General features: G+C 49.3%; 4 protein-coding genes and 1 long non-coding RNA gene across 10 annotated transcripts; 2 read left to right on the forward strand and 3 right to left on the reverse strand.

Annotated features, from left to right (window-relative positions):
* Window positions 1–5670: 5670 nt before the first annotated feature.
* Klf15 (KLF transcription factor 15) lies at window positions 5671–18148 on the reverse strand. Of its 4 annotated transcripts, none has more exons than XM_075983523.1 (4): window positions 18016–18148; window positions 13272–14375; window positions 9393–9486; window positions 6530–6754 (listed from the first exon to the last, which is right to left on the reverse strand). In XM_075983523.1, the coding sequence occupies exons 2-4, from the start codon at window positions 14348–14350 to the stop codon at window positions 6737–6739; spliced, it is 1191 nt and encodes a 396-aa protein (XP_075839638.1). In that variant the 5' UTR covers window positions 14351–14375; window positions 18016–18148; the 3' UTR covers window positions 6530–6736. The 4 variants fall into 4 exon arrangements, with proteins under 4 accessions (XP_075839635.1, XP_075839636.1, XP_075839638.1 ...); XM_075983522.1 differs by lacking the exon at window positions 6530–6754 and adding an exon at window positions 6761–9080; XM_075983520.1 differs by lacking the exon at window positions 9393–9486 and having other exon boundaries at window positions 5671–6754.
* Window positions 18149–19198: 1050 nt separating this feature from the next.
* Window positions 19199–36627, forward strand: LOC142855528 (uncharacterized). Its single transcript, XR_012911522.1, has 3 exons — window positions 19199–19528; window positions 32929–33108; window positions 36430–36627. It is a non-coding gene; the product is annotated as an uncharacterized LOC142855528 (long non-coding RNA).
* A 6502-nt stretch (window positions 36628–43129) lies between these two features.
* Window positions 43130–66657, forward strand: Cfap100 (cilia and flagella associated protein 100). Its single transcript, XM_075982006.1, has 17 exons — window positions 43130–43184; window positions 44029–44134; window positions 53479–53556; window positions 54903–55003; window positions 56284–56476; window positions 57315–57382; window positions 57464–57627; window positions 57868–57948; window positions 58311–58492; window positions 58821–58856; window positions 58935–59061; window positions 60653–60701; window positions 60806–60957; window positions 63281–63416; window positions 64168–64373; window positions 64910–65003; window positions 66386–66657. The coding sequence occupies exons 2-17, from the start codon at window positions 44083–44085 to the stop codon at window positions 66497–66499; spliced, it is 1833 nt and encodes a 610-aa protein (XP_075838121.1). The 5' UTR covers window positions 43130–43184; window positions 44029–44082; the 3' UTR covers window positions 66500–66657.
* A 1238-nt stretch (window positions 66658–67895) lies between these two features.
* Window positions 67896–100257, reverse strand: Zxdc (ZXD family zinc finger C). Of its 3 annotated transcripts, XM_075983524.1 has the most exons (11): window positions 99189–100257; window positions 97140–97292; window positions 96969–97047; window positions 95965–96095; window positions 89608–89778; window positions 86649–87337; window positions 84968–85052; window positions 71751–71920; window positions 71557–71610; window positions 69442–69543; window positions 67896–68315 (listed from the first exon to the last, which is right to left on the reverse strand). In XM_075983524.1, the coding sequence occupies exons 1-11, from the start codon at window positions 100168–100170 to the stop codon at window positions 68229–68231; spliced, it is 2703 nt and encodes a 900-aa protein (XP_075839639.1). In that variant the 5' UTR covers window positions 100171–100257; the 3' UTR covers window positions 67896–68228. The 3 variants fall into 3 exon arrangements, with proteins under 3 accessions (XP_075839639.1, XP_075839640.1, XP_075839642.1); XM_075983525.1 differs by lacking the exon at window positions 71557–71610 and having other exon boundaries at window positions 99189–100256; XM_075983527.1 differs by lacking the exons at window positions 69442–69543; window positions 71557–71610 and having other exon boundaries at window positions 99189–100256.
* Window positions 100258–105612: 5355 nt separating this feature from the next.
* Window positions 105613–137194, reverse strand: Uroc1 (urocanate hydratase 1). Its single transcript, XM_075982007.1, has 20 exons — window positions 137069–137194; window positions 133140–133270; window positions 132068–132161; window positions 131513–131572; window positions 131107–131235; window positions 130921–130982; window positions 126752–126818; window positions 126520–126663; window positions 125437–125525; window positions 124441–124503; window positions 124008–124187; window positions 123446–123543; window positions 122137–122209; window positions 120914–121035; window positions 118910–118980; window positions 114291–114389; window positions 112141–112240; window positions 110644–110725; window positions 108152–108251; window positions 105613–106179 (listed from the first exon to the last, which is right to left on the reverse strand). The coding sequence occupies exons 1-20, from the start codon at window positions 137192–137194 to the stop codon at window positions 106039–106041; spliced, it is 2031 nt and encodes a 676-aa protein (XP_075838122.1). The 3' UTR covers window positions 105613–106038.
* Between the last annotated feature and the right edge of the window lie 4074 nt (window positions 137195–141268).

The following is a 141268-nucleotide window of genomic DNA, read 5'->3' on the forward strand; positions in this document are numbered from 1 at the left end:
TGAGCTAGGTTACACACGTCATGTACCACGCGATGTGTTGGCCAACGTTGGCCAATGACGATCCCAGCAGATTATAGCACCTACTGAGGTCGTCAAGGTAACTCCACTGTGAACACTGGGTGACATTTCGCAGGATATATCCTCATTGTTAAACCGCACACAATTGCTACTCTAGTGCTTAAATTATAATGGACAAGGCCAGAGAGTGAAGAGCACTGGCTGCTCTCTCAGGGAACCCGGGTTTGGCTCCCAGTACTGATGTGGCAGCTTGCATCTGTGACTCCAGATCCAGGGGATCCTGACCTCCGCAGGCCCTGCATGCACATGGTGTATATATATACACTCTGTCAAAACACCCGAACACAAAATAAGATCAACCAAATTTCTCAATTAGAAATGACATCATCTGTAGAGTATATGCACATATTACTAAATTATGTTTTATTGTAATTACATCACTATACGTGTTATGTATTTTATGATATATTAAAATATTTAAATTTTAGCATATGTGTTACCTTACATTACTTGCATATTATTGATTATATAAGCTATATTATATATACAAATAGAACAACAACATATATTTCATAATATTTACATGTATATACCAAGTGAAGCTACTGGAGACTGACAGTGAAAAGCTTCAGTGGTGCCCCCTCGGGAAGTGTAAAGGTGATGGATTCTGCAGGCAACCCTGAATAACACTGCAGCCACATTTAAAACCCACTTGAGGGCTGGAGAGATGGCTCGGCAGGTAAGGGTGCTTGCTGCTAAGCCTGGCCACCTGAGTTTAATCCCTGGAACTCACCTGATGGGAGAGAATTGGCTCCCACAAGATGTCCTTCACTCTCCACATGTGCATGGTGTCATGTGTGTTCCACCCTGCCCCACATACACACAATAAGGAACTGTAAAAATTCTAACATAGGGGCCGGAATAGGAACCCAACTCACATGACTTTGGTGACCATGTGGGACATCCTCGGCCCACAATGTAGTGTGGGGATCTCCAGCCGTGCACCCAGCCTTCCAGAAAGGCCCATCAGGTCAGGATGGCCAGGGGGGGGAAGAGAAGGGGCCTTCACACTGACCAGGTCATCACCCCACCATCCTCCCTTAGGGTGCTGCTAGGCCGGGAGGACCACCCACCATCCCGGTGAGTCAGAGCTGCTCTGACAAGCATTGGGAGTTCTCTCTCTAGTCATGGCCATCTCAACCACAACGTTGCTGTGGAACACAGGCAGCCTCTTTCTTCCCTTAAAGTGACATGGCTTTGGTAACCAGCACCCCCTGGGGCCCTGACAACTCTGCTTTGTGCCTGCATTTTGTGTCATTGGCATTGATCTGTTTGTCCTAGAGTCTGATTCAAGACCCCACCTCTCCACTCTGCCCTGGCCATCCATGTTTCCTTCTTCCACCTTTCCCTCTGTGCTAGAGAACGCCTAAGCAGCTTTATTCTTGTCCCTCCCAACTGTCCTCTTCCCTTTCCCCACCCTCCCACAGCGCTGTCTGCCTTCTTGGACTCCCCCACCCCATACACCTCTTTCTACCTTGTGCTGGCACTCTGAGTGTGCTCTGGGTCTCTTTGGAGTCTCCCAGGAACTAGAGCCATTCCTGCCTTATTTTAGATATTATATCGTGTGTGTGTGTGTGTGTGTGTGTTCGATCCTGCGGAACTGGAGTTACAGTTGGTTGTGATCCACAGAGTGTGCTAGGAAGTGAACTCTGACCTCAGAAAAAGCAGCAAGTGCTGTTAGCTGCTGACCCACCTCTTCCTCTCCAGCCCCTCGTCCCTTCCTTTTTGAAAGTGGTGAGGTCCAGACACGGGCTGGCTGTCGCTCACTCTGTGCATTGGAAGAGTTCCATCCTGCCATCTCCACTGTGTGTGCATAGCCTCAAGTCCAGTAGGGTCTGCTCACACCTGGTTCCTCAATTCAACTCTCCTTTTCACACCTGTGAAATCCACAGTCACATCCCCCCCAGAAGATCACCCTGCCTGTGCCTTTGATATCCTTAACCAATTTAATATACAGAAAACGAGTTTGTCTCCTCCTCCCCATGGCCCTAACATGGTCTTGGCTCTATTCAGGTACATCTCATAGTGGTACAGGAGGCTTTGCTTCTGTTCACAGTCAGGATTCCCTCATCTGTTCCTGCTCTCTGGTTCCAGTTTCCCCTCCTCACAACCCACTGCTCTGGAAGTTCTACCCTTAGCCCCAGATGCCTCAGGGATGCCCCTAAATCACATTGTAACATCCCGGCAGCCAGGCTCAACCATTGCCTCACAGAGCCTATTCTGCAGACTTCTGGGAAGGCGAAGGCTGCTAGCGCTTGTAGCCGAGGGGCAAGCAGGCCAGGCAGGGCAGGTTGCAACTGTCTATTCAAGCCAGTGAGGGACCCTCATTTCCTAACTGAGGGCACTGGAGCAGAGGCCATGCGGCTATGTTCTAGCCAATGGGGCATGCGTAGAAGTGTCAATGCCTGGAGGCTAGGCAGAAGCACCAGGCCCCTCACTTGCTTTCTTCAGCTGAGCCATCTATGATGACACACTCACAGCATGGAGGAGCTACTGTATTAGCCCGCACCACTTTCCTTCAGCCTGCTTATATAGAGGAATGTGACTGTCTACTTCGTTTAGATCAGAGAGCTAGAATTCTGCACTTCAGCAGGCTGCCTTGTGTGCTACCTGCTATTAGCAATGGTCTGATTGTGTGCCTACAGGCAGATACTATGTAGGTCTCCATGGCTACATTTTGTTTTGTGATTGCTACCAATGAGCTGAGCAATAACTGATCTTGGTGGTTGATTTGATACACTTGGGAAGAAGGAGCCTTAACTGAGGAATTGTCTCTATCGTATTGGCCGGTGAGCATGTCTGTCTGGGTCTATGTGTGTGTTTGGGGCAGGGCGGATTTCTTAATTGCTTAGTGATGGAGAAGGGCCCAGTCCACTGTGGACAGTACTATCCCTCTTGGGTTGTATAGAATGCTAGTTGCAGAAGCAGGCTGCAAGTCAATAAATAAAGCAGAATGCCTTCACAGTCTCTGCTTCAAACTCCTACCCTGAATTCTCTCAGTGACGGACTGTAGCCTGTGAGAAGAAATAAATCTCTTCTCCCTAAATTGTCTTTGGCCACGGTGTTTAGTATAGCAACAGGAACCAAACGAGGGCAAGCAGGTTGGGAACCTTTTGTTCTACGTGGGTAGAAATTATTGAAAAGGAAGCTGGGTTTGTTAGTACGCACTTTTTATTCTGGCACTTAGGCAGAGGCAGGAGGATGGCAAGTTTGAAGCCAGTCTGAGCTGCAAAGCAAGCTGGGCTTGGAGACTGTAGAAGCCAGAGATTCAGGGTTCCAGGTGCTCAGGCTGGAGTCTCATTGCCTGGTGCTTTAACTCCCAGCTGCCCAGCTCTGAGAAGCTGTTGTAACCGTGATGGGATCAGAGATTTCAGGCTGGGGCCCTGCTCCTTGAGGCTTCACAGCTTCTTACCTCTCCACTGCTCTGCTTTATCGTCTCTTACAGGTCTGGACTAGCCTTTCATGGGCCTCAGCAGTAAGCCCAGCACAGCTAACTCAAGAAAGGAACTGGAAAGCTAATATATAGCTCTAGAAAGGGGGTGTGGCAAGGCTGCCGGCACCAATCAGAAGCAGCGCTTCATGCAAATGAGTTGCGATTGCACCAACCACAGCATAGTCTTTCATTCGGTGCCCACCAGCCTATCTGGTGTGGGTGGACGTGGTTACAGGGTCATTAGGAGTTCAGAGAGGCTGGTGAAGAGCAGAAAGTCTCTTGCAAGCTGTTTGAAGCCACTGCGTGGTTGGGATGGTGCCTCAGGAGCCAGCATTATGTTTCTGAAGCCTGCAGCTGATCACAGTGCAGTTCCTAAGGTATCCAGGAGGGTTCAAATCAGCCGGGTGCCGGGAGGGCAATTGGTAACTGCAGGGCTGGCAGTCCAACACATAAGCAGCCTGGCATCAGGGAAAAGTGTGACTACTGTCAGCTGGGGAGTCAAACCACTCCAACTCCCAGAAACTCAGTTATTTAAAAGAAAAACATTTTTTTTTAAAAGAAAGGATTGCTTATCACTAACATTAAAAACAAATTACTAGTATTTCACGGTGCTCTGCTTTTAACCAAAGACCGTCGGGGAGATTTGGGTCATTTTACCTGTTTCATAATCTTTCAGATTCCTCCCCTAATGCAAATAATTGCAGGGTCACAGGACTATGTCTCCTTCTGCTTTCTTGGCACATAGAATGGGACAAAGACTTCTCTTCCGGCCACAGAAATCACTGAGGACAGAAAGGCATACTTTCATCCTCTCCTGGTCCAACTCAGAGGCTTGCACCCCACTTACCATTGACCTCATAATACCATGGACTTTCTCACCAACATGTTGTGCAAGGTCTGGCTGCAATCTGGAGCATCAGAAACCCACCCAAAATAGCATCAATGAGAGGTTGCATGAGGGAGTCCGCAATGGCCCTCCGTCTTGCTGTATGCATCACCTCAGCCTCTCCTGCAGTGCAGGGTGAGAATACAGGCTCAGGTGAGGACCCCAGGAGTCCATGCTGACTTATAACCACCACCCCACTCCTCGCCCCAAGACAGTTCACAGCTCAGCTGGCTAGAATAACCCGGCTGTTGGTGTACCAGTGAGGGGGAAGAGCATGCCATCCATCCTTGGCCACAGTGGTGCATGTGGACATGGTTTATCTCCTCAGTGTGACCAGCATGACCACAAAACAGACCTCCTTTGTCCCTCCAATTTCCCTTGTATCTGTGGCTGCACTGATTGTTTAGGATGAAGAGAGATTACCCTAACACAGCTGGAAATCAATGTCTCATTTCCCCAGGGCCTGTTTGTCCTCAGAAGGTATATGTGGTCACAGGCAAAGGGCAGAGGTCACAAGCTGGTCAGATGGGATGTCGCACACAAATGCTCAGTGACTGCCAGCTCCCACTGGACAGAACAGACTAGCCGGCTTACCCCCAGCCAGCCCCCACATTCTGAGACTGCGTCATTCATATGGTGTAGAAATCTCTCTGCTGGAAACCTACCTGCCAGCTGCCTCCAGATCTCCGAGGGGCTCCTGGGAAACCCTCGCCCAGTCAGCACCCAGCTATTTTAGTGGAATCAACAGGAAAAGGGCCACTTGGTTCTCACCTTACGCTGTGCACAGCTGAAGCAGGAAGGTCTTCCTACTGTTCACCTTACACCAGCTGAGTTGCTGAGGAGGCTAGCCCTCATCAGCCCAGGCCAAGACTCCCTGGGGTCAATCCCTACAGAGTCCACAGCTTCCCCTTGTCTGCTCCCAATGATCCTAGAGCCCAGCCTCTAGAGGATGTGCTCCTGGACCCAAACCTGAGAGTAGAATCCGATGACAGAAATACCAACCATCCCATGGCCTGCCTGGAGAAGATTCCCAAGATGTCAAAGTCACAGTGCAGGGAGCGAACAGGTCTGCCACCTCCCTGAGGAGGGCCCATAGAATAGATGATTGCCTGGGCACAAAGCAAATGGCAATAACCAGTGGGCATGAGACACTGCCCTCAGGTGGGACCAGACATGGCTGAAGAGAGGAAGGTCCACATAGGGACCTGGGAAGAGCAGAACCCCAGACTCACTCCCAAGTCCCAGGTCAGCAGAGGAAGACAGGGCCAAATGGTTGAGTTCTTTTTTCTCTTTTTATTGGCAAAGTAAATATACTTTTATGAAGGACCAAAGAAAATATACATAATTGTAACATATATACACTGACTTTATAGAATTTTTTAATTTCAAATTTACACAAATGTCAACGTGTTATTAAAAGATATTTTATGTAGATGCGTACCTATGTACAGTTTATTTACATACATTCATAGGATGTGAAATAGACCTGTCAAAACAAGCTAGTCCAATTGGTACTAATATCTAGACCTGATGAGGAATGCAAATCTAAGTCAGACTGGGAGGCGCTAGCTAGTTGCTTGGCATCCACCAGGCCAGTTCCTGTCTCCTCCTACCACAACCTGGAGGATGCTGATGTCTGGAGGAGGGTGAGCCAGGCTGGGTACTGACGGATATGGCTCCATTTGTCTTGCATTTAAGCACATGCACTACAGCCTAGAGCAAGGGTGGCCATTCTCCTGGACCCTCAAAGGCCTCTTGCATATGGCAGTCCTCATGCCACAGTTCAGCCCTACACTTTTGACCTACTTCCTTGTTCCCAGCATGGCTCCTTCTGGGAACTATTTCGACACAACCGAAACACTTCTTCCCCAGCAATAATGTTGGCTTTGGCCCAGGTAGGGAGCCCAATGGGAGAAGGGCAAGGACCCCCCGCCAACAATCCTTCCGGCTGGCAGGAAGGCACAAAGGCACAAGGGTGCAGGCCTGCCTGGGCCACCGGGGAACCAGCCCCGGGGACCTTGGGGACTCTAGGTCCTCCCCGGAAAGGCAGCCATGGCGGTTCTGGGTCACACCTCCTAAGATTCAGAAGGGGGCTGGTAACATTGTCACATCCTTCTGAAGGAGGCAATAAGTTATTGCATCTAAAAACAAAGCGTGGGGCTAGGGGAGGGTGGGGTGGTCACTGCACTCAGTTGATGGCGCGTACGGCCCGACTGCTCCGTGGGAAACGATGCACCTTGATGTGTTTGGAGAGGTGGTCACTCCGCGCAAACTTCTTCTCACACACGGGACACTGGTACGGCTTCACACCCGAGTGAGATCGCCGGTGCCGTGATAGTTCATCTGAGCGGGAAAACCTGTGGAACATGGCGGTCAGCCAGGCCAGCGTGGGCACCACCACTGCAAGTGACCTCAAAGCCAGTGCCACAGCCTCCCCAGCACCAGGTGGGGGTACAGTGGGCTAGGCTAAGCCAGGCTGGATCTTAAGTGATTAGACCACCTCTGTAGCCACCCAATGAGATCCTGGCAAGCCCAGTGTCCCAGAGACCTCCCAGAAGCCAAGGGTAAAGACAACGAGGCACGGGTTTTCTATCCTGGCCAGGGTCTGCTTCCCACTGTAGCTGGTTACTGTTCTGCATGGGAAAGGGACCTAAGGCTGCTAGCCACCTGCGACTCCCTCCCTCCCACAGTAACTCGGTGGAACTGGATCGCTCCTATATTGTCAACAGCAGGTCAGCAGTATTTGGTCCCTGGGAAGACTCGCCAGAGCTGACAGTCCCAACAAAAGAACCAGACTCCTCAGACCATGGGAGTGCCTGGCCACTCTTCTGCTGCTGCAACAGGGCAGAAGGACCTGGCATTCTGCAGACCTGGACATGCGATCTTCTGAGATGCCTCCAAACATGCCTTCACGGTACGTCTAAGCATTTAAATGGCTTCCTGGAACATGCCTCTCTCTCAGTCACTGCAGGCCTGGGAACAGAGATCCGTGGAACAGGCAGGAACCAGAGCTAGGCCACAATGCCCAGGCTGTTTGGAAAAACTTCAGAGACCTAAGACTCTCCATTTGGCTTTTGCTCTAGCAACAGGACCCCAGGGCCTCACTACCCCACCTATTCAGACTTTTCCTCTATCCTTGCGACAAGACACTTGCGCACTCTCTCCTCTCCTCTCTGTCCTTATCCGCTCATTCTTCAGTCTATCCCCAGTGTCACTTCCTGGGGGTCCTACACCGTGTGCTGAGCTGCACCACGTTATCTCCTGTGTGCGCTGGGGAAGCAAAGCTCGGACACACAAGCACTCCACCACCGAGCACCACCTCCAGCCCCATGGCATTTTCAGACTACTTTCAACATCTTAATTAGGCTCAGCTGTGCTTAGACAGCATAAGCTCCAGGAAGAAGAGCGCACTCCCTGTTCTCTGTGCCCAGGAGGTGCATTTAAATGCGGGGGGGGGGGGGGGGGATGCTCAGCAGGCACCCCGGGATGAGAAAAGATTGTCACACACTGATCACTGCATATATCCCCAGGAACACACACGAGTTCCAGGCCCGGCACCCCATTTCTAGATAGGTGCCACTCGGTGTGGCAGATGAGGTGGACAGCAAAGACGTTACACTCAGTTGCCAGAGCTACGGTCACCTTAGCTCAGATTCTGCAGTAAACCACCCTGACCTCAGCCTGGGGAACAAGAATAATAGTGACATCGACAACCGGCAGGGCTCATGACACCAAGGGCCTCAAAATCCTGTGCTTTGAGCAGTGCAGGGCCTGTCAAGGCAGGTAGAGCCAGTGTGGAAGCTGCTGCCTTGCAGCCATGTCCCAGGGGACCGGGCACGGGGATGTCTCTTAGAGGACCACTTAACTAGATAGAATTCACGGTGATGTGAACTGAGACAGAACACCTGAGGCTGGAATGAAGCCTCTCCCCTGGCCTGTCTGCTCCTGCCTCTCAGCTTTCTCTTCCTGGCCTGGTAGTGCTGTTACCTGGACCCTGTGCCATAGCCACGTGCCCTCAGCAGGTGTTGGGCACGGAGCCTCACAAGGAAGAACAGGTTTGACAGTCCCCATTTCACTGGTCCTGAGCATCCGGGACCTCAGTTTCCTCCCTCACTCCCTGCATGCCTTCGAAGGGACAGGTTATAAGACACCCTGAGAGGGACAGCAGCTGAGGGGCAGCCATGCCAGAGAACAAGGTGTCCCCATTCCAGAGCCTCCCTCTGCTGCCACAGCCTTTTGGTACCTGACAGGAATGTCCTGGTAACTGAGTTGAAGATGACCCCTGCCTGACTGGGCCACATCCTCTGATAACAGTCAAACGAGAAGCCTGAGGCAGCAATGAGCAAGAGATACAAGATCTTAGCTGGGCAGGACACAGCCTTGGGATTGGTCTGGGCAGGTTGCCAAGTCCTGGTATCCCTACCTTGGGACAGTAACAATGACAGACTTATCTCAGGGGACAATTACAGACAATGGGGCTTCAAATGTGGCAATTGTTTAAGAATTGTGAGCTCCTATTGAACATAAGGAATAGAACACAGGAGTCCTGGTAGATGGCAAAGGCCTGGTGCCTGGCGTCTGTGGGGCAGGTTCATAACTCTCGTCGTTGGGTCATAGGGCAGAAGACGCACAGGGGCCATCAGGAATGTCAGCATAAGAACTGTGTGAGACACAAGTTGCCATCTGCCAGAAAGTCAGTCAACAGTCAGATCTCAGAAGCTGCAGCCCCTAAGGCTACATGTGCAGTGTGCAACCTGCAGATCATATGTGGGCATCTGCCAGCCACAAGGCCAGAGGACATGCCCCTGCATATGGGCAGCGGCGATGAATGCTGAGAGAGTTGGCCTGAAACCAGACCACTAAGCCCGAATCCAGTACCCACTTCCGCCAACACTCAGTAGCTTTGGACTCTACTGTCCCCCTCGGGGCCTCCTGTGTCCACCATGGATGCCGGTAGTACATGACACATAGCGGCTGACAGCTATTAATACTCACTTCAGCTATGGCCCAGCGAGATTCTTTCTGGAAGGAGCGGCTTGGCCACTCTGGAACAGGATGTTCCACTGCAGGGAACAAAGGAGGCCTGTGTCTGCAAGTGGGGAGAGGAAACTTCTAGGAAGGCGGCAAACAGCCACTTCCCAGATGGTTACACCAGAATAGGCAGGCTGGCTTTAGTCCCTCCTGCATGCAAAACCACGTCCTAACAGGGAGAGAGGAGGGAATCCTGGCCACACTAAAGCAGAATGCAGTGGGGTTTGGGACTGGGACAGGTGCCACCTCAGCTGCGGGGCAGTCCCCTGGGCTGTGGAGAAATGGGAGCAGAGGCAGGGGCTTGGGCAGATTTAGGAACTCAGGGCCCAGTGCCAGCACCAGAGCCGGATGGGAAGTATAGAACATGTTGGACCAGCCAGGCCCAGCTGCAGGTGGAGGAGGGGCCTCTCCCCTGGGAGGTGAGCAAGAGTGTGGAAAGGAAGCAAAAGTGTGGAGAAGCACTCTGAGCCTAGGGTGGGTGAGGGAGAAAACAGCTGTTAAATTCCTGACTCTGCCACTTTTTTTTCTCTTTTTTCCCTGAGACAGGGTTTCTCTGTGTAACCCTGGCTGTCCTGGAACTTACTCTGTAGACCAGGTTGGCCTTGAACTCAGAGATCATCCTGTCTCTGCCTCCTAAGCGCTGGACAACTCTGCAACTTAGAAGTTGTATGACCACAGAGAAAGTGCTTACCAGCTCTGTGGCTCTATTTCCTCCGTTAGGCGCACCTCATAGGAACTGACATGAGCATGCTCAGACCAGTGCCTCGTCAGAGCAGTTACCACCATGCCTGCCGCTCTCTCCTTTCCCAGAGCCAGGAGCCAGGAGCACAGCACAGCCTAGGGGCTGAGGATGTGGCCCATTTGGTAAAGTGCTTGCTGAGCAAACATGAGGACCCAAGTTCAGATCCCTTCGCACTTACATAAAAACTGGACACAGTAGGGTGTGCCTGTACTATCAGTGCTGATAGGGTAGAGACGGGCCGGAGCTCACTGGCCAGCCAGCTTAGACAATCACAGCTCTAGGCTGTGAGAGACCCAGTCTCAAAAAATAAGGTGGAGAACTACTGAAAAAGACACATGGTAAGCACCTCCGGCCTTCATGTGCATGTGTATCTGATCACAGGAGTACACAGTACACACACATGCACAGGCACGCACATGCGTGCGCGCGCGCACACACACACACACACAAACACACACACACCCCACAGCATATACTATGGCCACTTCCAAACCTGGCTGTACTGCTGAAGAATCAGGCAGGTGCTGCACCCATGGGGATGTACCCCAACCCCAAAATCACACATACTAGCTACATCCTTTTGACAGATGATCATTCTGTACCTTGATTTTTCCTCTGTAGAATGTGGGTTACTGCATATGCTTGTAGAGTTCTTGTGAGGACTCAATAAGCTAATGTGTGTATTGGGGGTTCACAGCAAAAGCTGAGCCACCACAAGCATCCTGGGGCCCGTGACGATGGTGAGGGAAACAGAGGGGAGAGCGGCATGGCTGATCTTGCTAGAGAAGGCGTAAAGGCCAGAGAGAACACTGGGGAAGCTGTGGGCCACAGCAAGAAGGCTGGACTGGAATTTAAACATTCCAAAGTGTTCTCTGCATTTGAAGGCCACATCAATTTCAGGGAGTAATGAGCTCCCGCAGAAGGGCATACATAAGAGAAGGGGTTGGTGGGGATCCCAGCACACAGTGATCCCCAAAGCGACATGCTACCGCCACCATCATCATTGTCATCACAGCCCACCCTCCCACCTAACTGCAGCAAGGAATTGCTGCCCACTACACTGCTTCTGAGTGGAAGGCTGACTACATGCAGGGAGCTCGCAGACCTTCGAGGCACAACCCCTAGGCTTCTAATCTCCAAGAATATCCTGGGGAGCTCAGACACTCAAACTTCCAGCTCTTTCCTGAGGCAGATGCTACACAGGGACCTTGACATGGACACCATGTTTTTAGTCTTGCTGAGTGGGCTCTGCCTGGGCAGTGAGGCCAGTGCAAGGTTCAGGGTCAGAGCCAAGGCCCTTCCTTGGATCTCATGCTTCCTGGAGCAACACTGTGGTGGGCGATGACCTGTCTTCCAGCCCTCATCCTTGACCACATCTTACAGCCTGTAACCCCAGCCTGGCCTCTTTCTCTCTGGAGATGCCACTCAAACGTCAGCACCAGTCAAAGTGAGCAAGCAGTACTTCCTGGGGCAAGCAAGCCCATGGAGTGAGCACTGTTGGGCGAAAGCTATTCAGTAGCCTGCACATGAGCAGTCCCTGTGGGTGCAAACACCTGCCAGTGTCCCAGGCAGGACACCTCAGAGATTCCTCTCCATAGTTCGACTGTGGGAAAATGGCCATTATTCTCATGAAAAGAGGGCACAGTCAGACCCCCCACATTAGCTCTGAGCTCCAGAGAACAAAAAGAGACAGATAGGAGATTGCAAGTTGATAGCAACCCCAGGGCGGGCTCTGGGCCTGTCCCACTGCCTCCTCCAAACAGGGTCCATTGCTCCCTCCGTCCTCAGTCAACACCCCGCCAGGTCTCTGTCTAGGCTCCTCTTGCCCTCAACTTGTCCACTCACTTACCACCCCACAGTCCTGCTCTGGGTCCACTCCTGAAAACATGGCTCAGAGAAGAGACAGCAGACCTAGGGAGCCCAGCAATTGAACAGGTAAGAGAAAACAACACCACCTCTCAGGAACCTCGGCAACCCAAATACTGACTGAGAAAGTTCCTTTTCTGGTCAATTTGGTGCTGGAAGGGAAATACTGCCTGCCACTGTGACAGGCCATCCCCCAGGCTCAGTCTCATCAGGCCAGCACCTGCCCTGAGGCTAGCCCCACTAACTCAGAACTCCCCTTCTGGGACTATTCCTGGGTGCCACCCCACATCAGGTACAAGACGTGCCCATACACTGCAGACAACGTCTAGCTCTATCAGATCTGTGCATACAGATGAGCCTCACCTGACACACACACGTGACAGACAGACAAGATGGAACGGTGCTGCTGCCATACACGCTATCCACCAAGGCCAGAGCATCTGCCACCTGGCTGTAGCACCCTGAGCGTGTGAGTTTCTGCAGGCAACTAGCCTCCTGAAGACCATGACGGGCACCCAGGGCCTAGGACAGGGCGACCCCAGGATTCCATGGTCCCTGTCATCACATCTGGGCAGTCTGGATCCACCCTGTTTTGTGGGACAGAAGTCTATAGGATTCTGCCACCTTTGGCTCCATATGATAGCGGTCTGTCCTTCCTTTCGGCTGTTCTCTATGGCTTCCCAAACACACCTCCAGTCGCCAGGAAGAAACAAGGCAAAGCTCAGCCCCAACTTGTGAGCAAGGCTCACCTCCTGGCTGGAGGGAGGTATAATTTTCTAGTTCGAGTCTCAGGGCTCACATTCCACTCACACAGTACTGTGGCATGGGTGGTTCTTGACTAGTCAGAGTCTCCATGTACCTGACCAGAAATGTCATGGGTGTGATGGTAGTACTTACCCCAAGTATGCTGAGAGGCCTGCACGGGTCTCTGGCCCAGTTCCCTAGCTGAGCTTCCTTCTGTTTCAGCCCAGCCTGAGAGACCACATGTAGCATAAGCCCAAGCAAGACTTACCTGGTCTTTAAAGAAACCGGAGACCAGGTGGCTACCAGCTTCAGTCACCAAGAGGGACAAGTAAGTCTCCAGCAACTGCGCCAGCTCTGATCCTGACCCTTGCCCACCCCTTGCTCCTTTCCTAATCCACCTTATCTAATGGAGAAAGGGGGCTTGGCAACACACCCCGGTGAGCAGCGATGTGCCTCCTAGCTGGCTGCCCAGCCTGTCCATGCATACTGACCTCCAGCCGCAGCCCGGCCAGGTGCAGGCGAAGGGCTTCTCGCCTGTGTGCCGGCGCAGGTGGGCCTTGAGGTGGCTACTCTTGGTGTACATCTTGCTGCAGCCGGGGAAAGTGCATTTGTGCATCTTGAGAAGTTCTGCTGCTGGGTTCTTGGGGAACTTCTGACCCACAAGGAGGCCAGCAGGGCCAGGACCTAGGGATCCCGAACCAATAGGTTTGGCAGCGATGGGCACAGGCGCGATGCGCACAAACTTGGAGGGCAGGTTCAAGTTGGAGGATGGTACCACTTGAGGCAGGAGTGCAAAGGTCTGCCCCTGGATGTTAACCAGGAGCTGGGCAACCTTGACACTCTCTGGGGCCTGTCCTGGGGAGGCTGGCCCTGAACCTGCCTCCTGCTTCACAGCAACAGGCTGGATCTGCAGCAGCACGGGCATGGGGCCATCACGTGCCGGCCCCTCACCAGCACTTTGGGCACCACCCCCACCGGTGCCACCTGGTGGCGGGGTACAGCGCTCTCTCCCACCAGACTCTGGATGGAGGTGGTTCCGGTGTGACCCAGCGGAGAGCTGGCTGCAGGCCTCCAGGTCCCTGCTGCTGCTCTCTGGGGCCTCCTTGACCTCAGCCTCCATGTTCTCTTCCAAGAATTCTTCAATCTCCTCCAGGGTAGGCTGGAAGGGTCTGGAGACGTCATCAGGGTCTCCTGACAGGAATTCGGGGAAGCAGAAATGTTCCCCTTTCACAGGCACAGAGGCTCTCCTCCATGATCCCAAGGTCACAGGGCCACTGCTATCTCCGACACCTCCACTGCCACCACCACTGCCCAGTGTGGCCTGAGACAGGAGGAAATCCAAGATGCTGTCCTGGGCCTCAGGGCCTGGACCTGAGCCGTAGCAGGAACAGAAGGCTTGCGAGTCAGGGCTGGCACAAGAGCAGGGGCTGGAGACATCGCTGTCATCCTCAGAGATGGGAGAGGGCAACATGTGGTATGGTCGCCGGCTGGCCAGCCTATCACCCAGGTACCCCACTGAGCATTTTGGTGACGAGAAGGTCTCGTCCACTGGAAGCAAGTGGTCCACCATGCTGGCTTGGCCGAGCCTGTGGTGGCTGCAGAGAGAACAAGGGAGGTCTGGTTAGAAGGACAGCATGCTCACTGGTGCCTCGCAGCCCCCACCCTCGGTTGCCTGCCCAAGGCCTCCTGTGGCCAAATGTCCAGACCCTGCTTCCATCCCAAGGGACAATGGGGCCGGCGAGTGTGTTTTCAGAAATTGCATCACCCTGTTTGCAAAAGAGCCCTCTCCAGGCCCCGTTGCACAACCCAGGGCACTTCTGGTTTCAAACATTTTCCAGAATGATTCTGGAAAGGAATAAAACAAGGAATGCTCTTGTCTGTGAACAGCTGAGTCCAAGGGGGAAAGGAGGCCAGGGGGAGGAGGCCCTGCAAGTGGCAGGACCTAAACTCTGCCCTCTACCTGGAGCTAGAGAGGGGGTGACAAGGAAAGATGCCATTTGCACTCTGAGCCCAGGCTTCGGAGGCTTCTGAGCGAATAAAAGCACAAGCTACTTGTTAGATGTTCACTTCAGATTTCAAAAATGAACTTCTGTGAATGCAAGCACAGCGTTCCCAGAGTTGAATGGGGCACGCGTGTATCTGAGCTGCCTGTACTTTAGCCTGGTAGCTATAATGTGGAGGGGAAAAAAAGGTTAGAGGCCATTAAGTGCCTGCCTGCCTGCCTTCACAATGTTTCCCTACAAACTTCCAGCTGAGTTCCAGAACCACCTTTCTCCTCTATGACTAGGAGAGGAGACACGGAGTTGAGCCAAGCGCTCCCTCCATGGCGCCTAACACTTTCCCGCCATGATGGACAAGGTCCAGTCCCTGGTGGCTATGAGGCTCCAGAAGGTCTGAGAGCCCAGTTCGTGGGTAACTTCCTGGGACATCACAACCTTCAGGCAGGATGAGGGGGTGACATTTGCCCTTGGCCAATGTGTGGGAGCAGAGCCTCCTGTCCTCCCCCCACCCCCCTCTCCTGTCTGGGACACTCACCGACTTGGGGAAGCTCAGCAGATGCCCGTGTCCCCTCTTGGCAGCACACTCTGCTGTCGTATCCCCAGCACTCAGCACCACACCACGTACCCAAGAAGGGCTCAGAGAATGTGGACAGAAAGGAGAGGGAAAGCCGTGTCCTCCAAAGCCAAATCCCATGCTAGGTCTGGCGGCCAAGGAGAGTCAACAGTATCTGGCTGGGATGGGGCCACCTCTCTGGACCTTTGTCCCCGCCCAGTGACCTCGGCTGGCTGTGTGATTATCAAGACTGGAGAGGGGGAATGCGCAGAACTGTAGAGTCCATAGTCTCTGCACCCACATCCTGGCCATCATCTCCACAGGTCCACTCCACAGCCTGGCACTGCCCAGCAGCCAAGAGGCCAGAGTCATTTTGCTCCCCTGGGTCTCAATTTCCCCAACTGTTCTATGCCTCAGTGCTCTCTAAGTTTCTCTCTTGCTCCAGGGAATAGAGGCAAGATCTGAGCTCGCGGGTAATCCTGCCAGGAGGCCATCTGGGTTTAAACACTCAGCTGAGGATCTAAAAGCAGGAGTGTGCTTTAAAATACACGCTCTTCACTAAGGCAGGTGCTGAGCAGGAACCAAGTGCCAGACAACGCAAAAGGCAAAGGCGCGGGGTGCACGCCTCGCATGCAGCTATCAGCTGTGTGACCTCAGGCAAGGGGCACAACTTCTCTGTGCACACATCTGGGTGCTGCCAGTGTGACCCGGCTCCGAGGCCGCGTGCACACCCAAAGAGCTCATGTATACCGGAACACTTATTAAGATTTGGACAGTCAGGCAAACGCAGGGCGCATGGTATCCCAGGACTTGGAACAGAGCCGCCTAAGATCTGAGATGACATGATCACAGCTGGACACCCCACAGCACCGGGCGATCACACTGTTTTCAAATGTGATGGTGGTCTCCAGACTCCATTGTTAAAAGGATAGAAACCAGTCTGCTGTAAGTACAAACAGCAGTGCTGGTGGGCAGAGCGGCTCATACTGGGAATCTCAGCACTCAGGAGACAGCCAGGGGATCATGAGTTCAAGGGCAGCTGTGTGAGAGCCTACTGAGACATGGAAGCGGGGCAGGAACAAGGTAGCGAATGTAGATACAAAAGGATGGCAAAGTGGAACTGCACAGAAGAATCTCCCTCCCGCCATAAAAATGTTTCTAAAATGTTTCTGATTCCTCCAGGGCCCAGGGCACTAGCACCTTGCCCACCCACGCTGCCCCTCCAGCTGCTTCAGGCCTGGCTCATCTGCACTAAGAGAGTCTGGGCCATGGCACCAACAACTCCTCTGTGGAAGTCTCTCCAAGCGTTCCAGGTGGGAGCTCATTATTTAGATATTTCAACTCAGAAGACACTTTCCCTTAGACAAATCACCCGGGATTATATCCTTCACAGCAGGCACCACTGTGAGACCTGTCTATGCTCTGCTTCCCCACCAGAATACAAACAGTTATGACTCTTCCGTACAGACCAAGATCTAGAGTCAAGAAAAAGCCCTTGACTGAATCCAGGAGTGGAGAGGCCCCAGTCAGTCAACAGGATCTTAAAACAGAACTGAGCAACCCCGGGACACTGAGGCATTGAAGACCCAGGGCTGAAAGTCTGAGTGCCAGCGCTCAAACCCGTCCCTGAAAAACAGCAGCACGTGGCGCAGCCAGAGGCGCAGGCTGCGTGCAGGGGGAGGGGGCACCCGGTTCTGGGCACGATCCCTGGCCGGCCGCTGGACTCCGCCCCCTCTCCTAGCCGGCCAGGCCTGCTGTTTATCCTCCCGGGGACACAGCGGCTGTAGGAACAACATGTAATTGATAACAAGCCTAGAGCCGGCCAAGGGCTAGCCATTGGGTCAGCGTGCAAATCACGGGGGTGGCGAATGGGGGCCGCTCTTCAAAATAAGAGTCTCCTTCTTAAGCAGTCCTAAGGCCCCCAAAGTTACATTCTCGCACCTGTAGGGCAGTGGGGGCTCCCCATGGTCGGGGAAAAAAACATCTGAAGGACTCAATCAAACATCTGGGATTTCAGCTTCGCATACCATGAGAGAAAACAGCCCCTGTACCCTGCTCGCGAGAGGGCTTCCAAGAAGGGTGGCCTGCCCTGCTCCGCGGCTGCTACCCTCAGCCATCTCATCGGTAATGTTTGGTCAAAGAGGCCTGGGGACTCTGCCTGGGGAATCTGAGCAGAAGCGCAGGAACGCTGCGGGTGCGCGCAAATGGGTGTGAGTTTGTGTCGTGTGACTGCGTGTGCGGGGCGCAGTGCAGCCGTGCGGGTGTCCGCCAGGTGCCCGCGCGTGGGTGTCCACCCGTGGGTGTGAAGTACGCAGGGAAGGAGGTGGGCCAGACTCCTGCGCACGGCTTCGGAGAGCACCTTACCCTCAGCCCGGTGCCCCCCTCCGCGTCCCCTCTTAGGCCACCGCTATGACCGACAGTAACCTCTCCGCCCCTCTGTCGCCAGGCCCCGCCGGGCGCCGCCATATGGGAGCGCAGATCCAGGAGTGCCACGGACGCGCGTGGGCTCCGCGGGCAGGAGCTGCGTACACGGGGTTTGCCCTCCGCGGGCGCCGCGCTCTCACTCGGGGGGTTCCCGCATTCCCCGGGCCCCGGCGCGCAGCTCGAACAGCAAGCGCCAGGGGACGGCCCGCGATCCCCCGGGCGGACCCACGCGGCCGCGGTATCCCGCGCGTCTCCCACCTGGACTCGGCGTCGCCTGGCGAGGCCTCGCGCGTGCGGCCCGGCTCCGTATGCGGCCGCGCGTCCAGCGCTCCTGGCCGCAGCCCGCGCTCCCTGCGGCCGAGCTGGGCGCTCGCCGCTCGCCGCTCTCCGCGCTCTCCGGCCGCTCACGTGACGCCGAGGGCGCCGCGAAGGCTCGCAGGAGGCTCGGCCTCGGGCGCGCGCCCCATTGGCTAGGGCCGCGCGTCACGCGCCCCGCCCCGCCCCGGCCGCGCCCTCCCGCAGCCCACGCGCTCCCGGGCCTCTGCGTGGATTCTCATTTGGTCCTCCGGTGCGCAGGGAGACGGGCCTAACGACCCACGGAAAGCCCGCACAAACCTGAAGTGCAGGCCACGTGGGGCCTCCTGAGCGGAATCGTCCCCGCAGCCCCCTCCGCAGCCCGATCAAGGCCGGATCTAGTAGGGACCGTGTCTAAAGGAACCATTTGTAAAAATCCATCTGCTTTTTTCTCCAGCGGTCATGGTTACCCACGGGAATGCGCGCTCGCTGCGCTGCCCTAGGCCTCTGCGACTGACTGTCCGCGGAGGCTTGTGACAGTGCGGGCGCCTCCTCAAAGACTGCAGGGTGCTCCCGATCTGCAGAGGGAGTTCCAGACTTCAGTCCCAAGCCATCCTGGGCCGCTCTTACACGACTTAATGAGGAAAGTGAAGCCTTAGAAAACACGTGAGCAGAGGGAGCTGGGTACCCTGCTGTGCCCTTTAACCCACACTATACCTGGTTCCTCAGCCAGCATGAAGAAACCCGCTGAGAGAGAGCACGGGCCTTCCTAGCCACTCATAGATAGAGGACCAGGCAAAGCCAGGTGTGTCTGCCTAGGGAGCTTCTTACGAACACCTAGGACATTTGGATAGACCTTCTTCGTGGCATTTCTTACCTGGTACTGGCAGGTGGCCAACCGCCCCCCCCCCTTCTTCTCCCAGCTGTCTGTGCTGGAGACAGAATTTGTAGCGCCAGCGGGTCTGGGCCCCCTTAATCAAGGATCTGGGGGCCCTCCAGGTCACTGCGAACGACCCACCAGTTAAACTGAGTCTTAACCAGAGCACTTGAGACAGCCTGTGCTCATCATAAGCCGCTGGTCATCAACTTTCTGATCTTAGACAAGGTACCCCCTGAGACTGGGGCATTCTGCAGCCAGGGCTAGCAAGCAAAGCAGGTGGCATTGGCTAGTCTGTAAAGTTGATTGATCCCAGCTCGTCCGCTCAGGGCAGGGTCAGGCTGGGCCAGCACACTTCTCCACTGCACTGCCTACGCTGGGCTCTGCATTCTTCTCACTCTGTCCAATGTCTCGCACCCCCTAGGGAGAAGTGCAGCCAAAGGTCAAAGGCTCAACAGCAAGGGTGTAGCTGAGCAGCCTTGGCCCAGGGGGAAGATGCCCCAGCTGTCCAGAAACCCATGACCAGCTTAGGGCATTTTGCCTAACCCTGAGTCAGATTAGACCCCCTTGCTTCAGAACCTTCTGGAAGCTCACTCACAGGTAGTATATACAACCCAAGCTTTCTCAGTCTCTCTTGGGTCCCTTTCATTCCCCTGACCCCGTCTTCTTGCTCATGTTACTCCAGCCACATGGTCGCCAACTTACCAGGCACAAACTTCAGGGCCTTTGCATATGCTGTTCCCTCTGCCTGGGTATGCTCTGACCCCAACACTCAACGTGGCTCTCTCCTCCAGGGTTTGTAAGTGATAGGTACCTTCCAGGTGAGCCTGCATTTGCACTACCTCTTCCTTCCCCTCTTTTCCTATCCCGTTTAACAGTTCTGGATACTTACTACCTTCTAATTTTTTAAAAAGTTTCACTTTATTCTTTGTTCTCTTGTCTCCTGCAAAGAATGTAAGCTGCACAGAGATTTCTAGATATTCAGAAGCAGAGTTTGCATGGCCAACACCATGCAGAAGCCTGTAATTTTAGGACACGGGCGCAAAGGCAGGATGCCATGAGCAAGCTGGCTGCTGGACCAACTGGAATCGGTGAGCTCCAGGCTCGGCAAGAGACCCTGCCTCAATGAACAAAGTGGAGAGAAGCAGAGAAAGACACCAAATGTCAGCGTCAGGCCTCTGCCTGCACGCATACATATGTGATGTGTGCCCGCCCCCAACATGCATATTCAGCCCACACACACAGAAAAGAAATTAAACAGGGTCCCAGGGATTTACCCTAAACGGGACAGTTGGTCCTCTGGGAAATCAGAACAATTTTCTTGTAAGAGACAAAACAAGCTTCTGTCTGATTGACCTGTCCTTTGGTGAGAGAGGAGTGTTGAAGTCTCCTACTATTAATGTGTGGGGTTTGATGTCTACCTTGAGTTCTAGCAATGTTTCTTTTATATAAGTGGGTGCTTTTATATTAGGGGCATAGATATTAAGGATTGAGACTTCATCCTGGTGGATTGTTCCTGTTATGAGCATAAAGTGTCCATCTCCATCTCTTCTGATTGATTTTAGTTTGAAGTCGATTTTGTTAGAAATTAGTGTAGCCACACCCGCTTGTTTCTTAGGTCCATTTGATTGAAAAACCTTTTCCCAACCCTTTACTGAGAGCAGATATCTGTAATTGTGGTTGAGGTGTGTTTCTTGTAAACAGCAGAATGTTGGATCCTGATTTCTTATCCAATCTCTTAGCCTGTGCCTTTTTATAGGTGTACCCTCTTTTTCCACCATCTAGAAAGAAAAGCTCCCACATACAGAAGGAAGGACTTATTTGCTTATTTTCAGAGTTGGAGCTAGATGCTAGGGTCTCAGGCTTGCTAGGCGAGCTCTCCCTGATGCTCCATTTCCACACTCGCTAGAGAGAAGGAAAAGACAACCAGGCAATAGAAACTCTCCACGGGAGACCTGGATGGGGCAGAGATCTCTCAGCAGCAGAAACATCCCATGCACCACCCATTCAAAGAAATGCCTCATAGAAAAGGCCAGAGAGTGGGTGGTGGTGGCGCACACCTTTAATCCCAGCACTTGGGAGACAGAGACAAGCAGAACTCTGTGAGTTCAAGGCTAGCCTGATCTACAAAGCACGTTCCAGGGCAGCCAGGACTATTACACAGAGAAACCATGTCTCAAACAATAAAAATAAATGAATAAATAAATAAATGAAAAAAGAAAGAAGAGGCCAGAGAGGGTGTCGAGCTCCTAGTCTCTGGCAGTCTTTTAAACTTTAAGAACAATCTTTGGCAGTGGAATGACTTTTATTTCTTCAAATTTGCAGGGTTTTTGTTTTTTGTTTGTTTTTGTTTGAAACAAGGTATTGATATAGATCGCAGGCTCTCTAGCTCAGCCTCATTTTTGAAAGCTTAATTTAAAAAGACTTATTTATATTTTCCGTGTATGAATGTTCTCTATGTGCACATATATGCAGTGCCCATGGAGGCCAGAAGAGGATGTAAGATCCCTGGAACTGGAGTTACAGACAGTTGTGAACCACCATGTGGGTGCTGGGAATCAAATCCAGGTCCTCTGCGAGAATAGCCTGTCCTTTTAAATTCTGAGCCATCTCCCTAGCATCATGTATTTTAATTTTAAATAACCCTTTAATAGAAAAACTTACATTGCTTTTAAAAGGAAATAAATGGATATAAAATATGTTATTTGAGCCAGGCAGTGGTAAGGCATGCCTTTAATCCCAGCACTCGGGAAGCAGAGGCAGGCTGATCTCTTTGAGTTCAAAGCCACCCTGGTCTACAAGAGCTAGTTCCAGGACAGGCACCAAAGCTACAAAGAAGCCTTGTCTTGAAAAACAAACAAACAAAAAACAAACAAAACATGTTATTTGAGTATCATATGGCTTTGCCTGTAAAAACGCCTAGTACTGAGTCCTCTGGGGGTGTTGATATTTTCCTCATGTTTTCTCGCAAATTTCATACGTTTTATCAAGATATATTTGATTTTAGAGTCCTTCTTTCTCTACTTTTCCTTTTTTATTGTTGCTTTAGAATTGCTATACTTTCCTCCCCTTAATAGTTGCTATTTAATCTGGTGCATAGTGCATTTAAGGTAAGAGCTCTATCACTGAGCCCAGACTCAGGTATATCCTTTTAACAGGAAAATAGAAGTCGTTCTCCTTGTCAGGCACATATTCTTCTATTGTTTCCTTATTTCCTGAGATATCTTTATGGCCAGATTTCTCCTGTTCAGACCTCTGCTCAAATGTCACATGAGCCCATGGCTTTCTTGATCGCCAGGTCTGAAAGAGTCTGCCCTGCTCTCTGATCTCTGGCCTTGGTTCATCTCATTTCATGGTTCTGGTTTTCTAGTTTTTACTTATGTGTCATTGTCCATCTTTCCCACAAGTCAACAAGCTCTTTAAGGTCATGGATTTGGACTGGAGATAGAGTTCTTGCCTGACTTGTGGGGCCAGGGTTTGATCTCCCGACACAGCACACACGCGCAAGCACACCTACTCACGGATAATAAAATAAAGGACGTGTATCTTGGATTGACATTCTCCTGGTTAGCATAGCTTCATTTCCTCTCCCATGCACATGTTCACAGATCCAGTTGCACCCCCAAATCTGCAGCCCTCCCCCTGACAGCTACTGCCAACGGGGATCTCATCCTGCTGGCTTGTTCCTGCAGAGGCAGACCTCTGAAGCAATGCAGGTGGGCTCAGCAGGAGTCCCGTGGGGTACTGGCCAGGGCTTGTCTTGCGTGGGATGCCTGCTTCCCTGGCAGCTCACTTCGCTACAGCATGAGCAAGCATGAAGCTGCAAGTCCAGGACGAGGTGTCACAGGGAAGGTTTCCCAAGGCCTTCCTCCTTGACTTGGAGACATGGCCCTCTTCTCACCCAGTTCCTGTATGATCTTCCCTGTGTTTGTCTGTGTCCTGATCTCTTCTCCTAAGAATTCTATCCCAGTGGCTTTTTTTTTTAAAAAAAATTTAATTCCATCTTTGAAGGTCCTGTTTCCAGAACACAGGCTTTCTGAAGGACTGGAGTTAGTATCATGACATAAGCATTGGGAGAGACATCCAGTTCTTGACTCTTGAGTCCCTTGGGTAAACAGCTCTCCTAAAGCTGCCTCACCTGCAGCCATTTAAGTAATCCCAGTCCAGTTACCCAAGGGAGGTTGAGGCCACACTGCACACTGCCGGGCCCCACCCCCACAGGGGTTGGCAGCCCAAGAGTCCTGGTGGCTGGTAATTCTCAGCCGACAGCCACAAAACAAGCCCCTGTCCAAGTGACCCTGATGTTCAAAGCTCTAATCAGTTACATCCATGCCAACAGGCCTCTTGCCCCACCTAAGGGAGGAAGTTGATATGGGTAGCAAAACAAGGGTCTGGGTGTTCCGCCTCATTTCAAGCCCTGCTCCTGAGCCTTGGGTGTACGATTCCAGGCAAGTCGCAACCCTTCCATTCCTGTCTGAAAATGAGAATGACCCTGAGGTGTCTGGACCCTGGAGGAAAATCATTCAGAGCCCCTGTGCAGAGGGCTATGGGAATATTGTCAATCAGAGCCTGAGGAGATGCACCCTTGGAACCCACACGGTCTCTCCTAGCTTCCCAGCTGGGGACAGAACTTGGGTGCTGCCTTGCTGTTCCTGCTGGGTGCAGGGATCCCAGACGCCGGATGGAACTGTGATGCTGGGGTTCCCTGCCCAGTACTCTCCAGGCCACGCTACCGTCGGAGGCTTCCTGTCTATCAGCCCTGCATCCTGGCTGGTGCTGTTCTGCTACAGTTAACTCCTCTCTCTCCTGAGTCTCCCAGACATTGCCCCTGTACACTCCCACAGGTCCTTCCCCAGGGCGTCTGCTTCTCTGAGGACAGAATGAATGCAGGGAGCCATTCTGTGGCTTGCTCAGGAATTGAGTGAATTACATACCAAACCTTAGAAAAGCGCCTGGAACCAAGTAGAATTTTTTGAGTTGGGGCCACAGCTCCTTCCTGTAAGCCAGTCGCAGGGACTACAACTACCCAGTGTATAGAGGTCTGATAGACAGTAAGTGTCTGAGGTCATGTGTCATTCATCTGCATGTGCCTGCTGACATCCCCCTGTACTCAATAAATGCATAATTACTACATTGCAAATAATAATAAACTATGTACTTAAAGAGTCGGTCTACAACTAAGTTAACGAATCTACTCTATAGGCAACTAGACTAATTTATTGCAAAGATTTATTTTTATTTCACATGTATGGGTGTTTTGCCAACATGTATGTCTATGCACCATGTGCATGCAGTACCCATGGAGGCTGGAAGTGGGTGTCCAATCCCCTGGAACTGGAGTTTACAGATGGTTGTGAGCCTCCATGTGGGTGCTGGGAACTGAACCCAAGACCTCTGCAAAAGGCTTCTTAGGGCCCAGAGTGTGCTCCACTTCCACTGACCTCAGGCCCTTTGCACCACTGCTTCCTTTTCCCAGTCACCTCTATATTCCTAGGTCAGAGCTGACATTTACCCGACCTTCTTTATAGCTAGTACCTCTTTTCCTAAGCATTTTTCTACATTTGTAGTGATCCATTAATTAGTGTGTTCGTTAATTAATCCTTGTCTCCCATGGTGGCATTGCCAATATCGTTCAGTCTCCTATTCTTAGAACTTCTAGTTCTTAACAGAATGACCCCAAAGAAAGACCGTGTCTCTCGACACCCCTGTAGCTGGCAGAAGTGAGGGAGGAAGCTCTGGGTTATCCTACTCGTACTTCTCCGAAGGTAGGGACAAGAACTCTCAGGGGCTAAGCAGACAAGGCCATTGTCTGGGAGGGGATGCCAGGGGAGACGACTGTAGACAGCTCATGCAGGGCTTCTGCTTTACCAGGGGGGCTCTCAGGAGAGTGACAGAAACACGATGCGTTAAGCGTTGCTTTGAGTCTCTGTTGCAAATGGTTAATGGCTACCGGTAGTCTCCGAAGCGTAAGGATCTGACTTAGGGTTCTTGCCTTGGGATAGCTTGAGTGGCACCTTGTAGAGCTCTGGCTTTGGACCTTCCCAGGCTACTGGACTGCAGAATGATGCTCTCTTGGTGCTGGGCAGCAGCAGTGACCACAGTTCCCAGTCAGCTGCCTGACAGAGGCTGTGATGCAGGGGCAGGGGTTGTGTGCAGGGTGATTTATGTGAGGTGCTGAATGCAGGGTGTATAAGGTACTTGGGTACAGATGCTGCGGGGTATTATGTAGAGAGTGTTGTGTGCAGGGTTCTAGATACAGGCGCTGTGTACAGTGTGCCATGCTGCGTTGCTGAGTGAGACTGCTCCATATAGTAGGGGTATTCAGTGCATTTTCTACTTTGGGGAGTTTGTCGGGAGGGGATCCTGCTGTGTCTGAGGAGGGTCTGCCCATGAGGGACCAAGTCTGTTCCTAGTCACCTATCTCCCAGCTAGCCTGGTGGGATGGGCTGCACATTGCACAACAGCATTGTAGTCAAATGCAGTAGCAGCCTCTTTATCTTCCACTCTGGAGAAGCTAGAGGATGGGGCTGTGGGACTCAGGGAGCTGTGCTGGCAGTGGCAGACAGGAGGTAGTAGGCAGGAAATACAACCCCAGGTCATTGACAGAGCCTCCGAGTTCTTTCTGAGAAGCTTGTACGAATCCCCAGTTGATACAATAAGTCACTTTCCTGAGTGCCCATCAGATGCCAGGTACAGGGCCAAGGGCCAACAGAGGTGTGTCCTCTATGCCAGCTCGGTCCCAATGCTTGACAGATTCTGCCTCACTTCTCCAACCCAGTGTCCCTAGGACGTTGGTGCTGTCCTAAAGGCATGGGCATAAGAGTCCATAGGAGGAGCTGGCACCATCAGGACAGGAGTGAGCTCCTGTCTGCGTAAAGTGTGACGGTACCATGAAAACTCAGCCCAAAGCCTGACTGGCAGGGTCTGCTTGAGGACTCACATGGCAATGACATGTGGGTGACAGGAGAAGAATCCTGAGCCCAGACCTGCTTGACCTACTGGGGAGGAGCTGAAGTCTCGGTCAGAACTGAAGATGCCTCCAAATGCCACCCTAGGTCCCAGCATGCCCTCCCGAGCCATATAGCATGGGCCTCACCTGGCGACAGTGAATCTCCCCTCCCTGACTGAAGGGAGACTTAACATAGGTCTGCCATGCCAACCTCGGGCTGAAGTTCCCACCAACCTCGTCTGGCCACCTGTTCTGTAAGCCCAGCAGAGCCAAAGTGCTGCCATCTTCATCAAATCAGCCACACCAGCTGCCGAAAGATGACCACAGCTGGGCTTGTTGACTGTTGATGCTGCCTCATGGAGGGAGGGCGGGGAGGGTCCTGGGATCCTAGCCAGAGTAGCCAGTCCCACCTCCCAGCTAGCCATAGGCAATTCTGCCCTGACTGGCAAGTGACCTGGGGAAGGGCTGGAGAATAGAGGTGGGGAAGGGCCTCCATCCACACAGTCATTGGAGAATCATCATCCCTGATGGCTGCGGACCTTTAAAATTAGACACACCTAATAGATACCTTTGAAGTGTGGCTGCTCCTGCCCGTAACCCCTCACCCATACTCTATAGGTTCTCCAGAGTGAACTTTGGTGCCCTTACTCCTCCGTTTGCTGTAGGACCTTAAGAGGTGCAGTAGGTGTTTCTGTCTCTGAGGAAAGAATTTTCGTAACACCAGCTCTCAAGGGGCTGAAGGGTGTCCTGGAGTTGTTGAGGAGGGAACCCTGGAGATCTGGAGATGGCTACTCCCCCTTCCAGCCCTACACTAGCCATCTCTCAGATACTAAAGGGAGTTCCAGTACTGGCTCAGGCAGAGGAGGGGCAGGGTATGCAGGTCGCTTCTTGCTCAGGGTGACTTTAACCTCGCTTCTGGTTGAAGAAAGCCAGACTCTTACTCTAACTCTTTTAAAATGAGGACACTGAAACCGGGTTAAACCAGTGTTTCCACAGCCCACCTATGCTCTGCAAGTAGCTGCCACAGGTCTACAATCAGGAACCAACTTGAAGACATGACCAGGTGTTCTGTTAGTTTTCCAGCAAACATATTTTCCCTGCCATTTGAGAAGTATTAGAAGCTCATCAAAAAACAAAATAAATGACAACAGACCCTCTCATTGGATGTGGCCTGTGTGTGCAGTAGACTGTTGCTTGTCACCTCAGACAGATGTTTTGTTTGTTTTAAAGCACCAGGGATGGAACTCAGGGCCTCATCTCCAACCTTCATGGTCAACTTAATTCACAGTTTAAAAAGACCATTTTATAAAGCTTAAGGTGAAAAGAATATGTGAGCCTGTCCTGGGTGCTCAGGCCGGTAATCTCAGCAAGTGGGAGGCTAAGGCAGGAGGATTGCTATGAGCTCAAGGCCAGCCAGGGCTACTAATAAGATCTTGCCTCAAAAGAGAAAGAGAGATAGAGAGGGGGAAGAAAGAAAAGAAGGAAAAACTGTGACACAAACTCTATGCAGTTCTACCTAAAGAAAAAAAAAGCAGAAACGAACGAGAGGTTCAGCAACTTGTACCAGTGACGTTACCCAATATTTACACTGAGATCTCGGCGTGAGTCATCACTCCAGCGCCTCCTCTCGCATTTCTGCGTGTTCCTACAATGGGCATGCCTACTTAAAAATAGAACCAGTAAGAGAGTTTTACTGTTTTTTTTAAAAAAAAATCATATAAGAGTTATTTATATGTTATTTTTAAATAGCCCTTTTTTTTATGAGTGTAGAAGTAATATTGTCCTGCCTGGTGCCATACGCCAGAAATCATGTACTCTGGAGGCAGATCAAGAAATTTGTCTTAAACACGCACACACACTTTCTTATTGTTCAAAATGTCAGGAAATACAAGCACGTATTGAAAGAAAAGGAAATGTGGATGGTCACACCATTGTTAAGTTTTCTTACTGCATAACAAAAGAGGCACATTTTGAAGGTAGAGCTCCGCTTTGGAGACTTTTTAAAAATTCTAATCAAAGACATTGGGCAGGGCTAAAGAGATGGCTCAGCGGTAAAGTACTGGCTGCTGGCTGCTCCTGCACAGGTCCTGGGTTCATTTCTCAGCGCCCACATGGAGGTTCACAACCACCTATAGCTCTGGTTCCAAGGAATCCAATGCCTATTTCCGGCCTCTGAAGGCACGGCATGTACCTGGTGCATAGATATACGTGCAGGCAAAACACCCGTACATGTAAAATAAGAATAAATCTTGACAATAAATAATAGTCTAGTTGTCGATAGAAGTAGATTCATTCACTTAGCTGTAGACCTTTTGTTTCTTTGTTTGTTTTTTCTAAGACGGGGTTTCTCTGTAGCTTTGGAGCCTGTCCTAGAACTACTCTTTGTAGACCAGGCTTGCTTCCAACTCACAGAGATTCTCCTGCCTCTGCCTCTTGAGTGCTGGGATTAAAGGCGTGCGCCACTGCCACCCAGCTTGTAGACTTATTTTTAAGTAGATATTTCCTTTGTATTTGCTATGTGGTAATTATGTGTTTATCGAGTACAAGGTGATGTCAGCAGATGCATGCAGATGAGTGACATATGGCCTCAGACACATGTTGTCCCTCTAGGCTGGGCTGGGAGCATTCAAAATCCTCACAATGAGCTACTGGAGGTTAAAAGTGATTCCTCAAGTTCAATTTAGAAAATTCGATTTTACTATCACATATAAAATTATAATAAAAAGCCAGACCTGCAGGCATAGGCTTGTCATCCCAGTTATGTGGAGGCGGAGGCCTGGTCTACCGAGTGAGTTCAGGGTCACTTTAGGTGACTTAGTGAGACCCTGTCTCAAAATGAAAAATACAGAAGGGGCCGAGGCTGAGGATGAGAGTCAAGGCTGCTGCTGTGCATGCGTGAACCCAGTGTCCAGTGCCCAGAACAGCAAACGCAACATCAATGGCAATAAATATTTTTGGTGTGTATGTTTCTGCATATTTATCTTACTTTGGTATCGGGGGTGTACTGGGGACGGAAGCCAGGGCCACCTGACCTAAGCATATGTTCTGAGTTCCACCCTAATGCTTTTCTGACCCTCCGTCCCTCTTTCCTGCCTTCCTTTCAGGGTCTATCTCCCCACTCACCCACTCATTTCTCTTGAGATAGTGTCTTTTGTAGCTCAGACTGGTCTTTTCTTCTCATGGTGTGGTTGAGGCTGACCTTGTATGACCTCTACCACCTCACTGCTAGGATTACAGGCATGAGCCATCATGCCCAGTCTATACAATGCTGGGCTGGAACCCAAGGCTTTCCGTATAACAGGCAGGCAAACACTGAATCACGTTCCCAGCCTCTATCTTGCTTCTTAAAGCAGAATTTGAAGAACAGGACAGTGAACCAAGGGTTTTTCATTGTGACGTTTGTGTCTCGATTGCTCTCTAGGATCTCCAGTCCTGCAGGTCCCTGCCCCAGCGGGCTCCAGGCTTCCTTCTCTGGGACTGTGTCAGCTCTCAGGGCCATGGCTTAGTAAAAGCGTGACAGCTGATGGCCAATCTTACAAGTGAAAGCATGTCACCGTGTTGCTCTGCGCCCCCGTAATTGCTAGATGCACATCCCCAAGTGCTCATTTGCTCCTGACTAACATCGTGAGTCCCTAGGGAGGGCCTGTGTGCAGCCCCTTGCAGATCCGGTATCCAGACTTTTTAGGTATCTTACCCAGAGATACCTAAACCCAGTCTTATCTGTGCCCAACATGCTTTTGAAATAGCAGAATTTGTTTACATTTCTAAAGCCAAATACAGCCATGGATTCTGCCTTTGGCATCTGCTGAGAAAAAAAGAATCCCTCTGCATCAAAGTCCTGTGTGTGTTTTGTCCCATTGTCTTCCCACAAGGAATTAGCCTATGAGACCAGGTGATGAAACCTCTTCTGAGTAGTTGGAATTTTATCTTACCCCAGGCCAAAGTCAGAATCTCACCTGTACAGACTGGACACGCCTGGCTTGCCTGTCTCCCCTTTGATCTTGCCTTAGGATGTGTGAGGTCAGGAGATTCCCACCTGAATGAACAGAGGAGCCTCCTGCTGATCGACAACACGGCCTGAGCCAGAGGCACAGAGGACTCAGTAATCCAGGCCAGCATGAGACTGGGGTTGTATAATACTCTAAAGTCATGGCAGCGAGCACTGACCTCCCCAGAAAGAGGCTTTTTCCTCATGCGCTCAGGCTGTGCCAGGTGCTACAGGGCAGGTGTGTCACACCTCAGGTCTCAGACAAGGAACTGGGAGTCTAAAGAGCACACAGAGAAGCAGGGACCCAGTCCAGACTGCAGAGGGTGACACGCTCCTGCTTCCGGGACAGAACTGTCCCCTGGGGTCAGTGACACCTAGCTGCAGCTGTCAGGTTGAAGGAGTCCTATGGAACCTTTCAAGGCAATGGGGAAGACTGTTGAGGTTGGGGACAAGAATCAGCACTCCAGAGGTGAGGACAGCCCGAAGGGAGGGGTACTTGGGTTGGTGCCCCACTGCTCAGTCTTTGGGTCTGGGGATTGGGGTGATGGTACAGGAGACAGGTGTTTGATAGAGCCACATGTAAGGCCCTGCCCCAAAGTCTGGAGAGAGGACAGCCTAGCGAGCCAGCACAGCTCTCTGAAGCCCTCACATATGCTTAGCCCTGTCTGTCATGATGGGCATGGCTGTGCTATAGACAGGCAGACAGGACAGGACAGAACGTGACAGGTGTTTCCGAGAATGGACTTTGTATAGAGATCTAAAGGATTCAAGTGCCTAGCCAGGCGGAGGGTCCAGCAAGAAGAGTCCTGGCTAGGAGCCTAGGGCGCGCAAAGGTCCCTAGGCAAGGCTGGCTCAAAGGCCGAAGCCTGTGCCAGTGTGGGTGGAGCCTGAGGAGGGCACCAGAGGACCCTGCCAGTGTTCCAGCTGCCAGGATGGTGACACATGAGCTGGCTTCCAGAGCAGGAGTGGTTATATGAGGCTCAGAGTCACTCAGTCAATCATGAGAGGGTACACAAGAAAAGCCCATCTTCTCTGCTTCTACTGCCAAGGCTACCACAGGGGCCATTCCCTAGAGATGCTGGCCCAAATGGTGTGTCCATTAAAAAAATTTACGGTTGCCAAGTGGTGGTGGTGGGGGGGGCAGGCCTTTAATCGCAGCACTAGGACTGAGTTTAAGACCAGCCTGGTCTACAGAGCGAATTCCAGGTCAGCCAAAGCTTTGCAAAGAAAACCACAAACAAATGCACTGTTATTGTTAAGGGGGAGGGTGCACATGCATGCCATGGTGTACACGTGGTGCTAGCTCTGCTTCTACCTTCGCATGGATTCCAGGACTCAAACATGTATTTCCAGCCCTGCACAAGCTGACCAATCTCGCCAGACCCCAAGCGTGTCCATTTTAAGACCCAGTGATTGTGACATGTCTTGCTTGTCCCCATTAGCGAGATTATCCTGCATGGTTATTCAGGCAATTCCTGGGTGGCTGTGTTGTGGGAGGATCCACACTTGCCTCACCAGCGCCTCCTGCTGGTGTTGCCTTCGCTGCTGCAAACAGGCAGTGAGTGCCCCATCAGAGACCATGTACATCAAGCTTCTGACGCATCTGACAGGAGAGGAAGAGAGTGAAGACCAGGTCAGAGGGTTTATATCTGTAATTCTAGAACTCAGGAGGCTGCAGCAACAGAGTCTCTGTGAATTGGAGGCCAGCCTTGTCTACAATATGGAACCCTGTCTCAAAAAAAAATTAAAAATTAAAAAAAGCCCCATTGATTCACAAGTCTTGATGTGAGGGTCCCTGAGACAGAAGTGGGTTAAATGGCTCCTGCTTTTTTCGCTTGAGTAGTACCAGAATGCACCGGGGCCCTGGCCAACTCCCATTCTTCTTACAGCCCTGGCAATCACTAGCAGTCCTGGCACAATGCAGGGCTGCCTCCGCCGCAACTCTTGGAGGAGTATCTAACTGCAAGCCTCCTTGGCCACCCTCAGCCATTCTCTCTAGAACCCAGATGTCTGCACCCACCTGGAAATAGTCCCTCACCTGGTCTTCTGACTGGGGCTCTCTTCTATGCCTCTGGCTGATTCAAGGTGTTTTTTACACAGCCTTGGGCATCTGGTTGGAAACATCTGGAGTCTTGAGCACCAAGAGCTCTAAAGAAACTGAGGTCTGTGACCTTCAGTGTCTGTGCCCAAGCACGTGTCTGCAGGGAAGCATCTAGGGTGCAGATCCCAACTCACCCGCTGTCTGTCATAGGCGGTCCTGTTTCAGGTCCAGCCCCAAGGAGGACAGTTAAGTGGTACTCAGCCCTACCCCAGAGACTGTTAAAGGACAGGGGGTCTGCATCCCTAGGTGATAGCCATGACATTCCCAGTTCAGTCTCTGCCATGCCACAGGCTGTGGGGGGGGGGCATCAGCCCCACCAGAGAATGTAGCAGGCAAGCATATTTACCCTTGAGAGAGCTACACGAGAAGGTAAGAAGCAGGAAGCAGGTCTGCTTCTGTGCATCCCAGACAGCCAGGGATGTGATGTCAGACAGGATGGAAGCAACAAGACAAGAGACAGAATGGTGGTGCTGGGGAACCAGAAGATTGTTTAGCCAGAAGGTGGCAGAAGTCTTGAAGGGGAGTTTGGGAAGGAGGCTACAGTCAGAGCAACGGTCCTGGGGCAGCGAGTCTGGTGTGATAAAGAAGCAGAAGGGAGGCTAGTGTGACCTTGAGCAGCCAGAGGACAGTCAGAAAAGAGCAAACATTGGACTTTGTGGGCTCCAGGGAGGATGTGACTCGAGGTGAGCCGAGACTTCTGGGTAATGGCGTGGTCCACCCAGGTCTCCTGAAAATCTCTCAAGCTGACTCACCAGGAGGAGAATATGGAGGAGGTGGGTAGATCCAAGAGGCCGGAGGCGGGGGTGTCTATCATGTGCTAAGGACATTTCGGGGAGGGCGGCCTCAAGGTGGCTCCTCACCAGGGTCCTTAGCAGATCATTGCTCACCAGTGGCTCTGCTCTGAGTGCGTGAGGAACATCAAGTTGCATAGCCTGGTAAAGGACTGTTTTAATCTATTACAGAGATCACACAGAACGGTTAATGAACTCATCATGAGCCACACAGATAGAAGACCATGGAGTCAAGATTTGGACCCACATTGTTGGAAACCAGGACCCAGGCTCTTAAAAGGAAGATAATAATGCCTCCCCTATAAGAAACTATTTATAAAGGCAACAAAACCCTGGGCCTCTATCAGGAAGGTGAGCCGCTGGAAGACGGGTGGAGCTTAGTCTGACTGTAAGCTGCCCCATGGATCCACCAGGGAAGAATTAGTTCGAGTTGGCCTGGGGAGTCCTCCCCCCATCTCCATTTTATCTTCTGGGAATGTGGGGAAGGGAGGATTAGCCACCCAATGAAACACTGGCTTGGGGAACCTGGAAGAATGGGAAAGGCAGCTCTGGAAATGGACCAGTCACAGGCAGGAGAGGTCAGTGGAGGGGACCTTGGAGAAGGGACATGGAGCTGTGTTACAGGTTCCTAAGGCACTGGGCATTTGGGATGCAGGGCAATTTAGGAACGCGCCTCCATTCACACTGACTGGTTCTATAAGAAGGGACCCTGATTAAGGTCATGGCGTTGAGACCTGACAAGTTCAGCTAGGACGAAAACCTACCATGGTGGGTAACAAGTCCATCGTTTGCACTACTGAAACCATGCCTAGACCCACAAGGACCCTTCCACGGTAAAGTGGACTCCTGTGCTCCTGTCAGGAACCAGCACGCCTGGGGATACAAGGGCCCTACAGTGACTGACCAGAGAGAGCCTTTGCTTGCTCTGTGAAAACCCACCGGTCTCTCTATTCCTTTGTCTAGGTCAGAGATGTCTCTGCTGACAGGAGGCCCCTGCTCTTGCAGGATCCTGTCTCCCAGGCTCGCCTGACCATTCATTGAAAACAACCCCCAGCCCATCCCTCCCCCATAGGCGGCAGCTTCTCTGCAGGCCCCAGTCTGGCCTGGCCTGCTGCCACTAGCCCACACTGGCCCTGGGCCTCCCTCCGTGAGAAAGTCCCTCCGGGAGGATTTGCCATCTTTTGTTCTCAGCTGCACTTGCTGTCGTGAGCTGAGTGCTGAAGCAGTTTTTCCAGTGCAGACCAAGGCTAAGCCAGCCTGCTCAGTCTGGGACCCATGGGGTCAGGAGACGGGCGGGCTGCAGCGCTGCCCTTGGGGACTGAGGTGTCCCTAACCCCCTCGAGGACCCCCTCACACAGCTGGCAATAGTGGCTGCACAACTGCTTTGCTGAGGTCACCAGGCTGCCTGTGTTCTGGAGTCTGGAGTCCCCTATCTAATTCTGAGCCCTGGCCATGAGGTCCCAGGACTGTTGTTCCCCAGTGAGTTCCCCAAAACATTTGAGAAGCCCTTGCTTTGCTCCTGGCCCAGATGGAAGTGTTTCCTTGCTGGTAACATGGGCATGGCTCAGGTATGAGCAGGCCATAGCACAAAGGTGCTTCAGGCCGGTGCTATTATGTCCCTGTTACCCTCATGTCATTAGCCGTGTGCTCCTTGTCCAGCCAAGCTTCCAGAGGTGTAAACCCATCAGAGTGTCCACCTTTCAGACAACCAAATGGCCAGTGAAGATGAGCTCGGTGTCCAGCTAAGTGTCCAGATGTCAGGACACTTGGAGAAGTGAGGCTTACTCATTCTTTGCTATATTGCATTAACTGCTTATGGGGGTAGGCAAGTGCTCGACCACTGGGCTGCACTTCCAGCCTGAGATTATACAAGTATTGTAGTTCATAAGAACACACTGGCCTCTTCCGGTGCAGGGACGACCCAGCCACGGGTGTTTCCCCTGCGTCCACTGAGACAGTAGCTGGTGTGCAGATGGCCATCCTTGCCACGTTCACTGCTTAGCAAACATTCCAGAGCTCAGCCCCTGTAACAGTGGCAACATCGGCTGTGTTCCCAGATCTGCCAGCTAGGGTTTGTGTGAGGGGGAGCCACTCATGACACATAGCATCATTGGGGATGATGGGAATGATGGAGGCTGGAGTTAGCTGAGAGATTGCTTTCACCTCCCTCTCTGCGCATCAATGCTGATTCCCAGTGAGCTGAGCTCTTAGCTGCGACACCCACACATGGGTCCTCTATGCAGCTACACCCCCCACTTTCTGGAGGCTGTTTCCCAAGCAGCCCAGGAGAGCACTGGGAAGAGGCTGTGTCAGCTTTTATGATCCAGTCTTGACAATCAGGCCTCATCCTATTGATCCAGGCAGTGTGGAGACCCACCCATGACCAAGGGACCAGAAACAAGCAGTCCCTGTGTCCTGACACAGAGCAGCAAGATCCCAGAAAAGCATATGAGTGGATATACTGCTTTGGCTAATTTATTCTTTTACATTTGTATGTGTGTGTGTGTGTGTGTGTGTGTGTGTGTGTGTGTGCATGCATGCGTATAGGCCAGACACTGACACTAAGTGTCTTCCTCAATAATTCTCCAAATAAAAATAATAATTGCTATTATTGTTTTATCATTATTGGTTTTGTTTTGTTTTGAGACAGGGTTTCTCTGTGTAACAGCTCTGGATACTAGGAACTCACTTTGTAGATCAAGTTGACCTCGACCTCAAAGATCCGCCTGCCTCTGCCTCACCAGTGCTTCTCACTGAACCTGGTTCAGTGGTTCAGCTTTGCTGACCAGCCAGCAGACTGCAAGAACCCAGCTGTCTTCACCTCCCCAGTGCCTGGCTTATGTGGGCGCTGAAGAGTCAGACCCAGGGCTTTATACTGGCACAGCAAACACTTCAGCAACTGAGCCATCTCTGTCCCAGATGGCAGACTTTTAAATAAATGATTGTGTGTCAATTGATTATCTAGATAGAGAGGACAGAAAATTAAATTCCCACCCTGATGTGTGCAAAGCTGCTTTCTGGATCGGGTAGGACAAAAGCATGAAGGATGCATTTGCAAAGGTTCAGGGTAACCAAGGCACCTGACAAAGAACAGATATCCACAAGGCATGGAGGAAGGCATGCAGGAAGGATGCCCAGTGACATGTCGCAGAAGAAAGCTGAGAGCCATTCAGCACTTGAGGAGATATCAGTCCCTCACTGTCCATGGTGGTAAGCAAGTTAAAGCCACACTAAAGCTGTGGTGTCCGGGGTGACACACAGCAGCGTCAGAGGCACAAGGGAGGCAGAGGTAGGAGGAGCAGGGTCTCAAGGCCACCCTCATCTATGTAATAAATTCCAGGCTATCCTGGGCTAAATGAGACACTGTCTCAAAAAGCTCGTACCAAAGTATGGTTCTACTTAAGTCTAGCTCGGTGAACCAACGAGTTTATTTGGTTTGTTTACAAGAGCATGGGTGAGGGGTTTATACCAGGAGTATTGGTGAGCACCCCAAACAGTTGCATCATGGGAAAGTCCCACTTCAGCGTGGGTGAGGACTTCCCAACCACTGCCTACATGGAGTCCCCTCATCAATTAACCTTCCGCCTCCATGCACTCGGTCTGCCCGGTGCCCCAGATACCGTGAGCATCAGGTGACGTGTGACAACCTCCCCACTATCTCTTTTTTTATAGGGAAAGTCAGCAGGCCCAATACTGAGGGCCTCTTGCCAGCAGCCACAGCTGCTCCGAAGATGGTAACTACTATCGTGCTTGGAGGACTGTGTTCCAGAGCAGCAAGGAAAGGAAGGAACCTTAATTCACCCGCTGGGGAGTGGAGTCAGCACAATGGCTTGGGAAAGCAGCGTGACATGATCTAGTGACATAAACTCATATCCATGCCATGAGCAGCCACTGCCACAGTGAGCATGCGAGAGCAGCGGCTTTCCATGCATCGAGATGTGTGCTGCTTGTGAGAGGGAAAGTGACACAGAATAAACATTCTCAGTAAAATGGACAAATACCCCATGCTGGCTTCCTACAGGGGGAGGCTCCCAGCAGCAATGGAGCCACACAAGCCACGTGCTCCTACCGTGGCCGTGGTTCACAAAGTAGTTCACGTCAGCAAACAAAGTGGCCCCAGAATGCAAAGGATCCAGGGGTTAAGCTGAGCCTTGGGTGAAACTAAACAAGGTACTGGCAAAGAATAGTCAGTACTCCTGTGGCTGTCATGTGGGATACAGGGCTCTTATTTTTCTGTAGTGCTCAGAGGGAACCCAAGAGAGTGCTCCGCCACTGAGGCACACTCTAGCCGAAGCTAAGACATGAAAATCATTTTGAGTCTTAACCGAGATACTTGCTCTTTAAAATAATAATAGTAATAATTGCTGGTCCAGTGGATGGGAGTACTGGCCACGTGAGCGTTAGGACCTTAATTATGTCCAGTACACATGGTAAAAGCTGGTGTGTGGCTGCCTGCTTTCGTAAGCCCTGCATTCTCAGGGTTGGAGACAGGAGTGTCATTGGGGCTCATTAGCCATCAGCCCAGCTCCAGGTTCAGTAAAAGACCCCGTGTCAAGGTAAAGAGTGAGAGAAAAGCACACCAACTGAGCCTCTGTCCTCGAGTGCAGAGGCATACTCATGTGCACACACCACACACAAATAAGTTCCTATCCTTTGAAATGCATTCTATAGATTTGTATATTTCATAGTAAAAAACGGGGGAGAACCCTGAAAAAAAGTGGCAAGGGAATGTTTAATTTCAAGAAAAGCAAAAGGAACTTTTCCAAGGACATTCCAGAAAGCACCATGGCTGCTGAGGCGGTCAAGGCTGCACTCCACGCCCTGTGTGGACAGGGCTGACCAGAAGAGCTTTGCCCTTGCCTCCAGAGGCAGGAGCTAAACCAGCTAACCTCAGGAACCAAGTCTAAGCACCCTCCTTTGCAAAATGAGGAAATACTCCAACCAAAAGAAAGAGAGCCTTGTGGCTCACACCCGGTATCGCAGCTATCAGGAAGCTGAAACAGGAGGATGGCTGTGAGTTTGAGGCCAGCCTGAGCTCCAGGATGTGGAGAGGACAGTGTTCTAGAAGCCACAAGAGACTAAGCTCAGAGACAGAACAGTCACCTCACAGAACAATGGCAGTGAGAAAGCCACCTGTGGGATTGTGTCTACCCTCCTCTGCTCAGGTTCTCAGCGGCTCAGGGGAGCAGAAGTTGGCCACTGTACCACGATCACTTCTGCGTCACTGGTACTTTTTACACCGTTACGCAAAACCCAGCCCTCCCCTCATAGGAAGTAGTTTATTCTGGAGCCAAACATGAGTGACGTGGCCATGTCCCAGGAGTCCAGACTCAGGTTCCCCAAGCATCACACTCCAGTGCAGCAAGAGTCTCGTCGAGTTTATAGTAACAGAACAGAGAAAGGCGTAAGTCAAGGCACTTTTCAGATACTTTGGTGGTAGAAACACTAGAGGTGGGTTAAAGGCAAGGACAGCTCTGGGCCCCAGAGGCTGAGTGATGATGTTCTTAGCTTTTGGGTCATAGGAAGCTAGCACGGTTTGTTAATATATCCAAAAATATTTGACATGTTCGTCACGAGGATGTTAGGCTAGGAAGTGGGCGAGGAATGATTACTAAGGAGCATAAAGACAGCCATAGATAATTTGGCTCTGGACCTGCAATGTTCAAACCTTTCATATCTATGCAATTCTAGGCAGCCAATCAGCCTCGTAGGATCGTAACCTAGAGATGTCTGAGTGTAAGTGTGAGTCTGGATGGGATTAGAGTAAGCTGGGGTCTGCTGCTGCCAGGAGTGTTTGGGCTGGGGTGGTGCTGCCTTCTGAGTTTAGAATTCCCTGAAAGTTTCGAATCAGGCAGGGTCGAAGAGGGTAGTGTGTGTGTGTGTGCATGCGCGCGCGGGGGGTGGGAAAGGGAGGGAGTAGCTCTGAGGCTCCCAACCTTGCCACATCTCTGCAGATTTTCACAGCTGACCAAAGAAGGTTCAAGTCTGGACACTGGCCTGGGAACTTTGCTACTGGCCCCACCTGAACTTCCCCCGGGGACTTGAGTGTGAGCAGAGCAAGGTCAATGCACGCTGTTTGCATGGTCTCCCCTGACGTGGGTCTCCAGTTTCAGTCTCTGCAACTTGTTTACAAGTCTGCGTCACTGGGAAACCTTTCACCTGGTGGGTACAAAAGGTTCCTTTTTTTTTTTTTTTTGTAAATCCTTTTGGGGGCAGGGATTTACACACACCGGGGCCCAGGACTCTAGTTAGCACAGGGCGACACCTGGTGGTGGGTGTAGACATTGCTCCACCTGTAGTTCTATTCTGAACTATCATTCTGCACACCAACATGTATGCCACACCTCCCCACACAAGAGAGATCCACCCACAGAGCCACCTACCCACCTTTTCATATTTGGTTCATCCATCCACCTACCTACTAGTATGTAACTCTTCATGCCCACTCATCCACTCATCCCTCTGCCTCTCATGTAAATATTTATCTCCCTAGGGAAGGGGGAGGGGAGGAGGGCTGGCAAGAAAGGGCAGTAAGGAGGATGCTTCATCCAAAGCCGGCATGTACACAGCCAGACATGGTGGTCTGCGGCTTCAATTCTAGACTGAGGCAGGAGGATTACAAGATTACCAGCCTTATCTACCCAAAAAGTTCCATGACCAGCCTGGGCTACATAGTAAAACTCTACTTGAAAAGAATCAGATATGTAAATATTCAGTAACCCTCAGAAGCTCTGGCCATCTTGACCGAGTCATTCAGCCTGCAGCGTCTATGCCGTGGGTTCCACACCGAGGCACATAGGAGGCGCATTGTTACCTGGTGACTCCTGTCCTCATGAGAATCACCACAGAGGCACTGGTGGAGGGTGACTGCTGCTTTGGGCTTACACCAAGAAAGTGTCAGCCTGGACTAAGGGGTTAGGGATGGCCAGACTGAGCCACTGATGTCTTAGGTTGGGAAGGAGCAAGGACAGAGGGCTTGGTGGGCTGGACAAATCCTCACACAGGGTAGGCTCAGAGCCAGAGTGTGATGGGGCTGAGGGTAGACAACCCAGACCCTTGAGACTTCTTCAGTCACTACTTGGGACTTAGGCATCCCTGGGCAATAGGTCACTGAGGAATTTTTCTACTTCCTTATTTTATGACAGAATGTATTTCTACAGCTTCACTGTAAGAAAAAAAATTGGGGAACTAATGGCTATGATCCCACCATGCGAGAATACTGTTTTGGGGGTATGTACATGGGCAGGATGATTCCTCCACTCGCCCAAGGCAGAGACTGTGCTATGCTACTCTGGGCCACTGCTGGGGTGAGCCTCAATAGAACAAGAACTGGCTCTGGGCTCACAGATCTGTATCTTTATTCAACCAATAAAAGCAACACACCAACAGAAGAACCTCCTACACCAAGAGAAGTCACAAGATAAGGAGTGAAGGGATGGGGCTGGCTCTTCTTCCCCTACCCACTTGACCTAGCAGGTCACAAGCAGGCAGGGAGACTGAGGAAATGTCTGGTAGATGGAGGCAGATAAGAATGGGCCCGAGCAAGGTATGGGCCTCTATCACCTGCTAGGAGGGTCAGTTCAAGTGTGAGCCAAGGGAAACTCCCAAGTGGAACTTGCCACCAGAATAAAGGACATTCCCCAACCACACCCCATCATCCCATAGGAAGTTGCCAAGCCATGCAAAATCAGAAATGTCTGCTGTGACAAAACCAGAACCATAGAGATGATGTAAAATCTGCCCCCCTTGGAGGTGTCTGCCATCTTGGTAGATCGGTGACACCTTTCCCATGTGGAGATGTCCTGCGTCCCCTCCTTTCCCAAGACAAACCTCCTATCATGGAAGCCAGAGACTTTGGGGGAAGGGACAAGGTGCTGGCATGCATAAAACACAGAGCCACCTGTAGGTCAGTGGTGGCCCTGACAGAATACACTTGGGCTCTATCCTGATTCCCTCATTCAATGCCTAGTGCCCTGGCCCTCTTGGGGCGGGGTTTGGGAGTTCCCCATGCCTTGTGGCTGTTTCTCGGCCATTCCTCTTGCTTGTCAAGGAGGGAAATAGGTCAGTTCCTCTTTAGGAAGACTGCTAGCTTTTCTGAAAACATTTTACTGTGAACAATTTTCAAGCCTTAGACATACATAGTTTTGAAAAGAACTTTGTAGGGGCGTCCAGACCCACACACTGAGGGCTCTGTGAGGACAGCTGAAGAGGGATGGCCGCAGAGGCTGCCTCGCACACCTGCCCAGCCCTCCATCACCCCTGAGTCCACCAGCGGCCGCCTCGCACACCTGCCCAGCCCTCCATCACCCGAGTCCACCAGCGGCCGCCTCGCACACCTGCCCAGCCCTCCATCACCCCTGAGTCCACCAGCGGCCGCCTCGCACACCTGCCCAGCCCTCCATCACCCCTGAGTCCACCAGCGGCCGCCTTGCACACCTGCCCAGCCTTCCATCACCCCCTTGGTCCATCTAATTTTTGAAATAAGCCTTTCGTCAGCCAATGATATTAGGCTAAGATTAAACATTCCAAATCAGGTATGGAGAGCTATCTCAGTAGGCAGAGACACTTGTCACCAAGACTGCTGACCTGAGTTTGAGCCCAGAACCCACGGGGTAGAAGGACAAATCGGGTTCCCATAAGTTGTTCTCTGTCCTCTACATGTGTGCCTAACCAAAACCAAAAATTTGTTTTAAATTTTCATATCAGGCCACTAAATGATGCAGAAGATCACAAGAGGAGCTGGGAGGGGGAGTCAGGGTGTGTCTGGTTAACTGCTCTTACCTGTGTGGATAGGAAACCGGCTCTGTCTCACAGGGAGAAAGAATTTACTATGTAGCCAAATGAGTACCCACCCCCACCTCCACCCTGCCCCAGGAACACAGACTCAGGTTACAGCCAAGGGGGCAGGGCTCTGCTGTGGGCCTCAAATCCTCTCAGAAGGAATTTAGGGGTCAGAACATTCCAAAGAGAGTTACTTAACAATCACAAGAATGTTCCATCAATCACAGATGTGATCAATAAATGGCTGTTTCCCCGTCTGGTGGGGGTGCACGCCTTTAATTCCTGCAGAGGCAGGCTGATCTCTGTGAGTTGGGGCTAGCCAGGTCTACAAAGCAAGTTCCAAGACACCCAGCCAGGACGGTTACACAGAGAAACCCTGTTTTGAAAAACAAACAAAAGACAAAACAAAAGTCTGTTTCAAGGGCTAGTATTGCCTACGACAATTTGTTTCTAGCCCTGCAGCAATCCTGCTCTGGCTTGTAGAATGTTTAACACAGGCGTGGCTTCTAGGGACTTAGATTCACACCAGTTCCTGTACGGGTTCCCAGGAGCCTCGGGACAAGCCTGCCCATACTAGGACTGGGAGCACCCTCGTTTGTTTCCTTCTCTTTGGGTGGCTTATTTTTCTAGATTCCTAAAAGTCCCGTGGTATAAAAGACAAACCATTCCTGAAATATTTGTTTGAATGTCTGAATTAATAAGCACATCTCTTGGTTTGTTGACCCTCAAATCTGGTGCATGGTTTTTTTTTTTTGTTTGTTTTTTTTTTTTTTTTTTTGTGGTTTGTCCAGTTATTCAGAGTGAAAGAAAGCTGAGGCCAGATTGTTGGAGATTCTAGAGCACAGTGCAAGGGCCTCCAGGTCCAGGGTGCTGGGAGCAACTTGTTTCTAAGGGATATTTAACACCAGCTGCACAAAAAAACAAAAAACAAAAAACAAAAAACAAAACCAAAAAAACACGTAGGGGACAAACCACATGCAGGGCCCACAATACTTTCTGCTTGGTTTTCCCTTGGCTGGACTACCCTGCAGAATACTACTGTCCCATCTGGTGTTTCAAGGATCCTCCGCCCACCCAACTCCAGAGCAGCCTCCACAATCCCACCCCTGGCCTTCTTGCCTAGTATCTCTCTTTCTACCCAACGGGTGGCGCCAGTGACCTTCAGTAGAGCCAGAAGCTAAGAGGGATTATCTTTAACACATTCCTCGCCTGTAGACTGTTCTGGAGAATGACTCTAGACTCCCGCCCCAACTCCGAAGACCCCTAAACATCCCCTGAGGAGCCAGGCTGCTGGGTGTACCCCAGCTGCAGCAAACTCCTTAAGGGTGGGCAGGAGAATCGCAGGGAGGGGGAGCGGACACTGCTGCGTCGGTTGTTGCCCGGGGCTGCAACAACCCAAACTTGGCTTCACTCCTGGTGGCTGTCTCTTCCCTGTCTCGGTTTTTAGCTCTTTAGCGGCTACATTCCTGCACAGGACTCTGCGTCCGCCCACCTTGGGTGCCCGGGGCCGCCTCCGGGGCTTTGTGACATCACAGCTCTTGTGAGAGTGGTTGCCTTGGCATTTTAAACGCAGTTCAGGATTAGAAGACTTGAGAACTCACTCTGCAGACTGAGACTTCGGAGCGAGCCGAGTGTGCGCGCGGCTGGTGGGTGTGCGCAGGGCCTGGCTGGGGACTCCAGGCGGGGTGGTCATGGGGTGCCGACCCGAAATCCAGCACCCTTTGCAAGACTCTGCCCCCTTTTTGCTCTTTTCCACGTCCTTTCTGGCAGGCCTAATTTAAGCACCCTTCCCTTGTTGCTGCAAACTTGCCCCAGGGCATGGCGTGGCAGAAGGAACTCAGGGTGTTAGGAGGCTGGATTCCGGCCGCTATTTCCTCTTCTAAAGGGACTGAGGCCGGGAGGGAATAGTTCAAACTGCAAGTAACCCTAGGCTCCATCCCCAACCCTTCCTGGGGATGGTTAAGAACTCTGGCTGAGCCTCTGCAGACAGGAAAACTTGTTTCTATTTGAAGAATGCCCAGGACACGGTCAGGGACTCTGACTGGTGGAATACAGGCCTCGTTTTCACGCGGCTTGCATTCTGGGAGAAACGGGCACTAAAAGCCTTTTAAGTGGTAACCACTTGAACCCATAAAGAAGAAAATGTAAGGTCTTTACATGCACTGGTGCAGGAAAGTCTCCCAGAGTGACATCTGAGCCTGAATTTAAAGAGTGAAGCCTCCACCCTACCCCCACCCCACCCCTAACCTCAGGTGAGAGGCTGCACAGAGGCCCAGGCAGACCAAAGCTGTTCTAAGAACAGGAAGATCCTGGCAGCTGAGCTGTGCCTAGGCCGGGGACAGTGCATCCTACCAAACCTGAATACAGGGTTGTGTTAGGATAGGCAGTGGTGGGCCACATAGCGGAAATGCCAACTGTTGTCAGCCACTCAGGGTCAAGGTGGGCTGTGGGTTTGGAGACCCCCCACTCACATACGGTGTCTCTCCCCAGGTGAGAATCTCCTTCAGCTAAGGCCAAGTTTTGCTCACCGGTTGGTCCTCAGCCATGGCGTCCGAGGCACATTCCTCTGTGCCCCCTCTGAAAGTGGTCAATGACAGTAAGTACTGAGCTGGTTGGCAGCTCCCAGAGGTCGAAAGGAACCCTGGAGCCCGGGACAGTGAGGTGATGCAGATCCACCAGGGATAAAAGCCTGTTGCACAGCTTCTGTGGCCTTGAGTGACAGGAAGATGGACAGGGCTGGTGCCTTCTGATGTTTGGGAAAGACTCTGACCCAGGCCTCTCTGCCCTTGGCTTTAAGGGTTCCGCCCATTTCTGCCTCCACACTTCCATAGTGTTCCTCCTGTGTGGGTCTGTGCCTCGGTGTCCCTTTTATTAGCACAGAATGTCCTCAACTTTTGCAAACACGTCTGCAATGACCTTATTTACAAGCAAGGTCACATTCTAAGGTGCTATGGAGATACAGACTTGAGCACGTGGATTTGAAAGAAGACATTGCAGACAGTTGTGGGTCAGGAGAGAAAACCAGAACAGAAGCAGGTCTCTCCACTTTCTTCTGCTGTGGTTGCTACGTTGAGCCTGGAGGAGGTCCCAGTATGGGTGAAATGTCCCTTCTCAGGCCAAATGACATGCACGCTATAGGTGCTCACCCAGGGTGGCACCTAGGGAGGCTGTCAGGTGGACAGTGCCATTGTCCCTGTGTTCTCTGCTCCCTTCAGCTTTTAAATCCCAATTTAATGTATTTTTTGGGCAAGTCCTCCGTGGTTCAAGCTTCAAAAGTATATTTTTGCTCCCCCACACAGCTGTTTGAAAGCCTACCCCCAACATCTCCCCAGGACGCTGTGGTGATGCGCAGACACCCCTCCAAGCAAGCTCTGTGCACATCCAAGCAGAAACTTGTGCCCACAGTGTGTCCTTTCAAGCACACAATAAAAATGCCCTTCTGCACTCTGCTTTTCCCACGAGCCCCCACAGTGAGCATTCTCAGGAGGGGTGGTGCATACCTGTAATTCCAGCACTGGGGCAAATCAGGCAAGAGGATCGGGAGTTTGAGGCCAGCCTGAGCTACGTACTGAGACCCTGATTAAAAAAAAAGCTATCAAAACAAAAAACTGGAGACATTTCATACTTTCCAGCAGATTCAAAATCCCACAGCTTGAGCAGAATGTGCTTCATCACCAGCTGCTGACAATGGACACTGTGTATTTTCAAAAAACAAACTATTATGCATACTTGCTCCTACAAGGATACTTAGAGTCTCCCGCCCCCATATTCACTATCTCTCTCTTCTCCTCTCTCTTGTCTGGAAGTATTTAAAAATAAAGGCTGAAATAGATGTCACCTCTCAACACAAAACAGTACAGGAAAACTCCACTACCACAAGAAGACGCCATCCTCCTGTAAGAGGGACCTGGGCGGGGTTGTGAAGTTGGAGGCAATCCTGTAGCACTGAGGCAAAATAGCAGGTGTTAGCTTGAAAGGCTTGAGGGTTGGGGAGTGTGTAGAAAACTAGGCCACCAGGGATTGGCTTGCCTAAGTCAGCTGGGAGGTCAGAGGGAGTCCAGAGCTGACCACACCTTCCTGTAGAGGCTGGGACTGAAGGACCAGCCTACTGCCTCAGCAGCTAGCTAGTACAGGCCCCATTCAGGGATACACGGTTGAGATTATCTAGCTCAGAACCTGACCCTCATGATAGAGGGTTTTTGACTAAATGGCCAAAATCGTTTTCCTGGAAGCCAGGTTGTGGTGCAGGCCCCTATCTGTAAAGAGCTTCACTCATGGCCACCAGGTAGGGTCAGATGGGCAGACCTTCTCTGGTGGGCAGGGCTGGGAACAGCAGCTTCATGAGGCAGCTCAGAGGAACCCGGCTTTCAGAGAGTGCACTGCATCCTGGGAGTTGCAACCTGGCTGTCTCAGAAGGTCACTGCTGTGATGAGCGCCATGACCAAAAACAAGCTGGGGAAGAAAGGGTTTGTTCCTCTTATACTTCCAGGTACAGTCCATAGCTGAGGAAAGTCAGGGCAGGAACCTTGAGGCAGGAATTGACATAGAGGCATGGAGAAGTACTACTTACTGGCTTACCCTTCGTAACTTTCTCAGCCTGCTTTCTTAGAGCACCCAGAACCACCTTCCTAGGGTGGTAACACCCACAATGGGCTGGGCCTTCCCACATCAATAACTAATTCAGAAAATGCCATGCGGGCTATAAGCTAGATCTTATGGAAGCAATTTCTCAATCAAGGTTCGCTCTTCTCGGATGACTCTAGCTTGTGTTAAGTTGACATAAACCTAGTCAAGTCAGCTCACTAACCATCCAAAGTCAGCCTGTAACCACCGATGGACAAAGCTGGTCATCCACATCTGTGGCTCACAATGCACTCCCGTCCACATATCCTGTGCATCAGGGGTAACTGTGAGACCACAGCTGTTTCACACATCTGTTACCAGGCCCCTGATGGTGTCAGCCACTGTGTGGGTAAAAGAGGGGAGACATAGGAGGCGCTTCTGAGTTTTGGGGAGGCAGTATAATCAGCTCTCCCTCTTTGGGGGTACTATTCCTCTACTCTGCTCCTTAAATAGGACAAGAAACCATTCTCCCAGTGTCTGGGCACTGATGGCTCTTGGCTAGTGTTTTTAAAAATAAAATATAAAGTCAGGTGTTGTGGGAGCTCTTTCTGCTCCTTCAGCCAATAGCCGCTGAGATACCAGCCCACTATTGCTGCAATGAAACACCATGACCAAAGCGACTTGGAAGGAAGGGGTTTATTTCACTCGCAGTTCCATCTAACAGCTCATTATCCAAAGTTCAGAGGGTAGGAGTTTATGAAGGGCAGGAACCTGGAGGCAGGAGCTGATGCCCAGGCCCTGGGGGAGCGCTGCTTACTGGCTTGTTCATACCATTTTCATATAGAACCCAGGACCACCAGGTCCTTGGCTATTCTTATTTTGATTCCAGGGGTGCGAGAACATGCATGCGGGGGCATGAATGTACATGCATAGGATATGCTGTGGTACCCTAAGGAACAGCAAAATCTGGGCTCTGCCTCAGCCCTTGGTACCCAGATTTGGCGTGTCATCTGAACATGTCTGCAGTCAGCTCACAGTGGAGAGGTGTGCAGACAGAACAGGTCTTCCTCACCCAGTCTACACTGAGACACTGAAGCCTACGGGGTGAGGGTGGGGTCACACACTGGGACCCTGGCCTCACTGCCTTTGTCTCTACTCCATGCCCTATTTCATTGCCTCATCTTCCTTGTGATGCAGAATCTAGGACTAGAATGGCTTTGAGATGTGCATTTGGTTCTGAGCTCTTCAGAAGAACTGCCAGGCTGCTTTCTTTGTAGCTATGTCTTCACTGCTCCCGGTCCTCGTCCTTGGCAACACCAATTGTCACTGCATTTGCCATTTGTTGACAAGTGGCCATAATGCAAGCGATGTGGCGTCTCATCTGGGGGTTGACTGTAACTTCTCTATTGTCAAGGTCTTAGTGGCTGTCATTTGCCCACTTGGGGATGGGTTCTTTATGGTTTGTGGTTAAGCTATAGGGGTTCTTTCTAAATTCTGTCTTTTAATACTCTATCAAAGATTTCAAAATGTCAGATCAATGTCTAACTGTCCTAGAGCAAGAGTCACTGGGGCTGAGGGAGTGGCCTGACCCTCAGCCACCTGATGCTCTATCAGCAATTAACCTGGCCCAGGTTTCTAGAAGATAAGGTCACTTTGGTCTCCCTGGCACATGACGCTCCATCAGAAACTTAAGGCACCCCTCCTAGGGCTGTCATGCTTCCAGCCTTTCCCTCTCTCTGTCTCTGTCTCTCTCTCTCTCTCTCTCTCTCTCTCTCTCTCTCTCTCTCTCTCTCTCTCTCTCTGTGTGTGTATGTGCTTTGAGACAGGAGTAAGAGCCAAAGTTACATTTCAAGGTTTAATTATTATGCCTTAGAGATCCATGAAACAAAAATGCCTCTGATCTGCAAGTCCCTTGCCAAAGGACAGATAGTTCCTGAAGTATTTTAGTATCTTGTGACTAAAATCCCTTCCCAGAGAGAGACACCAACAGTATCTACTCCCTTCTACCAAGGTCACCAACATCAAACTGAGGTATGTTTCCACTAAAGTTCGTCTGGAACCAACGGGTTTATGGGTTTTCCTTATAAAGCAGTGGTTAGCAATCTGTGGCTGTTGACCCCCTTGGAGGCTGAACAGGGGTTGCCTAAGACCACCAGAATACACAGATATTTACATTGCAGTTCCTAACAGTAGCAGAATTGCAGTTATGAAGTATCAATAAACTTAATTTTATGGTTGGGGTCATCTCAACATGAGGAAATGTATTAAAGGGTCACAGCATTAGGGAGATGGAGAACCACTAATGTAGAGCCTGGGTGAGGGGTTACTTCCAGGAGGGTGGGTGTTTTCCCCAAAGGCGAGATGATGGCTTTCCTATATCACATAGATGGAGCCCCCCTCTCCCAAGACCCAAGACTATACATGTCTATAGAAGCTGGTTAGGAGGGGTGGCTGGATACTCTGGTGAGGGCTCCATCACCTTTCCCCTCCCCTTTTTAATATGATCCAACAGTCCAGCTATGATGGTCTCTTGCTGGCAGGCCCAGCAAAACTTCCCCAAATGGTCTTTTTATTTAGAGGAAAGTTCAGTAGTCATGTCAAGAGAAGCCTCTAGATCAGGACTGCTGGTCTGCATTGGTGGGCAGCCCGGGAAGCAAGGGTTTGGGGGTGAGGCACGTGAGCAGAGGATAAGCCACATTGGCTCCATGAAGATCTGGTAACAGCCTTCTCTCCCTTGGGAACCTTTCGGGCCCCCTGAATGGCAAACTGTTTCCGGTCCCATAAGTCTCTTGGCCATGAGAGGGCACCCCGAGGAAAAGCAGTCACAGTCTTGTTTGGTGAAAAGTCAATGGGGTCAGGGAGGGTTCCCCCACTGATTGAAGTAGGGACATCCTGATTGTTTGCTCTTCATGAGCCCAACTCCTGGAGGAGAAGAAGCAGGCAAGGTACATCCCAGAGGCTGCACGAAGATGAGAAGGGAGCTTCAGCACTGCAACTCCTGCCCTCAGCCTTCGGTGTTTGGTGTTTTCTAGGAACTCCTCTTGTTGCCTGGCTGCAGTTTCTCTTCCCTGGGTTTCAACCTTACCCCTGTTTCTATTGTCTTTCGGGGTCTCTGTCTACTCTGCCCACATTGGAGCCCCCCTCACCCCTCTCGGCCCCACCTCCGCTGCAGCCTTCTGCTACTGTTGCACCAAGTCTAGAGCAGGGTGCATCCTTGTATCTAAATCCAGAAAGGGAATGTGGCATTTTCACCAACTATACTTTCCTTTGGCAGTCCCTCATTTGCATGAAGGACTGCCTTGGTTGCACCAATAACAGCTTCCTCTTGACCACCAGGGGGCGCTCTGAGTGCTCAGGAGATTGAGTGGACCCAGAGTGGCTGTGGAGGCCTGTCTGCTGGTGGGTCCTCAGAGGCAGGAGTGTGCAGAGAAGAGCCTGGGGCTGTGCAGTGGTGGCAGTGCAAGAGACCTGGGCCAATAGTGCTTGGTGATCCACAGAACCCATCGCAAAGTTGGGAAATGGTAAAAGACTGAAAATACTCCCAGGGGCTGTGTGCGAGTCATGTGAATGAGCCATGGACATAGATTTTAAGTTGCATTAAAAGACACATAAAATAGACAATCTGAACCAATAAATGCAAAGACAACTGCACAGCTGACTTTGTCATCCACCTCTACCCTCCTGTCCAAAACAAAACTGTCTCCGCAGTTCCAAGAACCAACATGAAATACCTGTTTATGGAAGAAGCCATGTTTAGACGACTTTTCTCTCCCACCAACCAGTTCCCAAATAACCACACTGAGACTTATTACTTGTAGCTCAGGTTTGTTACTAGCTAGTAACTCTTAAATTTTAAATTAACCCATATTTCTTATTTATGCTCTGCCATGTTGCTTGTCACCTTTCCCCAGAACAGCAAGTTCATCTCCTACTTCCTCTGCATCTCCTCATGGCTTCTGAGACTCCTCCTCCTCTTCGTGGTCTCTTTATGTCTGCCAGCCCCGCCTAACCTCTACCTGTTCAACTATTGGCCAGTCAGCTTTTTTATTAAGCCAATCATAGTGATGTATATTTACACAGTATAAAGAAATATTCCACATTCCCCCCCTTTTTTAATTAAAAAGTAAGGTTTTTAACTTTAACATACTAAAACTATATATTAAAAAACAGGTAATATTACACCCTTCCGGGGTCTCTGATGGAGTGAAAAACTAAATAGACTGAAAGTTTTCCTTAGTTATAAGTTAAGGTAAATTAGGTATAAAACTTTAGACTTACAAAGATAAGATAGACAATAGAGTATTTTCTTTGTTTTTTGCAAAAACTTGATAACTGCTTTTGTTGTATATAATTTTAGACAAAAAAGGGGAAATCCTTTTGTACTCTGTGAAAATGTGTTGCTCTCATTATTAATAAAGAGCTGACTGGTCAACAACTAGGCAGGAAGAGGTTAGGTGGGAGAGAAAATCTGAGGATGCTGGGAGGAGGGTGGAGTTACAAGGAGAGAGCAGAATGGGAAGTAGGTACTTGAGATGAACGAGGGCAGCACACAGATTAACAGAAATGGGCTATAAGAGTTATAAGAGCTGGCTAAAAAGGAGCCTAAGCTATCAGCTGAGCATTTATAGTTAATATTAAGTCTCTGTGTGGTTACTGGGAAGAGGCTGGCGGATCACCAGAATCTGTAACTCTGGTCTCAGAACACAGATTCTGGTGACCGGAGTGACCCATTGCCCTGGCTAGACGATACAACTACATCTGAAGGGAGAGAGCCTCAATTGAGAAAATGCCTCCATAAGATCCCACTGTAAGGCATTTTCTTAACTAGTGATTGATAAGTGAGGGCCCAGCCCATTGTGGATGGTGGTACTCCTGGACTGGTTGGTGTGGGAGGCCCTTCTATGTATATGTTGCTTTAATTGATTAATGAATAAAGCCACCAACAACTGGTAGTCCTGGGTCCTATAAGAAAGCAGGATGAATAAGTCAGTAAGCAGCATCCTCCATGTGCCTCTGCATCCAGGTTCCTGCCCTGTTTAAGTTCCTGTCCTGATTTTCTTCCTTAATGTACTATGATGTGGGACTGTGATGAGATAAACCGTTTCCTCACAAGTTACTTTGGTCATGGTGTTTCATCATAGCAATAGAAACCCTAAAACACCCATTCTGCCATGAGAGTAGCTACATGGACATTTTTGTTTGAGATAGGGTCTTAACTGCCTTGTTACTCTCTTTATAGGCCAGACTGTCTCCCAAGTACTGGGATCAAAAGTGTGTGCCTCTATGGCCAGCTCACATGAACTTCCTATAGTGAAGTGAGTCAGAAATCAGTGCAAGGGACATAACTCGGGAGAGAGTGTAAAGGTTGTGGGCAGGTGAGCCGTCTGCTGTCAGCTTCGGTTGTCTTACAGGGCCCGTCACCTTAAGCTGGTGGGTGCTAGAATGTTCCTTAGAAACAAAGCTTCAACGCAGGGGCTGCTCATCCCGGGCACTGATGACAGTCCCAAAGCGATGCTGGCGCCTGACCTGCATTTATGTATAAGTGTGTTTATCACACGCATGCAGGTGTCTGGGAGGCAGTAGAGGGCTTCCCTTGGAGCTGGAGTCACAGGTGGCAAAGAGCAAGAATCATTCTTAACTCTCAAGATATTTCTACAGCCCTTAAAATGTTTTAATTCTTTGAGAATTTATGAGAATGTATTTTGATCATATTCATCCCAGATTCACCCCTTTCCTCTTCCTCAAATTAATGTACTCTTGATAAAATTTAAAAAGATTTATTTGTTTGGATGTTTTGCTTGCTTATACGCACATGTGTGTGCCTGATGCCCTCAGAGGTTAGAAGAAGGTGTTGGATTCTTTGGGACTTGAATAACAGATGGTTGTTAGCCACCATTTGGGTGCTGAGAACCGAATGTGGGTTCTCTGAAAGAGTAATTGATGCTCTGAACTGCTAAACCAACTTGCCAGCCCTCAAGTCTTCTTTTAAAGCAGAGACACAGGAGATGTATTTATAGAGACTAGAGACACAGGAGATATATCTAGATAAACCAGAGATATAGAAGATATATCCAGATAAGCTAGAGTTACCTAGATAAACTAGGAGATACATCTATATAAACTAAATATACGGAGATATATCTAGATAAACTAGAGATATAGAAGATATATGCAGATAAGCTAGAGTTACCTAGATAAACTAGATATACAGGAGATATATGTAGATAAACTAGAGATACAGCACCCTTGTGGGTCTGATGCCAGCTTAGGACACAGGGAAGACTCTCTCACTGGGAAAATACCTCTGTTGAACAGAAAGAATGGGTGAGAATGCTTCTCAACCTTAAAATTGGCAACTTTTGACAATGCATATGGCTTTCTTTTTCAATTAAGAATGAAGATTTGAAGTACAGTTTTGACTTTGGTTCGCTTTGTTGTGTTTGTGTTTAGTGTTTAGCTTTTAGTATCTTCTAATTTTTATGACGGGATAATCAAATGTTACTACAGGAAAACTTCCCATAGACTCTAGGAAGTAGTCAGGAGGGAGCTCTGGGGAACACAGGATAGCTCACCCCTCATCTGCCCCATCCTTTGCTACGGTGAAACTGTACTCAGTCCTGTAGTATCCCAGGCTTCAGATTGAGTGTTCCTGTGCTCAGACACATTGCTGGGCCTCCAGGGCTCTGCTCACTCTTACCCTTCCACCTGGGACCATTCAGGTCTGACTTCCTCCATCCCAGGGCACTGGGGACCACAGTCATTCCTGACTTACCCTCACAGCTCAGTTCTACTCTCTTCTGGTTCCCCTGGTAGGGTTTGGGGCTCCAGGATGCTGGAGTCCTAGTTGTCTTGGGAGGGGCCTGCAAGGTCCTTTGCTGTGGGTGTCAGGTGACAAGGTCAGTAAAGCAGCTGGACCTCAATGCCTGAATCACCTGAAGAAAGATATGAACCAGCCTCAGGGAACTTGGCCCTTCACCTTAGGTTTCTTGTAACAGGGCCAGGTTAGCAAAACCCTTACCAGATGGGAGGGGGTGGGGCTTCCCAAGGAATGTGATATTGACATTTCCATTACGCCATGGGAGGGGTCAGTGGCACATTGCTTACAGGGAGATATCAAGGGGGCTGAGGGAAGGGAAGACATGAAGCAGCTGCCTCCTGCCAGTTTTCAGGAAAGGGATGCTCATGGCTTTATACAGTCTTACTTCTCAGCAAAGCCAGCATCTGCATCTCACTTGTAGACCTGGAGGCTCAGAGAGGTGGCTAAGCTGGCGCCTTGAGCATCTGGAATCCAGCACCACCACCCTCGCTGTGTGTTCACAGCTCTCAGGGCCAGGGCACCATCGCTGTGGCTCTCACGTTGCTTTTGTGTCTCACCAGAAAGCACCCTGGAGTTCATGAACAACAGCTCCTCTTCCTTCGTTGAAGATAAAAAGAAACCTCGAAAGAAAAGCAAAGGTAGTTTCCCCAGCAGGGTAGGTGAGGCGAAGCCCGGTCCCTTTTCTAGGGTGCAACAGGTTGGCCTCAAGGGTGCAGGGTGGAATGGGGTGCATGGCCCCTTTCCTAGGGTGCGTCAGGTTGGTTTCCAAGGTGCAGAGCAGAGGGGGGTGTTAATCTTCCTGTTAGGCAAAACTCAACAGAAACGTGAGGGTTGGTAGTGGAGTAATCAGTGGGAAATGAGTCAGATCTGAGGTTCAAAACCCTGAGAAGGCATCCGGGTGACCAGGTCCTAAGTCTTTCTGTCTCACCAGAATTTTCAAATACAAGATTGTCTCATGGTCATGGGAAGGCTGATATGCACAACCGTGTCTGACTCAAGGCAGGAAGAAAGGAACCCAAAAGAGAAAACTCCCAGCCCTTGTTTTCTATTACTGACAAAATGCGCCCCTTCCCTCAAAATCAACTAGGGAGAAAGGGCTTTTCTTAGCTTCCAAGGAAGAGGGAACTGAAAACTGCCAGCCAAGAGCAGCCAGGAATCAATGCAGGCTTGCAAGCCTGGAGTGAATCTTCTCCACTCTTGTTCAATCCAGGTCCCAAACCCAAGGAATGGTACTGCCCATGACGGGCTGAGTCTTCCCACATCAATTAATTCACTACAAACACGACGCGCTCATTCCTCAGCCTCAGATGGATCGGGCCATCCCAGTGGTCCCATTGAACAGCTCTGGCTCACATTCCATTGACCAAAACTCCATGTGGCCTTAAGTGTGGCTGCAGAGGTCTTTGAAAGCAGACACACCCTTGCTCTCTCCCAGAGCTCTCTAACAGTCTGTACTACACCAGTATTCCTCTTGCCTTCCACAGTTGTCCTGGACTTTCACCCTGATGGAGACCCGGGGGACCCTGTGTGCCATTCACCCTCTGACTTCCTGGACCCCTGGAACTCACACTAGGATCTGATTCAGTGTAGAGGAGAAAGGCATGACCAGCATGAGCCCCGGCTTGGGGCCTGCTTCTGGTTCCCTGGATGGATTTCTGCCCATCTCTCTGGGGCCTCCAGGAGTTGGCCTGGCCTGTACCCCACTTGCCCTACCCATAGGAAACCAGTTCAGTTCCATCACTTTTGGCCAGAGGCTCTGGCTTCCTTTCTCTGGGAATGGAGCCTTGCTGGGATTTTCACACCAGGCCAGGGGCAGATGGGTGAGACACATGCCAGGCAGGAGACCAGCTCCCCTAAGATAAACCACAGAGGCAAGTTTACGGGACTTAAGGACCCAGGAGAAGATACTGGTGTGGTGCTGTATCCCGTGAGGAGTAGAAAGTCACGAGGACCCTGAGACATGAGCTATTTTTTCCTTCTCCAGGGCATGTGACTATAGCTGACCCCTCAAGTAACCCTTTCCACATGTCAGGGGATGTGGATTTCTTCTTGTTCAGAGAGCAGGAGCGGAATAAAGCCATTGCAGTAAGTATCTGGGCCTGGGCCAGCCTCTTCTGAGAAGCTTCCCTGCCCTCTGTTCCTCCTGTCTCAGGTAAATGCTTCCCTCCTCAACCTACTCAGTCCAGAGCACTCGCTTTCCCTAAGAAGTCAAGTGCAGACCCTGCTTGGCTCTCTCTCCATCGTCTCTGACTGGGCCTCAGTCAGGTGGCTTCCCCGCTGCTCTCTACCTCTCCCGCGTTCCCCGTTCCCCTTGTGGAATGCCATTCTCGCCCAGCATTCTTCATGTCCCTCCCCCGTCTTACCTGCATCCCAGCTTGTTGCCTCTTGTTTTAGTCATGTGACCTGGATCCAGGGCAGTCCTGCATCCCACAGGCCCAAAACAGAACAGCAGACAAGCCCAGACAATGCAGTCCACCTACTGTACCCCTCCTTCACCTACTGCACCCCTCCCCGACCTGCTGCACCCCTCCCCACCTGCCACACCCCTTCTCCTGTTGCACCCCTTCTCTAACTGCTGCACCCCTCCCCCACCTGTTGCACCCTTCCTCACCTGCTACACCCCTCCTCACCTGCTGCACCCCTCCTCACCGAGTACCACACCCTTGTACCCAGCTGAGATTCTTCAGGATTATCAGATAATGGATTGTGGCAACTGGTGGGTCCCAGCAGAAAACAGACTGATGCTGAGAATCTTTCTGAATGGGGAGACTTCATTGCAAAGCCTACAATGCTAGACAGCACTTAGGCTTGAGAGCTGCTATAGACAGGGAGTATCTATAGATAGATCATGAGAGCTCCCTGTGGGTAGCACACAGGAGCAGGGCAGTGGAGCCAGCCAGTAAGCTTCCAGCGAGCTGACAGGACATCCTGCAGAGGGAATTACTAGCCGTTTGGAAACAGGTTTAAGTTCCCTAAACCTTTTGTCAGTTTTAGCAATTCTTGGCCTCAGTTAAAGGGGACTTTGGGTGAAGGGACAGGTGATCATCTCTTAGCCATGCCATGCTAGTACTATTTGTTATTTGGCTGCACATTGAACTGGCACCTGTGTTTGGTATAGCTGCCTCTTCCCAGTCCCATCCTCAGGTGGTCATTGTCCTGTTCAACCCTAGAGGGTGTGTGCAAGAGCCCACAGCCTCTCTAAGAGCACCAGCAACAGAGTGCTCAGCACAGGTGTATGTATGAGTGTGTGCATGTCTCCCTATGTGTGGACCCCTTCAGCCTCTGGCATTAGAGACATGCATCTGGCACTGGAGACATGCATCTGACAAGACCCTGGATCCATTGACTGCCTGTCACCCCCACAGGAACGTGAACAAAAGAAGATGCTGAGGGTGCACCAGAAGATGACATACGCATCCAAGGTGTCCGCCAAGCACACTAGCCTGCGCCGGGAGCTGCAGCTAGAAGATGAGATAGAGGACCAGGAGCTGATGGCTGAGGCCCGACAGCTGCACTCTTTTCGCAACAACACTGCCTGGAAGCTGGCCATGACCCAAGGTATAGCACCCCTACCTTGTGCAGGAGCAGGAATATGGGATGATTAAGAAAGGCCCTCTCTCTGTGTGTCTGACACCACATACCTTGGAGAGCTCTGTCTTGCTGGGCCACAGTTCTAGGACACGCTGATCACACTGAGACCGCATGGTCTGCACCAGTAGAGCAAGCTCCGCTTGTAGAGGCTTAGGCCCACCCAACAACCAGCCAATCACAGGCAACGGGCAATTCAGCTACAGTGAGGAGGTCATAACTGAAATTTGCCTTCCAGGTCTTGGTCATTTTGGTCACACTGCAGCTTTGATAGGTCATGGCCACCACTGGACTCCTCTCTCTATGCCAACCTCATGAGTTGTGGGGGTATTATCATAAGAGAGGCCCAAGGCAGATAGTCACCAACCATGTGGAGCCTAGCAGTCACCTCTCAGCATCCCAGGGGACAACTTCCTGAAGCCCCCTTGGTATCAGAACCCACAGTGATGTTCAAGTTATATTTATGCCCACCTGTATTCTCTAAGTCATCCATATATCTATACATTGTGGACTCAATATGCATTCTATGTGGACAGTTGTTTGTAGTGACAAAGGAATTCTGTTTAGCTGTAGTGCAAATATGTTTCTCTTCCATATACTGTTCCATTGGTTGAATCCAAGGAAGCACCACACAGATGTGGGAGGTTGGCTATATGCTGAGGGAGCCTTTTCTCCCCCTTTTTCAGCCCCATCATCACTGTAACACCCTGGGTAGGCAGCAGGACCCCAGCTTCCTCTGTCTTAGGTACCTAATTCCAGCCTGGGCTCCAGCCTCTCTCCCCTACTCACCTTCTGGGTCTTGTTGCAGATAAGAATGTGGAGCCTGAAACATTGAATGACTATATGCAACAGAAGCGAAACATGTTCCTCCTCCAGGTGGGAATGGCTATATCCAGCTGAGGGTCTGTAGCTTGGCTCTGGCTCACCCAGGTACCTTCATGCTCTAATGGTTCACAGTATGCCGTGGCAATGAAGCGAAACGAAATCCAGCGGCTAGAAATGCTGGCAACCCGGGAGGAGAGGAGGCTGGAGAGAGCTGAGAAGTTCCTGGAGAAGGATGCAAACTTGTTTGATGAGTTCCTCAGGGAGAATGACCGCAGCTCAGTGCAGGCCATGAGACTGTGAGCCGTCAGGCCCTTGTGACCTTGCCAAGTGAAAACCCACACCCGAACCAGTTCTACTCCAATCTTACCTGGACCTGAACCTTGAGCCCTAGCCAGGCCCTGATTTCAACCTATGGTCATTACCCCTAGCTACACCCCTATCTCCCCACCTGACTTGTGCCCGAGGCCAAGGCAATGGCTTCATCCATTTCTGATTGATCTTTAATGATCCATTAAATTGGTCTCTTGGTTCCCCAGGGCTGAGAAAGAGACCAAGATCAAGGTGGAAAAGATCATTGAAATCCGGGAACTCACAAGCCAGATCATGGCCATCAAAAGGTAGAGTACAGGGGGCACCTTTCTCTGTCATTTCACTGGACTCAAGGGTTACCTAGGACCACAAAGGCCTCTCAAGCACTCAAACTCTGTGGGAAGCTGTGGCCTGTTTTATGGGTGTTGATGATTCTGAGACTCAGTGGCTCTCTTGAGGCCACACCATCAGGACACAGGACCATTGTGGTCCAGGCTGAGAGTAGCAGCCTTTATCCCCGTGGATGAAGACCCTGTAGGTCACAGAGGGTCACAACTTAGGAAATCCTGACTGTTCTGACTCCTGCAGGGCAGGGTCCCTTCCCACCTGCTTCTAGCTAGGACTTGGTGGCGGACACTGCCTAACTTTCTGCATTTCTCTCTGAGCCTAGTGAAATCTCCAAATTCGAAGATACTTTGCAGCATTACAAGATCTACAAGGATTTCCTGTACAAGCTGTCACCCAAGGAGTGGTTAGAAGAGCAGGAGATGAAGCGCCAAGCTCTTAAAAAGGCCAAGGAGCCTGGGGAGTCCACCAAGGAGAGCAGCACGGCCACCTTATTAGGGGAAAAAGGTAGGGCAAAGAGAAGGGTGCCCACCCCCCAAGGGTGGATCCTGGTAGTGGTTTAGAGAACCTGTACCCAGCTTGAAGGAACCCTGTATATATGGGACCCCATCTGGTCCTTTCTTTCATGACTGGCTCCACACATAGGAGTACCTACTTTGAACACCCAAGGAGCTCACAGTTCAAGCCTTCCCACAGGGACATGAGCTTTCCAGTCAAACCAAGGGCTCTCTTCCCAAGCATTTCTCTGCTTCTTCTCCTGGGCTGGGAGCCTGAATTACCATGGAAAGTCTGGGTCCAGCAATGGTCTGATGGGGTTTTCATTTGCTTCCTGTAGGGTCTGGCAAAAGCAAGATAGCCTTGCTGTGGAAAGGTATGACTGCCCCAGTCCAGAAGGGACACACACCTCATGCCAAGGGCACATACAAACCTTCCCCGCTCTTCTCCCCAGAAGTTCAAAGCTTGAAGAAATCCCCAAAGCTTACACGGTCTGGGCATGCCCCATCCAGCAGTCAGAGCCTCCCGCAGGTTGGCCAGATCAGCCAACCCAGCCTGAACAGTGAGCTGGACTTCAGACTGTGAGTGGTCTCCAGGGGCTGGGGGGAAGCAAAGGCCATTAAAGGAGACAGCTAGCATGGCAGGGTCACAGGGGAGGGGCAAGACATTTCATGTGACTATTGGGGAGGATGAGGAGAGGGAAACCAGCTGAAGGTCACCCCCTAAGGCTACCCCAGGTGTCTGGTTCTTGCCCTGGGGTGACTGAGGTAGTCAGTAGCCCTAATGACAGCACAATAAAGGAGAGTGGAGGGGCTATTCCTCAATGAAAGACATGTGCCAGGGGCAGGGCAGCTTTTCCTGTCTGTTGGCTATCCCAGAAGGCTCAGCAAGACCCCATATTTCAGAGTCCCAGAATATTAGATGCACAGTAAAGCCTTGCAGTTTGCAATGTAGTCTTGAGCCTGAGCCTAGGATTTGAGCCAAGGTGGTTCCAGGCAACATTATTGGTGGTGTATGGTGTAACAGCATGCACAATGAAAAGTGCATGTGTGTACTCAGAACCAAGTCTGCAGTGAATGCACAATGCAACATGGGTGAGTGCTGTCCAAAACACCCCAGATTAATTATGCTTCCTTTGTTTGACTTTTAATTATTTATGGTCATTGCATGTTAGGAGACCTTTCACTGTTGCCCAGTTTTTCCCCTCACACTTAACTACATAATCCCCCCCCCCATGAGATTGGGACCCACAGTTTGAGAAGCTGGGAACTGGGCAGGGTGGTGGTGGTATCCGCCTTTAATCCCAGCACTCAGGAGGCAAAGTCAGGTGGGTTCTGAGTTTGAGGCCAGCCTGGTCTATAGTATGTGTTCCAGGACATCCAGGGCTACATAGAAAACCCTGTCTCAAAAAAGAAAATAAAGCAAAAAGCGGGGAGCTAGGTGAACACAACTGGACAGATTGTGAACTGCACAAGGTCACAATTGAGAGGACCATATCCCTTTGGCGGTGGATTCAAAGCAGCGGGGCACAGCAGTCTCCTGAAGTTCCTTGAGTCAGTGACTGAGCTGAGCTATGCACCTGTATATCTCCATCTCTACCTCACATCCCTGGGCACCTGCCCCCCAGATAACACACCTGTAGCTCCTGGGCACAGTCCAGTTTGAGTGGGTGGGGATCACTGGGAAGGGCTGGAAAGCACGTGGACGTGGCGTCCATGCAGTGTGGTGGCAAAGCAGCCTCTGCATCCCTGTGAGCTGTCTCAGGACAGTCCCTGCCCTGTGTGGTGCTGCTTGCAGTCAGCTGGGAAGAGCTTGGTATGCCCAATGGCTATGAGTGAGGCAGGTAACCAGACCCAATCCAGGTGGCCTCAGAGGGGCACTCAAAACAAATGGTAAGTAGGAAGGTACGTACGATGTAAGTGAGGGTACAGGAAGTATGATCAGGGCAGAGTAAGCTAGTGGACCAAGAGAAGGTAGTCTTCTAACTGGGGACTCATGACTGAATTTTGAGTGTTTCTTGACTGTGGGACCTCGATGGGGGCTGGTGCAGTATGGGGGAAGGGAGAGGTAGGGAACATGTTCCATCCATGTCTTTAGTCCTTTGACACCTCCCCCCTTGCCACTTGTGGCCTAGACTGGTCCAGGAGCTCTGATCCCACTGTCTGTCCTCAGGTCAAGCCCTACTGTGCCATCACAAGACGACACTGACAGCGATGGGGAGGTCTGTGGCAGGGCTCTCTCCCCTCTTGCACCCCCAATCAAGTACTCTACACTGCTCCACCAGGCCCCGTCCTATACAGCACCCTCTCTGCCTACCCCTCACAGGAGCTGGAACTGTACTTCACTGAGCCCCAGCAGCTCTTGGATGTCTTCACACAGTTAGAGGAACAGAACCTGTCCCTGATTCAGAACACACAGGAGATGGAGGAGACCCTGGATGATCTGAACATCACTCTGAAAAACACCCAGATCCGCATGTAGGTCACCATGCTGCCCCCTTGCCACTCCTGCCCCCATTGCACGATCAGCTGCCCCTTCCTTGTATAGGGTCTGGGTAGATACCACGAACTTGGAACCACCTTCAGTCAGCCCTTCTGCCATTAACCCAGGCCCTGGGAAGCCAGCCTTGCCATGTGGAAGGCCGCCATACCCTAGGGCCCTCAGGCAGGCATGGTTTGGAAGGGACCAGAAGCTGGCCTTCAAGGCACTTCAGCTATGGGGATGTATCAGAGGTCCTCACACCACACCCCTGGCCCCAAGATGTGAGGAAAGAAAGACGTGCCTTGCTAGGGACCGCAGCATTTGGGTGGGCACCAAGCAGCAGAGGTACAGCTGTTGGGAAGGCTCTGGAGTCATCCTGGGATTAGTGGAGCCTGGGAAGACAGGTCTGTCAGTCTGTCTAGAACAGCAAGGGACCAGGGCAATGGAAAGACCCTAGAGAAACCCAAGGTCCTAGATGTAGTCAACAAGGCAGCAGGGGAGGCAGGAGCTGGTCTCACTCCCACCCGGAGCTCCCTGGATGCTCAAACTAATAATCCCTGCTACAGGGTGTGGCCACCAGCCACCCCATCCCAGTTTCCTCCTCTGCTCATTCCAGAGCCCAAGGGGACTGAGTAGGGAAGGTTGGGTTGGGGTACTGGGTGAGGGTGTTGTTCAGGCTCATCCACCAAGGCCCTAAACTCTGAGCAAATTTTCTGGGTGGGCCCACGACCTGCAAGGGTCAGGCTAGGCCTCTTCACGGGAACTTATGCTGGATGGCAGCGACCGCAGAAAGACACACACTGGCTAGTAGGAGATGCACGTGCTAGGCAGAAGACATGGTGAGTGATGTGAGGGGCAGTGACATCAGCTGAGAGGCAAGGCAGGAAAGCAGTGTGTGTCCCAGGCGTCTGCTGGGTACAGGGAGCACCCAGCCACCCAGAGGCCCAGCAAAGGCAGCTCAGGCAACAGAAACAGCCAGGGCATAGGCCTCAACCCAGTTGAGACTTTCATGTCCAGACAGGGAGCCATGTTCCTCAAAACTCACCTTGTTGGTCCAGTATGGCTGCCTCCAGAATAAAGCTGGAACTACCAGCTGTTAGGCAAAATTGCTTTCTGGAACCCTGGCAAGGGCTGGAGGCACAAGGAGATACTCTGGAGAGAGGCCAGGAACCTCTCAGCATCCCAGAGGACCTGCTTTCCCTCAACACAGCCATCCACACTGCCAGCAGGACACAGGTGACAGACAGCAGTTATCCCCAGGAACACCTACATGTGGTTTCCCAGTCACAGCCCATGAACTCAATCACCCTTTCTTATGGGGAAAAAAATCATAAAACAACTCCGGAGAAAGAGAAAAACAAAGAAATTGAATGGATAGTAATTTAGCAAAAGAGCCTTAGATCCAGCTGGGTTAATAGATAATTCTACAAAACATTCAAGGGTTTAAGGGAATGGAGTACCTGTGCTTGATTTTCTCCCTCTCTCATATATATATATATATATATATCACACACACACACACACCAGGTACCTTTGTGGTGTGCATTTATAACTATGGTTTGGGATGGAAGGGGCAGAGGATCCCTGGGACTTGCTGCCCAGCAAGCCTAGCTCATTGGCAAGCCCCAGGCAGTGAGAGACCTGTCTTAAAACATACACACACACACACACACACACACGAGAGAGAGAGAGAGAGAGAGAGAGAGAGAGAGAGAGAGAGAGAGAGGGAGAGAGAGAGAGAGAGAGGGAGAGAGAGAGGAAGAGAGAGGGAGAGAGAGAGGGAGAGAGAGGGGAGAGAGAGGAGAGGAGAGAGGAGAGGAGAGAGCTTACATTCACACATTTAAGGGAGAAATGACAACACTCCTCAACCATCTCCAAAAGACAGAAGAGGAGGGAGCACTCCTAGTCTCCTATTGGGATCAGCACGGCCTTAAAGCCAAGCCAGACACAGACAGCTCAGGAGAGAGGGGTCCAGAACAGGGTGCTTTATCACTGTGGCTACAAAGACCTCAAGAAGATGAAAACAAGTTGAATCCCAACAAGTGTGTAAAACGACACCATGGTTCACAAATTAGGAACAGAAAGGAAGGAATTTCAATTCAGCAAACATCACAAAATTCTACAAGCTAATGCTGTTAAGGGCAAGAGACTAGTGGCTTTTCCACTGACATCAGGTGCAAAGGGTGGGTAACTCCTCTTTCTGCACTCCTGGTGGGCAGAGCCTCCACTCTTCTACGCCTATGGCCTCAGGACAGAGCTCTGCCTACTAGGTCATGCCTAGTGGGAGCCAGGTGCTGAGGGAACTGTCTGACCCTGCAGGGACAGGGAGGTCAACCTGCTGAAGCAGTGGATCACCACCATGATGATATCAATCTCCAAGGAGGAGGAGTCAGCAGCAGAGCTGCAGCTCAAAGCCCGCGTTTTCCACTTCGGGGAGTATAAGGGTGACCAGCAGGTAGGGACAGGAGTCTCAGAGCAGGGCCCAGGCCCAGCACCTCAGGCCCTGCTCACTCCCTATGCTCTGTGTGCTTGGAGTGGCATGTGCCCCAGGGGTCTGCTCACCTACTCCCTCAGCTGCCTGCACTGCTTCCCAGACTCTGGATAGCAGGGACAAGGGCAGGCCAGGAGCTCAGCACGCTAGTACAGAAATATCATTTATTCACTCAGGTGTTAGCTCTTTCCAGGACTGCCCAGTGCCTTGTGTGGCAGATGCCACCTCAGGGGCCTGACTCCTGCCTGGTCAAGAGCTACTGGGCACTGGCTATGGCCAGGCCTGACTAAGCCTTTTTGTCTGCTGCTGCTCAACAATACCCACTCAATACCCACATAGCAGTTGCTACCTGCTTTCTCAATGTCAGACAGGCTCAAGAGGAGTGAGCTCACCTACCCTGGGCCTCACAGAATGTGGTCCTGTGGGGAGCTGGGGTCAGTGCATGGCTCCCTGGAACAGGGACTGGGCCTCGATGGGCTTGCTGAAGAAGCTGGAGGAAGGGCTGGTATATGAGATGAGTCAGAGCATGACCACAGGAGCACTAGAGCTATTCTGGCTAAGAAAAGCAGGTACCATTGCTCCACCCCACTCTCTGAGCCCACACTGTGGTTGTTCCATCCTGGCTGGCAAGCAATCACTGCTGGTGTAGGCAGGCTATCATGTGAGGGTGAACGGGGCCTGCAGCCATGCCACACCGCTGGCTGACTGTCCCCAGGACAAGCTGCTGGAGAGCCTGAACCACAAGGTGCTGGATGTGTATCAGAAGTGTGTGGGCATGCAGCAGGAGGCCAACCTGGGCACAGTGCAGATGCTGACTGTGGTGGAGCACCAGCTGGATGAGCTGCTAGAGAATCTGGAGAGAGTGCCTCAGGCTAAGATTGAGCAGGCTGAGAAGGCCAAGGAGAGGGAGCGGCGCATGAGGTGAGCCACTGTAACCAAACTTCTATGACTGCAGCTCTGGCTTGGGTGCAGGACACTCGTCAGCATCCACCCTTGTGTGTTTCTTGACCAGAGAGACAGGCTCAGGTCTCTGTGATGTGAGGCCAGGCCTCTGTGGGTTCCAGAGGGCAGGGGTCATGGGACACAACTATTTGCAAAGTCTGTCTGTCTCTCCTAAGCATGGGGCCATCTCCTCTGGGGTCCCAGCACCTTAAGACTAATGTCCTAGCTAGGTGCCAAGTGTAGGATTGTGGGCACAGGGACTGAAGACAAAGATGTGGATCTAGGGAAAGGTGCTTTTGGGGGGTTGTGGTCTAAACCTTAGGTCACTCTCAAGTATGGCATTTGCACCCCCTATCTGCCTTTGCCTGCAAGCTTTGGCTGATTTGTCTACGAATGACAGGGAGGGCAGAGGGGGCATTTTCTACATATGGGAAGGCATGGACTGACCTGGAGTCTGAGTGGGAAAAGGGGTTCCTCCTAGGCCCGGGTCCCTGTAAGACACCTCTTGTCTCCAGGCTTCGTGAAGAGAAGGTCAGGATGCAGAAGGAGCTGCAGGAGGAGCGGTTGCAGCGGGCTCGAGCCAGGGCCCAAGCTGAAATAAAAAAGAAGGTGAGAGGTGGCTCCAGGGCCATTCTAGAGTGTACCTCCTAGGCTCTCCAGCCTGAGCTCCCAGGCTTCCCTGAAGGCAAATTACTTCCCTGAAGAAACAGACAGGTGTTTGCAGTGCCAAGCTGGAGTAGAATAGTCTCCAAAGCCAGGCATTTCTAGTGCCCTGTCCTAGGGCTGTCCTCACCAGGACCAATCTCCCAGATGTGCTATTCACACAGCCCCTGCCAGGTGCAGATGCTCAGCCACAGAACTCCCATGAACACCCAGTCTCCGGGTCCTGTTGCTCTGTCCACCCCGCAAACAGACCCCAGGTCAAAGAACTGCTTGTTGTTAGGCCTGTGTCTTTGGGGTCTGAAGCCCTTGCCCCACAGAAAAAGAACTGTGGCATCCTTGTGCCTTTTCGATGTGACAGCAGAAAGTCTGGCCCTGAAACCAGACCTGGAGCCAAGCATGGTCCCTGAGAGACAGGGGAGCTGGTGGGCGTCTATGAAACATGGCTGCCCATTTTATTGCTTGGAAAGATGAACACCATTAATAATAAGATAGTACAAAACATCCCAGTGTTTAGTTCAGAAAGAAAGCTGAACACATAATTCCCTTCAGAAGATGCAGCTCATTAGGAGAAAGGGCATCCAGGCCATGATCAGGACTCAGATGGCAGGGAGAGCATTAGACAGAAAACAGGACAATATATGGAGGTCTAAACCCAACAGGGCCTTAGCAGGAAGGGGAGGCTTTTCCTTCCTGGAGAGGATCTTTATTAAGAGAAGGGTTTGGGGGCAGAGGGGAAGAGAGAGAGAACACATGCTGCCATGAGAGGGATGGCAGGGCAGAGGAACCCCTTCAGAAAGCAGCCTTCAGAGAACCTCCCCAAGCAAACCCAAGAACAAAGGAGATAGCTAAGTTTTGGGAGGCTGGCAGACAGGTTCATATTACATGATTCAGTTCAACATGTATGTGACAAAGAGCATGGAGGAGTTACATATTGGTTAGGACCATCGGTCAGGGGCTATTGTTGGACATAGAACAGACAGCTTAACTCAGAAAGAGCTGAAGGTTATGGGATTGGGCCTTTTAAGAGGGATCACTGTCTTTTACAGGCCGACTTCTAATGTGTTCTGTCACATTGCAGGGTCTCCAGTGGAAGCCCTGAGCTAGGAAATACTTTAACTCTTGCCCTTCAGAAAGTGTGCTCCGTGAAGCTGGCATGGTGACTGCTAGGCTGACCCACACTCCAGGTCCCGTTAGCCACTGCCACCCTTGAGTGGCTGGTCTGCATGACCAGGCTTTGCTGGCCCCTTCCTGAACCCTATGGCAGGGCATGTGAACAGCACAACATCTACATAGGCAGCATAGGCTCACCATGTTTATTGCCCCTGCAGAAAGGCAGGAGATTGGTAAACCGCTCCCATCCACCAGTCATCAAAATAAAGGCGGTGTCTGATCACGTAATAATGGACAAGGACAAGGAGGAGATGCTCTTCTTCTTCACTTAGCAGCAGAGCTGGCTGAAGGCTCAGGAAGAGGTCAGTAGTTACTGAAGGCAGGGACTGCGAGCCGGAGGGACTAATTCCACCTCATGCTCTCCTGTCAGCCTCCTTACTCAAAGGAAATAAAACCATGTCTCTCAGGAGTCTGAGTGACCTGTTGAAGGAACTCCTCTTTTGTTATTTCACCCAAAATGTGTTTGAGGGACAGAACACTATCATGGTTCTCATCAGAGGTAGCTGCTTGGAGAAAAGCTCAAAACCTGTCCCCCAGGAGGGCAGGGTGTTGCTTGCTCTTGGAGACAAAAGAATTGGTGGCCAGCTGGGCAGAAGGGGCAAGAATCTCAACATCATGCACATACCTTTAATGAAACCAGAGCAAAACCTTTGGTACATGACACACAAACACTTTTATTCATTTGTACTAAGAGTTGGGTGCGTGGCAGCAGGAAGCTCCAGTGCTCAGAACATGACAGCCCATTCTGTCACTTGGCAGACACACCCTGGAGGCTGTGGGAGAAGGAAGCTTCTCTGTGAGGTGGGCTCTGGAGGCAGGTGACAGTGGTACCAGGATGCCCATGGAGTGGGGAGGGCCCTGATGACAGGTGGGCAAGTCCAGTCCCTACACTTGGGCCTGTGATACAGGAGAGACCTGTGGAAAGAAGTCTTCCCAAGTAGGATTCGCAATCCTACTTGAGTAGGGAGCAGCACCTAGGTAGATGGCACCACAGAGCCATCCAGAGAAGACTCATGCCCAAACTCAGGGCCCTCCCCAAATCCAAGAAACAAAGCAACTCAGATGGGGCAGAACCAAAACAGTATCTGAATAAGTACACACTCCAATGGCCCAAGAAAAATGCATTTCTGTGTGACCCTGTATCCAGTCTTCACTAACAAATAAATATGTGCAAGGCAACCATCTCCCCTGGGAAGACAGAATCACTGTGAAGACACAGAAGCCCAAAGTCACATAATATCCTTACCTTCAACCTCAACCATAAAACACACCTATCATTCCAGCCCTACACATTAACATACAGCATTCAGAACCTCACTGTAGAGACTGAAGACAAGTTACTATTTACCAAGAATTCCAAATACAGAGTTTAGAAAAATGACTTTAAAGTCTGAGTCTAGAAAGAGGGTCTATTAGCAGGCCACCCCAATCGCCTTTCAGACTAGCTGCCTGTGCAACTTGCCTCAGCCTGAATTTGGCTTCACCATGGCATACAATGTAGTGAGACCAACACACCCACCAAGACCATCCTAGCAGGTAAGAAGCAGTCTGTCATACAAGATCTCAGAAAAGAACCAAATTTCTAGATGTCTCGGGCAAAATGTTAACACACAATAGAAGGCTCTGTCCAGACATAGTGCAGAGATGTACCTGAGCAGGGAGCCATGCTCCATCCACTTACTGCAGGAATCTTTTAATATAACAAGTGCTACCCAGCTCAGGCCCATGGGGACCTGGGAAAGGCTGGAATGCAAACACATGGCATGGTCACGGTGTCTGTCTCACCGTGGGCAACCTGTGGAGGCAGTTTCAAAGAGTATAGCCCATAACTGGCTCTTGCTGGACCAGAATGAAAGCACTATCCATGCATGTACCCCAAAGTCTCAAATTATCAGGCTGAACTGCTGAGCAGAAGTCACATGAGAGCTCCTGGTCCACACCACAATCATCTGAGGTCTGGAAACACATCCTGAAACATGTTCTTGTTTGCTCAGGCTGCTGTCACTGAAGGTCCTGCAGGTTGATAGTGCTTCCTGGTGCCTGCACACTCTCCAGCCCAGCAGACCCTCCAGGTGATGGAAGCACCTCCTGCAAAACCAAGCAGAAAAGTGAAGAGGGGTGGGGTAGGAAGAGAAGGAGAAGGCACAACAAAGACTTATCCCATACTTTGTCCCTTCAAAGAACATTTTTTTGACCCCAACACAAGGCAGAGACAAGCATCTCTGTGAGTTCCAGGCCAGCTAGTCAGGGCTACATAGTGAGACCCTGCCTCAAAAACAAAATAATACAAAACCAAACCCAAAATACTTAAAACAATAGCAACAACAAAATGTGAACTCAGAACCATTATGCTTTCCCAGATTTTTTTCTAGGCTTACTGATGGGTCCATATATATTCAAGCACCCATGTACATTCCTGTAAAACAAAACAAAAACCAAAAAATCGTGATAATATCTGCTTATAGCCCGCAGGCAGTAGGAGGCCCGTGCAGAGGGATGGCCATGGGTGGTACCCATCACTTTCCTCCAAGCTGTAGTGGGCAGGTCTCAGGTCACTAGTAGTTTGTACTTCCCTCCTTTATTGCCTCTTGCTCTCTTCCCCACCACCCCATATCTTCTTCCTTCCTTTGCTGTGCTTTTTAGAGACAAATTCTTGCTCTGTGGCTCAAGTGGCTTCAAATGTGCAGTTCTCCAACCCTTGTCTCCTGGTTAATGGGTATCACCTACGTCTATCACGTCTGGCTCAGGTTTCCTTTCTTTAGGGATAGTGTTCTGAGGGGCTTAGAACAGTACAAATGACATTTCTGAGGAAGGTCGGCAGCCTGAAAAGTGACTTTCATTCAGACCTAGAGCTGCCCTGGTGGCTGCCCACTCTCAGCTTAACCACCACCTACTTAGCACAGCTAGTGAACATATCTGGGTGCATCTCACTCATGGGGAAGTTAGAACTGGAGTGTTCAGTGCTCACAGGCACACTACGTTTCACCTGTTCCACAAACAGATACTGCAGTGTCAACCAAGCCTTATTTGAAGCTGTGACCCCATCTTTTCAAAAAAAGTTCAAGGTGGCTGGACTTGACCAGAACCCAATGCATCTCCAGGGCAAGTCTATGGCAGCTGCTAACCCACGCTATAGCCTCCTGACATGGGAAACCTGTCCATCCTGGGATGGATGCGTTCTACTGAAAAGATCAAGAACTGTAGGCACCCAGACCTGGAGGACGTAGACAGGCAGATCCACGGTGAAGTAGGGGTGGAAGGCAGAGCGCTGCGGGCTGAGGGCCAGTGGCAAGCCTCCTTCACCTGAGGGGTCATCCTGGGGAGGCAACATCAAGAACTATCACACACTGGTAATCAGGAAGCAGAAGCACCGGTCCCTCCATAGCTCTCACTTTGAATCCAGTCCAACGTTCAGTGTAGTCTGGAATCTTCTGCTGCCTGACTCCCTATGTTTATTATTTATTTCAACACTCAAAAACTGTCCCCTGTCCCAACAGTACCGCTCCTCCTATAGTGTATTAAATGAATTCTGTGTGGACATCCTGGTACTTTCTCAAGCCCATGGGAAGGCCTTCTCTCTGTTCTCATCTCGCCTATGGGCCAAACAGAGGCCTGAAAGCAGACGCCCCAAGATGAGGCTGCCAGGTCCCCAGAAGCAAGTCAAGAAAGAATGGTTTTGCCTTCTCATATGCACATTTAATTGTTGTGCTGTGGGCTGCGTTCCTGCCACCCAGCTCCTGGCCGCCTAGATAGCTTATGCCCCGAAATAACAACACACAAACTGTATTCATTTAAACACTGCTTGGCCCATTAGCTCTAGCCCTTACTGGCTAATTCTCATATCCCGATCAACCCATCTCTAATAATCTGTGTAGCACCAGTCTTACCGGGAAAGATTTAGCATGTCTGACCTGGCAGCTTGTTTCATCGCGTCTGCCCTAGGGAGCAGCATGGCGTCTCTGACCTTACTTTCCTTTTTTCCAGCATTTTATTTTGTCTACTCCATCCACCTAAAGGCTGGCCTATCAAATGGGCCAAGGCAGTTTCTTTATTAGCCAATGACCTTTCTCCATCATTTAATTACAGCTGCCTACCACCCCCAAACTGAGCACTCTGTTCTTAAGCACTCCATCCTCCCACTTCCCCAAGGACCTTCTAAGTGCCATTTCCATCTCTGACAACAAAACTGAAGCTGAGGGCCAATTAGCTGCCAAAAGACAGGTGAAAGAGTTATACCCAGGTGCACACACTTTCCAGTGGGCTCGTTTTCTGCCTGTGGTGGCACTTTTCTTACAATCTCTTCACCCTATACCCTTGAGCCCTAGGAGTGCCTTCTGCAAACTGACCTGCACACTGAGGTTATACTACTTTGGGACAAGCCTCCCATTCTTTTCACTGTCCCTATCTCTAGGAGTCCTTGATCTCTCCAAAGTTCCAAGCTGTTCTACCATTGGGTCAAACTAGGAGGGAGGAGCATGATTTTCAGCTCATTTTTCTGCACAAGTCCAAGTCTCTGCCCACTAAACCCTCACATGCTTCTTTTGTGGTCTAGAACCCTTTCATTGCCTCTTCCCCAGGCCACTCTTTGCCACCCGTCCCCCTATAGGCTCTTTACAGCCTCCTACCCCTGGTCCCACCTCCTTCCTTCATGGTTCTCTCCCAGACGGACCTTGCCTGTCTCTAAGCTCTCCGAAGTAACAGGAACAGCTCCACCCTCAGTCTCTGACAACTAGATTTGCACTGGCCTACTGGAGTTTCATCTACAATTCTAAGTGGTATGCACCATGCAGGTGTGTGCGACTGAGTCAGAATATATAGCCAGATCTCTCAACTTCCAAACCTCTTCCTTCCTCATTCTACCTCCTCAGAGGTCAGCCTGGTAGTGCAGGTATGTATGGGGCTACTGAGTGACTTGGCAGTGAGCTCCCATAGATGGCTGTCAAATAAAGGTCTGTTGATCCCCCAAAGAGGTGACTGAGCCCTATCTTCAATGACCAATGAGAAAGCAGAAAAATCAAAAAGGCCCTACCACTTTCACATGAAAGCCTGTACCAGCTGCTGTGTAGGCAGTGGTGCCCAGAAGCACGGCCAGAGCAGTCTAAAGAGAGTTTATAGGAGAGTCTGGGTAGAGGTGGGGCAACACGAATACCAGCAGCTGTGAGGCTTACATATGGCCAGCTTGGGCAGTCTCAGATGCCTCCAGTCTGCATAAAATGGTCCCAAGCAGACCTTGGCAAGACAGAGGCACAAGCCATTACACCTCCAAGAGATGTGGGGAAGATGGACCAGGTTGAGGAGACTAGACACAGGGTAACACAGTGTCACAAACCTGATACGTCAGTCCTAACAAAGGCAAGGGCTTGCACAGATGCAGTGAGACAGGCTGGGAAGAAGAGAGAGGCTGGGATTATTAAGATGACTGGGACAGGACACAGGACCTGGAGCAGTTTACTGAAAGGGCAGCGGCCACCCCTCCACCATCCTGCCCCTGCAGACCTCAGCATTCACGTGGGTGGTTCCTACCTGCAGAACAGGGATCTGGACACACTGCAGACCAGCTGCAGGGGCTGGTGCTGGCAGATTTCCATTGGGTACCATGAGGCTTCCACAGAAACAACTATGCTGACCTGAGTGGACATGAGGATGGTTGGCCATGCTGCCTTTCATTTTCCCATGAGCAGTCTCAGATGTTCCTAAAACCAAGCAGATAAAAACAGCACATCTAACAATGCTTCCCTGGCTGGGCTCTGGCCCTGACTGAGGAAATTTGAGGGAGAAGCTTCATGGTTCCCATCATCCCATATAGCTTCACTGACTTGAACACTGTTTCAAAGGAATTTTCATGAGGCAAGAGGTAAACAGACAAACCCACCAGATTTTAATGGAAAACTTACCAAACCTATTATAATCATTTTGCCTGACAGAACCTGAATCTAGATGCTCCTTCTCTGAAGGCCATGTCCCTAAACTCCCACAGCTCCTGGAAGGTAGAAAACTCAAAAGCTTTAGCATTCTGCACACAAAGATGTGCCATGGAAGCTCGCTTTGCCACCCAGCAGACCTTCTAGTTGCAGCAAGACTTGTTTCTTTTTCTTTTTTAAACATGGAGGTCGAGCGGTGGTGGCAAGCCTTTAATCTTAGCACTTGGGAGACAGAGGCAGGCAGATCTCTGTAAGTTTGAGGCCAGCCTGGTGAACAAGGTGAGTTCCAGGACAGCTAGAGTTGTTACACAGAGAAACCCTAGCTTGAAAAACCAAACCAAACTAAAAAAATCCATAGCCCTCGGCAAGGCACACAACTCCCCCGTACCTGCTTATCTCACTCCTGAAGGTCACCAGCACCTTGTGTTGTCCTGAGTGTGCTGTACTCATGTTTGTGGCTGGTATGATACCTGGGACTTCCCTTTGCTTTTCTCACAGCCTGCTTTCTTGGGCGAGGTGAGGGCGCTAAGGAACAATTTCTTAGAGTGCAAATACTGACTAGGTTGATGGACCAGGTGAGGAGAGCCCATGTTGTAAGCAGAGACTAAGCTCTCCTCATTGCAGGAAGAGTGGGTCCACTACAGTTTCAACTCATCTGCCAGAGTCTCTGCCAAAATCCCTGGTTTATGCAGTTTTCCTACCTAAGTGCTTCCTCTGTTCATAGCAGATCAGGGTTGGGATTGGGTCTGTCAAAGCAAGAAGCTTCCAGTCACTGCTTCTTGAACATCTATACTATCTTACTCAGCTCTAGAACTTTTATGCTTTTAAATTTCGTATTAACCCAGCATGCTTCTCTAGCATAAAAATAAGGACATAGCTAGTGTGTGCCGTGTGTGTGTGTGTGTGTGTGTGTGTGTATTCTACACTGCATGTCCTAAGGTTTGCCTGGGTGTTTTTCAGTGTAGCTGTTGCAAGGATAAGAGTGTAAGGAATTCATGTTTCCAGAATATTCAATCCCAGTCATGCTGGACACCCACCTTGTTAAGCCAGGTGCTCACAGTGGGTTATCCTTTCCTTTGCCAACCTATATGACTTCCTATTTAAACTGACAGGTGAATTTTTAACTATTTGGTTGTTGGAATTTGAGTTTTTTTAAAAAAGAAACTGAGCAAAATAAGCCAATAATATGACTTGAAAGTTTTCTGCCAAAAATCTGGCAGACCTTACCCTGCCTGTCCTTGTCACTTGTGGCCCTGGAATGGCTTATTTTTGTTTTGTCATTACCATCTACTTTTTTCCACTATCTTCTTTCCTGTTCAACAGAAAAGCAATGAGCTGAGTGACCCATTATAGTGCCACTCTTTCCCACAGGTCTCTTGAGACTATTCATAATTTGTGCTGAGGCCTTTCCAAGTTCAATGATATCATCATGATAAGCTATCACCATGTTCCTCTTCACCAACCTCTGTAAACCTCCCATCAGAGTCAAATACTGCCACGAAGTTGTTTTGATGTCTTTCCTAGATTCTCAGGGAATTGTCTTTGGCTGTTCTCTAATAAAAATGGTGATGGCTTCCCAGCACTAGGGAGTCAGAGGCAGGTGGAGCTCTGTGAGTTCGAGGCCAGCCTGGTCTACAAGAGCTAGTTCCAGGACAGACTACAAAAGCTACAGAGAAACCCTGTTTCAAATAAACAAACAAACAAACTGGCGATGGCCACTATTATTAGGGGGACATCTTGGGTTCTCAGTTAATTAAGGCCTGAAAGACTGTGACAGTTACTGATTGATTGTAGAGACACCCATGGTTTTCCAGTTTTTGACATGGCCAATAATGCTGGCAGGCTGCCTAACTAACCAGGAGCTCCTTGAAGCTCTAGGCAAGCCTTACCCACTCCTTACAGTCCACTTCAACTGAGGGAGGGCAGACACAGCACATGGCCTATGGGTTCGGGTAATCCTGGGACCAGTCTGCCTTAGATTCTAGTCCTGGTATTGATCCTCATTAGCTACTACTGCTTCATGTTCCAAGATCCTCATCCAGAAATGGAGATAACAGGACATATACCTTTCAGAGTTTTAGAGAGGACTAGGGTTGGCTAATAGACACAATACAATGACTCAGAACCAGGTCAGGAGCACAGAAAACCTTAGATACGACAACTCAGTCAGGTTTTAATATGAAGGGTATTTTATACATACACTAAATATAACTATTTGAAATGTGTTCCATGGCTAGTGATCTGTGTATGTTTTATTACTCATTTAGCAAGTATTATCTACATCTTCATCATGTGATACTTCCCCCAGAGCTCCCAATGGATGGCTTGTAAACCTATCATCAAAATGCAGTGGTAGCTGACGGTACTTCATACCACTAGACCCAGCATTTAAGATAGGATAGTTTGGGACCAGCCTGGGCTACATAATGAGACCCTTTACAGTATACTCTGCTCCCACCACCCCAGCAGTATGGAGACAACAATGGGGACAAGGACAGAAGACTACTACCAGGGCTCCCCCAGTAGCACCTGGAACCTGATCCTGAGATCAGAGAGATGAGGCTCAGGTGGGAGGGAACCAGACAGGCTGCTGTTGTGTGGCAGGAAATATCTCCCTTGTCTGTCTCTTTGTACTGTTCCTCTTCTAGACTCTGGTGACACCATTTTTCTTGGTCCCTTCTCTTTGGTAGGGGGTAGTCCCTTACTGCTATGGTCACTCTGGATGTTTGCTTCTCAATGATTAGCGCCACTGTGCTCAAGTGGCTGCCTGCAATGATGCCTTTAGTTGTGGTCAGGAGAATGAAAGAGCTCAGGCTCAGAACAGAGATGACCAGAGCTCATCCAAGATCATTTACAGACACAGCCTGTAGAGAGCAACCATTTAACAGTCCTCAAAGGCCAGTGCCTAAAAGAGCTTTTCCAAACTTAACACACAGAGAAGAGAGGCTAGGCATAGCTAGAGCAGAGGCACCTGGCTAGCGGACAAACCATGTGGTGACAGTGTAAAGTCTATACTCCACTTTGGTTCCCCAAAGCCACCTCAACTATAGGCCTGCATGTTCTAGGTGTGTGTGTGTGTGTGTGTGTGTGTGTGGCCCATAAGGCGGGCCAAAGCTCCTGCAGCTAAATGACATTCCCATGAAATCCAAACCCAACTAGTGCTTTGCACTTAAACTTCCATGGAATTTTACAGATGTCACTAAATTCGCTCATAGAAAGAGAAGTGACAGCAATGTGACTCCTGGGCTGACAGCAAACCTCTTCCTTCAAGGAGTCCCTTCTTCATTCATGATGGCAGCCAAAGGAAACCTGTGATACGCATGGCCAAAGATATTTGTTTTAAAGTGAAAAGATTACAATGAGGGTAAGATCACTGACTCAAGCCTCAACTCAGCCACCAACTCACTCGGGCATTTCAGCCACATGCACATGGCACAGCCACATAGCTCTCTGGCTATAGACTAGGCTTTGCTGGGACGAGTAGGTCACCCCAGGGCTACCAAAGCAATTGAGTGGAAAGCACATGCCTACCCTGGCTTCTTTCTCCAGCTTCTCTGGAAAGGGAATCACACATCTCTGTCTACTAATGACACCAGAGAGCTTGGGAAAGCTTCACAAGCCACTCAGAAGAAATGCCTACTTTGCTGCTTGCTATTTTAATGTGACAGTTTTAATTTCAGTTTTTAAAATTACAAAATTTATGTATTCTCAAATACAAAAAGTAGAAATGACCACAGTAAAATATTCACAATCTTCACACCCAGTGTTGGGTGAGACTATCCATGAATGGGCATGTCTTACCTAACTTCTTTTTCTATGCAAGTATATACACAGATGTCCATCCATACACCCATCGTTCTTATAGACTGACTCACTAAAACATTCACAAAGTGTACGGCTTTGTTGTCATACATCTGAGTTGTAAATATTCTCTTATCAAAAATTTTGGTAGAATAGCAGCTTGCAGATGGGTCCTTTACACGGACTCCTTGTATCTTCAAAAGCCAGACAGTAAGGTGCAGCTGCACATGTAATCATTACCCAGCTTTGTTATTTTCCTCTTGGAATCATCACCTAATGACCCTGTAGACACCCAGGTCATCTTCAAGAGGGCCTCCTTGGATGCCTACGCAGCCACGCTGGCAGTCTTCTGCAAACACTTGTTCATGGTAGTGCTCATCTGCCTTGCCACCTTGAGTTCTCATCAGATGTGGCTCTGGTCAAATCTGCTGACAAGATGTGTTTACCATGCCTCTGGTGCCTTGGGTCTCCTGCCAGCACATGTGTAACATGTGAAGACTTGCCTAGCCTGCCAAGGTGACTGTGGGACCAAATGGGTCCTTCTGTTACAGCAGGTAGAGCAGAGTGCAGTTAAGTGCTGGCTGTTGTTACAGCGTTTTCAAAAGCCCCAAACCCTCTGAAATCCACAAAAGGTAGCACTCGATTGTTAGAAGTACACAGGGTCACCTCTGCCACATGCAAGGATGCACCAGGCCCTGTTTCTGTGTCCTGGGCTCTGGTTTGTGACCCATGATACGCCATCATTCTTTCTCTGCTGGGCTATTGTGGTAGACATGTGACAGACTTGAGCATTAGTGTAGTCTCTAGACATCCCCTTGCTTTCTTACCTCATTCTGTCCTCAAGCCTCCTTGGACTTCCAAGTCAGAGTTATCCCACCCTGTGGGATAACTGTCAGGCCTGTAACACTTCTTTTCCTCACGCCCAGTTTTAGGGGCCCCTACTTTTAGACAGGCCCCAACTCCCTCTCACTGTTTGGTCACCACTGACCCCTAGACACGTTGGCTTCAGCTGGATGGCCACAGAAATCCCTAGACATTCTTGTTTCCTTCCATGCATGACATCTGTTTATTGTCAAAAGAGCAGGTGGAATGGCCTTTTAAGACATCATGTCCCTTTTCTACTGACCCTTGCAGTGAAGACCAGAGATGTGATTATGGCTTACAAGAGGTACAGCTGGGTCACCTTAGTGCCTCCACTCTAGCTCTGCCTTGCTAGTCTCTAGTGAGGTCAGCCTGACTTCTCTTTGGACAGGCCAACCACACTGCAGTTTCAGGCCCTCCCTAGATTGTCTGCCACTGTTTCCATCCCTGTGGCACCTTCTCATCTCCAGGTTTTATCTTTTCTGATGCCCCCGTCTCTCCTACTGAGAACTGAAGTTCTTCTCATCCCTTCCTGGTTCTATCTTCATTAATTTCATAATTTGATTTATCCAGCCTCTTTTCATCAGGTACTTCCATTCCACTCAATGGATTGGGTATCCACTGTTTACCTTTCCCTGGTGTACTGGAGGGAAGAAATTACACCACCAGGGAACAACCCATCTCTACCTTTCAGCTAACTTCTGTTGTCTTCTCAATGTAGGAGAATACCTGCCTGCTTGTGAAATTTCCTCCTGCAGGGCTGCTGTGACCCTGCAACCACATTTCTTCACTGCTAACTGCTGCCCTTTAGAGAACTCCAGATGGCAGACATTCTTTAACTAGACATTAAATTATCTTCTTTTGCTAATTTTTTAGCTGAATCTCTTGGGCTTTTCAACAATGAAGTCGTCTATAAATTATCAATCTCCTCCAAAGAATCCACCTTAGTCCTATTTTTGGTTTATTTTCAAGGCAAAACCTTTCAGAAGAACATAAACATCTATGGCAAGAATAGGAATAAAAGTTAGGCAGTGGTGGTGTGCGCCTTTAATCCCAGCACTTGGGAGACAGAGGCAGGTGAATGTCTGTGAATTTTTTTTAAAGTTTTTTTTTTTTTTAAAGATTTTATTTATTATGTATACAACATTCTGCCTCGATGTATGCCCGCACGCCAGAGGAGGGCGCCAGATCTCAGTACAGATGGTTGTGAGCCACCATGTGGTTGCTGGGAATTGAACTCAGGACCTCTGGAAGAGCAGCCAGTGCTCTTAACCTCTGAGCCGTCTGGGCTACAGAGCTAGTTCTAGAACAGGCTCTAAAGTTAGAGAAACCCTGTCTTGAAAAACAAAAACAAGAGTAAGAATAGGAGTGACTCCCAAATGACCTGGGCACACTTGTGCCCTTGAAGCACAGCACTGAGTGGGTGCTGGCTGCTAGTCTCAAACTCACCAGGTAGCTGAGGACAACTTTTTTTTTTGGATTTTCGAGACAGGGTTTCTCTGTAGGTTTGGTGCCCGTCCCGGAACTAGCTCTTGTAGACCAGGCTGGCCTCGAACTCCCAGAGATCAGCCTGCATCTGCCTCCCGAGTGCTGGGATTAAAGGCGTGCGCCACCACCGCCCGGCCTGAGGACAACTTTGAACCTGTCCCCACTTGAGTACTGGTTATGACAGATGTGTGACACCAGCCAGCAGAAATCATCATGAAATTTCTATTTTCACCAGTGATGCCTATTAATTTTTTAAGGAATACAACTTAAGATCTGTTGAGGGCTGGAGAGATGGCTCAGTGGCTAGGAGTGCTTGCTATACAGCACTCAGGTCCAAGTTTGCATCCCCAGAGCCAACATCAACAAGCTGGGCATGGCTGAACATGCCTGTAACCCTAGAAGTGACAGGAGGGGAAGGCACAGAAACAGAATTGCTGGGTCTAGCTAGAAGACAAGAGGGATAGCTCCAGGTTGTGAGAGGCTCATCTCAAGGAAATAAGGGAGTGCAAAGTGTGGAATTGCTGATGTTCCCTCCTCTAGTCGTGCACAAACATACCTGTTGAGAAAACAGTAGGGCTCTTCAGAGTTTCCAATCCCTGTTTAGTCAGAATACAGTAAACACAAGATGTTCTGGATGCTGTTTAGAACACTTTACCTATTATTTTTAAGGAAGCACCTGTGGCCAGTCTGTGTGGTTGACAGCCTTTGCTGTACCTATCCTAGGTAGAGTACGGTATGTAGCCAACTGCACAATACACTGGTGCATGTACCTTTTCCATATTATAGTGTTCACATTTGTCTTTCAGAATGCTGTGCTGTTGCAAGTACTATAATGTACTATTACAGTGTATGTGATATGTTTATCTCTGTTTCCACTGACAGTGCAACTTTTCTTTTGTTGTTTTTCCTTGATTCAAAGTCAGCAGAAATGGAAACCAATGGCCTGGATAACTGTGTGCATTTAAGAACATGCTTTGTTCCACCCAAGTCAAAAGTTCCAACCTGAACAAATGGTTACACAGCACTGGTTGTTACACACTTGTTTTCCACCTTGTACTTCCTTTTCTTAAGAGGTTGCCTGTGCACACATTTGTACCTATCTTCCCTGAAAGAGTCATCAGTAGCTTATACTCCAAGTGTCCTACGGCTACAGTCTCATTTAATCTCCACAAGAGATCCAAACAAGTGTTGCTACTGTTCAAGGGATCAAACTAGATAACTCCATGGCTATCACTTTCTGTTGTTATTAGGCGTTTTTTTTTTATTCTACTACCCAAAGGCTTAGTAGGCTTTATTTCGGCTTCCAAATAATTTTACTTTGTAATTTATACAAATGGTTAGAAAACAAAGCCCTGCCAAGATTTTTCCCTATGAAGATGTTAGTTGTAATTTTCTTCATCCCTCATTTCATGTACTATGTCTACAAACATTGGGTACAGACTATATATAGTCTATCTAGTAAATCAACTTCATTAGCTGCATGAATAAACATCCTTCACAGCCTCACTGTTCTGCTGTCTGCACACAAGTTACAGGAGTCATTTTCAATACTGCTAGGCCTTTACTCATTCTCTCTCTAGGTTTCTACCATATTTCATTTTGCACTTGAGATCTAAGCTTTCAGAAAAAACGTTCTTTAACTCTGCTGTGCAACACATGGACAACAACCTCTCCACGGTAACGTTACCTCTGCTTTGGGGTTTGTTCTGAGTCACTGCTTGCCTTCCCATACATTTCCCTAAGGTTGGGCTTTGCTTAGATGTATTCAATCTTTGTCTCCTGGCAATGCACTTAAGACTTGTTTATACTTTCAGAGTGACATAGAGGCCTTCGGGTTTTGGTCACACCGTGCCTCCTTTCCTTTCCCTGCTCTTAAGCCACTGCTCACTGCTTACTATGTGCAAGGACCTAAATTCAATCTCTAGTAATGACCTTCCTTCTCCAAAGGTATTTTCACATTGAGATTTCTTACACTGGCGATTCTGTTAGGAGCAGCTGAATGTCTGAGCTGAAGGTGCCAGCAGTGCTCTTGTATTACTCTCAGCAGCAGCACACTCAGAGTAGCCTTGGATTTCAGACCACATATCTTCTGAGAATGCACACGCAGTGTGGGGCTAACATTTACAGTAATGATGTCTTTCTGTTTGTTAAAGCCACACACGGTGTAGTCATACTGGGCTTCTGTGCTCAGACTTAAATACAATTCATAATCTCTCATCACAATGTCAAAATGCAGATACCCCAGAAACCTGAAATTTCCCCTCAAACTTGTTGCCAAAATAGCAGCACAACCCTACCTGATGAGAAGCCACTTAGTCTGAGCTGATCTCACATAGAGGAATGTTTCACTATAAATACCAATACAGTAACAAAGAATGTGAAATACTGTGTACATACCTTCAAAAAATCATAACATTCTGCATAGAGATCAATTAAAATGATATTTACAAATATTTCCTAGCATGGTCACTGAGAACTTAGGGCATATAGTTCACTAGCAGCCAGCACAGTCTTGGACCCACAATCTGGTTGTAAACACCAGTTTCCAGTAAATGAACCAGGGCTCTCTGGAGAACTGGTTGACTGCAGGCTGGGACAAGTACACGATATGAAATTCAGGATAGGTTACATTGGAAGGGCACAAGAATACACTTTCAGGAACTCCCAACGGGCAGAGCCAGACACTCAAGAGCCACAAAACCAATGCTAGCCATACTATAACCTGAGTCTATGCCGAGAGTGATAGAGTGCATCAGTGAGTGGGGAGGGAGAGCATGTATCTGTAGAAGAACCCTAATACAAATCACCTGCACAACATCAGGGTCATACTGTTCACAGCCAAGACTCACTGTCTAGTGTTATCTGTGGAAAACATGAGAAACAGGACATCTTCTGCACATAGTAAACAATTAGCCTTGCTGAGCTCCTGGAAGATGACCTAGGGGCCCTAGAATGTCCCGCCTATAAGCATGTTTTTGCTTCCTGGATAGAAAGATAGCTCTGTAGTTAAAAGCATAGGCCGCTCTTGCCGAGGACCAAGTTTTGATTCCCAGTACCCATTTGCTAGCTTACAATCACCTGCAACTCTAGTTCCAGGGGAATATAATGCCATCTTTTGACCTATAAGGGTACCAGGCACAGGCGTGGTACATGAACATACATACAAGAACCAGCCTCACCCCCCCCCCAAATTAAAAACAAACAAATAAAAAAGAATGCTACGTTTCCCTGGGGTACTTAAGCCATTTCAGAGAGCCAATGACAACAGTGTGATGTATAGTATAGTCCTGGGTCACAAACTGCCAACCCTATCTCTGGAGGGGCTGGGCCTTACATAATTGAGTCCCAATAAGCGCTGTAGATAGCATGCTTCAGGTGAGTTCTTCTGGTCACCAGCGCTGGAAAAAGTTCACACTGTCCTCCTCACATAGATCCTGCTCTTGGTCTGATCCTGTCATTTCACTGCATAACACTGACTGAGCACAAGGGCTTTCAGTAGGCTGTGAGCTCCAGAGAATGACCGAAGCTAAGAGTACAGTTGGGGACACATACCTGCAAAATATCTATGTCATGTCAATACACTTATACCCAGCACAATGCACAAAGGCACATCACCTCCAGCTCTAAAAGACCTGAACCTCAGTCTAATCAAAAGAAGGCTTCAGGAAATGCACATGGAGAGTCTGCAGGCCAAGGAACTGTATTCTTCAAAAGCATCATGATAGGTAAGAAGGGCCGAGGCCCTGACATGCCTGGAGACCAGGAAGACCTGACAACAGAGCCCAGGTGGGAGTATGCTTTGGCCCAGGCAGAGACAGGACCAGGGAAACACCAGCCGAGAGTGAACGTCCCATGATTGTGACAGCAAATGTTGTCAGTAACAGATTCACCAGGGCTACAGAGGATGCAAGGAGTGGCTGGGTGACATGTTACACCTGTGGATGTGATGGTGTGTAGTGATGTAGCCTGCTTTTTGTCGCGCCCAGCTCCTGCACGGCTAGCTTAGCCCTGGAAATAACAACACAGAAACTGTATTCATTTAAACACTGCCTGGCCCATTAGTTCTAGCCTCTTACTGGCTAACTCTCACATCTTCATTAATCCATTTCTATTAATCTGTGTTTACCACAATGTTGTGGCTTACCGGGAAAATTCTAACCTACGTCCATATCGGGTTGGAGAGCCATGCATCTGCCACACTGCCTTCTTCCTCCCAACCTTCTGTTCTGTCTACTCCACCCACCTAAGGGCTGGCCTATCAAAAGGCCAAGGCAGCTTCTTTATTTAAACCAATGAAAGTAATACATAGACAGAAGACCCTCCTCCATTATTGGTGACACTACTATTGTGCACGGTCACCTGAGGCAGAAAGGGTCTGTAAGTGTAAACTTACAGTATATATTAGGAGAGGCACAGGTGGCTTCAAGGACTATTTAAAGGTGGGACTCTACGTGGACTCCCTCCTGGCTGGTCACAGGATTTGAAGAGTGCTTTCTGAGAAAGACAGGTAGGTGGCAGAGATAACCTTCACCCTGGCAGGGACATTTTGCTTCTTTTCACCCACAAAAGCTAGACACCTTGCAGATGCCACAGTTCTATTTCCCTTCAAAGTCTATAAAAAATTTAAAATTAAAATACATAAAATGCTGTGATTGTCACAGAAGGCCAGAAACTACTCACAAAGACCTGACGCAGACTTAAGCACCTCAACTTTCTCCTATCAATTATACCTCAAGGTGAAGAAAAAGAAGCCACTCTTTCGACAAATGCCCTAGCTAATAAGAGGAAGGCAGAACTATTATCACCTTCTCTGCAGACCCCAGGGATCTATTGGTGCTAGGTGCTATGAAACAGTTCAGGTGACTCCACAAAGAGCCCAGCACCACTTCAGTTTTACTAACTCTCCTCTCCCTAAAGGAATCAATCAGATCAAGCCCCAAGATGTAATAGCTAATTTAGGGAAACACATGACGAGAGGAAGTGCTCAATTACACCAGTGAGGCAAGCTGCAAAAGCCACCTGAGCAGGCAGGACAGACCAACCCACACAGCACTCCACCAAACACGGGAGAGTAGGAGAGAGAGACGTTATGGCTCTAAACCAGAAGAGTAGCTGCCAAGTACAGCCTTGGACTCCTCTGTGGATTCTAATGGCAACAGGTGTCAGCAGTGGGTATGGCATTTTAGACAACTGAAACCCGCAACATTTGCCAAATACCAATATTAAGGACTTTAAAAGTGTCTTTGATTTTTAAAATGTCATACTGCAGTTGATAACTGATGGAGGAGGGTCATCTTTCTATCTGTTGTTTCATTGGTTAAATAAAGAAACTGCCTTGGCCCTTTAATAGGACATAAAATTAGGTAGGCGGAGTAAACAGAACAGAATGCTGGGAGAAAGAAGCTGAGTCAAGGAGTCGCCATGATTCTCCCACTCCAGACAGATGCAGGTTAAGATCTTTCCTGGTAAGCCAGCTTGTGGAGCTACAGATTATTAGAAATGGGTTAGATCGATATGTAAGAGCTAGCCAATAAGAAACTGAAACTAATGGGCCAGGCAGTGTTTAAAAGAATACAGTTTCTGTGTAATTATTTCGAGTAAAGCTAGCCGTGGGGGCGGCCGGGTGCCAGGGACGCAGCCCACCGCTCATATTACAACAGATAGCCAAGTAATTAATCTCTGAAGATACTGCCCCAGAGTAGTGAGAGCAATAAATTTTGTACCTCAAGTCTAAAGCACTCCCTTTCCTCCAATTCCACAATTAATTACGACTGGGCTCAATAAAGTCATCTGACTTTCTTAATGAATTTGGCTTGCATGTGGTAATTTTTTTTCTACAGACCTCCATGTCCCCTTTTATTTTCCCTGCAAGTTTTACACTATAAGTTTTGGATTCTTGTGCCACAGAACTGTTCTAAGTCACAAGTGACACTGGCAGGAACACTGGGAAACAGCTGTCTGAAGAAAACTATTATTTTAAATCAGAGCTATGGCATAAGAACAGAAAGACATAAAATTGCATCAAGTAAGTTTAAGCAAATGTAAAGATGAATGATGCCTGAGAACACCAAAGAGCTCTGCTGACACTAAACAGGATTCACCAGTCTCCGTTCAGCACTGTACCTTCAACCCATGTGCAGAAGGGGCAGCACTCAAGACCACAGACTTATGTGATACTCATGTGACACTGTTTTGTTTCGTTTTCTCATTCAGGTGAGCTGCTGCTCTTAAAGGTTCAGGCTGATTCAACCAGAGACTTCTGTGCACAGGCTGCCATCACACAGCTACCCTAGAGAGACAATGGTTGTCCTATCCCGTGGTTTCTACCACAGGACCAGGCCCCACTTAGCATCTAGCCACTCTCCTGCTTTCCTGACACCTGGCTGGCTTGACTCATTTATTCAGTAGCCTTCCAGAACTGATAATGTTTGAACCCTTCACTTTCCCAGAGCCTCTTTAGACCTGTCAAGCATGTTCAGACACGCTGGGGATTTGGTTATTACCTGTTTTCTAAGTTTATATAAAGCTAAGAAATTGATAAAAGGGCATTTTGAACATAGAAGACAAAGAACACAGAAACAACTGTTCTGTGTGCTTCCTCTGCCTGTGACTGTGACACAAGAAACCTTAGTCCCTTGCCCACCAGCACTGCAGCACACTCAGCCTCACCTTCATCGCTCCCAGTTCCTTTCTGCTTTTTTTTCTTGACTAGTTGAATGGCTCGGTAATCAGTTCTTGCTGAGCCCCCACTTTCCTGGGACCAAAGAAAAGTGTGTCAGTTGCTTGATCTAAACAGCAGAGGGAGGGTAGCAAGGGGACTAGAGAACCGTCCTAAGTCTGCCTTGGGAATGTATCAGAGCTCCAGGAATCAGTCACCAGCAAAGGCACGCGGGAAACCACACGTTCATTTGTTAGCACAGGAAAATGCACACAGCTTCATCACCTGGAAAAGTGAAGGTCATTCCTCCAAGGTCTAAATGCACTAAAATATTTTAGAGAGAGGCTGCTAAGCGCTGTACACTGCCCTGCTCCCTAAAACACGAGTCTTCTGACGCCAGGGTTATGTCACGGCAGCCCTGGGCAGTGTTGGCAGCAAGTGCCACACTGACATATGCCAATATAGAAAGTGTCACTGAATTCAGCAAACTTATTGAAGTGCCAGAGAAACAGTATTCAAATAAGATATTTAAAATTTGTAAACACTTAATAAGAAAAAGTTTCATTCTTAAACCTACAAGGAACAAAGGAAACCAGCCCTCCACAGCTCATGGTATACAGAAACCCATTCATAACATATTCCCACTCAGAGAAGCAAGGAAGCCTAATGCCACACAGCTAGTAAGAGAACAAACAAGGGCAAGCCCAAGCTCTGCTGGTTCCTCCACCTCCACCCATCGCTGGCTCTGAGATACAGGAAGACACGGAGTGCCAGGGACAGGCTTCCCATGCACTGTGACCTGTGGTTACCTCCAGTTCCTGTCAAGTCACCTGCTGTTCTTAGCTATGGTAGCCTAAGCAGATGTTGGCAAGTGTAGCTCTGCCACCAGCAAGCCAGACACCAAAAATGAAGAGACAGGCCGTGCTGCTCTCACATTGAGAGAAATCCAAGTCAGCTCCAGTAGGTTGGTTACTAGGGACCCTCATGCTTGTAGTAAGATGCATGAATCTTAACATGACAAATGTCAAAACAAAATTCAACCAGCATTACAAAGAAACCTGTATGATCATTTCCATCATAGACTGAGGAAAGTCAGACTCTTTCTAGGAATCTTTAAGTTATTTTAAATTAGATTATATTAAAGGTATAATTGATATAAATATAGAATACAATAACTGTCCAGCATCAAAATTGGAGTATTGTTATAATCCTTCAAGAATGAAGGTTCAGGAACTACTGTTTAATTGTAATAAAAATATCCTGATGTAGCTTTTAAGTTCTCACTGAACTGTTAAGATGACTGATGCCAACATTGCTCTTCTAAGACTCGTCACGGTGTGAAAAGCATGAACGTGAACATTTCAATAGTAGGAAATGCCTCAAGTTTTCTCAAGAAAACTCTAAAATCACAGAACTCAAAAGAACCATAGAAACAATGTAGCCCAAACCCCTTATTTTAGAAATAATTGAGGATTTAAGGCTCAGATAGGTTAAGTGATATGCACAAAGCTGTTAAGAATGTCAATTTCAGAATCAAGGTCAAAGTCAGGCTTCCAGACTACTGCCCAGGCTCCATCTGTCCTTCTGCACACCAGAAAGAACCGTCTGCTTAGACAGGATTCATCCCAAACATGATCCAAGGTGCATTAGGGGAGTGAGCTAGTGGTGGTGATGGAATATAGTGCTTCATACCAAGTAGAGGCTGTGGGTGCCAGCACTGAGCTCTAAGTCCTTTTGAGCCCCTGGCCTCTCTGCAGAGCTGGACAGCATAGACTGGGATGGCTCATGGCTTTCTTCTGGCCCCTGGACCACATCTGGGACAGGAGGCAAGTCTTGTTCCACCTTTATTGGAACCAGCAGATCTGGGACTCTGGTAGTTTCTTGGGCAGTGCCTGAAGAGGTTGGTGCAGTGTCAGAGACTGTCAAGTTATTGCTGGGAGTCAAAGCTGGTGGGTCTTGATCCAAGTTCCTCACAGGCAGAGCCACTAGACAGCCTACTGCTCCTGTGCTCATGGCCTGAGAATCATCTGTACTGAAACTGCCTGGCTGGAGAACTGTGGCTGATGTCCCAAGAACAAGAGGACTGTCTAAACTCGGAGGCATATCACTGTGGGTCACCAGAACCAGGGGGTCCATGGACCCTAAGGAGTTATTATTAGAAGGGAGATTCCCTCCCAGAGAGGAGCTCACAGAAGAGACATCAATGGTGAGGATCCCAGAGTTCAGGGCTTCATCTGACCCAGCCGTCGAACTGCCACTGTTAGCAGGTGTGTCAGAGAAAAGTGCTGCTAGATCTATGTTGGTGAGCTCGCTTTGGCCTGGGCTACTCAGTTCACTGCTGGGTGTGAGAGAACTTGGAGCTTCCAGCTGAGGTACAAGATCTGTGAAAGCAATGGATATTCCAGTTACTATTTGCCAGACTGAGAAATCTTCCTGCTTGAGATACTAGCAGGCACCCCTTGAAGCAACACTAACTACCCTTTTGCTAGACCTTGCCACCTGGGTAAAGCAAGACCTAATGCTGGCATACAGTGAATAGCAGGACACCAAAGGAAGGGCTGGCTTGACGACAACAGGTACTTCATCTAATACTTCATGTCCTCAATCTGTGTTTATGTTCCAAAGCCTGCCCTTCCTTCTATGCTGCACTAGCTAACCAAGGTTTCAATCCACCCACAGCATGAAGCCTCTATAAGTCAGCTCTGATCCAAGTCTGGCTCTGGAGTTATTTCTGAAATTAGCTTCAGTCATCTCTGTAAAACTCCGTGCCCTGCTTCACATCTACTGTCATCCACAAGATGGTCTGAGTCCTCTGGGGTTAATCAAGGAGTAAAACCGGCTGTCTGGGCTGGGTTGAAAACTCCAGGTTTAGGCAGATGCATGGAACTCAGAAAAGGGGACCTCTAGTTCGCCTCATTGCAGCCTCTGAACTGCCCCAGTGCCTGAAGCAGAGGAAGGGGGTCTCAGCTGTTTCTTCCACATCAACTATAAGTTAACCACAAATGCATACTTTCTTAAGCATGAAGGCCGGCTCAGAGTGCATAATGCACTTTTGTTGGTGTTGTTGTTGCTTTTTGAGATTTGCCTGTTTCTGCCTCCCAAGTGCTGGGATTAAAGGCGAGTACTACCATGCATTTTTAACTCAAGCCTACAAAAGACGTCTAGTCTAGACATAAGAACAGAAACCAAAGTCAGAATCTCTCTTTAGTTTTTGTATCAGAAAGTTTCTTTACCAGTATCTTCATACTAATACAACATTCTGAGAGGAAATGGGAGTGATTTCTTCTAGAAAGTGAAATAGATGACCCATTTCTTTCTCAAAATTAAAAACAAGTCAACAAACATACATCTTGACGATTATCTTCTTTGTAGAGAGTGATTTTGATGGAAGATGCCCACTTACTCAAAAATCAACCTAACATTTTATGAATTCCATAATTGTCAACCATAAATGGACATACTAGAGAAAAATCACTCTAGTGCTAATGGTTAAGACTGTGCCTTTGGGTAGCAAATAGATCCCAGTAAAGAGCTGGCTTAAGTACTCCCTCTTGCTGTGACCTTGGCAAGTATTTCTGCAGCAGCAGGACAGTTGTGAAGTGAACTGAAACACAAGCTGGCGTTCATCACACTGCTCTGAGTTCCTGGTCCTCTACTGACAATGGGCAAGAGGAATGCTAGATGAGTCAGTTGATGTATACAATAAACATGGGTCTGCTAGCAGGGCTTCTCACCCATCCAGAGTTTAGGGAACATTTGTGAAAGTAACCTGAATTAGCTAGCTTAGGGTAAGGGAGATACAGTTTAAGAAGTCATGTCATGCTGAGGCCTGTGGGGCCATACAGCACCAGTTCAGAGCTGGAGAGAAGGTTGAGACCCTCTGGGAGGAAAGCTGACACCAAATGGGAATAGGCTAAATGGTACTGTCTGCTTCTCAGATCACAGTGAGGGGGAACTGGTTAGAAACACGTATGGCCTCCACCAATTACCATACCAACAGCAGAACCTACCTCATCCCAGAGAGAACTGTCTCTGTGAATGCACTAGAGAGATACAGACATTGTTGCCTCTCCTACATTCTTGATGTCCTGCATACAATTGTAGATAAGACCTAGAGGGGCAAGTTTCTAAGTGCTGTCCCACAGATGCTGAAGGTCAGGTCCTGCATGCTCAGCATCCTCCCCGCCACATGCCCTTGACCACTATCATGAGGTCTCTCATACCTCAGCCCATTCCTAAGACACTTGCGCTCTGCGCTTGGAGGGTTTCCTGCCCATCTTTAGAACACAGTTCTCTGTGTAGAATCCGCTATCTCCTAAGACCAGGAGGAAGAAACAGGATTCAGTGCTCAGGAACAGTGGACATGGTGAGACAGACTGAGAGGATGCAGTTACAGGGAAAAGCGTCCAGTTGCAGACAGGCTGATAGGAAGGACTTCACAGGCAAGGGCAAACCAAATACAAAGGGGCTGTGGTAAGATGCAAGTAGCAGGAGAGGAGAGAGTGCAAAAGTTCCATGGCTGTGTGGTAATCCATAGCTCCAAATTCATGGTTTACACATGACTGAGTGATGAGAGGGAGAGGCATCATCCCTGTTCTCTCATGCTCAGGCGTGTACATTTTTGTAACTCTCAGGGGCCACAGTCACAAACCTTGGCGCCGGCTGTGCTGCCGCACCATGTGTGCCTTCATGCTGTGCTTAGAGGTGAAGAGTCGGTTGCAGTTGGACACTGGGCAGCGGCTTTTCGGAGCACCCACATCCTGCAGGTGTTTCTTAGAATGAATGTACAGACTGCTTCGAGCTGAGAACCTGGCACAGCACCCTTGAACAGAGAGGAAAACAAGAGTTACATCTGAGGATGATCAAGGATACTTCCTAATTACATTAAAATGATATGGACTGGTAAGACAGCTCAAAAGGGAAGTGTTTGCAGCCAAGTCTGATGACTTGAGTTTGATTTCCAGAACTCACATGAAGATGAAAGGAAGAAACCAACTCTACAAAGTTATCTTCTGACCTCCACATATACACTGTGACCCACTGTGCCACATGTACCTGCCACACCACAATTGCAATTAAGAATCATGTGTCAACTAGTTTTATGTCAACCTGATACAAGCTAGAATAATCTGAGAGGAGGGAACCACATGATAAAATACCTCCATAAAATCAGGCTATAGGTAAGCCTGTCAAGCATTTTTTTTTTAAATTAGTGATTGATATGGGAGGGCCCAGACCATTGTGGGTGGTATCACTCTGGGTTGGTAGTCCTAGACGCTCTATGAAAGCAGGATGAACAAGCCATGAGTAGCAAGCCAATAAGCAGCACTCCTCTGTGGCCTCTTCATCAGCTCCGACCTCCAGGTTCCTGTACAACTTGAGTTCTTTCCTTGGCTTCCTCTAATAGACTGTGACTCAGTATATGTAAACCAAATAAACCCTTTTACCCTCAAGCTGCTTTTGGGTATGGTGTTTCATCACAGCAATAGTAAACCCTTAACTAAGACAGAAATTAAACCAATGGGGAATTACAACTCAATCCATGCAGGATGACAAAGGGCTCAGATCTTTCAAGAATAAAAGTTTGGGTCACTTAAGGATAAAAAAATAAAACAAAACAACGACAAAAACAAGACCCGATGAGGTGCTTGTTGGGGTGATGGAAATACAGAATGGGTAGAGAAGAAGGTAGCAGTAACTACTAATGCCACGGACCAGTTGCAAAACTGAGGATGATAATTGACATGTGTTTCTGACACATTTTGTTAAGAATGTACTGTAAAGATATTTCATTTTCTTTCCTAGATTTCTTTATCATGTTATATAACACAATTGAGGTATCAGTGGTTATCATATGTAAGCTACAAGATACTAATGAATGTCCCTTAAGGGACATTACCAGCTAGTCTAAGATATATAATGTGTTAGCAGTTTTAGGAGTAATTCTTGCCTGGTTATTGATTTTATTTGGAAATGAAACCTCTTAATGACTTAAGGAGATATGATTGTGTACCAAGTTGACAAGGAGTAAATTTGTAATAGCTAACCTTGGTTGTCAACTTTACTACATGTGGAATTAACTAAACACTTGTGAGGGATTTTTCTTGATTTGAGGTCAGAAGACCCACCATAAATCTGGGCCACATTTTCTGGTGGCAGCCTATATAAAAGGACATAGAATATGAAAGTTTTTGTCTTTTGCCTGCTTACCCTCACCATCCCTGGCAAGTTTATCTATTCTGATGCCAAGGCATTCCTTCACTGGCATTAGAGACTTCTTTGGGATTCCAATGTATACTGATGACTAGCTGAGACATCCAGCCTTGTGGACTGAACGATTCTTAAGCTTTACTTCAGGAGACAGTCACTGTTGGAACTAGCTGAACTACAGCCTGTAAGCCACTCTAATAAACCCCCTTTTAAAATCAATCAATCAATCAATCAATCAATCAATCAATCAATCAATCTGTCTGTCTATCTATGTATAGAGAGAGAGAAAGAGAGAGGGAGCCACTTCAGCAATTCTGTTCTAGAGAACCACAACTAATATAAAGCATGACACTACGTTCCCAAGCACTGGCCTGTGACAAATGACATATACCAAATACCCTAGGAGGAGCCACGGGATAAAGGAAAAATTGTAAAGGAATAAGCAAACCATGAATTAGTCAGTATAAGACATGTGACAAGATCAAACTCACTCTACTTCCATCCACTGCTCAGAGTTAACTCAAAACAACTCCTCCAAAGTTTAGTTGCAAAAATGTATAATCACCTCTATTAAGCAATTACCAAAAAAAAAAAAAAAAGGGAATGCTACAGTTCTAGGGATTGGAACTATCTCAACACGTGACCAAAAGGCAACCCAACCTATTTTATCTCTGTGCAGCTCAGAAACTGATCAAATGTCTCTAGGTCACAGGTACAAGTGGAGCTCAACTCACTTACACAGCAGATCTGGATTCAAATGCTGGAAGGCATACACATTTACGATTGATTACCTTACCTTCATCTCTTACTGCCTGTCATGTTGGTGCTCTGCCCTTCATAGACCCAGAAAGGGGAGGCAGAGTTGAGGCTTGTGAATTGGCTGAACATGTAGGTATTAAGTTAGAATAAAAGGCAGAACAAGAACAAGATCAGTGCTAAAATAATGACTGCTGTAGAAACAGCTTCTGAGAAGACTGAGACACAGGTGCCTGGGCAAGGTGGGTAACTCTGCCCCTGGTGAGTGATGGGACGAGGCCTGGACTAGAAAGGTGTAAAAGTCCAGGGAGCTGCCCAGCTAAGGCTGTCTGCACGCAACCCTCATTTGCTCCATGGCTATGGACAAATTTCTTTCTTTTTTTAAAAAATATTTTATTTATTTATTATGTATACAATATTCTGTCTGTGTGTATGCCTGCAAGCCAGAAGAGCGCACCAGACCTCATTACAGATGGTTGTGAGCCACCATGTGGTTGCTGGGAATTGAACTCAGGACTTTTGGAAGAGCAGGCAATGCCCTTAACCTCTGAGCCATCTTTCCAGCCCTATGGACAAATTTCTGGCCCTTTGCAGAGCAGCTTTTCCTTGTCTGTAAAAGGAGATGCATGGGGGTCAAGATAAGGAACAGATTTAGAGCTTGTTTAGAAACATGTTTGAAGTTTCATGTGAGAATGAAGTTAAGTCCCAAACTGCACAGAGATAGTCAGGGTCCTTCCTCTTATGGCTCGATTTTTCCTTAAATAGCCCAGTTGGAGGTCCTGGGCACTGGCACTGCCCACCACCTTGAGGATGGGCCCGATGCCACTCTCAACACAGGCCCTAGCTTCACTTAGTCCAGTAAGAAGGGGTTCTGGAGTCTCTGCACAACTCTGCTACTCTTCTCTCTGCTGAGGCTGGTTATCTTAATGCCTCAAAGCTCCTTGAGAACTTCAAAAACAAATGCTCTCTCTTTAACAGTGAACTTCTGCCCTTTCTTCTCCCACCAATCACCTCCAGAAAAGCTGTAAAAGTGAGCAGTCCCCTGCCCATTGATCAGCAACCCTGCCTGAGTTACCCTACTAAAACTTGCCCACCAACACCAAATGGCACTAGAGGGCCTCAGCATTCTGAGTTGGCCCTCCACAGACATCCTTCTGGCTTAGCACCTGCCTAGAGCTCCCAGCAGGACAGCCTTTCCACTGTTCTACCACTGTATGTGGCTCTCCTCCGAGGCTTAAAATATAGGAAACAAAACTCCACCTAATAGCAATCCATACAATCATCAGAACTGACCAGTATCAATGCTTTTACAAGCTTTAAATTTTTAATTAGTTGAATCTCTGCAAGAACTTATAAGGTTTTATTTACTTTATGGATAGGAAAAAAGGCACAGAGCTTAAGCTGCTAATCCCAGTACCTCTCTGAGCCAGACAAATGGCAGACTCAGGATTAGAATCCAGATTTCACACTTACTTTCCTTTTTTCTTTTTGAGACAGGGTTTCTCTGCAGCTTTGGAGTTTGTCCTGGAACTAGCTCTTATAAACCAGGCTAGTCTCAAACTCAGAGATCCACCTGCCTCTGCCTTCCAAGTGCTGAGATTTAAGGCATGCACCACCACCACCTGGCGAATTTACACTTTCAATTGCTTGAGAATTCCATCCACTTGCAGGGTTTATGCAAAGACCTGTATGCCACCTGCCTCACTTGTAGTCCAGCCTATTCTAAGCCAGCAGCAGACACAGAGTCTGTTGAGTACCTTAAGCCAAGCTGATGGTATAGTTTATCATTTTATGTACCATATGACCAAACCCTCTCCCCTCCCAATTTCAGTTGAGACACTGATCTCAACTACTGTCCCTCCCTCATCCAGGTCCAAATCATTACAGCATGCTCTGACTTCTGTCTTTGCTATTGATGGGATTCTCTTCTTTTGAGCTGCTAGCCCCCAGCCCAGAGTGACTGTAGTGCCTCTCCACAGACCAGACTAGGCTTTGTCTCCAAGCGAACGGCTGTAAATTCTCCGTTTCCAACAGCCATCCTTTAATGTCCGGTTAGCTCTTCCTCCTTAAGCTGACCAGGACATTCACACTCCCTCAAGAGCAGTATGGATGAAGTGTAGACATCTCACAGCAGCTTGTATGTTCCTATTTATCTGTCCACACTTACAGTTAGTATGCTGATAAGGAGAACCTGATCATACCATTTGTATTATGTTCAGTATGCTGTAAGAACTGGTGCTGGGGGGGGGGGGCTGAAGAGATGGCTCAGTGGTTAAAGAGCATTGCCTGCTCTTCCAAAGGTCCTGAGTTCAATTCCCAGCAACCACATGGTGGCTCACAACCATCTGTAATGAGGTCTGGCGCCCTCTTCTGGCCTGCAGGCATAAAGACAGAACATTGTATACATAATAAATATTTAAAAAAAAGAACTGGTGCGGCTTTAAGTGGTCTTTATTATCCTTCTCCAGCTAAGATAACTAAAGTCCACAGATTTAGCTGAGGCCATCAATTTAGGGCCCATCTGATTTGTATGAATGGGTCATACAAATTTTTGGCAAATAAATTACGCTTTAGCATTTTAAAGAAAAAAAGCCTGTGCTAGCTAGTTTTATACAAGTTAGTCTTTTTGAAAAGGGAACTTTAATTGAGAAGAATGTCTCCACATGATTGGTCTGTGGCTATATCTATGAGGTTTTTATTTTTTGATTTATGATTGACTTGGCAGGGTCAAACTCACTGTGGGTGGTAATATTCCTTGGCCTGTGGTCCTTGGTGCTATAAGAAAACGGGCTGAGCAAGCCATGGAAGCAAGCCAGTAACCAGAACTACCCCATGGCCTCTACTTTAGCTTTGGCCGCCAGATCCCTTCTTTGAGTTCCTGCCCTGATTTTCTTTGATGATGAACTGTAACAAAGAAGTATAAGCTGAAACATACTCCAGGTTACTTTTGGTGATGGTTTTTTTTATCACAGCAAATGAAACCCTAACTAAGACAAAGCCTCAGCAATACTCTTATAAAAAAAAAAATCAGGCCAGGTGGTGGTGGCGCATGCCTTTAATGCCAGCATTCGGGAGGCAGAGGCAGGTAGATCTCTGTGAGTTTGAGGCCAACCTGTTCTGCAAGAGCTAGTTCCAGGACAGCTAGAACTGTTACACAAAGAAACCCTAGCTTGAAAAAAAAAGAAATCAGACAGACTTTATTTCTGTCCAGGTGCAATAAGACTAGTTGCTTGTCATTTAGTGAGCCCAAGCTATGTGCCAGACTATATATAAAGAAGCATTCTTCTCCTCACTTCACCCGTTCCTCATAATCACCAAGTTAAACAGGTAGTGGAACTAGAGCCTCAGACTGAGTGTCAGGGCAGAAGGCAAACCTGTACCTCTTCCAATACACTCCTAAGACGGTATGCATGCACTTTCAACCAACCAAATACAGTGCTGTGTGGGAGCCCACGTGTGACTCAGTTTCCATCTGGAGTCAATTCTGACTTAAAGAAGTCGTTTGAGTTCAAGCTTGCCTGTTCTGCTTTTTCCAATAACCTTGAGGGCTGTGAGAGACTTCTGATTTAGCCCATGGCAAAGAGCATTTTGCTTATGAGAAATCTAGTAGAAAGAACGCTGCTGATGCTAAACCTCAGGAACATCATATAAGGCTGCTTCTGAGCAGCAAGTACAAGTCAGATAGGAAGCTGCTCACTTGAGGACAGGAATGGTCTTATGGTTAGATACTGACTGACTGTGCTATGTTTTGCTCTGCTTTTGTATATAAGCAGGCTCTGAAATAAACTTGAAACTGGCCAGAGTAAGCTGGCAGTCCCCTGAATCTATCCTGTGTTTTCTGTCTCAATAATTTCTCTCAGTCTAACATTTCTTTAGCCTCAGTGACCCCTCCTAGGCACACCCTGCTGATTTCTGTCAGAGTGGGCTCCATCAATGCTGTGACTGGCAATTATCTTAGTGCTTCTGCAACTCAAATTTATAGCTCAACATGAGTGTCAGTGTGGTACTTTGTCTACAGCTAAATCGACATTTTAAATGCTACCTTCCACAGGGCACTCGAATGGCTTTGTTCCCAGGTGGGTGATACTATGGCCCTTAAGATGTTCTGCTCTAGTGAATGACTTGCCACAGCCTTCCACAGGGCAGATGAACCTCCGGTCATCGTCATGTTTCCTGAAACAAAAATGAAGGAACAATTACTACTCACAGGTTCACAGGAATGAGACTTTAGACACAGAAACAGCATGCTCTCTCTCCATTCAGAATGATCAGTGCATTTCAGAATGTGCACACAGAGTTTGTTTGGCTGCCCCATAATCAGAAACTCAACTTTGATAATTAAGGTGTCCCCATAGCCAGACACAGAACAATTAATGCTACAACAATCTAGGACTAGGTGATTCCCAAAGGAGTGAATGCAGCAATCTAAATTGTTTAGAAGTATCTATTGTCGATGTGCTTTCCAAGCCACAGATGGCCAGAAGACAGACAGACTGACAGACATAGAGATGGGGGGGGAGGGAGTGAGCAAGAGTGCACCTGGCAACAGTTGGAAAGAATTCTCTTAAGTCAACTTAGAAAGACTGTCCTTTTCTAAGTAATGTTTTTGCTCTGAGCACCTCAGATTCCAGTTATGCAAAGCAACATGGGCCACCCATTCCCTAAGTCTGAATAATACTAATCTTGGAGCTGTGACCAAGATGGAATGAGACAACATATTGAACATCACGGGTACACAGACCCCAGATGTCAATATCACTACTGAAAGTTTGTAAGAACATGAAAAAAAAGTATTTCTAAAACATCTAAGAGGAAAAAAATGTAATTGTATGACAGTATGCTAAGTAAACCAATCCAAACCTAACAGGAAACAATTGCTATCAAGTAAGATTCTTAGTGCTTTCCTTACAGTTTTCTGATTTTCTACAACACTGACACTGAGCTCCATTTTAAACAGTCTGAAATCTGTAAGTGATTCACTCAAAGTGTTCTATGACACATACTTCATGTGCTTTCAGAACCTAAATAACAAAATGTAAGGTTTACCTTTTGTGCCTTAGAAGTTTGGACATACTAGTGAAGGTCCAGCCACAACTGTCTGAGTCACAAACAAATGGCCTTTCACCTTGTAAAAGAAAAAGTGACACAGGGTAACTATGAGCACAACAGCCAGCGCAAAGCATGGGTCCACACTGTGGTGCACCCTCTAGCTCGTACCTGTATGACTTCGCAGGTGAATTTTCAGTCGACAGGCTTTGTCATACTGTTTATTGCATCCAGGAAAGGAGCAGGAAAAGAGCTCCTGTTCCCTGAAGTGGGCTCGGTTATGAGAAAACAGGGCACTCACTGTGATGAATGTCTTCTCACAGCCTGAATAAAGAAAACACAACTCAGCTCATAGGATGACAAAAGCACACAGGGCAGCTTACACTGTCCACAGCCTGGGGCACATTCACAATGAGCAGACAAAGACATGACTCGGAAACCATCTCTGCAAAGCCCTGCCCACCAATATTTAGCTTTCTAGAAGTACAGTAGGAGTAGCACACACAGGCCACTTGCTGCAGAGTTATGAGGAGATGGCACAAGTGATTAAGTGTCCTCTAAACACAGCCTTGGCCAGGCAGTTCTGTAGCCAATCTGCATAAACTATATGAGTCTTCCACAAACTCAGTTGGCAATGCTGTTTGAGTGAAACCCAAGAAATCAGCAGGACAAAACGCACTAATGAGCAAGAGTTAGTCTTGGACAGCTCTGCAGGGCTGCAACCATCCCACTAGCTAAGATTTTCTATCCCACTGGGGGATACTGCATCCTCCACACTTTTCAATTTCCTCCAGCCTCTGCAATGGGCAGCCCCACATCTTATCATCTGTTTTTTTCTTTCATCCATTTCCTCAGGTTCTTGTCATATTCACCTCCATTCGCATAGACCCACACAAACCCACACCATTAACCCAAGCGAACTACACTTCAGCAATTCCTACATCAATACTTCTTTGACAGAAATATTCGGTGTTCAAACAGGGTGGAAAATAAAAAGCTGAAAGATGTTTAGGAGCTATCTTTGTTGAAGCTCTTCCTCAGAGTCCCTAAAATGCTATCATTATGGCTGTGAAGCACTGCACAATCCTGAATAAAAGTAGCAGCCCAGGGAATCTCTGCCCCATCCAAAAGTCCTCTTCCATACTTAGCTTCAATCTGTTCCCTTTGCTACATAGGATGCAACTGATTAGTCTAATCTGAACATTAGCATTCTCTGCCTTAGCAACAGCCCTCATCACCCCCAATCAATCGCCATGCTCTTTTATCCTGCCTCTGTGATCTTTTACCTGAAGCCTCCCCACCACTCCCACCACCACTTCCTGGCTCATGTTGTTAAAAGAATCCTTCCTTGACTGGACACTTAATGGTGCCCCTCTCTTAGCTTCTATGGAAACCCAACTGATCAGTCAACACAAAACCCTCAGTGGCATCTCATGCTTTTATGTGAATCCCTGTCCTTCACACAGTACAGCACACAGATTTTCAATAGACTGTATCAGATAGTCTGTGGGCATGTAAGAATACAATAACAGACTTTGTTGCAAACCCTACATATGAGCATACTCTATAATGTGTATTATTAGAATAGTGTCTATACATGTCCCAGAAACTAAGAAGTCTGACAAAAATAAAGCATAGAAGACACAAAAACATTTGTGCCACACACCTGATGGTGGCTGCAGCGGTTCACCCTGGTGAAGGAGCATCACTCTGTATAATACTGGGACGGACAAGGTATCCCTGGGGGCTCTGTGCCTGCTAATTCGTGGGCCTTTCTTTCAAAGAGGCTGGAGAGGGTCCAGAGAAACACTAACGTGTACTGCAATCCTCTCAGTAATTTAAGGAGACATATTTGGCCTTATGAGTCTTGGATCTACTAGCATATTCTAATAAACTTGAGTAGATTGAGAAAAAGTCCCAATTCAATCAACTCTGAGAAGCAGTCATTTTCAGAGGAAGCATCTTAACAAAGGATTTGTGGCCTCTGCCAGGGACAGCTGTGACTATGCTTGCCACTTCGCGGTAGGAACCCAAGGCTTCACTTATCTAACTACCTGGAAGGAACGTGAACACAAACACGGGAGTGTTTCTTTGCACGCTCCCCACTTAGATTAGGGCATCCCCAGGTAAACCCTGCCTAGACAGCGACACAGAGCTTGGTCCCTGGTCCCGACACCGGCTGGTTCCGCCCGCCCCCGCAGGTCCGCGGCTCGCGCTCACCGGGGAAATCACACTTGTAGGGGCGCTCGGGCTCGAAGTGGCTGCGCTGGTGGGAGCTGAGCTTGGCGTGTGTGGGGAAGCGCTCGGCGCACACCTCGCACTTGAACAGGCTCTCCTGTTCGTGGCCCTTCATGTGCGCCTTGAGATTGTACACCGTGGTGAACTTCTTGCCGCAGCCCCCCACCGGGCAGCCAAAGGGCCGCAGCTTGTCGTGCGACTGCAGGTGTCGCTTCAGCTTGTAGGAGGTGGTGAAGGCCCAGCCGCAGCCATCCAGCGGGCACTTGAAGGGCCGCCGGCCCTGGAGGCTGCCGTGCGTCAGCAGGTGCACCTTCAACTGGTGCTTCTTGGCGAAGCTCAGCGCGCACTGCGGCTCCGGGCAGCGGTAGGCTGGAGAGCCAGCGCCGGAGGCCACCGCTCCGCGGCGGACCACGGAAGCGCTCGAGGGTTCTGGGCCCGGGATGGTCGCGGGATGCAGGCTCGGGGCGACCGGCGCGGGCGCGGCGGCCAGCGTGAAGACGCCGCGGTCGAAGCGCACCAGGAGGTCCTGGTTGTGGATGGTGACGGTGCCCGCCAGAGCCGCGCCGGGGGCGGCGGCCGGGACCTGCTCCGGGGGACTCGCGCCGGGACCCGGCTCGGCCTCCCCCTGTCCGTGGGCGTCAGTCGCGCGCGGCACTTCCAGCAGTACCACGAAGGAGTCGCCGCCGTCCTCGGAGGGCGGCGGGCTCGGCCCCGGCCCCGGGGCCTCCTCCTGACGCGGCCCAGGCCCGCCATCTTCCGGGCCCCTCAGTAGCAGCAGGCGGCGGCGCCCAGGTCCCGCACCGAAGGACGGCCCCGCGCCGCGGCGAAGTCGGCTTGGCCCACCGCCATGTTGGTCTCCCCGCGCGACCGGGGCGGCGAGCATGGCCGGGAGGTCCATCTTAGGCCCAGCTGAGGCCTCAGAGCCACAGCCTCCGGAGAAGAGCCGCCCGGCCCTGCCAGGCATGCGCGCGACGCCAAGGGTCCGCCCCGCCACCCCTCAGGGAGTCTCTGTCAAAGCTCCGCGTAGAGTAAGGCCGAGTCGCATCTCAAGCTGCGCGTGCGCAAGAGCCGTGGGCGTGGCGCGCGAGGGCTGTCGGGACTGTAGTCACGAGGGCCCCCGGGGGTGGGACAGGGGCTTCCAACTTCTGTGTACTTTGGTGTGAGTTCCAGTTTGAGAAAAGAGGGTCTTCAGCCTTTGGCTCTTCCTTTCGCTATTGGGTAACGCAAAGGAATGAAAACTAATCCCAGCTTGTAAGAGTTTCTCGTGCCCTCTGTGCTTTGAAAATATGAGCTAATTCAACCCGTGATTGCCAGGTGTGAGGAAACAGATGTCAGGTTTATCTGCAGCCACCTGGCCCGGAACTTGCAGGCAGGCTTTGAACCTCTCCACTTTGCTTGACATCTTCTCCATGACCTCGCTGAAGTACACATCTACTTGGTACTACCGGACCACAGCCCTTGATTGCCCCGTAGCAGGTCCTGATGGGATCCCTGCCTATGCCACCAAGGGCATTCTCTTGTTGCCTTGACACAGAGTTAGCCTACTAACTTGCTAGTTGTTCCCTGGACTCTGCTGCCTTACTTCTCCCGTATGGATTTGTCTGGAGTCCCTTCATTTCTGTCATCACCACCCAAATTCAAACCTATTTTATTTCTAGGTCTCAAATAACTTAGGGGCCAGTCTTCAGCCTCCCTTCACTCAACTGCCTCCCACTCAGTCTGTTTTCTGCAGGGAAGGCTTTAGTCTTATAAAGGTGAAAATACTATTAAAACCTTACCAACCTGCCCTTTGCACCCACACTGATTTATCCCCATTTCCCACCAACCTGTCCCTTACTATGCAAGGCTATGCAGCTCCCCCTGTATCTACTCCAAGAAGGATGGAAATATGTCCATGCATAAACTACATGAATATTCATAGTAGCCTTAGTTACAACTCCCCAGTGGAAATAACCCAATTTTTCATCATTAGATGAATATGTGTTTATACAGTGAAATATTTTTGAACCATAACATAAAATATTGCAAGTTATATCATGCCCAAACCAAGAAAAACATTTCAGTTTTGAAAGGAGATGTGTTATAATAAGGACATGTATAGGAAATGTTCAGAAGAGCTAAGTCCATCAGACAGTAGATTAGTGGCCACTGGTGACTATGGGGGAGATGGGGAATTAGGATTAACTTCTAATAGTGATAGGTTCTCTGTGGAGCAAAAGGTTTCTGCATTAGAGGTGCTCACTGAACAGCACATCGGATATGCAAAACTACGAACGACAAACTTGACAGCAATGACTCTTTTGTATGCTTCAATTAAAAAAAGAATGTTTAAAAGTCAACACTGACTTCCATTTGTTTGTATGAGAGAGCATTGCATTATCTGTGCATGTGCTTATATAATCTGAAAAAATTTTTCTAGAATGATCTTTGATGCCACTTCTGTGGTGGGGTGGAGAACGAGGCTTTTAGTACACCCTAGATTCTCTTTAGCATTGAGTTTATTATTTGGTTGTGGGGTGTGTGTGTGTACCATAGTAGGTGGGGGTCAGAGGACAGCTCACTGCAGTCAGTTTATCCTTCCATCATGCAGGTTCTGGGGTTAAACTCAGGTCATCAGGTTGGGTAGCAGGTGCCTTTAAGCACTGATCCATCTCACTGACCTTAGTTGATTTGTTTTAGATCACAAATAGCTTAGAAAATCAATTCTAGATTTAGAAAATATTTTATAGGGAAAATGTTTTGATAGTTCCTTAAAAAACATGAAATTATCATGTGATCTTATAGTTAGAGTTTTAGGTGCAGACTCAAAAGAGCTGAAAGCAGGGGCTCAGGTGGATGTGGTGATATTTTGTTTGTGCTTTAACAAATAAAGCTTTCCTGAAGATCAGAGTGCAGAGCGAGCCACACTTGTTAGCCATAGAGGCCAGGAAGTGGTGACACACGCCTTTAATCCCAGCACTAGGGTGGTGGAGACAGGAAGTAGTATGGCTGGGCAGAGAGGAGAATATAAAGCAGGAGGATACAGGAGCTCAGGATTCAGTCTGAGGTTTCGTAGAGACAGCGTTTGGTCTGAGGGTTTGTAGAGACAGGATACCTCATTTGGTCTGAGGATTTCATAGAGGTAAGAACTAGTGGCTGGCTGCTCTGCTTCTTTGATCTTTCAGCTTTCACCCCCAATATCTGACTCTGGGTTTTTATTACTAAGAGCAATTAGAACTCGCGCTACAGGTAGACACATGCACACCTGTGCTCACACCAACATTCACAGTGGCCGAATAGCTAAACAAATGTGGTCCTCTATGCAATGCAGTCTTGCTCAGTCTATCACGGAAGGGCATTCTGCTAAATGCTGTCATGCTGTTGGACCCAAGGACTTGACACTGGCTGAGTGAGCTGGCAAGCACTCTGTGACACTGCATTTGTGAGGCCTCTGGAGCACAGAATACATAGGAAGGCAGTAGGGAGGGGACAGTATCAGCTTGGGGCGATGACAAGCTCCTAGACCTGGGTAGTGGCGACTGCTGCATTGCACCCCGGAGTGCTTTGGATCACTGCGCTGCCCCCTGGAATGTGTTTGGAGTGGTAACTTTGTTATGCATGTTTTACTACAATAATAGATGAAAGAAAATGTTCTGGAAAGCAGCAGCTAGCATGTGGACATTATTCTATGTTCTCTGCTGTTTCAAGAGTGTCTCAGTAACTTTTAGGACTCTGTTATGGGGTGCATTTAGCCTCCTGGGTTTGCAAGGAGCCATCTTACTGATCCTGCACTGCTCACTCTCCTCTGGTTCACTAGGCCTCCTGAGCCAGGTCTCCGAAGAATACTGTTCTTCTGCTGCCAGCCCTTCCAGGTTGTGGTGCCTTTCGGGTCCTGGCTCCAGCAAGGATCAGGGAAGCCACTCTGGTTTTCAGGTGGATGTAGGACATGCTGTTGTTGCATTTTGTAAGGATCTCCCCTGGAGTACAATTAGGCTGAGGAGGAAGGCAAGGGACTACATAGAGGCCACTGAGCAAAACTGGCCTCACAGGCAACAGAGGAGGCCAGTCAGCACAGTGTGGCATTAGGGGCTGCTTGTTGGGGTTTCTGTCCTGCCCAGTTTCCACAGCCGGCAAGTCCCAAAGAAAATCACAGAGGTCTCCATAAGTTATAAACTCATTGGCTCATTAGCTCAGGCTTCGTATTAGCTCTTATAACTCATATTAACCCACTATTCTTATCTATGTTAGCCACATGGCTCGATACCTTTTTCAGCGGAGCTGGTCACATCTTGCTTCTTCTGTGATCTGGGAAGGACTGGGGAAAGAGCTTCCTTCTTCCCAGAATACTCCTGTTCTCATTGCCCCACCTCTACTTCCTGTCTGGCTACCAGCCAATCAGCATTTATTTAAAATATGATTGATAGAATATAGAACTGTCCCACACCAGCATAGGGCCCATTCCACACCGCTGCGTTGGTGGACACTTTTCAGAAGCTCTTCACAAGATTGTGGCTTGTTGTTTTTGAATGCTACCATATGTATTTACTTATTTTAGACGTGTGTGTGTGGTGTATACTAAGTGTGCATGTGTACTAAGAATGTGTTCTACCACTGAGCCTCCCCCAGCCTTTTATAAGGACTGCATTTTTATAAGCAAACATGTTCCTGGCTTTTAGGAGAAAAATAGAATCATCCCAGCCTAAACCAGGTATATATGTAATTATAATCTCATTATATTTTAGTTATATTTCTATGAGCTAGAACTAAATTTACTTTAAATGAATTAAACCATCAAAATTTATAATTCAATTTCCTGTCACACATGCCACATCCAAATAACGAATATGTCACATGAGGTATCCATTCTACTGAAGACGAGGGCTAGCAGCTTGTGTTGACTGTTGCCTACCGTACCCTTCACACTGCAGGGAAGTTCCTCTACAGGGAAGGGCTGGGGCTCTGCATGACAACAGTGCACACACATTAGGTCTGCGGGTAGAGGGGGCTGCTCCAGTGCCATCCCCTGCCTGATCCTCTGCTGTGATACCACATAGAGGATAAAACAAAACCAAGATTATATCTCAACAGAGATCTAGGTATCATGGCTTTGCTGGGCATATTTGGAAACTGAGGCTCAGAGACTCTGATCTGTCAATGAAGGATGTCTGGCTTCACGCCTACTTTTCAATGTAGGAAAATTCTTGTTTTATGCAAGAAATATAGACCAAGCTACCAGAAAGCAAGTTTTGACCTCTGCTATGGCTCAGCTTATTCAAAACGGTGTTGGGAAGTGGCAGAACATTTAGAGGTAGAGCTGGTGGTAGGTCTTTGGGTTATTCGGGACATGCCCTTCGGGGGCTGTAGCACTTGGGTCCAAACTTTCCTTCTTTGCTTCCTGGCTCATAGTGTAAGCATTCTGTTCTGTCATGTGCTCCCTGCCATTGTCATTTGGCATTGCTGTCAGAGCAATATCACTTTTTGATCTTGGGTGGGGACCTCCAGAAGTGTCAGCCACAACACCCTTTTCTCTTTGTATATTAATTGCCTTGCATATTTGATTACAGTAACATCATTAATAAAGCATCTTTTTGTGTTTGTATCAGACTGAATTACATTTTCCTAAGACTCGGTGTCTCCTTAAGTCTAAATAACTGCACAGGGAAGCCATTGGTTACTTTTGACAGTGAAGTAGGACTACCAAACCCAAATCTCTCAGTTCTGCTCCTACAGTGAGCATCATGGTCTATCCTGGACGGGGGTTGCTGGAGGACCCTGATGTCCTCCGTATGGCACTCTGGGGAAGACAAAGGGTTCCTTCTGTCTGGTCTTATACCAGTATGAGTGAAACCTGACAGACAGTCTCATAGAAGCACAACTTTTCTGGAGCCAGGCCAGTCTTTCTCTTCCTTTTCTCTCATCCACCTTTGGGTTTTCCTCTTAGCTCTGGTTCAGCTTAGGGGACAACAAGCCTATGGTACCCACAGCAGGAGATCTGGCTTGATGAAGGTTGAAGAGAGGGCACAGGGCAACAGGGTGGTGGGAGGGGCCCTGAAAGCTGAGGTTTGGGGTAGGTAGGAGGCACTATAAAGTAGTAGTAACTTCTAGAGGAAGGCCCAAGGAAGCACAGCTACCCAATTCTCTTTGCCAGGGCCCCTGCTCCAGAGGCAAGCCCGGTGTAGAACTGGTTGGTCATTCTGAGAAGGGTGTAAGATTCCAGCTTTAAGCCAATTAAGCCAATGCAACTCCTGCAGGATTCCAGATCCCAAACAGACACCCAGGAACTTCAAGAAGTGGTTGGTTCTGTTTTTCAGATTCACACAGCTGGCCTGGAAAGTGTCATCTCTCCACATGTCCCAGTACCTGGCCACCTTGCTCAGACACGGCGCTACCCACTCCCCTTGCCCAGTTTAAGACACACACTTGCCTCTACTTTATTTTTTATTTCCTGCCTGTCTCCCCTTACTCAGCATCAAGGACCTAGTGTGGATGGGATGGGCGGATGGCTAGGAGAACGCTGTAGGGACAGTGTTGGGCAGGAGACTGAACAGCACTCCGAGAATGTCACAGAGAGTCCCGGGAAACTGTGGCCAGCTTAGTCAGCATTCGAGGTTTCTTCCCATCCAAGCTGGAGTCCACTCTACCTCAGGTGTAAGGACCTTCGCATAGGCGAGACAACGCCCTCCGTCGCAGAGCTCTCAAGCCACTGGTCAAAGACAAGTGCTTCCACCTTGATAGGCTTCTGCGGCTCACTGTGTGGGACACTAGGAACACTAGGCTGGGATGTAGTGGGGGGGCAGTGATCTGAGAGGGGAGGGCAGAGGGAAGGGGGACATCAAGAGGATCTCAGCTCTTCTCAGGGCCGCAGGGCCTGCTGTAGCACTTGTTCATCTGCCACCTCGTGGGGAAGTGTCACCAGTAGACCACTGTTCTCCTGCATTGTCTGGCAGATGATCTCATAGGCCTTGGGGTTCCCAGACCAGCAACGCCGAGCCACCTGCAGAAGCCGAGGACAAAGCATTTCTATCAACATCACTGGGCTCTCCACATGGTATCCTGGCTCCCAAACTTTGTGCCCTCTGCCCGGGGATTTCAGAACCTCCTTTGTAGCTGCTAGGCTCAGAATCCCTGCTCTCTTATCTGTAACAACTAACTAATTTACCCTCTTTTCAATCTGAAACCAGCTATTATTCTGGCCAGCTTTCTTCCCACCTCTAAGAATGACCTGGCCTTTATAGAGGACACCCCCCTGGGTAGAACAAGTTACCCATCCTTTCCCCTTTCAGAACACTCACCATCAGCTACACGATCCCTCCCTAGCCCACTTCCTCTCTTATACCTGGGCTGTCCTAAGTTGTGACTATGGCACCTTCCCATCTATCTGCCACCCACCGTCTCTAAGCCTCCTCTGGCCTATATCTACACCACTGATAGTGAGGTCTCCTGGAGGAAGCCCCATCAAGACTTACTCTAACTTCTAGTGTCAGGATGTAGACCCCCACCTTGTTGAAGTGCTAAAGCTTAGTGGTTCCTGGTGAGTGGCCCTACCAGAGGCCCCTTCCCTTTCCCCCCGCCTCTGGGTACAACCTCAGTCATATAGAGCTACTGTCTTTACTTTGGTCCTTTGCTCTGGAATCCCTCTGCGGTTTGCCCATACCCTACATACCTTTCCTCATTGTCACCTGACCTCTGACCTCAGGTCAACCCTTCTGGGCTGCCTGTGACGTGGTTTGGGAGAGGAATCTGACCCCTCTCCCCAGATGCTGTTACTGCAAAGATGGGTCATAGTAGCAGGATGAAAGGCCCATCGAGCTTCAGAAATGTGCTCATTGGCTGCCTTCGAAGGTGACAGTGAGGGCTGGCGTAGCTGTGGTACAGAACCTGCCTGACATGGGCAACGGCCACCCAGGCAGCAAAAAGGAACAGCAATACAAAGCAGGGAAAGATGACTGATGTGGGAATGATGTATGCTGTGAATATGTTTTATTGCCATTGGTTAATAAAGAAGTTAGCTACTTTCAGTCAATGGCTTAACAGAATATAGCCAGGCTGGAAGATGTGTGTGTGTGTGTGTGTATACATATATGTGTATATATATGTATGTATGTATGTTATGGGAGTCAGTGAGAAGCCATGTAGCCATCTGCCAAAGATAGACATGCTGGAACCTTGTCGGTAAATGATGAGCCTTGTGGTAAAGTATAAAATAATATAAATGGGTTAAATTAAGATATAATCTGGCTAAAAAGACACTTAAGCTATTGGCCAAACAGTATTGCAAATGATATAGTTTCTGTGTGTTTATTATGGGACCGGGCCGGACAAAAACCTCTTCCAACAATGGGCCTTAAGAGGAAGATCATGAGGCCAGGGCACAGCAAAATGACAGAGCTCATCATGCCTGAGGCCCTTAGTTCCATCCCAGTCCCCAAAGAGTGAAGCCTCAACACCAGTATAGGGGGTGCTTCAGTGGAAGGGCTGAGCCTGCCAGGGTCCAGCTGCATTTATAGAAGCTAGACTTCAGGGCAAGACCAGAGACAAGGAGACCCAAAGGAATGTGTGGAAACAGTTGGGAAGGGGTGGTGCAAAGGGAACCCTGGGGGCTGGAGAGATGGCTCAGCAGTTAAGAGCACTAGCTGCTCTTCTACAGCACCTAGGTTCAATTCCCAGCACACACACCATGGCTCACAACCATCAGTATCTCTCCTTCTATAGGACCTGATGCCTTTTTCTGACCTCTGAGGGCACCAGGCACACACATAATGTGCAAATATGCAGACACACTCATATACATAAAATCAAATAAAAATAAACAAATCTTTAAGAAAGAGGGAGCCCTGGAAAGTCTGGAAAGGGAGTAAAGGCTCTTACTGGGGAAGGGCCAGAATTGCAGCCCAGACTTCCAACCTGGAGGCGGAGCCATGGAAAAGAAGGGGGAGCAAGAAGCTGAGGAGTTCTGGGGGACTTACACCATTGGAGACATCCCAGCTGAGCATCATCCTGGCTTTCTGCTCAGCCTGTGAGGTCCCATCTAGCACGAGGCCAAATCCACCATTGATCACCTCACCCCTGCAAGAGACAAAGGGGTTCCCGGCTCACTCCCTGTGTAGAATTGCTTAGTGCAAACATCATGTAAGGTTACAAGCATTGACCTGAGAAGATATCAGCTTTCGGGGAGCCTTGTCCCATTGGCCTCTACATCACAGAGCCATGTAGTCAGCAGAACAGAGTGGCAACATCCTGGCTTCTCAGCCAGTTATGCTTCTGAGCTGGTCTGGTCTACTTCATGTATACTTCCAAGACCTTCTCTATATCACGGTATGCTCAATGCCTGTTTGTCCACTGGGATGGGAAGCAATCATTCTCATTGTACCCAGGGTTTTGTACATGCTAGACAAGTGCTCCAGTACTGAGCTACATCCCAGTCTGGGACAGTGCTCTGAGAAGGGAGGGAGGTTGCTTCTCAGGACCCTCTGAAGTGGCCATAAAGAGTGTATGGGCACACAGGAAGGCTGCTTGGCAGACAAGATGCCATGCCACAGGTGGGCTGCTAGTTACCCAGACTCACTGACTGCCCCAAGACTGCCTGTGTTAACTTACCTGATCTCTTAAATGAAGTCTACCCCCTTGCAATCCTTTCCTATAGAAAGAGCCCAGAGAAGCCTTTGCGAAGGTACAATCTCTCCCACTCAGCGACTTGGCCAAATGGCCTTGTCCTAGGTGACTTGGCCAAATGACACATCCGGGAGCACAGGGAGCTGCAGCCAACTCTTGTTCTCACTAAGCATGACCAATGGACACACGGCACAAAGGCAGTGGCTAAGCAGATACTCCAAAAGAGCGACCGTGAGGAGGCTGAGGTCATGGAGTGCCCTACAATTGACACAGCTATGGGAGGTTACTCTGCACAGAGAAGAACCTGTCCACGGGAGACCGCCCAGGAAGGGAAGAAGCAAGTCAAGAAGCCTGAGGACAAACAGCTCACACACAGATTCCTGCCAAATGAGGAAGAAACCAAAGCCACAGAACTGGGTGTGACTTGTTCTAGGAGAAGCAACAACTGAGAGCTGAGTTCCTCAACCCTTTATGCAATAGTGCTAGAACCCAGGGCTTCCCTCATCCTCCCTAGTAAATCCCTAGCCCGCCTGCTGCTTTTGTCTTGTGAGGCTTTGCACAAATTTCAGCCTCTGTCACAGTCACAGTTGTCCCCTCCCATGCACCCCACAACCAGGGAGCTCTTGTCTGTGCTGTTCTCCAACTAGGACGTGCACTATGGTCACATTTTCCATTAATTAAAGCCACCTGACAGGGCTGCAGCTTGGAATTCCAGCCTTGGTGGGCATGAGGCCAAGCGGGTCATCTGAATACTCTGGAGAGCTGGTTAATGGGAGGAATTGGCTCTTCAGGACAAAGGCTGGCCTGGATCCAGCTCATACTGGCTCAGGTCTTCTCCCTCTCTGAGACCATAGCAGCCAGGGCTCCAGTTTTAGCCTGCTCAGGGGATCCCAGACAGGAAACTTCCCAAGCAGAGGCAAGTCGTCTGGGCCCCAGTCTCCTCATCGTTAAAAGCCTGTGTCCTTTCTTTGATTCTGTGAGAGGGAACATCGAAAGGGGTCAGCAAACGATGCTGTATCGTCTGTGTCTGATGAACCTGAGTTAATACTCTCGGCAGGAGAGGAACGGTCAATGCCAATCAGAATGAAACCCCACAGTCCGGATTTTCAATGTTCACTTGAGGGCAGTGGTGGGGCTTCATGGGAGGTCTTCAGATCACTGAAGAAGGGCCCTTGCAGGACCACATGGGATCCCAGTTTCTTCTTCTTTTCCCTGTCATGGATGAATGGCTCTATTCCCACCCCTAGAGGCTCCTGCCATGCTGGCTGCCTAAAACAGTGTGGCTGACTGACCATGGACTGTGAAGCCATGAATCAGATAAACCTTTCCACTGTATAAGCTAGAGACCACTTTTGTTACAGGCAAGAACAATGACTAACACGGAGGTCATCACAGAGTCCTTAATGACCCTGCCCTAGTTCTGGCTGGAAAGGGACATGAGTGAACGTAACTGTTAGCTGGGGAGAGCGGGGAGCCTACAACCTGCTGTCCTGGCAGCCATGGGCTCCCACTCTTTCAAGTTAAATAGTTATGGTGGGAATTGGAATGTAGAAACGAACACGGCTGTTGCTCATGCTAGCCTTTGATTTCTATATGACAGGTTTGGGCCAAACTGCTGGAGTTACTTTATAGAAGTCTCCCTCTCTGTTCCTCCATCCTCCACACCCCAACATACTGACCCTCTGGTTCCCAGTTCGCATGAGGACTGCATTTGCATAACACCCTCAATAGAACAAGTGGCCAGAGATCTAAGTCAAGAACCTCAGGCCCCTGGACCTGTCTCTGTCCCAAGAGGTCCCCACAGTCTCCACACCAGCCCACAGCCAGCTCTCTGACGCCTTCTTACCAGCCCACACCCCCTCCATTGTGAAGAGCAACCCAGGTGGCACCACGACAGGCATCTCCCACGAAGTTCTGCACAGCCATGTCTGTAGAAACAGGGCAAACATGATCCATCATTCCTTGCACTAGGTGGTCTGGGGGCCAGACAGACTCATGCTGATTCTTGGGCTGCAGAACAGTGTGACAGGGGTCAAATGGGGAACAGAGACAGGGGAGTCTGGAAACAGGAAGCAAGAGAAACGGACGGAGCCCGTCATACCTATTATCCGTCTTGCACTAAATGCCCATTCATGTCTAGGGCAGGCATTGCAAATGAATGATGCTTCTTGACTCCATCAGAGAAGCGAGGGCCCCATGTTGGCTGCTGGGCAGGTATTTGACATGAGATCACCTTTGCACAGTGGGTGTGCTGCCCCTTTAAGTACTGTCTGTCAGCCCTCCACTAAGTACTTTTGCTTCAGATAGGACTCTCCAGAGAAGCCCAGAAGTTTTAGATGACTTCAGATGGCTATGGCTCAGTCTTTTAGATGACTTAGAGAGAAATTTGTTTATTATCACACTATTCTACCCAGGAGGTATTCCTAGCCAACATTTTTCTTTTGGAATGGGCCATGTATAAAGCTGCAAGGGCTCCATCTGAGCATGCTTAGTTGTGAGGTGTCTTTCTATATGAACCTGTATGAGTTTCCCAATGAAGAACCTCTGGCTTCCTTTGTTGTTTTGGCCGTGGTGCCAGTGCTTCCCCATGGGCTACAGGTAATTAGCTAGCACCTCTTATCTCCTCAGTTGCTTTGCTGCACCAGGGACAAGCCCAGCATTACACAGCAGCCATGTACCCAGCCAACTATGGAGCCAGGCACCCAAGGGAAGCAAGGCCCCAGCTGGTTGCCTTCTAAGCATCTAGCATGCTGAGGACAGGTGCGAGGAGGTCAGTGACTGTTGCCACTTTGCCACCCTGGAGACACAGGCATAAGACTGCAGCTTCCTCTTGTAGCTCTTTATCCACTTCCCCTCCCTCCACTCTAGTTCTCACAGAGATCAGGGAACCTAGGCTCTCCCTGGTGCTGGGTGAGGAAGAGGACAAGGAGGAAGGAAAAGAGCATACAGCCTGTTATCTAAAAGACAGGAAATCTAATTCCTCCCTTTGAGATGAAATCTCTCTATGTTACCCAGGTTGCTTCTAATATTATTATTATTATCATCATCATTATTATTGCTTTTTCGAGACAGATTTCCCTGTGTGCCTTTGGAACCTGTCCTGGAACTCACTCCGTAGACCATGGTGGTCTCAGATTCACAAAGATCCGCCTGCCTCTGCCTCCCAAGTGCTGGGATTAAAGGCGTGCACCAGCACCACCCAGCTACTAATCAGAAGCTACTGCTTCTAATTCTTAAGCTCAAGCTCCCTGTGCCGCTCAGCTGCCAGAGGTACTGGGACTAAGGATGCGCATCTCCTCGGCTGGCTAATGCTAAGGGACAATGATGCTTTCATTTTCCTCACCTGCACAGAAGGCAGAACCGTCATAAATATTTGAAGTCTCCCTGAAGGGGCTGTCAGTCCCACTCACATCATGGTGGTCGCGGCTCAGGACCACTGGGGCCTGCAGGGGACGGGGAAGGGCATATCATCAGTGTCTACCAGGCTTGTTGGCACGAGGCAGAGGACGAGAGGGGGGCCACTCCAGACACCATTTGGGTTCTTTCCCCTTGAAAATAGACCCAGTCTAAGAAATGAGAGGATTAAAGGGTAGATTATTGCATCTACTTTTAAACTAAAAGGCAACTACTAATATTTTACCTTGGTATGGATTTTTATATATTGATATAAATTTAAGGTTATTTTTGTTATAACATACTGTATATATGTTTTTACTTTTGTATAATATCTTGTACCTATGCAGCTCATTTTAAAATGTAAAGTTCTAGCTCTTGAAAATTATTATAAACTATTTAGGAGAGTTAAGAAATGTAGGTTAGTAGTTAGTTATCTATAGCAATCAAACTTGTATCCTTAACCAAAAAAAAAAACAATCAAACTTGTAGTCATGTTAGGTATGTTTTTCAAAGTCAAACAGATATATTTTAGATAGATAGGTGACCTTCAAACATTTCAGAGACATACAGAACATGTCATTTAAGATGTTGTAATTATATAAGGCTTTTTATGACAGTGAGATATGTCTGCTCCTGATAGCATTGCTCTATATCAGAGATGCAGCTACCCTTCCCAACCATTGACAGTGGTTCTTGGAAATTTAGAGGCTCACCAAATATGATGCAACATGCTGGGAGGCTCGAGGACACCTTGAAACTCAGAACCCCCCAGCTGCCCTTGCCTTCCGTGAGGAGGCCATGCTGTGCCTATGACTTCATCTCTGCCATGGAATTGTTTTCCGGCACCTCTGGTCATTCAGGGTTCAGCTGAATGCCAGAACTTCAGGAAGGCCTGTCCTGACCAACCATATATCTTCAACGTACCACCTGGCTCATGTTTTCCCGTGCTTCAATACACCTGTAAACACTTCCTAGCTCATACCTGCAGTTAGGTAAGCATCCCCTAGCTCATACCTGCAGCTAGATACCATCTCTCTTTATTACAGCAGCTCAAAGCTGGAACTTTGCCCATCATACCCTCTGCTGTGTCCCCCAAAAGGCACCAGCACAGTAGAACTATCAAACCTTGTCCAGTGAACAAAAGTGGGAGAGTGCTATCTTGGGTGTGAGCAGGGGCTTCTCAGTAGCACCCCCTCCAGTGGACTTTTGGGAAGCATCCCAAAGAGGTCCGGATGTTGTTCTTGCTGTGGTGCCACCCTGGGCTCTGACCCTGAACCATCTGCAGGGACGGCCTTCCACACCTCAGCCTTTCTTTAGTTCACCTTCACCTCTGAGTAACACCCCCAGTACTTCTGACAGAGCAATGCCACCAGGAACAGGACACAATCCCCCAAAACAAGAAGGAAAGGAGCAAAGGACTTCGTTCAGTGCACGAGCTCAGGGTTCTGGGTCCCCAGAGGAGAGAGGAAAGTAGGCAAACCTGGTGACATTTGTCACGGTTTGAACAAGGTCATTGGGAAAAGATGTGCAGAATTATTTTTGTGGACTGTGACTCATTTGATCCTCACACTTACGTGGGGGCTATCAGCACGCTATTCTTCCTACAGAATAGAGAAACTCTGGGTCAGAGTAGCCTGACTTGCCCAGGTCACAGCAAAAGAAACACTGTCAGGGCTTGTGTTTGAACAAGCCTGCTCACTCTTTGTCTAGTTCCCTAGCCACAATGACATATGATCAGGGTTGGGGTTCTGGGGGGATGTTAGGCCCTCCGTGCTCTCATTCCCTCCCCCTTGCCTCTCAAGCAGGAACTGGTTCCCAGGGCAGCTCTTATCTAGGCCCCTCTGCTTATCTGCTCCACCAAGTCCAAGGCCTTCAGGGAACCAGTACCCCTACCAGGGAACTCAGCCAGGGGAGGGCGAAAGCTCCCTGCTACTAGGTCAGGGTGCTGGTGGAAGCAGCTTTCTCAGAAGGTTGAAGAGGTGGGGAGGACAGACTTGAGTGTGAGCAGGAGGTCCGAGACGAGAAGCCCCCAAACAAAGCCTAGGTGAAAAGGTGTCTGTGAAGCCTCCTTGAAGCACCACAGGCTATCTCACTCACCTTGATCTTCCCACTGGCGATGGCCTGGTTGATGGCCACAGCAATGGCCACACGTCCTTTCTGGTCTGAGTACAGGATCCTCGCCTGGGAGCCCACCACCTGCAGAGGAGAGAATGAGAAAGCCCTCTCCCGCCCCAGCCAAAAGCAAGCATCCCAGCTAGCAGTATGGGAAGATGTGAGAGATACTATAGTCCTGTTACCTGGCCAACTCCAGCCTGCTGGCCCTTCTAGGGAGAGCTCAGAGGACCCGAAATGCATGGAAATGCTAAAGTATGGGACTCTTGCGCTCCTCTCTCATAAAGCCCATTATACACCACGTTGGTGGGCAATGCATGCCCACACATTGACTTTTCTTGAGGTCGGGGCCACCTCATTCTCTTCTATGTCCTTTTCCTTATGGTCCATTCCTGAAGGCGCCCAGAGACTGACTCCATGCGTACTATGCAGGATTCCTATTATGGACCCTGCCCCTTTGAGCCTCTTTCACATCAGGACCACCAATGTGAGACTTGATCAAGCCTGACTTACTGAGAGTACTGACCCCACAGTCCACAGCTGAGTCCCCAAGAAAATACTGCATTCTTGTCACAAGCTTGATCACACGGATGAGGAAACAGACTCAGACAGATGGGTAACCTCCCTATAGGTTGGCACTTGGATCTCATGTACTTGTGCTGCGCCTCTGTGAGGGAATGCCAGTGAGCTTCCAGAGACGAAAGTGAGTCATTTCTTAGCCCCATGGCTCTCAACCAGGATGCTGCTTGCAGTGGCTGCAGGTAATTTTGGTGTGTGGACCAAATAGAGATTAATTTAGACCCCCACCCCCATATAGGTGTCTGCATAGCCGTGAGTACGGCGGCACCATTCACAAGAGCAAGCAGTGGAAACAACACAGGTGTATCGTAGCTGAAGCACGGACAGGCAAAAGGTGGTCTATCCATGTGATGGAAGAGAGCCTGGATTAGAGCGTCTGCCCCTGCAGATTCAACCAGCTGCCCATCAAGAATGTTCAGGAAGTCTGGGTCTGATGGCACATGCCTTTCATCCCAGCACTCAGGAAGCAGAAGCAAGTCAATTTCTGTGAGTTTGAGGCTAGTCTGGGCTTAGAGTGAGTTCCAGGACAGCCAGGGCCGCGCAGTAAGATCCCATATTTTAAAAGTTTTTAAATGAAGGTATAAAGACCAGAGTTCAGATCCCCAGCACCCATGAAAAGCTGGGCAGATCTCCTGTAATCTCAGTACTCGATAGGCTGAGATGGAATCCCTGGAGCAGCCTAGCTAGCTAGACAGAAAGTTCTAGGTTCAGCAAGAGTCCCTGCCTCAGTAAATAAGTGGAGAGTAGTAAAGGACGACACTCAGTGTCAACCTCTGGGGCTTCAAACACAGACATACAAGCACATGAATCAGCACACACATGTTCCCATACAAGCAAACATGCATACACACATGCATGCCACACATATACATATGAAAGAAAAAAAAGGATATTCAGGAAAAAACATCCCACTTATATTGAATGTGCATGAGGTTTTTTCTTGTGGATATTTCCTAAGTGACTCAATATTTAATGTTTGCATTGCTTCTACCTTGTCTTAGATCTAACAATTCATCCAGAAGTAAGGCATGTGGAGGGCCTGTGTAGGTTCTGGGCCAACACAAGGTCATGTGTACTAAGGATCTGAGTGGGCTGTGGTATCCATCAGTATCTGGAAACCAACCCTCCACTTCAGATATAGAGGGAAAACTGTAACATTGTAGTCTTGGGAAGACAGAAGATTCTTGCTCAAACTGCACAGAAAGCCCTTGAGACATGCCAGCTGGAACCTGCCTATCTGGATAGACAAGTACTGCCCTGTCTGCTCTTAAGGGGGCCTCCTAGGGCTGGGGAGGGAGGTTAGTGTTTACTAGAAACAGAGTTTCAGGTGAAAGATGAGAAAGCACTGGAAACGGATGGCAAGGGCAGCAGGACATCCCTGAATGGGCTTCACACACTAGAGCTGTACCCTGAAAAAGGTATGAGGATCATAAAATTTTTGCATATTTATATATGTCTGGCTGCAATTTAAAAAATGCCTCCTCTCCAAATGTTGGTAGTGTCTGGCTGTAAAACCACAGTGTCTCTAAACTGCGTGTTTTCCCCTCCTCCCTGGGGATCTGGCCAAAACTGCAAAAGGTGGCAAGGATAGGCAACATGCACACTAAAGTCTTACTGAGTTCAGAGTTAGCCCAGGCGGTGGGGTCAGAACCTCATGGGGTCTAGCAAATGCAAATGGCTTTAGCTACCACAGAGGACTTCAGGGTTTTTGTTTGTTTGTTTGTTTGTTTTAACCTGCAAGTGTGAATCCATGCCCTGAGGTGTTCAGATTTCTTGGGGGAAATAAGGAAGAACTGGTATAAAATGGCTTGTGGTGGTTAATCTTCATTGTGAATCTGACTGAATTTATAATGACTGTGGAAACACATCGGTAGCACGCTAGGAGGAGTTTAGGAAAGGCTAACTGAAGAAGGAAGACGTCTAAGGTGAGCAGCACCATCTTCTTGACTACAAAAAGCAGGAAGCAAGCTGAGCGATCTTCCTCTGCCTTCTGGCAGTGGATACAGTGTGGCCAGCTGCCTGGAATTCCTGTCTCTATAGCTTCCCGGCTGTGAAACAATGAACCATAATAAATGTTGTCCCTCCAGTGGCTTCTGGTCAAGGCACTGAGAAGGAGAGTGAACACAACTGTGAAGTTTATCAAGAACGTCATAGATAAAAAGAATCGCCAGCTTTCAAGAGAAAGTTCACTTCCATCAAAGGTGGACATCGCGTTCTGCTTGCTGGCCTGTGACATGTGCAGCTGACTTTGAACCCACCCCTTATAGCAGCCCCAGACAGTGGCATCCCTGCTGCCAGCTCTGCCTCTCTTCCTCCCGCCTCTCTGGATGGCTTCTGTTTTCTGTCTGCAGCACTGCCTCTACTCTGTCCCCAGCCCCAGGCTCCCTGGCTTGGACTTGGGTCATAGAGACCAAGGGTGGCACATGGGGGTTTCATGGAGACACACATGCAAAATATAGCCCTAAGATGGGATGGGCCATGATGGGGACAGTTTCCTTCTGGCCCTGAGACCTCTGGCCAGGGACCTGCTGGTGAGCAAAGTCATGTGTGGACCAAATGTTTCTTCTTCATTTAATTTCCACAGTCCTCCCATCATCTCTAACCTGGGCCTGCTGGCTGTTTTCTGTCATTAGACACCATTCTGATCAACCATCCGTTCTCCTACAGGTGATGTCCTTCACTTACGTGCTCAGTTCTGGGCCTGACAGAGCTGTGTGTGTGTGTGGGGGGGGAATCACAGAGGCCCATTGCAAGCCAGCACCACTACCTTCATGTCATAGATGGGGGTTGAGCCACTCACCCAGGGCATTTATTTGGGAGTGCCACAGAACCAGCTCAGGTGCCTGAGCTCTCATCTCCCGCAGGAACTCCAGAAACTGTGGAGTGACTGGATGAAGGATGACCTTGTTAGCTGCTTCAGAGCCCCAAGCCACCCTTCTTATCCTCTCCATTAAAAAAAAATCAGTACATTACACTGTCCTGGCTAGTTTTGTGTCAACTTGACACAAGCTAGAACTATCTGAAAGGGGCGAGTTTCAGCTGAGAAAATGCTTTCATAAAATCCAGAAGTAGGGCATTTTCTTAGTGATTGATGGGGAAGGACCCAACCCATTGTGGGTGGTGCTATCTCTGGGCTGGTGGTCCTGAGCTCTATGAGAAAGCAGGCTAAGCAAGCTATGATGAACAAACCAATAAGCAGCACCCCTCCATGGCCTCTACATCAACTCTTGCATCCAGGCTGTGTTTCATCACAATAGGAACCCTAGCTAAGATATGCATATGACATAAATTTGACTGCTTTAATAATATTTAGCAAGCTGCTTAGTGGCATGAACCACCTCACAGTGCTATGCAGCTGGCCCCACCATCCCGCTCCAGGACCTTTTCATTCTCCCAAGCCAAAACTCTGTCCTCATGAAACACTGACTCCGCACACTCTCCCCAGCCCTGGGACATACCCTGCCACTTCCCTGCTTATGGCTTGCCTACTCTAGGGGCTGCATGTGGGTGGCATCTTGCAAGGGTTTGTCCTTCTGTGACTGGTTTATTTCTCTTAACATCATATCCTTCAGTTTTACCCAGGTGTCAGTGACTGGCAGAATGCCTTTACAGGTTGCTTTGTGTGGAGAGACATTTTGTTGATCCATTTGTCTGCCAAGAGCCCTTTGGATTGCCTTGGCATTTTAGTTTCAGTATCTATAGCACCCTAAATAGGTTCCAATCCTGTTAGGGTCTACAACCAGCATGGAATGACTAGATTACATTGCTTTACACTCCCACCAACATTGTCTAAGGTTTCCAGTTTCTCCATGTTGCTATCCAGACAGCCTTTTACAGGCTCCTTCCTGGATAGGTGACTGCCATGATGCTGCTGTCAGCAGTAACATTGATGCAGGGCATTCAAGATGGGTGCTGCGACTGTGCTGAGACCTCTGTGACTGCATCGTGTTTCTGGGCAGTTTCTTGACAGCTCAGCCTCCTTCATGCTTCTGCAGTACCCATCTTCCCCCAAGCCAAGCTCTTACCAGCCGGTGCTTGGCAGCCTCCCGGATCCAGCGGATGTTATCCATATACTGTAGCTTAACGGATGCCTTCACTGCAGGGAGAAAGGGGAATGATATCTTAGGCCTTGGAAGCTGCTGCTCAGGGTTCCCAGCTCTCTTTTCTGCTGGATGTTTGCCACAGGCACCTGGAGACCTTGGGTAATTCCTCCTACACTAGCCATTCTGCACCTGGGAACCAGTGCAGTGATAACACAAACTAACGTATGGGCCTATGCAGCCCATTGCTCATGCATTCATTCTCTCAAAGAACAGCTATTGAGCACCAATTGTGTACCAGCCACTGAGCCAGGCACAGGGACAAGAATGCCAGTTGGCTGTGAAGTAGAGTGTGAGGAGCTAGTTACTGGGGTGATGCTTTAGAGGATGCTGGTTACTGGGGTGATGCTTTAGGGGGCTGCTGGTTACTGGGGTGATTGATGCATTAGGGGATAAAGGTTCCCTAAGAAAGGGAAGTTCAGAGTCCTCAATGCTGAGTAGCTCTGTGAGAACAGAATTCCAGAGGGAACATCCAGCACAAAGCCCCAGAAGTGGGAATCGGCTTACTCCAGAAAGAGGCAAGAGGAGGAGGGTGGCCATGGCGACAACAGGTCTGAGCAGCTCATGAGAACAGACTGGTGATGTGAGAGGCGAGCATAGAGAACATCGATATCTTACTTAAATAAACTCCCACTTTGAAAACTATATTCGGGGTGAAGGTGCACTTGAACTCATCCCTGTTTGCTACTCTATGGTCCTGTGCTGTGCTCTGTGTCTTGGAGGTCCTCAGCATCTGTCTTCTCTGCCTGGCAGTAGCTCCTGGAGTGTTCCTGCTCGGCACGGGCAGCTCACATTGTAGCTGGATGCTGGCTGGGCTGGGGATTCTTAGCCATCACATTTGGAGGTGTGATAGCACCCGGCTTCTTTGTGGAGCACTGGGTGGTAGACACCCAGCTGACACCCAGTTGTGTCTGCTTAGGCCCAGGCGGCTGTTCTGAGCTAGAGAAGCTGGGAAGGCAATGGGCCAGATTTCCCAATATAAAACCCCAGCTACTTCCTTTAGCTTGGTCTGGCCTCCTCTTTGCACTTGACCGACAATGTCAAGTACCTTAGAAAGGACAATGTGCTTCGAGGAAGCAGCAGAGACATGCAGACACAGGAAGACCACAGACACCTAGCCAGGAGGCAGAGCAAAACGTCTGCATCTATGATCAAGATGAGCTCAGAGGTCCAGTGCTCAGAGAAGTTGAGCATTAGGTGGATGACAACAGGCCCTGGCATGGGCGTGACATGCTCACAAAAGGCAGCTGAAGTGAATGAGAAGTGCTCCTGAAATGCACCAAACAAGGCCATTGCTCAAGTGCTTCCCTCCTCCATGCATGGAGTCCAGGGCCTGCAGGAGAGCAGCTGGGTCAGAGAGGTCAGCAAGTTATCAATATCCCGCGAACCCCAGGGATTGTGGGCCCAGATGCCAGCATGTGGCACCATTGGAGGATAATGGGACCTTTAAGAAAAGGGAGGAAGTGAGCTCATTGGGGATGTAGCCTTAGAGGAGATGTTGGGGTTATTTTTCCCTTTGTCTCACAAGGGTGTTCATTCCAAAATAATGGAATCATCTGACCACCGTTGAAGCCTTTGAAGCAAAGAACCAAAAGGAAACCTCCCCAGTTTAAGAAGGAGGTTGTCTCACTCAGGTGTTTGTCACAGTGACAGACAGCTGACTGACTTAAAGTTCCTTGTGCCTTGCAACCAGCAGAGGCAGAGGTGAGCACAGGGCTTGGGGGAGGGGCAGAGCCCGATACATGGATGGGCTTCATGCTCTGAACATCTTTGAGCGAAGAAAGTCTGAAAGTGCTTGAGGTCCCCTTGTGTAGTAACCTGTGGTCCTGAGATTCATGCAGAACATGACACTAGCTACCAGTTGTCCTACAGAAGCAGGGAATTTGGGAGACCAACCACTCTTGAGTACCATCCACCCAGAAGTATCACCTCCATCGGCAATGGCTTTCTCCAGCACAGATGTGGCCAGATGATCAGTGACAGCCAGGTCCTGGGGGTCCCCTGATGTGCATACCCAGCGGAAGGGCCCAAAGCCCTGGGAGAATATGTCCCTGCAAGGACAAATGTCTCCTTAGCCACAACCTCCTGGGCTGCCTGCACCTTCTTGCCGAGCTAGGGAGCGGCATGTAGGCATGCCTAAGGGAGCTGGGCAGCAAGCAGAATGAACTCAAAACAGTTGGCTTCTAAGGAATAAGTCTTAGCAATGAGGACATCCTTGCTCCTCTGCCTCCTCCTTGGACTCTGCTCCCATCTCTTAACTGGAGATGGGAAATGGAACAAAGACAGACAGACGTTTTCTCGAACTGCTCTTAGAATGACTACCCAAAGACCAATCATCTAAAGTAAATAGTTGAGAAAAGTGGGTGAATGTGTTGACCCGGCCTGGCCTTCCATGGTGACTCAGCTTCTGTGGCAGTTGAAGTGGGGCAGAGGGATGCTATAACCTCGGGCCGTACTAACTCCATACTGGTCAAGCAAGGCTGAGTACATTCCTGCTATCTCTTTCCTGCTTCTCTGAGGAAAACCCAGCCACTCTAGATCCCAGTGTCCTAGCCCACCCTTGATTCTGCTTCCACCCACAGTAGTATAGCTCAGAAGACAACTTCTGCTTCTCTGGACTCCATCCTGAGATGTCTTACATTCTTCTCTGGCTCCTTCTGTGCATACAGGCCTGTGAGTCTAAAAGTCCACCCTCCTTGATTGGTCTACCTTGGCCCTGTTTCCTGCTGGGTCCCTTACTTCCCTATTTCTCTTGGGCTGCTAGCCCTTCTCAGACCTGCCTTGAACAACCAGATGGTGCAAGACCTTCAAGCCACTGGGGGTCTTGGGCTTCAGGATTGAATCATCGTCCTGGCTTCCTGGCTACATAACTTAGGAAAATGAGTGGATACATGGCAGGGTGGTGTGCACAGGGAGTGACCATGGCTGTCAGGTCCCTCAGTTCCCTTTCTTCTCACTCAGGCTCTGACGAAGCCCCCTCTGCACTTGTGTGTTATGTGAAAATGCTGTGACCACTGTTTGGTTACTTCCACAGCACACAGCCCTGTGGTGATCTGTGTTGGAGGCCCTTTCAGTTGGAATGGCCAGGTCCTAAGTCTGGAGAGGATCAGAAAAGGTACTAGACACCCCAAAACAGAACCTCCATCACTCACCCCATAATGTGCTGGACATAGGAGGGGTAGCGGAACTCCGTCTTGTTGGCTCCTTTCTTCTGGACATCTGCTCCTGTAGAGTCATCCATCTGTGTGAGCACCCATGACCACACAGACAGTGACTTAAACAAGGGGCCCTGGGAAAGTCAGGTATGTATGCTCACACAGGTATGCTCACACAGGTATGCTCACACAGGTATGTATGCTCACCCAGGTATGCTCACACAGATATGCTAACACAGGTATGTATGTTCACCCAGGTATGCTCACACAGGTATGCGCACACAGGTATGCTCACACAGGTATGCTAACACAGGTATATATGTTCACCCAGGTATGCTCACACAGGTATGCTCACACAGGTATGTATGCTCACACAGGTATGTATGCTCACACAGGTATGTATGCTCACACAGGTATGCTCACACAGGTATGCTAACACAGGTATGTATGCTCACACAGGTATGCTCACACAGGTATGCTCACACAGGTATGCTCACACAGGTATGTATGCTCACCCAGGTATGCTCACACAGATATGCTAACACAGGTATGTATGTTCACCCAGGTATGCTCACACAGGTATGCGCACACAGGTATGCTCACACAGGTATGCTAACACAGGTATATATGTTCACCCAGGTATGCTCACACAGGTATGCTCACACAGGTATGTATGCTCACACAGGTATGTATGCTCACACAGGTATGTATGCTCACACAGGTATGCTCACACAGGTATGCTAACACAGGTATGTATGCTCACACAGGTATGCTCACACAGGTATGCTCACACAGGTATGCTAACACAGGTATGTATGCTCACCCAGGTATGCTAACACAGGTATGTATGCTCACACAGGTATGTATGCTCACACAGGTATGCTCACACAGGTATGCTAACACAGGTATGTATGCTCACCCAGGTATGCTAACACAGGTATGCTAACACAGGTACGTATGCTCACCCAGGTATGCTCACCCAGGTATGCTCACACAGGTATGTATGCTCACACAGGTATGCTCACACAGGTATGCTAACACAGGTACGTATGCTCACCCAGGTATGCTCACACAGATATGCTAACACAGGTATGTATGTTCACCCAGGTATGCTCACACAGGTATGCGCACAGAGGTATGCTCACACAGGTATTTAAGCTCACACAGGTATGCTAACACAGGTATATATGTTCACCCAGGTATGCTCACACAGGTATGCGCACACAGGTATGCTCACACAGGTATAAGTACACAGGTATACTCACACAGGCCCCAGAACCACTTGTCCAGCTTCCCCTCTGCCTACCTGCTCTCTGAGCCTCCAAGAGAAAGGCGTTACCATAGTCCCAAAAGAAGAACTTCTCCTGGGCCAACCTGTTGATGGCCGAGACATGCCTCCTCAGACTGTAACAAACAGGTGATTAGCCCCCAGCTTGTCCTCCAGTTCCGCAGCCCCACTCCATCAAGCTTCCCAAGGCTTTCTAAGTCCAGTGCCAGAATGTCTCCGTGCGAACCAGCCTCCCCTAGTTCATTGTGACTGCTCCCAGTGCCACTGATTCCCGTGTCCAGTCAAAACCACAAACCCCTCAACACCCCCTGTTTTGTAGTGTCCCCCCAAACCAGCATTCTTCGTTGGAACCCTGGGTCCAATGTGCCAGACAAAGGTGCTACTGTGGGTATCCTAGTGTGTATCCAGCATAGACATGTAAGCTGCTCTAGGAATCTGACAAATATCAATTCAGTTTGTCCCATCATCCCCAAAAGTAACGTGCCCACGATCCCCCCTGAAAGAAGGAAGCCAAGGCTCAGAAAGGTTAGGATCCTGTAGGTTCTGCTGTCCCACCTGAGCATCCCTTCCTGTCACCCACCTTTCCTGCACCAGGTGCTTGAAGGCAGCTGGGTTGGAGGACATGAGGCTCTGGGCCTCTGAGAAGCTGAGCTGCACAGGGTAGTAGCCGCCATTGAACGGGTTGTGACAGGACGTCTGGTCTGACCCCAGATCCACCAAGAGCTCCCCTGTGGTGTCCAGTTCACGGACCAGGCGCTCCCTGGGGAAGCAGTAGGGTGGTCAGAGCAGGGCCTGCAAGCATGGGTTGGAGGAGTGCCAGCCAGCAGAAACTGCAGCCCACATCTCCACCCACACACCCTGCAGGGAGTGTCTTCCTTCTCCTTTGCAAAGTGCATGGGCAGAAAGCCTATGTGGGTCTGGATGAGGATGATGGCCTTCCCAGGAAGGACAGAGCTGAGGTTCAGAGCTTTTGGCTTGAGAACACTTAGCAGCATCCCCAAGGTACCACTTACCAAAGATCCACCACGTTGCCGTGGTATCCAAGGCTGAGCACCTCCTTCTTTTTCCTTGCTTCCCTAGAAGGACAAAAGAGCAGAGCAGATAGCCCACACCTATGCTCAGCTGCCCTGGATGGAGCTGCTCTGCCTCCATACAGGAAGTGCAATGCTGGCCAAATGTGGCAGACATAGGAGGCCACCTAGGGCCTGTGTGTGAACGTGGCCTTGTGTGAGAGTGAGTGGATGTGAGTGTGTGGAGCTGTGTGTGACTGGAGACCTGTGCATGAGTGTGAGCCTCTGTGACTATGAGCCAATGTTGACTATGGGCATGCGTATGAGTGTAAGTATGAGCCTGTGTGCAACTGCGGGCCTATGTATGAGTCTGTGTACATGTGGGCCTGTATGGGCCTGTGTGCAATTGCAGGCCTATGTATGAGTCTGTGTACATGTGGGCCTGCATGGGCCTGTATGATTTGGGACCTGAATGAGTGTGGACCTGGAGGCATGTGCTAGGGTGAGGTATGTCCTCTCATATCCCATGATACAAGAAAAGAAAAAGTGCAGGCTGGAATGTCACAGTTGGTTGAGCTGAGCTGCAGCGGTTACTGGGAAACAGGTATCTCAACCCTAACTGGCTTTTCATAGAACTCACTTATGGGGTGGGGCATGGAAGTGGTAGGACTTACTAATGATGATTACAAAATTATTTGGAGAAATAGAAATAGAAAAGAGGATGAATATAATTAAGTCAGGCATGGTAACACACACCTGCAATTCCAGTACTAGGGAGGGAAGTGTGAGAGAGTCTCAAGTTCAGAGCCCCATAGCTGCCCACAAGCCAGCTGCAATAATAATAAACTCTCCAGAGACCTCTCCTATGATGCTTCACAGTGGAACCTCTAGATGGCACCTGTGGCCAGACACCAGGCACTGAACTGCCCTAGCCACACTTTCTCCCCCGCTTCCAATGCCCGGGTTTAAGTGCTCTGAGTCCCACACAGCCAACTATACCTGAGTCTCACAATGCAGTGGTCCAAGCTGTCAGTCACCTCCATCAGCCAGCCTTGCCGGTGGCGTTTTACAAGTGCAGCTTTGTCAACCTGAGGTCACAATATACATATAGGCCACCCATTACATCTCCCCTGAACAACCTCATGAGCACCCCATGCACCCCACCCCACTTTCATGATGCAGCCTCAGACCTGTCACTACAGCCAATGGGAAAAGGAGAAGGGGCTTCTGTGAGACACAACTTTCCTGCTGAGATAGACAGCTAGAGCGGACATAGCTCTTCTCATTTCTCTCTGTTTTGAATGTGGATGGCCAGACTGGCTAGTGCAGAGATTTTTATCTCCATGAGAGAAGCCCAGAAGAATCCAGAGGAGCTAGCACTGATATCATTGAGCTGCTGAACCAATACCAACATTGTCAGTAGCATGAGAGAAATAACTCTCATTCATGTAAGCTGCTACAGTTACCCTGTTACCCACAGCCCAACACAGTCCTAGCAAAGCTCAGACAAGCACGACACAGGTAGTGTCAACTAAGCCGAATTTCATGGTGTGTCCCCAAGACTTAGCTCAAAGTTCCTCCCTTCTGCTGCTCCCTGTTTCCCTCCTTGACCTTGGCATCTTCCAAACAGATGTGAGAGCCACAAGTCCCCTGTGCACACCTCTGTGAAGGAGCAGCTTGTCTGCCTCCTCCATCCAGTGCCAACTGCTAAAGCTGGGGGAGGGGTGCTCTATACTAATATAATTCACAAATATTTATTCTTTCATCTAGGTTCTTCGTCTAGAAGGGACACCGGAAGCAATGGCTGTACACACACTGTTAAAGCCTCATGGGTTGGAAGTTAGTGGGCATAGAAAATGGAGGGTGGTGGGCACTGTGCCATAGGGACCTGACCAGGGAGGTAGCACAAGGCTTTGTGGAAGAGGTGATGGGGTTTGGTGAAAGAAATCAAGAAGGGAGTGGAGTGTGGGAAGAGAGGAAAGGTGTGGATGGCAGAGAAGGAAGAGATAGAAGGAAAGGAAGAGGGAGGATGAATGAATGAGTCAGGAGTTCTGAGGGACAGGCAGAAGCTCCCCAGCTTACCTCTGCTATCACCCCAATGCATCCAACAATGGCTGCAGCCTTGGCTTGAGCCCCACTCATCCCACCAAGCCCGGAGGTGACGAAGACCTTCCCAGCCAAGTCCTCGAGGCCCAGGTATCGCCGACCAGCGTTCAGCACAGTGAGCTGTAGGCAGGGGAGGCAGGGTGCTTATTGTCCCCTCCTGGCAGATCTGCCTGCAGGGACCCGCCACTCATGTGTGCCCATCTCTCACCACAGTGCCATGAACAATTCCCTGGGGACCAATGTAGCAGTAGCTGCCCGCTGTCATCTGGCCGTACCTGAGCAGGGAAGAAAAGGGCAGCGCTTAGGAACTTTAAACTCAACCTCAAAGGTTCTCCTGTGTTCTCCTCTGTTATAACAAGTGGAAGAACTAGAGATCATTATGTTAACCAGAATAAGCCAAAGTCAGTCAGAAAGACAAACATCCCACATTCTCTCTTATATGTAGTGTGTGTGTGTGTGTGCTGAAAAGGGAAGAAACAAGAATGCATGTGTCACAAAAGCAGGAGGGGGACTGCATAGGGAATAAAGGGGACTAACAAGAGGGAGAAACAGACATCAGGGAACAGTCAGAAAAACGAGTAAGAAATATCTAAAATGGGAATGGAGAGAAATCTCAGTGGTTAGGGGCACTGGTTGACCCAGGTTTGGATCCCAGCACCCACATAGCAGCTCACAGTTGTACAAAGTTCCAGTTCCAGGGGACTGAACACCCTCTTCTTGCCTCCATGGGCATTGCATTCATGTGGTGCACAGACATATACACAGACAAACGTTCACACATGTAAAATAAAAATAAAACTTAAGAAAATCACTAAAATGACATACATGTATAAAAATGTCACAGTGGAACCCATTTCTCTGTGTTCTAACCAAAATATTAAAAAAGTTAAAGTAAAAATAAAAAGGTAAGGATATAATAAGCTAGCGTCTCCTGCCCCCTCTACCTATCGGTATTTTCCAGCCATGTTTTATTCCTCTAAAATCTGTCATACAATTAACTTTAAAAAATCAGCATGGGGATGATTGGGCTAGGCAGAGCAAGACTGAGCATGGCCCAGCAGGCCCGTACTACATGCTAGTGTCTACTTAGTCACCCACAAAGGCATTCACAGCAAATTTATCAGCAGTGGCCAGTATCTGACGCCATTGAAATGCCCATACGTGGAGGGGGGAGACAATGAACTGTGATGTAAGAATTGGATGAGAAAGGAAGATATGATGTGTCCCTGGCACACGTGACCCAGTGAAGGTGTCGGACATGGGAAAACATGTTCCGCAAGATTCCATTTGGGTGACATCCAGCAGGTTTAACTGTGAGGCGTCTTCAAATGGGAGCTTAATCTTAGACACATGGCAAGGTCATAGCAGCGAACACATGCCTGTGAGAATCCTTATGCTTACACACCAGATCCACAGCTGGCATGCTGAGAGAGGTCTGCTCTTGGGTTCTTGTTTGAGTGAGTCTGGGCGCCATTCCGAAGGGGTTGCTTTAGTACTGTGTCCCCCCACAGCCTGCCCTTGGGTTCTTTCCACGGCAGCACAGGGATTACCGGTCACGGCTTCACAGCAGATGGCATTTAGAGCCATGGTTCTCTCTGCCCTTCCAGGAAGCCTGTCAGCTCTGATTTTTTTTATGTCAATGAATGGTTGTAGTGGTATGACTTCCTGTGACCTCCCTCCACCTGTGGGCTGTGTCCACAGGGCAGCAAACAGGCTGGAAGACTGTGAGGTCATCAGACACAGATATTTCTAATATTAACATATGCCATCGAATTTCCAGTGATATCACCAGTACTGCCTGAGTGTGGCCATTGCCATTGCTGGATAGTTAGCGAACACTGTTTTGGGCAGTGTGATGGGGACAGTAGCATTTGCTGCTAGATTAATTGCCCTCTTTGCTGATGTCTAGGAGTCTCTCAAGGTCTCTCTGCTGCTTGTTTTTCAATGCCAAGTTTATTAGGACCTGGACCTATTAGATTCCTGCCTGTGAGTGGCTTTCCCCAGTCCCTTCTCTCCTTTGATTGGAGGCTGTGTTGTCACAAGCCTATGAATGAATATCAGGTCTACCACACAAGCACATAATACATCTGACCATTCAGAACCTTTGTTTTCTCTTCTAAAAATGGAGATATGGAAGCATGGTATACACCTGTAGTCTCAGCACTCAGAAGTCGGAGGCAGAAAGATCATGAATTCTTGCTTCTAGCAAGACACTGTCTCAAAAAGATAAGCAAAGAAAAGGACGCCTTGTCCCTTCTCACAAGAAGACCGTGTAGGCAAAAAAGACATCATCTAAAGATGGTGAAACTCGCTGTGAGCCCCTGGGGTCTAGGCATTAGGATCCCCCTGCATCAGTCTCCCAAGGGGATGGTGTGATAGGCATGTGCCATCAGGCCTGATTTCTATTCTTTTGCAGTCAGTGTCCCCACATCTCTCTGTAGCAAACCCCAGCGCCACAGGCAGACAAGCGCTGACATTTGTAGCTCTGCCATTTTTGGACTTTAGTCCCCACCTATGAAATAGAACTGTGGGGACAATTCCAAGGCCATGGTGAGGGAATGGTGGGCCAGGATGTGCTCCCTCAGCCCTCTGACCTGAGACTGCTTCCACTGGACCAGAAAATGCTTCCAGGCCAATAACATGAGCAAGACTCAGAGGCGGTTACAGCCAGCAGCAGAGTGATTTGTTTTCTGAGGCCCTGTTTTTCCTCTACTAAAGGGTCTGTTTCAGGAGATTGGTAAATCCAGGGTACGTTGGTGGTGTTGGTGTTGGTGTTGGTGTTGGTGGGCTGTGCTATGCTTTGGTTACACTATGGACTGTCACCTGGAGGCTAAGTCATTGGCTCTCCATTCTGAATTCTGCAGATTTCATTTTATGTGGTGTTTCCCTGAGTGATGATCCCATAAGTCTACAAATATGTCGATATCAGAGCACCCTCTGTGCCATGCTAAAGACTGAAAGCCTTGCATTAAGGGTCACGGTGCCTCTGACTGCCACAGAAGAGAGTGAATTGCCAAGTCTGTGCTCCACAAACAGACTCCATGCTGTATTGCCAATGGAAAAGGCAAAGTACAGAGACTACTGCGATGGTCTTAACCCCTAGCCCAGAGTCTACGGGCATGAAGGATGTTTGGAGACACAGGAAACACGCTCCCCTGGGGGCCCATGTGGGACAGGCTTTCCTTACTCAGAGCAATTCCTCCTGTGACATTTGATGAAACCTCTAGAGGCAGAGCCTGGGTTAGCTTTACAGAACACCGAAAGCTTCCATCCTCTGTCAGGGTCCAGGAAACTCTTCAGGTTAGTGACAGGGTCCTGTACCTGGTGAGTCACATCGCTGCATGGTTTGTCAGAGCACATTCCACAGGGCACAGGGATGAGTGTGTCTTGTGGGAGAATTGTCCGTCAGAATCCTTTCGAGGGGCAGGTTCCAAGACACCCCCCAGCAGACTCCTAAGTCCTCTGACACTTACATCCTGTCTGTCAAACAGCCCACATCTATCTGCACAGAACCTGTGTAGTTCACATCATGCAAGTGTTGTGTAGGTGGCTATGGTAACCACACTTGTTCAGAGAACAACAGCAAGAAAATGCCTGCATCCTGTTACTGTGGAATTTGATTACAAACATTTCCAATTAGCAGCTGGTTGACTGTACATATAGCTATCACTTTCAAAAGGAAAAGAAAGAGACCCAAAACAAAGATCAAATCCCAGTCAGCCATACCTGCAATGGACTTTTGAGTTCATCCAAAGCCAAGTTGAATGGATGGATGGATCAAGGGATAAGCAGACATGCTAAAGCAAGAAGCTGTACTTTTTTGGATTGCTTGTTTAGACATAGGGTTTCTCTATTATGTAGCTCTGGCTGTCCTGGAACTTGTTATTGTAGATGAGGGTGGCCTTGAACTCACAGAGATCCATCTGCCTTTGTGAAGGCTGGGATTGAAGGCATGTGCCAGCATGCCCTGAAAATTGTTTCACTTTTTCTTTCTCATTAATAAAAATCACCTTATTCTAACCATACAGAAGTTCTCTGAGCTGCTTAAAGTACACAGAACTGGGCAAGTGTTTGTGTGTCTTCCTTGAACCAGCTGTATGATGGTTTTATTTGTGGGCCAATTTCCTGTATGTCTGGGATTACTCATAATAAAATCTTTGAAACAATGGAATCCAAAATTGTGTCTTTCTTTGGTTATGTGTCTATAGAAAACAGTAAGCATTTACACAAAGCCTCCAGCGTGCAGAGGTGTGAGAATGAAATGATTTTCCCAGTGCAGTGAGCATTCCCTGAAATCAGGCTTAACACAGTCATGCTGTCTTCTCGGAAACGCAGCTAAAGCAGACCTCATAGCTGTGAGCTGACACTGTGACTTACATGGTCACCCCCAGGGCAAACAGCTTCTCATACTCTGTCCTGGAGGAGTAGTTGGGAATGACCTAGAAGAAAGGAAGGGACCACGTGTGAGTGGTGCAGGGCCGCCTGGCTCTCCTCCTCAGCCACAGCATCCCCTTTCCCAAGCCTGGCTCTGGGTAGGCACCATGCCTGCTGCCTCAGACTCACCATCCCGTTGGTGATGACCAATCGTGGGGCACCAGGGCTGCTGGGGAAGAGGCCCAGTGGGTGTCCACTGTACATGACTAGAGTCTGTTCCTCAGTCATCTTCGACAAGTAGGACATGGTCAGCCAGAACTGGATGGACAGTTAACATGAAGGACTCTAAGTGAACTGGCACCCGCATGGACCCCATACCCTACACTCAGACCCAGGGATTCCTACAGGTCTCAGCTGACCCATCCTAGTGGTCTTGTTGGCCTAGATCCTCTTTAATCTCCAGGGTCTCCTGGTACCTCCCATAACACCACTCTACCCCTTCTTAAAGTGAAGCATCTCCAGTTGATTGCCAGCGCTGAAGCATCAGGCATCAAGTAGAGCCATGGACCACTCAGTGCTCTCCAGGCCACCGTACCTGAGCCCAGTTGCTGAACACCTGCCCGTTGCCTCCATAGGTCACCAGCTCCTGTGGAAACTGGAGAAGATGTGGCATCATCTGAGATGGGGCTGTGGACAGAGAGGAGCAGGACCCCTACCTGCAGCTGTGCTCAAAGGAGCAATGACGTAGCAGCAAGGCAAGAAGCCTGAAGAGGCCCATAGCATCTACCAGCCATGTGGGCTACTGAACATGGCTGACCAAGTGACATACATCCTCCACGTCAAGATTCCGTGAGAAAGGGGGAACATGAGGGATCTCATTAACAATGTTAAGCTATACTATCATAAACTATTATTAAATCTTTTTATTTTCAGGTAGCCATTAGAAAGGTAAAATTATAGGTACATTTATATAAATACATTGTTATTTTATATTTGTTCCCTGCTTTTGATTTTGCCCTACGCTTACAGAGAAAGGTCCAGGGACTGCCTTGTGCCAGCTTTGTAAGTGCATTAAAGGCGTATTAGCAGTACTTGGGATCTCAGGGCATGTTTCTCTGGACTGTGCTGGCCTTGGTTCCCCTGTCATTACCTGGGCCACAGCAGGGTCCAGGTTGTTCATGATCATGTGCATGATGGCTGCTGCTGCTCGCGTCCGGCATGGGTACTGATCGATTGGGTAGGCCCTGCAAGGGGAAGTCCCACATCAGGAAACAAGGGAACCCCCAGGCCTTTCATCCCACTAAGATGCTGCCCTGGCCGAGCTGACAAGGTACCTGAGAGAAGTCAGGAGATGCACAGGGCAAAGGGAGCAGCAGGGTCACCAGGCGCTACAGGACTTGAGTTCCTGCATGCCCAGAGCAGGAAGTCCAGTCCCCTCCAGTCACTGTCCCTCTCTACTTCAAGCCTGGGAGGAATCTGACTACAAAAAAAGCTGATGGCTGCTTCCCAGAGCCCTCAACCTGTGGGCATCCACTCATTTGTTCTTTTGTTCGCTCATCAGACACGCCTGGGCAGCAAGTCCATGACAGGTGGCAGAGGGTGCAGAGGTGGAGAAGGGCTGTGGCTCCTCTCTCATGGGGGAAACGGGACTACCTGGGCCATTTAGAGCAAGCCTGGGTTCTGGCTGAGTTCAGAACGATGGTTCTCTATGACACCAGCTGCAGCATCCAAGATGCAGATTCTCAGCTCTGCTTCAGAGCTGCTGAGTTTTCGGTCCAGTGAGGCCCAGCATTCTGTCCCTTCACAAGACTTCCCATGATGCTGTGCATGCCACAGTGCAAGAACATCAGCAGAGAGCAGGACAGACTTGAAGTCATTGACAGCCACTCCTCACTCCATCCCACTCTCACCAGCTCTTCCCTGAAGAGCAAAGACGCAGTATCCCAGAGAGACTTCGTGCTCCAGAGTCAACAGGACTGAATGCAGGACGGGGTGCAGGCCAGAGACCTATCTGACAAGGACCCCATCCTCTGGCCGGGCAGCTCCCGGTGCCCCCAAAAGACACCTCACTACCTACTTTCTCTACACAAGGGCGTTAACTCACTGTGCCACCTCCGTAGGTGTCTCAGCTCAGACAGACTGACCTCCTCTTTAGCCATGGATTCCCTGAGGCTTCTGACTTTTGCACAGCCTTATTTGAAGCCAAGCCCACAAGTGCTCACCTCATCTCAATGTTGGGGCAGAAGCGGTACATGTAGATGTGTCCAAACTGTCGTAGCTCCTGGGCAAACTCCTGGGCTAGTGTTTTCTGAACATCAGGTGGGAAGTAGCGCAGGGCATTCCTCAGAGCCAGCTGGGGAGGAAAGGGGTGAGAGGTAGTGGGTTAAGGGCCCTGAGGCTCCTGGATTGCCTCTGCTCCACTCAGGAACTGGTTGAGCCACTCTGAGAACATCTGCTTTACTTCCTTGTTGGCCGCTGGCCCCTTTAATGAAGGAAGGCAGACCTTCAGGTTTCCTTTCTTGGTCCCATCTTCCTCTGGGGCTGCAGACTCAAGGGACGAAAGCAGAAAGCCACTGTAAGCCTAGAGAGGCATCTAGCTTGGAAAATGGTCCAGAGGCTGCATTCTGGGACAGGCAGACTTGCGCAGTGTACATAGCTGATATGGTAGCCACTATAATGGCCTTACCATGTGACATTCTTATTCACGATCTTGCATGTTGCTTTACAAGGTGAAAGGCAGTTTTTGCAAAAACTTGGTTAAGGATTCTGAGACTGTTCTGGAGTCCAAGCGAAAAGTCCCATAATCATAAACGTTCTTGTGAGAGGACAAGGGCCATCTAGTATCAGAAGAGATGTGAGGACCAAGCTGAGGGTCAGTGAGGTGTGGTGTAGATTTGAGGATGCAGTGTTGTTAGAGATATACCTGTATGCACAGAGGATTTTCCCAGAAGCACCTATGTGCCCTGCTTCCTCCTTTATTGTCTTTGTAAAGTGTAGTGATGTTAGAGCCCACCTCCTAGGTACGAATTAGCTGGCATACTTAGTATGGTGTTGGGTTCACCTATGGACCCTGTGAGCACCAGATCATAGAACTGTTGGTTGTCACACTCATAGACCACCACCTTGCCCCGTGCTGCCTGGGGTCTCTTAAAAACTGCTTTTACAATCTTGGCATGGGAGGAGTCTTGTTAAGCACCAAGCCATGGCCCTACTCAAAAACCTTCACAGATCTCACTGCCTATCTGGTGACACCAAGTGGCCTTGGCATTCTGGGTCTTCTCCAGCCATGCCGCACCCAACTCTCCAAGCTCTGCTCTCGGCTCTGCTTGCATGAGGTCTCCTCCAATTCCACATTTGGGAAGGCCCATCTCTGCCTTTCCATGCGCTGTTTCCCTTGCCTCCAAATAGGCCTGCTTTCCATTCTAGAAACCTTGTCCGAGCTGCCATAATCACTTCTGCCAAAAAAGTTCCCCTGGGTCCCTTGTAAGATATGGGGTTGGCTTCTTGATAAATATTCTTGTCCATGGATTCAATGGGCACATGCTGGTGTTGCTGGATCCTAGAGATCATCCCAAGGGAGTCCCGCACTCAAGCTCAGATGGTGTGTTGGCAAAGACAGGTATGCAGATCCACCATGGGAAAGGGCCCTCAGGAGAGTGTGTTAATAGATATGTATATCTATTAACCATAGTAAAGGTTTGGCTGTAGCATTTAACAGCCAGCACAGTGCAGTGGATGAGGCAGGATTTGGGACAAATGATTGATATGGGATGCCCTTCTGCATGCTGTGACTATGTCTTGCTTTCATTGGTTGATGAATAAAGCTGCTTTGGCCTGTGGCAGGACAGAATATAGCTAGGTGGGACATCTAAACAGAGATAAAAGGGAAAAAGAAGGCAGAGTCAGGGAGACACCAGCAGCTGCCAGGGAAGCAAGATGTGGGATAACAAAGCCATGAGATTCATGGTAAATTATAGAATAACAGAAATGTGTTAATTTAAGTCATAAGAGCTAGCTAATAATAAGCCTGAGCTAATAGTTCAAACAGTTTGTAATTAATATTAAGCCTCAGAGTGGTTATTCTGGAACTGGAGGGTGGGAGAAAAACCTCCAGTTACAAAAGGTCACTGAGAGAAACTGCACACAGGGGAGGCGGTATACAAGAAGGTCCTTCTAAAAGAACTGCTTATGTTCTGAAATACACTGTGAAGGTTGAACAGGCCTGTGCTGAGTGTACACTGGCTAAAGTGTACTAGGCAGCACTCCTTACTTAAATATACAGCTGCCAAAGAAAAGCAGGGAGCGAAGCCCCCAGTCTACCCAAACAATGACAGAATGGAATAGCATGTAAAAGTGGAAACAAGGGAGAACTTGAACTATGAACACCTGAACATACTTATGCACATAAAAGAACACACATATCCACACATGAAAGCACACTCACTCACACACACACACACACACACACACACACACACACCATTGAAAGCAAGTAGATAAAAGAGAAGTGGTTACTGGTTTGGGGACTCCATCCGAGAGGGAAGACTTAGCCTTTCCGTATTCTAACTCCCTGGATCTGCAAGTCACCTTTCCTTTAAGGATGCTGCATCCTCCGAACACACGGGTATAGTACAGTGTACTATGGTCCTGTAGTGCCTATACCATGTGTACTATGGTACTACATCTGTAGCATACTGCCTGCACTACAGGACAGTTCGGATAAGGGCTGGAGATTGAAACTCACAGAGACAGAGACATGGGCCATCCTTGATTTCCCCAAGAATGCCAACTTTACTGTGTTCCAGAGCAGCTAATATAGTGACTTCCCTGACCAATGGCCACACCCTAGCTCTCGGGATCCTTCAGCTGCAAGCTACCAGAAACCACTCCCCTGTCTCATGCTCAGAGCAGCTGCAAAACAGGAAAACAAGTTGTTTTGCTCCGAGCAGCTGCAAACATAGAAAACAATTTGTTTACAGGGAATTCAGGGTCTGGGGGTCCACAGTCCCCAACACATGGGGGCATACAGGAATGAAGCTGAAGGGGCCCAATCTCTCGGTTCCTGTCTGCTGTTCTGCCACCACAAATCACCGTGGAGGTACAGGCTGGTCACTGTCATCCAGCCACAAGTGTGTCAACAGAGCCCTGCAGGTGGCAGAACCTTTCCAGTTTTTGTGGCTAAGCATCAGTGCAGGGAGGTGCCCAAGGGGGAGGAACATTAACCACAACAGAGAAGTGAGCTCAGTGGAATTAGACAAGGCAAGTAAAAAGGCAGCCCCCCCCTCGATCCTGTCTTTCCTTCCTCCAGCACTAGCCCCAGCTTGCCTGGCATCACCCCATTTTCTAGGACCCCCAGTTACTTTGCAGCTCTCACTCCTATCTCCTGTCCGTCAGTGTCTTACCCCAGCTGCTCTTACACGTACTCCTTGCTTGTGGGCAGCATGGAGAAAGCTTAGGGGTGGTCACTCCCCTAGGACAGCAGTCTCTGGGTGAGGGCGAGGGTGGGCTCCTTGCTCAGCCTTCATACTTCTGTGTCTTTCAGAAAAGCAGACCCTCCCCCCACCCTGCCCGCCCATCATGGTTCAGGGACTTGTTATAGTCTGACAGCTTGGACAGTTCTTGGGCCTCAATCCTTTGGGCAAAGAGAGCCACCAGGTGAGGCCCTCCCTGAGCTGTCAGCCCTCCCAGAGGACTGCTGTGTCCTCGATGGAGAACCGCAGGCCCTGGAGGCTTGGGCAAGGGACGAAGAAAAACGGGTGCAAAGGACATAAGTCACCCAGTCACTCAGTTTCACATGAGCTGGGCAAGGTTCATGTGAAGTTGCTGACCTAGGGCCACTTCACACCCTGCCTCTTCCTCTTCCTCACTAGAGGTGGCAACCGCACCACCACAGACTATCTGGGTGACCTTGAACCCCAGTGTTCTCATTGGGAAGTGGGGAACCCAATTCCAAGCCTAAGGTAACTCCAGGGTGGCTTCCCCTGAGGACTATCAGGCAACAGTTCCTGACACATCCCCTCACTCTTCTCTGGGAAATGGCGGGGACAGGGTGGGCAACTAAGGTGTAGACAGAAGGGGTACCCAGACACCCTGACCATCTAAAAGACAGCAAGGGGCCCCAAGCCCTAGGGGACTGGGTAGCAATTCTCACCTGCTCTTCTGCAGGGCTGAGGTTGGGCGTCCTGACTGGAGCGTGTGGCACACCAGCCCAGCGGCCCTGGTTCTCAGGGAGGGGTCTCAGGGGCAAGCCAGAACACAGTTCCTGGAGGCTGGACATGGCTGCAGAGACTGAGCTGGAGGTCAGCACGAAGTGACTGGGCAGTCAGGAGCAAGCAAGGTGGGGACAGACAACCCCAGGGCCACCTCCTCCGGTCCCTCATTGGGTGCAGAGAAAGCACAAAGGGCAGGTCTTTTGGATCACTGGCTGGTAGGCAGGCTGCCTGAATGTTACTGGGAGGAGAAGCTCCTTGGAGGGTAGGAGAATCTCCTATCAAATTAGAGTTTGGGGTGCTTGGTGGGCTCTGAGGTTGAGGTTTTCTCAGTCTTAGAGGATGCCACACAGGTGGCAATGTTGGAATATGTGTCTTGATAATGGGGGAGTCATGTGACATTGAATCTAGCTTTCCAGAAGCCAGTCCCTTGTACCCCCCTCCCTGACATTTGAGCACAAAGAGACCGGATGATAGGTGTGGTGACAGCTCTCCACTCCCCCAGCATCCCCTAATTAACAACTCGACAAGAAAGCTATCCTCATCATGCTGGCTTTGGACCAGAGGCCAATGCTGGGTGTCGCTCCCCTCCCTCCAGCCAGGAAGGACCCACCATTGAGTCTCAGTGGTCCTGGTAAGTGACCACTCCTGACCAGCCTTGTGGCCTTTACCCTGTCCCTGTGTACACAGGTGGGTGGTGACCAACTCCTCCCTCTGCAGAAAAAGGTCATGACACCCAGCCTTAGGCAGAGTGGGAAGGTGACCCTTAGAGCTCAAGTCTAAGTAAACCGACAAGGAAAATGAAGTCAGAGAGGCAAGGAAACTGTAGCTGGTGATGAGTGAAGTGCAGATTGGATCCCGGGACCCCACATTTGGACGGAGACACCATTGAAGTGACTCCTGCCCTTAAGTGTCCAGTGTACGGAATGGGGTGGCGTGGGGTGTTAACAAGGTGTGGTACAGCCGTGTGAGAACAATAGGTTGGTTCTGAAGCCCTTGAGGCTAGGGACACCGGGGGACTCTTGCCTCTAATGCTCTCTGACATCCAGTTCACAAATCTTGTGGAATTCCAGGGTGATGAGGGTATTTTTGCTCTCAGTACTCTAGAGAGTCGGCTTTGGGGCTCCTGGACAGCCCCAGAAGTCACTTGTTTACCAGGAAACTTTCTACTCCGGGAGCCAGGGAGGGGAGGGGGAAGGTGTTGATCGTGACTGTGTAAGGAATCCCAGGGAGTTTCTAAGGAAGGACTTCTATCAAGACACCAGAGATTCTTAGAGTCTGAAGAAGTCGGTGTGTGTGTGTGTGTGTGTGTGTGTGTGTGTGTGTGTGTGTGTGTATGTGTGTATGTGTATGTGTGTGTGTGTCTGCACCTCGCACACCTCACTCACAGCACCTTCTGTCCAGTTGACATCTGAATCCGTAGTGGTAGTTGGAGAATAATGTAACATGCTACTCTGATTGTAGCAGGTTCTGACTGGGTTTCCTTTCTTGGGTGCTGGGCAGTCCATCTATACTTCAGTTTCAATCTTAGGCCATAGGAACCCCAGTTTATAGCCAGTCAACCAAAGCACAGGTCACTGTCTTGCTCATGACTAGCATCTAAAATGGGGCAGCTTTGGAGACTGAGACCCCAGTTGTGGGGTGGGGCATTTGCTCCAGGTAGATGGGGTCGGGATTGCCTGTTGGCATCTGCTTGGGGACTGATGGTAGGGAAGCAAACCTCACATTCGTTCCCTTGTGCATGGTGTTGGAGATGGGTTCCTAGTGCCTCCTGCTGGAGTCCTCAGGGCCTCCCATAGGGAGGTCTCCTAGCTTCCACCTAGGACCCTGATCTTACAGGCTCAGGTGGCTAAGCACCACCATCTCGTACCAGGCACTGCTTCAAGCTGGGACCAGACGGAATGAGGCAGGCTCCCTTGGCAGTACCAGCCTCTGTCCTCCCTTCTGCGAACCTGAGCACTACGGGCCCCAATTCCAGAGGCTGCACACACTTCTCTCTACTCACTGGTTCTGGTGCCTAAAGCCTCTTCTTCTCACATCAGGCAGAAGAGGGCTGCAGGTTTGGTTAACCTCAACTCCTTGGCCCTTGGGGAGGTGGGGGGGGGGGCAGAAATAGCCCCACGAGCAGCAAGCCACCGTCTGTCAGTCCTAGAAGGCCTTCTCCTAGGCAGCATTGCTTTGTACCTGACGGATTGACCTCTGTTCTCTGTTCCAATTCCCCTCCCCCTAACAGAGACGGTCAATAATCTGTCTGCCTTGATCTCAGGAGAAAGTCAGAAATTCTGTTTGTGAAATCTGATTTTTAAATGTTCGTAACCAATGCATGCATTTTTAATATTCTCCCTGAGAAGAGGGGTGGACAGCCTCAAAGCCAACATTTTGACTGGGCTGTTCAGGATGTCATCACTGGGGAGACAGAGGGGCACATGGGGTACCTGTGCCCGCTCACAACTGCATGTGAATCTCCTCCTAGAATAAGTTATTCAGAAAATAAACATTGTAAACATTTTAAAGGAATGAGGGGCTTGCGTAGGTTTAACACAGCAATGTGCTAGGCTTGAGCCCTGACTACCCTGCTCACTAGCTGTGTGTCCCTGGGCAAGCTTCTTGGTCCCCCTGGGTCTCCATAAGTGAAAGGATGGCTGGCCCTTCGGATCCACATCCAAAGATATTTCTAAAGTTGGCCCTGCATGGTCCTGTACCTATGTTTATCCTGCAAAACAGTCTAAAGCCTAGTTGTACAGTGATGGCATTGTATTAGCTATAAGGCATCTAGGGATGACTGGAGGCCAATGGGGGAACTTCACAGGTCACCTGCTGCTCTATAACATGTAAGGTAAGGACTGCAGTATCTGCAGGTTCCAGTGCCATGGACTCTAACAACACGAATACCACATAGATGTGGCTGGGAATGGAATGACCTCATACCCGAAGGGCCCTGAAGGTGCTGCATGTGTCATCAGCACCATAATGAGGGTTGGGCACCTTTCTCATTGAAAGCTAAAGGACTTCATCTCCAGAGACAGCTTTGGCCTCTTGCTAGCCCTACTGCCCTGACCAACAGACGCTGAGAGGCACAAACAGCACCCAGAAATCTCAGCTGTCAGGTTTGCAGTTTAGAATCACACACTGGAGGATCTGGGGAGCTGTCCCGCCTCTCACTACACTCCTTCACCAGCACCCACCACAAAGCTTCCTTACTAATCATTTAATATCAGAGACAGAATTGAATCAGATCCTCAAATTCTCAGGCGTGTCTCTGTGTGAGGTGGGAATCCAGTCCTGTCATTGGAACCTCAGTGGTTCCAGAGAGCTAAAATAAATCAGGCTAGATCAGAGGCAGGCCACACAGTCAGAGAGTCACGTTCTGTGGTTCTAGGGTTCTAGACTTCTGGGTAAGAACAGCCATGTATATCACATAAAACCATGAGCCATCAAATGTGCTGCTTGGCAGACTTCCAGCTGATAGCCCTTTGTTGCTATCTGACTGCAATAGCATGGGACCCCTGGGGGAAGCGTACAGCCAGGACCCTTCCCCAGGTCTTGAGCCACAACACTGAAGTGGTTTTTGGAGGCTGCTAAATTTCAAGAAAATCTGTTACTTGGCTATAACTGACCCTCACTTCAGGATCTTCACAGAAGGCAGAAGGAAGCTTTTCCACAGATCTACCAGGGACCTGGGCCTGGAGGCAGGCATCTGCACACAGGTTCCAGGACTTCAAATCTTCCTAGTGTTCTCTAGGGACTCCCAATTCTAGGAACAGCGGGCTGAGTTGTTCTCAATTTTGGTCACTAGGTGGCGGCCGAGAAGGCCAAACCACTGAAGACTGGAAGGCTATACCAAGTCCTGGGAATGGATGTCTGAGGACCCCTGTGAATTTGGGTGAGATTTGGGGTAGATAGGTATTATGGGTGATCCAGAATCCTTGGGGTGCAACTCCTCGCCTAACACACTCAAGGCTAAATGCTGGCTCAGCCATACCCTTCCTGCACACACAGGGCCAGCTGCTTGCTTGGGTTCCCTAAGAGGCTGGCTTCAGGGCAGCAAGACTGTCAGGCCAGGTGCAATCCCCAGCCCACAGGCCTGGTTGGATGTCTTTCTCTTCTATTTCTTTTCATTTTGCGGCATCAGGATGTAGCTA

Source organism: Microtus pennsylvanicus, chromosome 8 (genome assembly GCF_037038515.1).
Source record: "Microtus pennsylvanicus isolate mMicPen1 chromosome 8, mMicPen1.hap1, whole genome shotgun sequence".
Lineage (NCBI taxonomy): Eukaryota > Metazoa > Chordata > Mammalia > Rodentia > Cricetidae > Microtus > Microtus pennsylvanicus.

Bases quoted from the DNA above. Each gene is read 5' to 3' on its own strand.
- Klf15 (XM_075983520.1), bottom strand. From the start codon at position 14,350: ATGGTGGACCACTTGCTTCCAGTGGACGAGACCTTCTCGTCACCAAAA. The intron at 6,755-13,271 runs GTCAGTATGCAT...CATGTTCCACAG, and splicing joins TGGCCGGGCTGCGGCTGGAG to GTTTTCCCGCTCAGATGAAC.
- Cfap100 (XM_075982006.1), top strand. From the start codon at position 44,083: ATGGCGTCCGAGGCACATTCCTCTGTGCCCCCTCTGAAAGTGGTCAAT. The intron at 44,135-53,478 runs GTAAGTACTGAG...GTGTCTCACCAG, and splicing joins TCTGAAAGTGGTCAATGACA to AAAGCACCCTGGAGTTCATG. The intron at 65,004-66,385 runs GTGAGAGGTGGC...TTGCCCCTGCAG, and splicing joins AAGCTGAAATAAAAAAGAAG to AAAGGCAGGAGATTGGTAAA.
- Zxdc (XM_075983524.1), bottom strand. From the start codon at position 100,170: ATGCCTGGCAGGGCCGGGCGGCTCTTCTCCGGAGGCTGTGGCTCTGAG. The intron at 96,096-96,968 runs GTAAACCTTACA...TTTTTGTTTCAG, and splicing joins AAACTTCTAAGGCACAAAAG to GAAACATGACGATGACCGGA. The intron at 85,053-86,648 runs GTATGAAGCACT...CTTTGGTCCCAG, and splicing joins GCACCCACAGCCTCTACTTG to GAAAGTGGGGGCTCAGCAAG.
- Uroc1 (XM_075982007.1), bottom strand. From the start codon at position 137,194: ATGTCCAGCCTCCAGGAACTGTGTTCTGGCTTGCCCCTGAGACCCCTC. The intron at 131,573-132,067 runs GTAATGACAGGG...CATCTTCTCCAG, and splicing joins TGGACCCTGCTGTGGCCCAG to TTTCCACAGGAGCTGGTGAC. The intron at 121,036-122,136 runs GTGAGTGATGGA...TTGTCCTTGCAG, and splicing joins TATGTCCAGCACATTATGGG to GGACATATTCTCCCAGGGCT.